Source organism: Alligator mississippiensis, chromosome 13, assembly GCF_030867095.1.
Source record: "Alligator mississippiensis isolate rAllMis1 chromosome 13, rAllMis1, whole genome shotgun sequence".
Taxonomy (NCBI): Eukaryota; Metazoa; Chordata; order Crocodylia; family Alligatoridae; genus Alligator; species Alligator mississippiensis.
This window is the reverse complement of record NC_081836.1, coordinates 2,977,948-3,090,264: the sequence shown is the minus strand read 5'-3', so window position 1 is coordinate 3,090,264 and position 112,317 is coordinate 2,977,948. Positions and strand designations below refer to the sequence as shown.

General features: G+C 43.7%; 1 protein-coding gene and 1 long non-coding RNA gene across 5 annotated transcripts; both read right to left on the bottom strand.

The window, feature by feature from the left end:
• Nucleotides 1-6,209: 6,209 nt before the first annotated feature.
• On the bottom strand, nt 6,210-86,200 carry SPEN (spen family transcriptional repressor). 4 transcript variants are annotated; one of them, XM_006271971.4, is made up of 16 exons: nt 85,993-86,200; nt 61,862-62,182; nt 58,069-58,545; nt 32,768-32,928; nt 30,465-30,665; nt 29,383-29,534; nt 26,849-26,974; nt 26,080-26,193; nt 24,774-24,887; nt 23,387-23,487; nt 11,675-19,619; nt 10,665-10,784; nt 10,371-10,556; nt 9,247-9,441; nt 8,572-8,730; nt 6,210-7,382 (listed from the first exon to the last, which is right to left on the bottom strand). In XM_006271971.4, the coding sequence occupies exons 1-16, from the start codon at nt 86,073-86,075 to the stop codon at nt 7,251-7,253; spliced, it is 10,587 nt and encodes a 3,528-aa protein (XP_006272033.2). In that variant the 5' UTR covers nt 86,076-86,200; the 3' UTR covers nt 6,210-7,250. The 4 variants fall into 4 exon arrangements, with proteins under 4 accessions (XP_006272033.2, XP_014453442.1, XP_006272032.2 ...); XM_014597956.3 differs by lacking the exon at nt 10,665-10,784; XM_006271970.4 differs by having other exon boundaries at nt 10,371-10,784; nt 85,993-86,199.
• Nucleotides 77,563-85,985, bottom strand: LOC109286284 (uncharacterized). The gene is made up of 2 exons (XR_002094277.2): nt 85,512-85,985; nt 77,563-80,132 (listed from the first exon to the last, which is right to left on the bottom strand). It is a non-coding gene; the product is annotated as an uncharacterized LOC109286284 (long non-coding RNA).
• Nucleotides 86,201-112,317: the final 26,117 nt, after the last annotated feature.

Genomic DNA, 112,317 nt, shown 5'->3' with positions numbered 1-112,317 from the left:
GGGGAGCCCCGCCTGTGCCCGGGGCTGCAGCCGCCCCGGAGCAGAGCGGGGGAAGCCAGGGCGGCGCCGATGGCCCCGTGCCGGGGGGGCAGGGCAGGAGCGAGATGCTGTGACTATGTGGAGGGGTTGCACAAATGTCTACCCCACGACACAGCAGAGCTGGTGCGTGCAGGGTCTCCACTGGCCGTGCTAGCCCCTCTGGTTGCCCCGAGCCGGGCGCAGGAGCCCAGGGGTGGGTGGGGTGCACATCGGTTGCACTGGTTGTTGCTGCAGGTTTTAGCAGCAGGAGCTGCCTCCTTCCACAGAGCAGCAGAAAAGAAGGGGCTGCTTAGGCAGGGGGAGAGGAGAGCCCACCTGTGCAGGGAAGCCCACCACAGCAGGCGACACAGGACGTGTAGATGCCATGCCCTGGGGGGTCCTGCCCTAGGCCCCGGGGCAAGGTGGGGGGGCTAGGTTGCTGGCTGGTCAGGGGCTCCCTTGTTGTGGGCCCAGTGCACGGTGCAGGCTGCAGGTCAAGGGGCCAAGAGGAGAGGGGCTGGCGGAGCACTGCCCTGCCCTGGGGCTGTGGGGTTAAGTCCTGATGCCGGCAGCATATCCCTTTTGATGTGTGTGCTTGTTTGCCTGCAGGGCAGGCAGCGAGGCGGGTGAAGAGACCCGTGGGAAGGCCCTGCAGTCAGGTTGGCCCTTTGGCAGGGTGGTTCGGGACACTGTCAGCGGTGGCAGGGGCTGCAGGTTCAAGTCCCCGAAGGCTTGAGTCCCCTGGTCACCATCTACTACGCAACCGTTTCCCCCTCCGGCGCTTGCCTACTAGCTGGAGCTCAGGGGTGATCGCAGTTGCAAGACGGAGGGGACTTGAATGTGCAGCTCAGTTGGAAAATGTCCTGAACCACCCGGTGGCTTGCCGGGTTTTTTTTTGCCTTGATTTTGGGCCCCAGGCCCCCAAAAAGGAAAACCCAAGATGTTCAAAGTGCAAAAAAACCCCCTGCCCGCACCCAGGGAGTCACTGGCCCAGGTCCCCCCCCACCCAGCCTTCCCCCCCTGACCTCCCCACAACCCAGCACAGCCTCCTTGTGCACACGAGGGACTCACTGAGGAGCGAGGGGCCAGAGGGCTCCAGCCAGGCAGGGGCTTGAACCCACAACCTTTGCCACCTAGGGTAGCACCCTTACCACCAGAGTACCAGGGAAGGCTGAGAGCTCCTGCTGCCGTGGGCCCCTTGAAGCGCAGCGGCCAGGCCCCGCCATGGAAAGAGCAAGGCGCCTCCCCGCAAAACAGGGGAGGCCAGGACCAGAACCTGGGGCCTCAGCACCCACGCTGAGAGGCCCAGCACCATGCACCACAGGGCCTGGCTGGCTCAAGCCCTCACTTCTGGGCCCCTTGACTCTTTCCCTGCGGACACGCACTGACCCCACAACCAGGGGAGTCCCAGGAAGGCCACAGCCCCAGCCACAGCCTTCGCTGCAAGATGCAGCCACTCCCCTCAGCTGTTCCACTCACCAGGGGTTTTTAGCAAGCTACTGCGGTCTCTTCCAGCCGTTCTTCTCTATACGATAAGCATGTGTGCATGGAGCATGCTTGAGATGCGGCCGCAGCACCGCAGCAGGTAGAAGTGTTGCTTTCTTTAAGGCTTATTTAAGGGTTTGAGCGGCTGTGGCTACAAACAGCCCCTGGTGTCACAGGATGACGACAGGTAGCCTTGCAGAGCCGCGTCCCTGTCATTGGCTCCCCAGCCGCCCACCCTGTTTACTTTCTCCAGGTCCCACCACCTGGCAGATGCTCAGTCCCACTGTTCCTGCTGTTGCCAGGCCCGAGTCGGCGTGGATCTCAGACACGGGGGACATGGAGATAAAACAAATAAAGCACCAAAAAAAACTGAGTAACTGAAAAGGCCCCAAAATCATCCAGGGGGCTTGGAGGACACCAGCACCATCTCTCATTTTTAAAATACGAACCACTCAACTTTACGTCAGTCGTGCTGTTTTTCAGAGGTTCTCTGGATTTCCAGGTATGTGACTGCTCTTTCAATCATCGTCAGCTGCTCGAGATCTCCCCAGGAATGCCTCCTCTCTGCAAACGTGGCAGTTTTGCATATTTTTTAGAGAGCCACAAAGCAAAACCCAAAACGGGGATGACAGGGAAGTGCAGCAGGTCCTAAAGCAGTTACGTCAGCCGGGTTGGGAGCGGGGATTCGGGTCAGATCAGGCCCTTGAAGAAGCCTGCCCGCGTCTTTGTTGTGCTGAGCCAGCTTCGGGTGTTCGGAGCATCTGTTCTGGGTGTACATCATCTTGCCCAAGGTGCGTTCCCAGGAATATCCCAGAATGCACCACTGGAGGGCACCCCGCAGCCTGGGCCTGCAAATAAAATCCATATTTATGACACGAGAAATGGGTGCAACAGCTGGGCGGGCGCAGGCCCATTTGACAGCCTGCGAGAGCCTGAAGTGGGGTAAGCAGAGGAGTTTGAACCCCATTTCATTCAGCGTTCATGTTGGAGCCATTCACACGAGAGCAAATGCAACAGCTAGATCAGAGCAGCGAACACGTGCTCCAGAGCACTGAAGCCTCCTCCGCGTTGCACAGGCACGATGTGGCGCCTGCCCTGCGGTGCCAACTCTTCCCTGTACCGAGGGGCTTTCAGATCACCATGGCCCTGTGGCTCCCGGAGGGCCAAATGCGGAACGAGCCACGTTCCCTCTCCAGGCTGCAGGTCGTGAAGGGTTGCTGCTGCACTGCTCCCCTCTTCCGATGTCCCTGAGGGCTGACCACTTCCATGCTTGTCCGTCCTGGTCGGCTCGAGGCTGGGGAGGAGCAGACGGTCTCCCAGGAGAAGCTGGGCCTGACTCCTCAGCTATGTCGGCTCTCTGGGAGGGCCCCACTGGGTTTGCAATAGTGTTTGTAGGCTCCCTCCTGCGGTGCATTAGCAGGACTGTCTCTGCGCTCTCAGGAGCCAGCCCTCACTTTGCCCGTCGTGTTCCTGAATCCTTGGATCATGTGAAATTCAAGCCAGCGGCTCTCACCAAGTCCCCGCAGGCGCCCAGGCAGAACCATCACTTCGGTGCCAGCCTCCATTTCTGCTTCTAGGCATCATCCAAACCCAAGAGCCGCCTGCACTCCAGAGGGACAGATTCCCTGTTCAGCCCAGTCAGGCCAAGCAGGTGGGTGCAGCCAAGGTGGGGAGGAAGCCACAAAGGCCCCCCTAAGCACTGCATCCTTCCTCGGGCCTGGGGGGTCCCGAAGCCTCCATCGGTGGGATGTGCCGGGTCCTTCGCTGGATCCTGATGGGTAATCTCTGATACAGCTCCTCCTCGGCCTGCCTCCGCGGCTTCCTCCAGAGGCAGCAGCACCGGACGCTGTCTCCTGGCACGTGGGGGCAAAGAAGTCTCACGCTGGAGTTTCCCGGCTTCTTTTCCCTTCCCGAGCTCCTGCCCTGAATCTCGGTGCTGTCCCCCTCTCCCAGGAAGGTTCCTGCGCCTGCAGAGACTGGGTTTAACAGTTCAGACCCTCCTGGCGTCTCAGGAGAGCGGTTGTGAAGCAGAACCTCCTGATGCCAGGCAGACAGATGCAGAAGGAGATGGCAACGTGGAGGTGAAGAAGGGGCACAGATGGATTCAGAGGAAAGAGGGAACGTTACTGACCGGCACGACAGGCTCAGCCCCCAAGCTGTTCTCAGGATTTTTACAGGCTCGTTGAAGCAGAGGGCTCTTGACGAACACAGTCGGGCTCCTTGAAGACATCCAGGAGGGCTTTTGAAAGCACTTCCTCCCTTAGACTTTCCCCTCCTGTTGGTTTAGGTCTGGACGTCTAGCTCTGTGCAGATGCTGAAGGCAGACCGGGCGGCAACCCGCACGCAGGTGCTCCGCAGGCGAGATGTGGACGAGAGAACGGTCCGGCCGCCTCCTCCACAGCGCTGCTCCGAGAGCAAACGGAGACGCATCTGATGGCTTTGGTTTGAGAAAGAAAGTAGACCCTTGGGCCCTCGAGGTGGAAAAACCAGGAACGCAAGGAGGGAAGGCAAACCTGTGGCCACATATATTTTTTTTCCTTCCTCTTCACTGTGTTTTTGCTGGTGTGGTTCAGTATCGCGCCCCGTAGCTATGGAGGCAAAGCAAAAGCCGACGGGCTCTTTCACCCAGAAGGCTGTACCCTCCCTTAGTCCTCTTGCTGCTGATGGAGCTGGGTGCAGGTCCAAAGCAACAGACCTGTGGGTTTCACATCCGAAACCGAAGCTCCCACGTCCACCGCAGAGGCAGGGAACTGAGGCCCAGACAGATGAAGCAGCCTGGCGGTTTTGGCAGAGCTGGGGATAGAGCCGACACCTCCAGAGTCTTCCACGAATGCTCCAAGTACCCTCCTGCCCGCTCCAGTGGCCCAAGTGGTAGCATACACAAGAGGCTTTTTGGAGTCAGAAAAAATCCATTTAAAACAAGAGAAGGAAAGAGCTTGGTTAAAACTTTTGTGCCCTGAACACTCAACTTTCACCACAGAGATTTATGCTGAATGATAAGGCAAAGACAGTTCAGTTCGCATTTGTGGCCTGGCTTCTCATCCTCATGACAGCATTGCGCACAACGCCTACCGATTTTGTTTTTTAAGCTGACAGCACAATTGATGCTTTTATCTACACCATCAATTAGCCCCCTACCCCATCAAAATGAAGACTCAATTTTAATACCTTAGAGAGCTCCAGAAACATTCACAGACATTTGCAAAACTGCTTTCCCGTTCCTCTGTCGCTGCTTCTGTATCTCTTTTTAGTGGAGCTGGCGTCTCTCTCACATGGGGACTTAATAACACTTCCCAGATGGAAAAGGCAAAGCAGGAGCCAGGGAAGCCACTGGCCCAATTAGAAAAGCACTGATAATTAAAGAGGTTCAACACAGTTGTGATTCAGGTTCCCTACTCTCTAAAGCTTTGAGAGAAACTTAATCGCTGTTAAACCAGCTGGTTTAAAATGATCTAGTTTAAATTAACAGCTGGTTTTAAAAACTGCTGAATACAGAATGTCACACTTTGCAAAAGCATTATAGCTAGCTACAGACGTTTAAAAAAAACAGTAGCATCGAACTGGCAAGATGGCGACTTCCCTGTCTGATGGGTAATTGCATTTTGGCAGTTTTTGTTTTGGCACTTTCTTCTTAAGTACATACAGGGATAAGATGTTTATATATGTGTGTATAGATGTGTGTATGTGTGCATGCACGGGCACGCATGTGTATGTATGTATAGTGTGTAAGTATGTATATGTATCATGTGTATGTATATAATTGTGCATTTATGTGTTTGTGTGTGTAGTGTATATATATGTGTATAGTGTATATATATTGTGTACATAAATAATAGTGCATATAATGCATGTGTGTATACATATATTTGTGTGTGTGTGTATATAAAATGCATGTGTGTATATATAACGTGCATGAGGCGGGGGGTGTGTGTGTGTATATATATGTATGTATGTATGTATGTATGCATGCATATACACACACACACACATATTGCATTGCACTGGTGTTTCCCTTAACCAGCCACACCAGTTCAGCTGTGGATCGCCACTGGAAAGAACCTGAATGGAGAGTTTCTTGCAGCTGGGTGCCAGACTCCTTCCCCAGGAGGAAGCCCCGTAACATTTTCATACCAGATGTCCATTATCCCCACAGCCACCTTCCGCTTCAGCCCTACTCCTGCAGCTGATCCACTGATGGATCCTGCAGAGCAAATCCTGATCACACACACGTGTCAGTCATAAGGACTTCCTACAACTCTTGCTACAAAAGCCTTTATATTGATTTCAGGGATTTGGGGCCTTTACTGATATAAGATGGAGCTTCTTAAAATAATAAACAATACGTTTCTTCGAATGTGCTCTTTTTTGTTTAAGTTGCTGCTGTTTATTCCGTGTATCAAAATTCAAAGTTACCCAGGAAAGAACCAGTATTTTGGAGTTTTACAAATATTTACACCACAAAAAGACACACGTGAAGCTTTGATCTGATCTTGGATGAAAACTTGGATGAGACAAGCCAAACTCACCAAGAAAAAAAACCTGCAAAAGCTCCTACGCACAATCACCTGGGAAACAGCAAGCATCCAGCGCAGGGGACGTGGCTTCTTAGTAATGCCAACTGGCTCAAACTTGCACACGAGATCTCAATCTGCTTTTAGTCTCCCCCCCTCCATGGAGCAGCTGACGGATCACATCCAGACTCAACATGTTTTGTATTTTTTAATAAAGTTTGTAATCCAATGGACACACAAAACAAAACTGCGCTGAGAAAACAGTTCCATAAATTAATAAGTGTTAGGGCAGGTGAGGAAGAGGGAGGAAGGCGGGTAAAAAGTCTTTGTACAAGTGTATAACACTTCCACGTATTGTGAGACAAGGGACGGGGCAGGTAATGTTTAAATGAAGCGCACTTACAAATGAGTGACAATACAAAGTCTGAGTATGAAAATAAGATTTTCTCTGAAAACACATTTTTGGCACAGATTAAAAAAAAATGTATGTTGTGGGGATCTGATTTTTTTAAAGTCAGTATTATATATATTTATATATATTATATATATATTTATATATACACACACCCACTGAGTTCTGCATATCCCACCAGGAAGGAAAATAGCGCTCCCTTTTGTTTTGTTTTTTCAGTGTAAACTGTACATCCCAGATGAAGAGAAGACAACTGCAGCAAGGGGAGTGGAGGAGAGGAAGGGTCACATCCAGAAGAAGAAGAAGAAAAAAAAAAAAAAGATAATGTGTGAAATGATCCTTGACCCACAAATTTCAGCAGAAGTTCCCAGGTCCTGCGTTTGATCCACAACGCATGTTAATGTGTGTCAAGACATCCAGAACGTCACAGCATGTCTTCAACTGTGCAAAGGTCCAAGTCACTAATTTAGTGCAAAGGCAGTTCAGGTTCTTTTTTTAATTTTTTGTTAAAAAAAATAGCCATCCTTATTTTCCCCAAAAGGAGGCACAGAAACCCAATACCAGTCCGCCTGCTGAGTGCATCAGTTGTCCGTAAGCTAAAGCAATATGTAAACATACAAGGTAGCAGAACCACTACCCAGCAACAGTTTGATCGGAGCCTGTTAGGGCAGGAGGCTGGTAGTCTGGCAGCATTTTCTTCGTTCATTCGTCTCTCTCTCTCGCTCTCTCTCTCTCTTTTTCCTTTATTTTTTTCCTCTTTTTTTGTTTTTTGTTGGGGTTTTTTTGCTGCAGGGCCTTGGAAAAGTCAGTAACCAGTAAACAGCTCATACCGATGCAATGACAATCATAAGGTGAGGAGAGATGTTGGAGATGCTGGCTAGGAGGTCTGGAGCTAGACGGGACAGGTGGTTTTCAGAGAATTCACAGGGTGGGAATATCTGCAGAACGTAGGCAGGCTGTGAAGGGAGGGAAAAAAAAACAAAGCATGAAAAGAGGGGCTGGGAACCTCTATGTATGACTGGGTTTGCTTGTACAAATCTGACAAGCATGGGAGCCCTGACCTGGATAACGCACATGGTGCCACAATAAGGAAGTTCACCTGGACACTGCTAAATTGAACTGTGAAACAAATGCTGATGGAGAAAGACCATCGACAAAAGCTTCTTTTAAAAAGGAATAAAAGCCACGTACAATGCAGCCCTCACTCCCTCCTCTTTTGCTGGGGAACCTTCACGAGATGTCACGTGAGCAGTAGGCAACCTCAAAATCAATCTTTCTCACTAGCTTTGGCTGGGGATGCAGGAGATGCTACAGTGCCGGTTACAGCCTCGAGTGGCAGGGAGATAAGGCTCAAAAATCGAAAAAGCAGCATGCACATTGGGGGCACCACTATTTAGCACTGGTACAAAAGGGCACTTTTCCAAACACGTATTGAGGTTGCTTTACTGATTCAGCAGCAACAGACGTCTGCTTCTCAGAGCAAAGGATTTCTGCCCCTTAATATCTTAGCACCTGAACGGGTTTATCAGAAAATAGAGAACAATAGCTGTTAATCTTTTTAAGCAAAGGAACAGCTTTGATAGCACTGGAGAGCTGAGCAGGGTGGAAAGTCATTCCAGCAAATTACTTGTTCCTGGTAAACACAGAGCAGATTGGACTTGGTGCAGCAGTGCATCCAGGACAAATATTCCAGTGTTATATAAAAAACCCCAAACATTTGGGCAGATGTAATGTTCTGAGATATTTCAGGTACCCTGGGAAAAAGCTCTTGGACAACATATTAAAAAAACCCAAAGACATAAAAGAAGGGCAGGTGTGGAGTGCTGTTTCTAAAGGGGAGACAAAGAGCAGAGAGCTTTTTATCTTTAAAGGCAAAAACGTATACAGCAAAAATCTGGAAAGGAGAAAACAAAGATGCTCCCTTTGACTTTGCAGCTCACCACTGAGATTCCTATTTGGTTTATTTTCGCCACGGAAACAACCAGCTACCCCTACACACGATAAATGTCTCGAAGAGACAAGCATATACCTCGATCCTAGCCACGCACAAGGGATGCTGGATGGGCCTCTACACCCCACCTCTACAGCAGTTGTCTACTTAACTTTAGCTTTAACTACAAAGTTTTGCTGTTTCCTTCCCAATACCTGATTAGAGCCGGGGTTGGGAACATTGATGATCCCTGCAGCTTGTTTAGCCTGCAGGTAGCTAATGAATGCAGCCTTAAGTGACTCCGTCTGACTCACTACATCTTCCTGGTCTCGTCCACAAGGCAAGGCCAGTAACAGGCAGTAATCACTCTCCACCTGGAAAGAAAATACGACAATTAGCAGTCAAGCACTTGTGAGGAATAGGCTGGCTCCTGATATCTACTCATCCTAAACCCTTTGCTGGAAAATCCAGCTCCCTGCAAACTGTGTGCGAGTGCTGTTGGAAAGCTGCTGCCGAAACCTCAGCCATTTCCAAAGACGGTGAAGAAACCTATCAAGATTTTTCAACTTCAAGTTTTCTACGGACTTCTGTTTCCCGTGTTGCTCAGACACTTCAGAGATAACAGACGTCTGTTCCACGGACAAAAGTGCTTTTTAAGGCACTAACTAACCCCTCTGCTGTTCCCGACTCTAAGGGTAGCATGCAGAGTGAAACTAGGCATTAACTTCTGCACTTAAGCCTTAGGTAAAATCTGGGGGCTGGACCCGATGATCTTGCCAGGTCCCTTCCAACCCTAATGTCTATGAAATCTGTGAAATGAGACACATATGATGCCTGTAACAATATTTCTGAGGCTCTACAGCCCCGAGCAGCAAGGATGTCAGCCTTACCATCATTCTGCGTGCTACACCCTCCAACTGTGAAGCCTCTAGACGCATGCGCTGAGCAATTCTCAGTGGAGGGCCTCCTTCGGGTGCCGGCAGGGACCGGTGTGCCAAGACGTTGTTACCGGAGACAAAGTGGAGCTGAACCGCAGCGGTGTCGTTCTTCAGTGCCAGGAGGCCCTGCCACACAATTGGGTATTTCTGAAAATAAACAGGAGAAGAAACCTTAATACAGATCAAGAAAGAAGGGGAATAAAAGACGTAGGGAAATGCTTGCAGTGAAGAGCTCCCATATGTTCAAGTGATCTTAACGGGGAGGGATATTGTGTCTTGTATGCTGCTTGTACGCATCTGAGATTCACGTGTCATACTGGTATCACTGCATTGGTTTTTCACCCATGCAGGTCACATGACAGACACGCAGGCTACGCCATGCCACAGTTAAAAGCGCAACCCTTTTTCTTCATGGTAGTCACCTGTCTCGGGTACTTCCCTGGTCCTTTCCCCATGTCTGAGCACATCATAATCTCTAAAGCACGTATCCTCCAAAAGGCCAGGCAATGCTATTAGTCAAATTTTACAGATAGGAAGCTGAGGAGGAGAGAAACAGAAAGACTTGCCCAGGGTCACACAAGGAATATGGGGCAGAGGAGGGAACTGAACATGTCGCAGATGCCAGACTCGTGCTCTCACCGCCGGACCGTCCTTCCTCTATCATTCCTCTCAACTCCTTGTGCTCCAGTATCTACGGGTTTTTTTAAAAAGGAAAAACCAGCCTTGCAAAGATAACCTTCCCCAGGGAAAGAATGTCGAATAATGCAGTGATTTCTGGCGAAGTCTGAAGAGAGCCTGAAACATTAGCACATCTGGAGTGTTCTCACTCTTGCCACATAAATGTGACTATCACCAACTATTCTCTGGTGATAAAAGCATCCAAGAAAGCAGAGAGATGGCTATGTTATGAAGATGTGTGGTATTTAACGAGAGCGGTGGTACGTTTTGGCATCACACGTGGGAGGATCACAGTCAAGTACCGCTGTCTATCCCCTCTCCCCTAGCCCCTGGTTGACAGACATAACAAAGCATGAAGATGACAGCAGCTCAGGAAGGACAGGGAAGATAAAGCTTACCGTTAAGAGCTGAACCATATCCACAGGTCTCTGAGAAACCGGGTGAAGAGAAGGATCCTGTTTCAGAGCAGACTGGGGTTCAGGGCGGGTCAGCGGCAGGCCTGGTGGGGCTCCAGGGCCTGAAGTTGTAGGGATGAACAAAGACTGCTTCGGAACTGCCTGAGGCTGGTGCGGTGATGGAAGCTCCTGTTTCAACGAAATGGCAACAGGTGAGGGGTAGGAGGTCTGGCCTGTATCTGCCTGTGCCCTCTGAAGATGTATGTGAGGATCTATCTGTGCTGCATGCCTATTTACAGTGGTGTGGTGGGTCTGCTCAGGTCCGGCTGCCTGTGGCCCCTTGGAGTCCTGGGAAATCTGAGGAGTTTTGCTGCGTACTGGCTGACCGGGGTGCGAGTGCTCGCCTTCCGAGAGACCCTACAAAGCGGAGGGGGGCAGGGGGAGAAAGAAGGCAAGGGTTGAAGAATGCACTTAAGGCACAGAGTGTTCTCATTTAACAAGACTTCTAGAAAACAGACTGGAATCCACCTAGGCATTCACGTGGCTCCTATGCCAGCAGCATCTAAGAACTTCACAGCATCCTTGGGAGTTAGCATCACTCCCCCAGGAAAAACCTGTTCAACCTCACACAGGGAGCCGGCAGCAGAGGTGGAAACTGAACCATGACCCCCCAACGCCTTGTAAACTGCCTAACCCACAAGGCCCTACTTACTATCCAACATACAACACCCATTCACCTGTACAAAACGGTACCTCCTTATAGCAACATGGAAAACAGCTGCAAGTGAGCAGAATTACACCAAGACACCATCTGGGCTACAATGGAAACTTTCCTTCTCTCACACCATTAAACCTAGGAACCTGAAAGCAGATTTCATACCCTCCTTGGCTTGGACTGTAATGAAAAAGAGGAGGTTCTCCCCATCAGCAAGGGAAGCTGCGGTTAGATAGTAGGAAAAACTCTCTCACTAGGAGCCTGGTGAAGCACTGGAACAGGCTCCCCAGACAGATGGTGGCATCTCCATCCTTGGAGGTTTTGAAGTAGAGCTGTGGCTGGGATGATCTAGTTGGGGCTGGTCCTGCTTGGAGCAGGGGGATGGACTAGATGTGACCTCCCGAGCTCCCTTCCAACCCTTGTTTTCTATGAGTCTGTGATCAGTTCTTTTCCAGCAAAATTAGAAAGGTTCATATTCATTCCATGCTTCCCAAGCAAAAATCACCGAGTTCTAGCACTGTAAAACACAACCTTAAACAAAGGAGCTAATGGAACACGTGTGGAAGGACATCAGGATGATCACGTTTCTCACCTGAGATGGGGTCATGCTCCGGGAAGGCAGCCCAATTGGCGAGGCACCGGTGAATTGAGGATGACCGAGCTGGGCTGCTGTATGGTAGTTCCTCATGTCACCGTACACCGGTCGGTAATCATGAAAGGAACTTCCCGTGGGGTGCATGATCTGTACACCATGAGGTACCACCACCGGCTGCGTCAACAGCTGGCTGCTGGGAGGGACGCTGAGAAGGCGAGGCTCGTTGTGTGGAGAGTGAGCCATTTTCACATCAGACGTCTTGGGCGCGTCTTTTCCAGGCTGCGGAGTCTTGCTCACCGGTGGCGTTTTCACAGAGCCGTCCGGTGTTCTGGACTGTCTCGTTTCGGGGTGGTGGTCGCCCACTGCCGCCATGTGCGAGTGCATCATCATTCTCACGTCCCGAGCCACGTTGTACTGGTCAAGTCGAATACCTGGCGGATGCAAGCGGTAGTCCGGCTGCATGACAAGCACATCGGACTGTACGGGGGCAGACCCTCGGCACACGCTGTGATGGAAGTGCATCTCATCTTCTGGGGCATGTTGAGAAGACAGCGGAGGCATGACTATGTCTCTAATCGGAGCCGGCTGAGGTGTGCTGGATCGCGGAGGTCTGCTTTCCATCTGAGGCTGCAGAGATGCTCTGGGAGAGTGGAGCGCTTCTTGGCGGATGCCGTAAGGCATACCAGGCAGAGGAGGGGTGTTCATTCTCACTTCACCTTGGGACAGGTGGCCAAGGGATACAGTCTGCGTTACACTGTGAGGGGGCATTATAACAGATTGCTCAGGGTGCATACTGGATATGTACTGAGGCACAGGAATTCCTGGAGCCAGCATGACGGAGGTACTACTAGATAAAGCAGGAGAGGATGTACTGCCAGGATGACAAGCCCGCGGGAACGGAGAGGGAGAATGTCCGCTGGTACGTGGGGAATGGGGCTCTTGTTTCGCAACCCCCAAATGAGAAATGGCCCGATCCGTTGGGGTGCTGGGTCCTGAGCTGACATGGTTGGCCTCTGAATGCATTTTACCAGACAGGGAAGGATGATGAGGACTAACCCCAGGGCTCAAGTTGGATGGCTGAAGAGATTTAGTCTCCACTTTCAGAGCAGTTGGATCAGAAAGTTTTTTGTTGGTGGAAGCTACATTTTGTGAGAGTACCATCTGATTGTGAACCAGTACAGGCGGAGTGTTTACGGTCTGGGAGAGGACTTTCACCGGCCCCGACTGAGAAGCTGGAGCCTGCACAGAAAGGTGGCCCGATTCGGATTTCTCCAAGGTACTGCGTTCTTGCTTCACAGAGGAGATCACAGGGGATGTATTATACGCTTGCGTTCCTAGTACCAAAGAAGAGTGGGTGGAGACATTTCCATACCCTGTAGGAGTTTGGGAACCTTTCGGTGTGGGCTGAGATGGAGTAATAGGCTCTTGTTTAATCTGCGACTTGGATACAGACTGCTGAAATTCTATATCCACCGCGCTGGCTGGGGGAATCTGACTGATCTTTGCGCTAATCCGCTGGGGGCCTTCTGTCTTCTGTCCCGAATAACTGAGAAGTACAACACCCTCTGACGTGTTCACTCGCAGACCGGGGCTGGATCCAGTCTCTACTGGCCTGTCTTCAATAACAGACATAGAGCCCGGATGAAACCTGCTGTTGTCATTTGTGCTTATCTTCTGCTTGTATTTGGGAGAAGGGGCATTAACTAGACATGTCTGGGTTTGGGGGGCTTGTTTCATCAACGTGATCCTTGGAGTCTCCTCTAGATCAACACTATGCGGCATTCTGCTTATAACGGAAGTAGCTTTGGGAGCAATTACAGTACTTATCTTTTCTTTCTCGCTAAAAACTGGTGCCTCTGCTACTGGGGGATCCAACGCGTTGGTGACAGGAACCGCTGGTTTCTCTTCTGACACTGGTTTTATGGCCTCTACTGGGGGATGAGGAGGTGCCTCCTCCAAACGCGATGTGCTCACTGGCTCAGCAATAGAGGTTGTAACGTGGGTAGAAGTGATGCTTGCTGCCGAGGAGTACTTCGGCTCCATGAGTATCTTCCTCAAAGTGCTTGAATTGGTGTCGATATCGGATGCTTTAGTATCGGGGGGGAGAGCTGGCGGTGGGGTGGAACGAGCACGGGCATCGTCATGCCTGACGATCCATTCTGACACCTTGGCGGTAGTGGAATGGAGAGGAACTACCCCAGCCGGTACAGGGGGCAGTATTTTTGCTGCCGGTACAGGCGGCACTGGAGGAACGGCTGGGTTTGGAGCACTGCGGGAAGGCGGGGGTACGTTTTCAACAGCCTGCCGTAGCTTGAAGCCAGTTTGGCTCACATCATCCACAGGGACAGGCGGAGAGGGCAGGTCTAGAGGAGCAGGAGCAGCAGCAGCAGGAGCTTTAGGTGGGGCACTGCTCTCCGTTACGGTTTCATGTGCAATTACATCCCCGGCCGCAGCTTTGGCAGCATCGGAAGCACTCGGGTCTGCAGGAACCTGAACGGAGGTCTTGTTTTGCTTTTCATCTTTCAAGATTTCCTCGGGTATTGCCTTAACTTCATTGGCGATGGGAGATTTACTTGGTACCCGCTCAGGCTCAAAAACGTTGACTTCAGCCGTATCCCCCTTTTTGCTCGTGCTCCTTTTACGTCTCTGCCGAGCGGCCTTTTGACGACCTCTGTCCTTCCGAGAAACCTCAGCTTCCTGCAGCGTTTCAGCTTCCTGGGCAGAATTGGAAGATTCACTGAAGCTCACTTCCGGCTCCTTGCTGTCTGTCTCCGTTGTGGACGGTGCGGAGCCAGGGACCGGCTGCGCAGGGGGCTCAACAGCAGCTTCTGTTTCCAAGATGTTGTTCACTGCCAGATCCGTTTCCGGCTCCATTTCTTCCCGAGGCAGCGGTAGCACCAAGGGCTCTGCAGCTATCTCAGACTCTGATTCAGCAGGGTAAGGTGGGGGGGCAGGAAAGTTTTCTGTCTCTCCAGAAAAATCATTGATGATGGATCCAATAGCAGCTGCCAGTTCTGTTTCGCTAGCCTGATGTGCAGGCTTATCACCTTCCTCCTCCTGACGGACTTCGGACACGTCGGCTGCCTGTTCTTTGTAGGGAGCAATGGTTGGTGTTTCGGTGAGCTTTGCAATGTGCTCCACTGCTTGCTCGAGTTCAATCTGCTTTGCCAACTGAGCAGCCTCTGGCGAATGCTTTGGCTCTCGCACAGCTTCTTTGTCTGCTTCTGGGAATGGGTTTTCTACCTCATTCTTTACAAAATGGGGCGAGACGTTTTCCTCCTTTGGTGGGCTCTTGATTTTTGCGGGCGACACCGCTGCAGGCTCTGCCTCCTCTTCACTTGGCCGCAAGGCACCTTTGACTTCATCAATGTTGAGGCGGATTTCTACATTCTTCAGACACAAAGGCGCTTTATCCACAGTCTTGACATTTCTAGATCTTCCCCTTTTGGATTTAGGAGCCTTTTCGGCAACAGGCTTTTTCTCTACAATCTCAACGGTGGGGGTTTCTACTGGATTTTTATCTGCTTCAAGTTCTTTTCTGTCCCGCTTCTGGTCACTCGCTGCTACTTCTTTGTCCGTTGGTTTGGATTTATTGCTGGTTTCACTAACGTTGGACTCCTGACCAGCTGTTTCGGCAGCATCTTCTGGTTCTACCACGATATCAGCCTTGGGTTCGTTCTTCCCTTTTTTCCCTTGCGGACCGCTCGCCGCCGCGGAATGACCATGTGCGAGTTTCTGGGACCGAGGGGACCTCCATCCTTCTGCCGGCTTAGGGGTTTCTACAGTCTCCTTAGTTTCATTCTCATCTGCCTCTTGCTGTACCGGTTCCACCTTGATTGGAGAGATGTCTTCTTCAGGCTTTCGGCGCGATTTTGGAGGCCTTCCCCTTCTGGGCGTAGTAGGAACAGTCGTGACAGTTTCCTGTGGCTCCTTTTCCACTCTTTTCCTGGTAGACCTAGTTACTTCTACCGAATCCTTCACTGGGGATGGCCCTTCGTTGTCTCCCGTGGTAGCATAAACTGATCTGACATTTCTGCGCCTCGTCCGACCTACAGGCAAGCTTGGCTCTACATTTTCTGGCTCGGCAGCAGCACTGGGAGATTTAGCAGCATTCCTAGAAACTTTTTCTGGCTCGACTTTAATTTCTAAATGTTTCTGCGCTTCCCCACGAGGAGAGGTTGATCTTTTGAGTTTTTCGCGGTCAATCCTTTCACTTTTCCTTGTGACTGGCTTTTCCGTGACATTAGCTGCGGCTGACTGCACCGGAGTCTTAGAGCGTTTGCTTTTGTAGGATTTTTTATCTTTTACCACAACCGGGGGTTCAACTTCCATGTCGTTGTCAGAGACCACCGAGGGTACGGCCTCCACAACTACCTCTACTTTCTGGTTGGCAGGAGGGTCAGCGTTAGCAGCAGGGAGAGCATTTTCCTCTTTAGGTTCGCTAGACTCTTCAGACTTCGGAAGGACTTTGGGAGGTGGTGGTGGAACCGACTGTGGATTTTCAGGTTCCGGGTCTATATTGATGTCTGCTTGTGAAAATGAAGCACCTGGTGTAGGAGGTTTTGTATCCAAATATGACGGATGCTCTGTAGAGACAGCATCTTCCTCAGAAGCTAGAGCCGTAGGAACTACATCTTTATTAACCTCCACGACGGGTGGGGGCTCGGTTTGCTCAGGTGGTTCAGTTTTGACGGGCGCAGTCAGTTCAGGAAGAGGTTTGGGTTCTTCTGCTGCAGGTGTAGGTTCAGCTGGCCTTTCTTCTCTCGCAGACGTTATATCCACCACTATTTTCTCATTTGCTGCCTTCTCAGGTACAGCTGGGGCTGGCTCCTGGGGTACAGCTGTGACTGAAGAAGGTCCGACTACAGATGAAGGCTTCTGCTCTGATTCTTTATCATCAGGGACAGTTTCTGGTGTCTTGGGCCGGTTTTCTTTATCTTCCTGCTTTTCTGCTTCTTTCGGTTTTTGATCTTTCTCCTTTTCCTTCTGCTGCATTCGGGTGAGCTCAATAAATCGACTGTGGAAAAGAACCACAGGCTCTTGGACCATATCAGAGCCGCTATTAGTCCCATCCAAAGACGTCTGTCTCCCATACAATCGACCAGAAATGAAGTCAAAATCATCGTCTTTTCTTTCCAAATGCTGCAGGCGCTTTGAATCTTGTTCAAAGATTGAGCTATGTAAAAACCTAGATGCAAACAGTTCTTGCCTCTCCTGCTCCTCTTCTTTGTGATCCTCTTTTTTATCATCCAGTTTTCCTTCTGAATCAGTCCTAATTTTTTTCTTTTTCATATACCATGATGGAATAGGCCTTGGAGCAGAGTCAACTTTCTCCTTGTCTTTATTATTTCTAAAACTAGCAAATCTTGAGTCCCAGTCTAGAAAAGACCAGTTTTCTTCTCTAGATGAAGAGAGAGATTTAGCTCTTTCGAGTAAGGCTTTTGTATCTGGTGTGATTGTCTTGTCCAATGCAAAGGAATAAAATTTGTTTCTTTCTAAAGACGTTGACAACCTTTCCTCTCTTTCACGTATTTTCTCTTCTCTGTCTCTCAATAAAGAAGATAACCTGGAGCTCTCCAATAATGACGAGGCTTTAGGAGACCGGGGCTTATTTTCGCTGTCTTCATCAGAATCCGAAGGGACCTCCCCTGGCTCCAGGTCCCGTACGGACCGCTTTCGTATGCTGTCTCTTTTAACTATGCTGCTTGGGAAACTGATATCGACTCTTGCTCCCGGCTCTTGTTTCACTTGCGATTCCCATCGATTTGATTCATCTTCAGCACTCAGTACAGATAGCTTTATTTTAGCCATTTCTGTCATCTGCTCCCTTCTGCTGGAATCGTAGGGATTAAATTTTAGGGAATCTTCCTTCACTGTCATATTAGCATACGAAAACCCCTTTTCTTCTATTTTAGGTGACTCTTTGGTTTCTTTTAATGGCATTAGCCTTGGGGAATCTAATATGTCGTCGTCCTCATGAAGAGGAAAGTGTCGGATGCTAGGAGAACACGCAGTCCTTTCCGAATCTTCGCTCACCTGACGAGAGCTTCTGTAATTCCTCTCTCTTTTAGTGCTAATTTCAAAGTCAAAGTGATCGGTCTTTTTTCTTTTACTTGGCGGAGAGTCATCTGTGACATCTTGCGGGGGTTTGCCCACCTCATGGACCAGGCTACGCCTTTCATATTCATCTATATCTTTCTTTGGACTGCCAAACTTCTCAGAATTTGCCATCTCCATTTCCTTCTGCTGTTTTAACCGGCGGCTTTGCTCCATTTGTTTCCTGTAACTTTGTGTGTGATCGATATCAATGCCAATTTTTTCCTCCGACTCAGCCGACTGCAGTTTTTCTTGGCCAAGTTTATGGTCAGGCATCTCTTCAGGAAGACAATAGTTTTTCCTCATGTCCTCTCTCTCTGTTCCTTGATCATCTAAGAGGTGTATTTGCTTGTGTTGTTTTATCAGATTAAACTTTTTCAAAGAGATGTCTTGCGCTTCTATCAGCTCATCAACTGGTTCTCCTAGCCTTGCCTGCAGATCTGAACTGGGACGCGAGCCAATCCCCACTGAAATGTTAGCAGGCTCCTGAGTATCTTTGGGACTGGTAACAGTAATAAGTCTTTCCAGTTTAATTTTTTTAGATTCCCTTTTCAGTATCTCTTTCCTCAAGGGCTTTCTTTCCAGCTCTCCTTCCCTTAACACTGTAACTTCTCTAGATGAAGCTGTCGTATCAGTTTGCTTTTTCAAGACCATGCGGGCATCTTCCTCATCTTGGCTGCTTCTTTTAACTTCCAGTTTTTGCCGGTCAGGTTTCATGTTTCCATCAGCAAAACGTCTCTTACGAGCCTCTAATTTGTCAAGATCTACTGCGTTTGCCCCTTCAGAAGTCTGCTCTGTCTTCAGGTGTTTCTTGGGCTTTAGTTTTCCCTCCTTGTCAACCACTTCTACGTGACTGGCAAGCACCTTTTCTTTTGGCACTTTAGTTCTGACAGGCTCCAGTTTAGACTGGTCAGACTTGGTTTGCTCAACTTGAGATGTCTGGATTTTTTGTTCAAGTGGAGACTTGAGAGTGTCATTGTCAAGCTTTGCTCTCGGTTTCTCCAGAGGCTGATCAATAACTTTCCCCTCCTTTTCTTTCACTCGAGTCAACACAACGCACGGCATTAGTTCCAGACGGTTTTTAGCTGTCCCTTCTTTGTCAGCTCTCTCTTTACTCTGTTTAGTATTGCCCTTCAGTTTTTCAGGGCTTGGCTCTCTCTCATTTTCTGGATCTGTTTCAGAAGACTGAGAGCTTGGCGAATGGTTTTTTGGTTTTCGTTTTTGCTTCTCTGTTTTATCTTTTTCTAGTTTTTCTGGTTTCTCCTTCCTCACCAAGCGTTTGTCTTTGTCAACTCTCTCTTGGTCAAAAGCACGCTCTTTATCAGGTTTCTCATTTTTTGCATAACGTTCTACACGGGCTTTGTCAAGTTTATCATATCTCGGAGGAGAAAGCGAGCTACAGCTCCCGCTGCGGTCTGAAGACCTGCTGTAGATCCTCCTTTCAGAATCACTCTGAAGCCTTTCTGATTGGGAGGGAGATGCTCCGGGGCTCTGCGGACGCCTGGAATGAGTTGGACTTTGGCTGCGCTCTATTGGCCTCCTTTCGTGATCTCTGTCCCGATCAGATTCGAATCGCTCCCGCTCCCTCTCCCGTTCCCGTTGTCTATAACTGTACTCCCTTATATCTTGTTCATAAGGATCTCCTCTGTATTCCCTGTACTCTCGTGGATCATCATAATAACGTGGGTCGTAGTAGTCTCCTTGATACGGATCCCATTCTGCATAAAATTCTCGGCCTCGTGCTGGGTATTCTCTCCGAGGATCTTCAGGATACGTCCCTGGAGTTCTAACAGTCTCGTAGTAAGTACGATCAGGGGCATATTCGTAAGATCCTCTTCTTTCATCTCTGGCAAAAAACAAGAACAGCCCTGGGATTAGCTTTTCCAGTTAACCAAGGGGTTTAATTATAAAAATTGTTCTACATAGGGAATCATTTTCTGATAGTTTCTTTATTTAGAATTACTCAGTGTATCAGAGCTGCTATTTGTAGCGGCATACATAGATTTAACAACAATGAAGTAGCGCGTAGTGGATGAGCCGCTTTGTTCATTTCAAATATCTAGCTAATCACTTTGTTCATGAGGCTGCTTTAATGAATACTTTTGATTCCGTCCTGTTACTCCATCTTTTGCCAAACGTGAGATCAGCTGTGACTTAGAAAGTATTTCCAGTTTCAAGCAGGGAGTAAGTAAAAAACCTATGGGGCAAAAAAGTGTTATGTATGTATAAAGACTACCCAATTCGAGGCAACTGCTACACACGCTGAAGCATTTAGTTAGCTCCCGAAATAGGCACGTTATTTAAGGTTTGATTAGGCACCTGATATAAGGTGTGCTTATCTTCCAAGTGAGCAAGATGGGGTGCTTTTTCTTATTCTAATGGAGCATTAATTTTCACAGAGTACTAATAGCTCCTCCATTTAACACAATGCACTGCCATTATCTGTTCACATTGCAAGTCAACAAAATAGTACGCTATATAGTCAGAAACAGAGCAGGTGCATTTCATCTCAAGCATTCAGCGGCAGAAGCCAAGTGATTGCCCCATTACCTTAACACTTCCAAAACTACAAAAACATCAAAAAAACAGTTGTAATGGCAGATAAGTGTTTTTTTAATTTCTCATACTGGAAGTATATATGGTGCTCCAGTTCCCTAAGTAGTTTAAACTATGCTTTGCACACTATTTCACACATTCAGACTTCAAACAAAATGTGAAATGTTTCTACCTTGTAAGAAATGTATAAAATTAAAAAAAATCTAAAATAAAGGGTTTACTACAAAAGGGCTCCAAAAAATCAGCAAAAGCTCAGGAGACATCTGATGAGAACAAGAGGAATCATGCAAATACATTTCTCAGTCTACCAACAGAAATTTAGGCTCGAGTCTAGGACCAAAAGCTGCCTCGTATTTAAAAAGCAAAAAAAAGTTACCAAGAAAAAGACTGGCTACTCTCTGCATCTACATGGGCTTATCTGAAAAAATAGGTTATAAATAATCAACTGGTGAGCAGTACGATAAACCGCATTTACCATGCACCTTTCCTGCTAGCACGCTCTGCCCCACAACAGGCTGGACTAACTGCAAAGCCCAGGGTAGGTTTGAACAGCTGTTGTGCTCTATAAATCAACCCCACACACAAATATTTCCTTCTGTGCTATCCTGCCCTTGTCCCGAATAGATCTACGCATGCTCAGGGCCCAGAATGTGCAAAACACTATCTGAGATGCAAGTCCAGAGTCAAGTATCGGTCCCTGAAGGGCCTGGAAATGGTGGTGTGCGTGCCTGGTAAAAAAGGATGCTCAGGTTTGCAATGGTGCACATCACGCTTGTTTCCAGCCTCAAAGTGCCGAAACCTGTAGGACCTTACCAGCGTGACATTTTTAAGCAAAATTATCAGACGGCTTTTTAACAGGCTTACTAAATGTACTACTTCTAATATATTTAGCCTCTCTTTCTAAGACCTGTTTAGCTGAATTCATAAAGAGCTATGACTTTACAGATGAAAGAATAGAAAATAAATAAAATGTCTAAAAATCCTCCATAAGATTTCAAAACTAACTTTTCTCAAAATGGTGTCACATGCAGGTTTGTATAAGTATGGCCTAAAAATGGAACAGACATCCATTTACAGTGTCCTGAATAATTAAGCTGCAGTTTCACGATTCATAAATACAGTAAGTATCTCAGGCTCCTGCCAATGTAGCTATATACCAGCCTACTCCCCACGCATTCTGTTCCAATTACCTTTCTTTTTAAAAGATATACATACAATACAGAGAGTTCATTTTGATTCCACAACCAATTAACTTTACTGAGTTATTTTCCTCATCTCTTGGATACACTGAGAGAATCCTGGTTTGCGCAGCCTCCTTAGCATCACTACTAGGGACCTTTTACAGCTGACCCTTGTTTGCAGCAACACCTTGTAAGAGCAACAACCTCTTACCAGCAACATTTCACCTTGGAAAATTTTCCATGCCATGGATTCAGCTGATACTTCCTATAGCAACAATAGCCATTAAAGAAACAACATAGCACAAAGGTGCAGTCATGTTGCTATTAATAGGGTCTGGAAGCCCTGGATTCCAAATATTCACATGAATAGGGCAGGCTGGGAAGCAAAAAGACTAACAAGTGCTGGACTATAAGATCCAGAACAGAGTTCACCTTTAGTTATGCAAATTGCTCCATGATTAATTATTCTTCACTAGTTAGTAGAGATGCAAACATAATGATAGCTGATTTGAGGGGGAAAAAAAGAGAAAAAGACAAACAAGACTTCGCATGCATCCAAGTATCATCTTGTTCTAGAAATCAGTGTTCTAGTCAGAAGAATTTCACAGGGAAGACGGGCCCAGATGCCTTGTGTGTGCTAAGAGACATCAGACAAACTAATCTCTCCCTTTTTAATTCAGTCAGAGGAAACTGTCACAGTCTGCCTGTTGGCAGATCGCAATCCTTGGCAATGATATGGGAACACACACATTCATTCCCGTTATGCCAATTATAATTTCCAAACCAATCTTCACTTTTTTTTAATCTGGCAACGTTACGTATGTTATGTCAATATACTTTGATCTAAAATGGAAAAGTGGGTAGCTCATAGCTGCAAATAATGTCAGACTCGTTTCACTCACAGATCATTCAAAACCTCAAAAATTAAGCCAGCCTTTAATTTCTGTCATAGTAATGTATCAATCTAGAGAGAAAACTAGCTTGCCCGTTCTCCATAACAATCTTTAGTAAAATGAATTTTATCCAGAAAGTGTTCCTAAGCAAGGCTGCATTAAACCAGTCTGGAAAAGTGACCCTTCTGGACAGAACATACTGTCTTTTGCAACCCATATATAATAGTTACAGGATGATGAGAAGTGACGCAATGCATCTAGAGAGAACACACTTTTTCATATTAGACAGCAAGCAAAAAATGTAAGTCCCCCTCAGAGTTCTTCTTATTCAATCAAGCCACAGAGAAATGATGGGTCTGTATGGAAACTTTATATCATCAGTTCAAGAGTTGGAATATATGTGACTGGAATCAGCTGATCTGTTAATCTGCAAACTACTATGAGGCAAGGGAAAGGAATTAAAAATAAAGCACTCCACATTCTTAAGAAAATGAGGAAGGACCATAGCTATTTGCAAACGAAGCATTAAGTCAGCTCAGTATTTAGACTGCACAGTGGACCAAAGGACTTCAGTTAAGTCTTTGACACGCACAGATTTTTTGGTGCTACGGATATGGAAACTATAAGACACTAGCTTTTTCCAGTCAATCAAACCATTTACATCTGTGAAATGGTTTAAAAATTAACACAAGGAAACTACAATCTATAACTAACCATTAATACACTTGTCTTTTCAGTAAACCATTGGGTCAGTATATGAGTATTAAAAGTTCTCTGCCCTGAATTCAAAGTGGAACGGCGACTTCTTCAAGTAAACTTGCATCTCAGAAGTGCAGAGGCAGCAGACAAAATGACTGGGTTTGGCTACGTGTGTGGCCTTCATTTTAAAAGTTCCGATAATTTAATTTTGTCCTCCGGTCTTAACTACATTTAAAATTGCGTTAGAAAAGCAAGAGAAAGGAATAGGTGTATTAGATACATGCCTTCTTTCTGCCAGCATTTCATAAAAGTCTCTGATATCTTGACCTGTTTTCTCCATGGAATGATAAAATGCCAACTGACTCTCTCTGTTTGCAAAATCCACCTGAAAAACAAAGGGTAAAGCATGGTCAATAAAGGAAACATCCCATTCTGACACAATTTGAGACTCTGCTACAGAACCTGAATATATGAGCAGAAGGGAGTGTGGGCGGGATACAGTTAAAAAAAAACAACCAATCTTCAGGACTGGCAATTAATCCTGCCGAGATGAAAGGCCTTCCTCTCATTATAAATGTGCTGCAAAGCACAGCGTAATTGGATGGAGCTTTACCAATTCTGATTGGGATGTGTTATTTCAGCTAGGGAAGAAACAGCAACTGAGAAGCTCTTGTTCCGAGAAACTGAAAAATGTATGAGCACCCTTTACCGTCATAAAGCAGCTTTCATCTCAGAATGTCAAAAGTGGGTCAATGTTATTAATCTGTTCTACAGATGACAGTTCAAAAAATCTACCCCTCCCACTCCAGGTTACACAGCCAGGCAATGGCAGAGATGGGCAAAGAACCCAAGAACTCTGACTCCCAGCTCCAAGATCTAACCACTGAGCGCTTTCTATTTCCCAACGGCTTGCTACAATCTTAAGAAAATAAAGACATAATTGAAGCCAGAAATTAAGTTTCCAATTGGGTTTGTCTAAACGCATTCCACATAAGGCAACAGTTTTTTCATTTTTACATGAAATACTTGCTCTAAAAGAAATCTGTTATGGAACTCACACACACAGATAATAAGAGGGTGCTGAATGTTCCAAAGTCACTTAGTTGTAAGACCCACAAACACAAAACACAAAACCTTTAAATAACCATAACCTTGTGTTCTGCATTAAAGGCTGCTTATTATATTCAACTCCTTTGAAAAATATTCAGCTGCTAACCGCGACAACATCAAAGTTTCAGATGTCTTCAGCAGGTGAAACATCATGCTTGAAGTGATGACCCACTCTTTAGGAGAGAAGGAAGGAGGAGGAGAAAGATAACTCAGAAATTGGGCTGACACTCTAAATTCCTGGATTAGCGTGGTGCCTTTGTAATACTGCTGGACGGTAAAAACACGTATTGACAACAGGGACACCAATGTCCAGGAGCTTAGGGTGGCAAGAGCGGTGAAACAAATGAGAGGACACTGGAGAAGGCTTTCTGAGCAAGAGTGCAAAATGCCCTAACACCTTACTAAGCCGAGTTGAAAAAATTAGTTGAACCCTGCAGAGATCTGGGACATGTATGTCCCACTAAGTATTCCTCTGACTGGCAGTCTGCAAATGCCAGCAAGTTAAGGGCTAAGACCTAAATAACATTTTTTTTTTCTCTTTTGGAGGTCATTTCTGCACACCTTAATTTTATTCCCACCGATTTTCCTCCCCTTGGTCTCTTTTACAGCTGCTTGTGCATATTCAATTTCATTGTAGAGAACCAGGGCCATGCCTTTTAAGCGGTCAAACACCACCTGTAAAAAACAAAAAAACAAAACAAAAACCAAATAAGAGCCTCATCCACAGGACTTAATGTCAGTCCCAACAAATTCCTAAATCATGAGGATACAAGAAAATTTTTATCAAAGTAAATTTTCAGGCTTTTCTGATGAGGCTTATTGGAATAAAGAAACAATAAAAGGACAAGGGACTGGATATTGTGGCTTGAGGTATATTATTGCCTTTATTTTGTTTTTCTGTATTTTACTTTTAGTATTTTCTTGGTGACTCAACACTGTCATTTTTGTTATTGTTTGTAGTTGTGTTTTTGAAAATTCCCAATAAATTTTAGGGGGGAAAAAAGGTAAAAGGAACATTTAACCACAAAACGGAATAAACTTTTGTTACAAACTGCAGCACCATTCTTTGGTTGCTAAATATGCGATTTATAAAAGACACCTTGGCATAGCAACGTATATGTATTACTCACGCAACAAAGGATACATTCAAAATGTTAAAGTTGCAACACAAACCCATAACCATGTTATGGAAGTAGGTCCCTGACCCTGCAAAGATTTACACACATGCTTAACTTTAAGCACGCATATAATCCGACCGAAACCAACGTGACCACTCAGCATCAGGATGGATGAGTTAAGGATGTGCATAATTATTTGCAAGATCGCAATGTTCATCTCTAATACCTACACAAAATGGATCTGGGTAACTGAGTGTCCCATTGTGTGACGTGGGTGTGATGCACAACTATAACACTCTTTGGATGTACCTTTTCTGTTGCGAATTTCCTGCAGGATTTTTAAAAGTCATTTTTGGTCTATTTGCCAAAATATAATTATATCCAATTATGCAATTAGCATGCATAAATATAATCACATAATTAGAGTGTGTTTCTCCTACGTGAAACAACATGAGAATTCTAAAGAAATTTTGTTGGGAAAGAGGCTGTACTGCACAGGAGCAGCAGACAGGATCTATTCGTTATCTCGGCTCATTCAAAATACTTGTTTTCAAACAGAGAAAGTAACTGCACTATGTATTGGATCAACAGGCGGCAAAACTATAGACCCCCTATAGGCCAAATTTCAACCCAGAGAGAATTTCTCTGTCTGAGCTACGAAACCCTAGAAAGTTGGGGTTGAAAGGACAGGATGTAAAGAAAGAAAGACAGTAACAACTTCAAACCACATACCAAAGCCTCCCACCTACCTTTACCACAGGCCCGTATCGGCAGAAATGTCGGGTTAAATACTGATCCGTAACGTTTGTAGAAAGACCATCTAACCACACGCAGTTTGTAGGCATGCTCTTTCCAAAACCCAGCTGGACACAAAAGGGCAAAACTTCCATCAGTTCACACGTATTCGCTATTCACACGTATAAAACCAATTTTAACTGAGCATACCTCATTTAGAGTTATCTGAAGAAATCTAGTCATTTGTACAGATTTTCTAAAATTAGCATCTCATGCAGGTGCACGCAAGTTGTAATCAAATAGTAATTAATAAAAATAATCCTGCGAACTTAAACAAATACAGCTGTTTGAAAATATTTGCTTTTGTGTGAATTTAGGTCTTGTGAAAGGTGCTGGATTGACAGCTTTTGGGACTGAAATCCTCTATTTATCCTCAAAATCAGTTCAGCACTGGCCGGAGCAGTGCAATCTTCTTAGCACTGTCCCACCAAACACCGACCTGGAGGAACTACCTTTAAAAGGTAAGAGGATAAATCAGTCTGCATGTCCATTCAATCCTTGGCCTCTCTGCTGAGACTGCAAAGAGAGTTGCCAATTAATTCCAATTCTGCTTGTTGTTGAAAATGTTATCACTGCCTAACCTGATCTACAAAATACAAAGAAATACCAAAAAAGTACAAACAATCATCTTCCCTTTCACAGACTAAACAGATGCAAAAAATATGTAACGCTCAAAACAAAACTGACCCGGAATAGGATGAGCTGACCGGAGAATTTCTTTACCTTGAGTCGGTTATTTCCAAGGTATTCTCCATCCATCTTCTTAATTGCTTTACACACACTTGCAATATCACAGTACTGCAGGAATGCATATTGAGGAACTCCGTTTACTTTCTTAATGTCGATGTCCTGGAAAAAAAGCAGGCCACATTCAGCAATATGCCAACCAAGAGAGATTCAGCTGTATAAACTAGATCTAAATGGATTTTTTTTTAACCAGCACTACTTAACTAACATTTGTATTGCAGGGGGGATTTAAACATTAGCAGACAGCAAGAAGGTGCACTGGTCTGTTGCTTTTCATTCCCGTGGTAAAACTGGACCCTAAGGACTCAGCAAAAGCTCTTCATGTTGAAAATTTAAAAATGGAAAATGATGTTGGTGAACACCCAGAAAAACTAACCTGAACCATTCACAATAAACAGTAGCTTTGTTTAACACTGTGTTAAATAAACCAAGGCACTCAGCACCATAAAACACAGCTTTTTCACCTACAAAGGTGGAAGGGAAAATAACTTGCCCCAAATCAAAGCTTGTTTGGGAGTCAAGAGCCAAATAAGCTTACTTTTCCAAATAAACTCAATTCATCCTGTTTCTAGAAACAGAGGGAGATGCTGGGCTCTTCTCTTGAACCAAATTGGTGCTGATGAGGCAAAGCAAAAAAGATTAGGAACTCCTGACATGTGACCCCAAGAGGCCTGAGGCTTGCTCAAAGACTCACAAATGCAGTAAGAGGAGAACAATTAATGTATAATAAAACCTGGTTTTAATCTATTTTAAAAAACAGCAAGTCCAGAGTTGACATGTGGTCAACATTCAGGCTTACTACTAGTACTGGCATACATGCTGGAAGTCTCTGAACAAACCCACAATATTATGATTCATTCCAAGCTGAAAATAGAAGGTAGAGGGTTGTTGTTTTTTTAAATAGCACAAGCTTCCTCTGAGAACTATGTGCCAATGCCAGCACACTAATTTGAGCCTAAATGTTCAAATATTCAAAGTAGACTAATTTCATGGTTAATAAATTTAGGGAGAAGGCACTAGTTTAATACAGGGCTCAGCCTGGAGGAGCTCTTTATCAAAAAAAAACCTGCAGGTAAGCAGGGAGAGAACTATTGGAGTTTGACAGCCCAAACCTAATGACTTCAGCGTAATACTAATAAAGGGCTACGTTTTCAAAAGTTTGAAGCAGCACTTCTGCAACCTTGGCAAATTGTACTTGTCCAACTCACCCTAGGCAAGCAATTTCTTTTGACAGGCAAATAAAATATCATTACTCTGTCTATTAACCTCTCAAAAAGGAAACAAAATAAAAATCTATCTTGTGCCTGACCTGTTAACGCTTTCATGGGAATTCTGCGCTGCTGCTGCAATCCAGACCTATTAGATATTTTAACAGCACAGAAGTATTTCACATAAAACCAGCTTGCAACACACTGGACTATTCTCATCATCAAGTACTGGTACGAATTGGTAGCAGTGCAGCTCAGCTGGCATAAGATGAGAAAAGGGTTTGAGCCATATTCAGCTTGCAGACTCACCAATTAATGCAGATTTCGGTTACAAAGGTGCTGTGATATACAGAGCTGTCAGACAGTTTCGCAATAAAATGGAAGTCATATCTTTGCCAGCACTGAATGTGCAAGGATGTCACGACCATTTTTAGCTAGAGGTGGCACCCCTTCTCAACTGAAAGGCAATACCTCAGATGCCAACAACTGAAAGGTCTAAACAGAGTGAAAATAGTGCCGAGTAGCCATGGTTACCATTATTACTAGAATAACAGCGTACTCAAAGTAAGCTATCACTGCAGAAAGTCAGATACGGTAGAAGGTACAGTACTGTACAAAGTTATTTTATTCTTCTGGAAAACTTCTCTTAAATCCTAAAGGTGGTATTATTCAAAAGGGAGTGTGAAATAAGGGGAGAGAAGGGAATTAATCCTCTGTAACTATTTCACTTGAATAAGCTTGTTCAATTGAGAAGCCAAACTCCTTCATGTCATCACTAACCATTCTGCTTATTGTCTTGTTCAGTCCCATTGTTACTGAACAGGCTGTCAGAGCTGATTGCTACTTGCACAAGCAAGCAAGCAAAGTCTTTGTTTCAAAAATCAACAGGAAGCTGGGATTTCGCAACAGTAACAATGACTAAACATGAAAATAGAATTAAGCACATTTACATCCATGATGGATGCTAATGACTTCTCTGCAACTCTCCTCTCTTGCAAAAAATCCTTAAGTTTCTCATAATTGCACACAAGTGAGGCCTATTTCCATTCCAAAGTTACTTCCCTGCAATGCTGGTATGCTAAAACATCAATTGAAACTCAAAGCAATGTTTCTGGGTGTATCAGGGCAAGGCAAATTACTTGGATTGTGGCAGAACTCAAAAGACTAAATTAACTGTATTCACAGGCTCGGAATGATCAACATTACATTGCACTCTCCTTCTCATTTAGTTAGTTGCCGTGTATAATTTACACTGAGATCAAAGTCAGAAGTAGTATGCGTGCCAAAAAATAATTCACGTACCACTATCCCACCAAAGCGCTGAAATATGTTGCGGAGGTCATGATAGGTCGTGGTTTTTTCCAGGTTCCCAATGAAGAGAGTTCGTGTTGCTTTGGGGTGGAATTCATCTATCCTTTCATCCAAAGGGCGAAATTCATTCTCGCTTTCTGTTTCTAAAGACAAGAGAGATGGGGAAAACCTTTAAAGTATACTGAGGTGTTTTCAGTTTCTTCTAAACCCTGTTTTTGGAATAGCAGAAATGATGTAATCACTATCTTTAGCAAAGACACAGCAGGGCACTGGACATATAGCAGACCTCTACCACCACCAGGAGTTATAAAGCTGTCTCAGGCCACTACATGAATGCCAAGGAATCTGGACCTTTGGGTGCCACTCACTAAAAGAGGAGGTACGTTCCACATCAGCTGTTCTGGAAAACATACCTTTAAACAAGAATAAGGTATTCTATTGCCAGGAATTAATTCAATAGGCTTCATTGTATTCACGTGAGTGCTGATTTGGTGCATGGAAAATGTACTCTCTAAGTGGTCTGTTTAACAGATAATTATGTACAATAGGTTCCATTATGCTCACCGAAGATAAATCGAGAAAAGCTTAACTTGAGTGCCCAGAGTTAAGGCTTTCCCAACACGTTTATTCACATAGCCCAGGGCCTAAAGAAGGCTGTCCTCCCTTCCAACAGCACTTTGACAGGATTCAGTGCCACATCTAGACCCTGTTCCCTTTGTTTCGCTGGAGCAAAGCAGATGAGCAAAATGAAACCTGGTGGTCACAGGGAACAAGGATGGCAGATGATGGAAGGCTTCCTTCGCTGAGGGCTTGTGCCTGGAATGCTTTTCCTGTCTGACCTGCCTAGCAGCAGACCAGTGGCATCCACTGTCCCTGTTCTGGGATTTATTCTGGCACATTTCCCAGCTCTTTTAAATTATGCTTTTTTTCTTTCTTTCTTTTTTTAAACCAAAGTGGAGTCATTTTAACATTCCTTTTATTCATTTGCTGCCTCTTACGAGAGTTCCTATAATCTTAACATGGTAACGGGTTTAGAGGGAAGTATGAAAATCAGTGTCATGTTTTCTGCTCACCTGGTCCTACCCAGGCCGTCACTTCGATCTGCATGCCAAAGAACAGCTTTCCTTTTGATGCGTTCAGTGCTTTTTCCTGGTCCTCCTGTTGGCGGAAGAACACCAGTCCATACCGCTCCTCAGAGGCCCCATGAATCTGTACGGATGTCACCTTCCCGTATTTCTTGAACTCGTGGAAAAGTCCATCCTTAAGGCTTGTGTCTAAACCGCAACATAAGCATTAGTAAAATGCAATTATTATTTTCTAACAAGGTAACGTTATTAAAGTAATGAAAGATACAGAGGTAAATACATTGAAAGAGCAGTAAGGTTGCAACGTCAATGAATCAAAAGTTAAGAGTAGCCCATGCAGCCAGACTCAAAAGTTGCCCACACCTCCCGTTTGCATATGCATTATATGCAAATCTAATATATGCATTATCTAGTAATATTTTACTATGTGATCCCATACTACTTTTTCCACAGGAACTCTACCCTTCACTCAGTACAGGATGAATGGTGATCACCTAAGATGCAACTACTTCATTTCGCCTTCACTTTTGAGGTGTAACTCACTGCCTTATTTCTGAACAATACTTAAACCTTCCACTGAATTATTATTCATTTCTTTGTGAGTCTTTTTATGGTGCTCATCACTGCAGCTACCACATCCAAACATTAGCAAACATATTTCCACATCCACTTTGGAAAATGAAGGGATATATCTTCATTTCACAGATGAGAAACTGAGGCAGAGAGAAGTTATTTTGAGTGCCCAAACTGAAATGGCTATGGCTTGACATTTTAGAGCACTTTGTATTTTGTATGTCCAAAGCACCGTTCCCTGTGACTACAATGGCAGGTGTGAGTGCTGAACCCAACCGTCTCCAGTTGAACAGTCCTGAATCAAGAAACCCATAAGCACTGGTCACTTGCGAAATTTAGATCTTGTCTCCCTTTGCTTCCTAATCAGCTTGCTTCTTCCTCCTCCTCCTCCTTGTTGCCAGCAGCAGAACTGAGAGCACTGAAGACCCCTGTTCTCAGGGCTGGGGCCACAGCACCGCTCAGCAGCAACTGCACAGACAGTTCTGTTCAGCCCAAATAGGCCTAGGCTGGTAACACACTCAATTCACATGAAACCTCTACAGAATTGAGCAGCCAAACTCAAGCAAGGCTCTAGTGAGCACGCACAAACCAAGATTTTTCAAGGGTTTATCATTTGGCCAAATCTTGGCAGTTTTTTCCCCTGGAAAGAAGACAAAAGGCATATGACCTGATACAAGGCAATGTTCCTGCCAAACTTCAAGGCTCTTATCCAAAATATGGAAACGTTACAGGCTCTCAGGCAAAGTGACTGAAAACATCTTTTTATACATGGAGAAAATTGATTTCTCCTTGATCATATTCTTGAAAATGGCTAAACCATTTTTTGCTGAACTTTTTCAAGAATTCAGGCAGAGGCAAACACCTGGCTTAAACACAGCAGCCAACATCAAGGTTGGTAAAGTTAAAACCAATTGAAAACAAGGGTTTATAATGATATTATTGGGCAACTTTAACAAAAAGCTGTGCTGCCAGCTACATAAATAATATGTGAGGGCCTGGACATGACATGTTAACAGCAACATAATTTACATCAGTTTTATACATCGGTCTAAATTGGAGATCTGGAGCTAACGGACAACTGGTAATACTGGGTAGGCGCGATGATAGCACTGCACCCCTAGATGGCAGAGGAGCATGTAATGGGCCCGTCTGCACTGAGCCAATGGCTAATCTGGGATACCCATGAATACACAGTTACACCAGTGTGTTTTTACTGCTGTTTTTTCCCCCAGGGTAACTCTACACCATATTCTATACCAATGTAGCTGTGTCATGTGTCTAGCCCTTGGCTTCATTTTCAATGATGCAAGGAGAAGAGAGACTCCCAGTGACTGTCGTAAAGGAAAGCTGCTCAACTGCAAGGCCAGAAGCACTCAGAGGTTTACTGAACTCCTGAAATTTTTGTCCTGTAGTAGTGCTGCAGTCTCCTTGTATCCTTCTTCAAACCTAAATGCTCTTCACATGTAATCGGACACTTTCATTACAACATTATGACAGCAGTAACCTTGTGACTAAGTTTCGTAAACGATGGCTCATTAACCTGCACTTATACTTCCCTATGCAATAAGAAATGATACTGGCAAACACTTAAAGGGATAAGTCTATTTAAATATTAGGTCAACACGATGGAGACTACAGATCTATTCAATTCCTTCCACTAATCTCTCTTTTTCTATTACAACACTCTGAGGAAGACCTCTTTCCCACATGGGTTTTACCTGTTGAGCGTACTGGAAGATTTTGAACCTTGATCCCAAAACTTTTACGGGGCTCATCTTTCTCCAGAGATGGAAGCAGCTGGGATGTGGGTGCTGGAACTGCTGTAGACTGAACTGACCGTGCTGGGGACTCATCACTTGAACTGCTGCTGGAGTCACTACTGTAAAAGAAAAAAATTAAAAGGCTACTCAGCGGGAAAAGAAACAGTGTGTGACTGGAGACTAATGGGTGTTTTTAAATATTAAAATCATAAAAAGTCAAGAGGATTTTATTCTACCAAGCAAGAGTCAGATACGTTGACTATAAATGGTAATAACTGGACTAAAATACGGCTCACATCCCCACGTCTATCTCACCGCAGCAGCAAAACCACGAGAGAAGGCAGGTTCTGTCTGTAAGTTAAAATACCTATCCTCAAAATACCAATAAAACTGTGTTAATGAAGGAAACTATTTGAAAAGGATTCTTTCAAAATATTTCCTTTTTCCACTCTCAAATGCCGAAAATCCAGTTTCCGTAACACACCCCAGCCTATACAATGGAATTCATAATCATCCTACAAATATTCTCTTACAAAATCCTCAGAGGAGACAGTCAAGGAAACAGAATATGGGTAAAATGTCAAACAGCTCCTGTTACATTCTGTGACAATGGAGGAGATTTAATTAAGTGTAATACAGTGCTTCATCAACTTCGGAGCTGTGTGGGAAGACTGAAAAAAATATACAGGGTACACAGGTCTACTGAGGCCTTAAAATCCCTTTCAGCATTCTCACACATAAAAGGAAATGTTATGGCAATCCCAGGTGCTGCTGTCAATCTGGAAATTGGCTCCACGGTTTCTCCCTAATGTGGCAGCTACATCTTTAAAAGAAGATTCCCACCCCTAAATAGATGACACTGGAAACTAATGTCCCTTGTGAGAAAACCAAGGCGAGTTTTTGCCAACTGCTCGATAATTACCTAAACGTCTGTGAGTCATCAAACACTGTTTACAGACTGAGTCTCAACAGGAATCTTCAGACTGAAGGGTTATGGTCCTAAGAACACTTTTGCATGATGCAGCTACTCCGGAATAAGGACCGTCTGCCAGATCAAACCAGTAATCGGTCTAGTCCAGTCTGGCTGGACACTGGGGCTGCTGCCAGCTACTTCCTAAAAGGTCAAAGAAATCCCCTGCCATGAATAATTGTCACAGACTTGCCCATTTGGAAAACCGTCTAATACAGTCCTTACCAGTCATCCTTTCCCTTATGTGGCATGAGAGTTTACCCCACTTGTAAAAATAATTTTTTTTAATGTAACTGTGAACATCCTCATTCTCCAATAAATAAGTCTTTTGAATTGTGCTAAACATTTAGCCAAAGTGGTAGCTTGAACTTAATAGTGTTTTGTATACAAAAATATTGTCTTAAATTTCTTGCTTTTCAATTTCTCCTAATGTTCCTTCAATGCCATGAAAGCAAAAATAATAAATGTATACATACACAAGTGCCATAACAACAACAACAACTACAATAATAATAATAATAATAATAATAATAGGGCCAGACTTGATGATCTTGCAGGTCCCTTCTGGTCCTTCAAGTCTACGAGTTTAATAATAATAAGGGACAGCTAACTTATCTTCATTGTGCCATTATTTTACATATCTATTATGTCCCCTCCCTACATTAAGCAATATCTCCCTAGGGAATCTATTTAGACCGCTAATCATTTTTGCTCCCCCAATCTAGACATATTTTACTTTGACTATATCATTTTGGACACAATATTCCAGATGAGGGTATATACACGGTGTTTTAATACTGATGGCAATACTTCTTTCCCCCAGTCTTCCTGCAGTGGAATTTTTATTTTCTTTTTATATTCATTTTTTCTATAGCTTGAGCAGCAGCAGTAACAGAAAGACCCCGGTCAAAGTGCAGGCTGCACTGTCCTAGACCTGTGACTCTCAACGTGGCACCCTCGGGTGTCTTGAGATCCTTTCAAGGGTGGTGCTGCAGGGTGCTACACAAGATTAGCGCTGCTATGTGTGCAAACTTGATTCCCAAATAAACCCAGAGATGTTAAATGGGAATAGACAGTGTTAAAAACATTCTGGTTTGTTGAAGGCTCGGAGTTCTTGGCAACGGAAGTATTTTACCATAGCCAAAAACTGAGTGAAAACTAAGAGCTGACATTTTCCGAGGGGTACCCCAAGCCTACTGAGGCGTGCCTTGAGCCTAAAAAAGGTTATGAACCACTGTCCTAGATACCGTGCAAACCATCCTGGTAAGCACTGTCGCTATCTGAAAGCACTTTCATTATGTTTAGAAGACAAGACAGAAAGAAACAACCAACCAAGCTGCTGTGTTTAGCTGTGGTTTGTATTCTTAATAGATTCTAAACCTGTACCGCCCCAAAGATATGTCTGCCATTAGGAAAAAAGGCGAGCTCCATCACTCCTCAGGAGGCTTGGCAGTGAATTAAATGAGGCAATATTAACAAAGGGAGTGTACGGGAGTATTGGGAGAATTCAAGGCACTACTAGTTAATAGAGAAGTAAATATCTAGTACAGAAGTATGGAGCAGAAAGGACTTTTTCCAAAGTGGGGACTGTGCCCACACTTCCACAGATTTCCCTGGGAGTTGTGGGTGCACCTCTCCCACTGCAAATCATGTCTCAGGTCTTTAAGAATTAGTTGAAAAAGTTCCACCCATTCCACGACATTCCAGAGAAATGAAGTTTTACCAAACTTCCTCTCTAGGTTTTTCCAGAAAAAACAAGGCTGATAGACCAGCTCCACAGGCGAGTTACTTTCCTTTCACTTTTTGTTATCTTTTTTAAAGAGAAAATTCGTTTTTTCAGCTGAAGAAACACACTTCGAGAACTTTTGCAAGTCTGAGCTTTCAGCTTCTGTGGATGGGTGTAAAAAAGGTGTGTTTAATTTTCCCTGTGCTGCAACTAGAAACACTGCCTTCTACACAGCTGCAAAAAAGTAAGAGGCGCTTTAAGCCATATGCAGTTTTTAAAGCACAAAAAAATAAAATTCACAAGCTATAGAAAAATGTCCCATGTAAGCAGAATGAGAACTTGTAAACATGCTGAAAACACTTTCCTGCTGTCAACGCGTAGAAAATAAAGGCATTTTACTAATTTTTCTGCTAACAAGAGCTATACGGTCTTCCCTGCCCAAGTGCAGGGGGGCTGAACCCAATCATCGGCCCTTCCAGCCCCTAATAACTATGAAACTGCAGTAATTCATAAAATGTTTAGAAAGACCAACATTTAAGAAGCTAAAAAGTTTAATACAGGAAAACAACAGGGGTTGTTATTTAAACCAGGGGTAGGCAAAATGCAGCCCACAGGCTGGATGCGGCCCGCCAGGCCATTGTATCTGACCCGTGGGGCCCCTAAAAAATTTAGAAAATTAATATTTATCTGCCCCTGGCTGCCTGTCATGCAGCCCTTGATGACTTGCCAAAACTCAGTAAGTGGTCCTCCGCCCAAAATAATTGTCTGCCCCTGCCTTAAACTGTACCACTCATCATCACGTTCCCTGACAATTTTTATAGGTAATCAGTATGGGTTGTGGCAAGCCAGAAAGCAACATAAAGGAATTGCTTACAGACTGTATACATTTATTTTCCACGTCAAGCTGTAATGTAAAAATCAGGAGGCACTGGCTTAATTTTTTCACAACCAAACCATGCCCAGGCACACAGCTTATCCCCAGAAAGGGCCACCTTGCTCTCTACCATGCATGCAAAATGTCAGGCGACAGGGACAGGCAAGCTCCTGACCTGCCATAACATATATGGACTGTACAGACAGAAGGTAGAGCAGAGTGGCCCTATAGAGACCGACTGGTTCAGCGAAGCATAAGTTTTTGTAGGTATCAACCTACTTCTCCATTAGCACCTGACAAAGCGGGCTCTGCCTTCTGCCTGTCTCCAGACTAACACAGCTCGCTCCCTCTCTGAACTGTACGGGAAGGTGTGGCTGTACTGGCAAAATGTTCTAGTATCAGATCTGACCTACAGCTTTACTCACATGTTATGTGTTTCTCATAAATGTCTTATTTTGTATGCAAATGTATCAGGAAGCTGATGTTTAAACGAGGACCTATTTTTAGCCTGTCACTGCCTGTCTTTTATCCAGCTGGGTTGCATATAAACTTCTGAGAGTGAATTGCTGTCATCCCAGTTCTCGTCATGGCATCCCACTAACATCCAACACGAATGGCTTCACTGTAGGCGCAAGCAGAAGGACAACGGGGGCTACTGAGGAAAGTATTTTTATTTTAATAAAATTAGCTACAGCAAAGTGAATGAAGAAAAGTGCATGTTACCTTCAAGTTGGCTCCAATGCAAAAGGCCTCTTATTAAAAAATAAAATAACAATAAAATACTGTACAGCTAGTGCTATACGGTAATGCTAGCGCTAGTAATACTAGTACTATAAGCAGGGATACTGGTTTTCTCTGACAAAAGAAAAATCCCCAATTTTCAGGTTAAAAAAAGTAACCCCCGAAAGCTTGCTAAGAACTTTTCTCCAACTACTCAGTTGATCTAATAAAAGTTGGTCTAAAGAACCTTGCCTACCCAAAATCCACATTTTTTCTGTGATTAAAATGAAATGCCTCTAATACAGAGATGTGTGTATAGTGGTGTTTCATTCTGATGACGGAACAATGCAGATTTTGGGTTACTTTTTTAACCCAAAAATTGGGGATTTTTTTTTTTAATCAAAGAAAACCAGGATCCCTGGCTATAAGTAATACTATGTAAGATGTATGCATTGTTAGTAAGCTAGACAAAGTTTTTCTTTCTCCCTTTTTTTTTTAATCAAGGTATAACTAGTGAGTACTAGATCTGGCAATCTGAGTAAGGTGAGCAGGCCCCTACTCCCGCGCAGAGCCCCAGAGACTTCTGTGACTCCACTTATATGTAAGGGTCGGGCCAGGGGGATGTGCCTGCAGAAATGGAACCAAAATCCGTTGTGTTTCACGGGAAAGGAGCAAAAGTCATATCGAAGAGTTTTGTATCAGATATATTCAATTCTCTCTGTATTTGACTAATGGCCTCTGAATAAAGCGTTTACACCTTTCCTTCCACAGAAATAGCCTGTCATCAAGTAATTGCATTTTTCAGTTCTAGCAACTGACCTATAAAGGTATTTTTATACGTGGAAAATGAAAGAGAAAGAATACAAAGTGAGCTCCTTGCTTTGTTCCCCAGCAAAATGAGATAAAAGTGAGACTCCAAACCAGTCAATGTACCGGGATACCTGCTGCTCCTTGTCAATGGCAGGCTGTGCTGAATCAAGGGATCTCACAGCCTACCTTAGACTTCTGCAATTTTAAAAAGTGGGACAATTGTCGTTTCTGAGAATTGATTTCAGAACTGAGTCAGCTGTAATTGCGGCAGCTGCCGTTATTATAGCAACAGCAATGAGGAAACACTGTAGCCATTCATGTAAAATAAATTACAAAGGAGCATTAATGCACACTGAGGGCAATGTGCTGCCAAACTTCAGGTTTTAAAAAGCAAGCCCCTTGTAGTCGAACTGGGCAAAAAAAAGCATATGAAACCCTTGTGATTTGTCAGGGGGGAAATTTGTGCCAGATTTTCAACATAATAAATATTAATATATATTTATTTTAAAGTGGCTTAGTTATAACCCCCTTCAAAAAGAGCTTAAGCAGAATTGGTAACTGATCCTAAATTCTTGTAGCGGTACTCCATCCCAGACATTCATTTTTCTCCACATATAATTGAAATCAGGAACTCTGCCTCCATCAGTTTTGATTCAACCCACAGTTGCGGTAATTGCTAAGAAAAGATCATTTTCTACATAGATGCTGTAACATAGGACAACCTTCTCAGCAGGAATCCCAGTGGACAGAGGAGGTTGTTCACTCAGCTCGTCAGCAGAAGATACCAAAATCCAGCCAGGAAATCACAAGCTAACATGCAGTGCAGTAGTCTCTCTAATAGGAAAAAAACCCACACTTTCCTTACCGCACGAATGGTAAATTATAGCAGATCATTTGTATGCGAAATATCAGCTATGGGTATCAGTTAACGATCTAGCTATATACTGCTGATTTCAACGCTAAAGAAGTTAACCCCTTTCAGGCCTCCAATTTACACAAGATAGTTCTGAAACAATTCTCTGTAAGCTCCAAGGACCTAGCGTGGCAGATGGTAAAAACACTGTCATAAAACTTATCACAGAGCTCTGGAAATATCAATACACTGATTATAAAACAGATACACCTACTGCTAAAGGAGAGAGAAAAAATGATAGTGGAGGGGAGGGAGGGAAGGAGCATGTTTCCAACTGTCTAGTATTGCTGCCCCAAAAACATATATTCCATGCCAAAAGTAGTGTAAGTGATATAATCTGTGAAGTATTTGAAGATTTTTTCTGGATGAAAAGCAATATATAAAGTTGCATTACCAAATGCTATTTCTATAGTACTGTACACCTAGTAGTATAGTTAAATGTTATTTAGATTTAAGTATCTTTTAAATATACCAGAATGGGCCAAATTCTCTAGAAATGCAATTTACAATGATACACACATTAAAGTGCAGGGGGGCTGGACCCGATGATCCATAAGGTCCCTTCCAGCCTCTAACATTTATGAAATTATTAAATATTTAACCATAGTAAGTAATCCATTAGCATCAACTCTCAAGCCCCTCCTCACCAACCCCAGCTCTTGTCACATTCCTCCCTCCCCAAAAGCCAGAACAACGAGGTAATAAGCCTTGCTGGATTCCCTGAAGGTCAACAAATTCAGGTTATTTCATACCAAAATAGGTACTGCGTTCCCAAGATGAGAGCCCTTGTCTACTTCGCATGTCTGCGTTGATTATAAATGCCATATAGTGTTACAGATATAAATATCTTTGGGCATCTCCTGTACAAGTATACTATGAGCCAAAGCCTATTTATAAGCTTCTGACCCCCTGAAACTCAAATGACCTCAAACCTGCTGTTCTAGTTAAGCATCTTTCCAATAAACTATAAGCTGTTTAGTGCACAACTTACAAGACAAACTCTGTCACCAGGAGCCCCAAATAGTCCATTATCTGTTTTGATGCATAGAGACTAGAATAGCTACAGCAAGGTTTCACCTGTTCAAAAGAGCAGGTCCTGTAAACTCAAGAGGCGGGGTGTGAAGGTTTAACATGCATCTTCCTCAGAGCTGATTCACTTTGTGCTCAAAGCACTGACCTAAATAGGAAAGAGATTAACAGATAGCAGCTCTAGATCTTTTAAGTGCCTTGGAAGGCAACACAACACATCGCTGTCTTTTTCCTGGTTAATGTAAGGAACTGATTACCCACAACTGAAAGACACCAGTAAAGCAGGCAAAAAAAACTAAAGCTTCTCTTGATAGACTGAAATAGTTTCATAGATGTTAGGGTCGGAAGGGACCTCAGTAGATCATCCAGTCCGACCCCCTACATAAGCAGGAAAGAGTGCTGGGTCTAGATGACCCCAGCTAGATACTCGTCTAACCTCCTCTTGAAGACCCCCAGGGTAGGGGAGAGCACCACCTCCCTTGGGAGCCCGTTCCAGACCTTGGCCACTCGAACTGTGAAGAAGTTCTTCCTAATGTCCAGTCTAAATCTGCTCTCTGCTAGCTTGTGGCCATTGTTTCTTGTAACCCCCGGGGGCGCCTTGGTGAATAAATCCTCACCAATTCCCTTCTGTGCCCCCGTGATGATCTTATAGGCAGCCACAAGGTCGCCTCTCAACCTTCTCTTGCGGAGGCTGAAAAGGTCCAGTTTCTCTAGTCTCTCCTCGTAGGGCTTGGTCTGCAGGCCCTTGACCATACGAGTGGCCCTTCTCTGGACCCTCTCCAGGTTATCCGCATCCTTCTTGAAGTGTGGCGCCCAGAATTGCACGCAGTACTCCAACTGCGGTCTGACCAGTGCCCGATAGAGGGGAAGTATCACCTCCCCGGACCTATTCGTCATGCATCTGCTGATGCACGATAAAGTGCCATTGGCTTTTCTGATGGCTTCATCACACTGCCGGCTCATGTTCATCTTGGAGTCCACTAGGACTCCAAGATCCCTTTCCACCTCTGTGCCACCCAGCAGGTCATTCCCTAGGCTGTAGGTGTGCTGGACATTTTTCCTCCCTGAAATATTACAATTCCTTGCTTTATTTTCAGACGAAAGGTTAACAGTTAAAGTTCAAGCACTATGAAGCACAAGCACACCATGGTAAGCGTGACCCCTGATCTCCCATTCCGTGACAAAATATTAACATAGGCATAGAAGCAGATCCCAGGTGTCCAAATATATACTGGACCTTGGATTTGAAGTGTAGGATGGTGAGAGGGAGGTGGAGAGTGCCTCTAATTCTTTCAATATATTATACCATGTCTGCAACACTGGCTTCACAGTACTTTGTGTTGAAAAGCACGTTGGGATACAAATATAAGAGCATTCTTGGCATTTTCTCAAGCCACTGAAAACTTGCCACCCTAGAAACTTTGGTTTGTAAATGTCCCATTTGTGTTCTTTAGAAGTAATAACAGAGCACAGATGTGAAAAATCTTCATCCATGGACAAAAGCGTATCGTGCACAAAGCTGAGACCAAGCCACAAGACACTTGGGCATGTTAAAAAAAAACAAACCATATGCTGCTCCAGAGAAAGATCATTAAACCAGAACTATGAAACACGATGATCATCAGAAACAAGGATATCCTCTTTCCCTTCATTTTCCTGTCTTAACTAACCAGAAGATATTATGGTAGGAGTCTTATGCTGGAGTGCTTTACAATTCCAGATTCAAGTCACAACATTATATTTAAAGACCAAAGGAAAGGAACCTGACTTTTCTTTTTTTTTTTCTTTTTTTTAAATTTGGCATGTTCCAATCAAATCAGCCAAATCAATTCCATATCCGTGAGTCATTCAAGAACCACATGTGGCCCTACTACTGGCAAACATCCTCCACCTCTACCTGGGGCTTCAGGTGCTTCCAGATCCTTTGCTGAGCATCTTATGTGCAGGCCCACCCAAGCCTGGAGGCTTGGGGTTCGGATGTCCCCAAGTTTCAGTTGCCCTCAGGCATATGGCCGCAGGAACAAGCTACGGAGGAGTCTCCCATTTCCATAAAGTCAGCATATAGCCAAGATCTTCCCACTGGAAGTGAAAATGGGAGGCTAACTATACCTTGCCTCGGTCAGGGTACTATCCCCTGCCATGCTCAGTTTTCCCTAGCCAGTGGAAAAACCACCTTTCGTGTCAGGAACCGGACATGTTAATCTCTAGGTAAATCTGAATTTCATGATGTATCCATGGGCACGGAGCCTGTCATTTTCTCCACGGCCTGTTTGAGGGATGGGGACTGAGGTACACTTCCCAAGATGATAGCTACAATATTTTACCCACAATGAGATTACCAGGTTTTGCAATGTTATCTTTTTAATTTCAGTCTGAGACCACATGAAGGTCCACTTGACTGATTTTATTGCCTTGCCTAAGAGACACCAAACCCTTGATGAGAAATGACTTGCTGAAGCTAATCACGGAAAAGATCGAGATGGTGCCAGTGGGCACGGGGAATCACTTCAAAGAACTTGCCTCCAACAAAACATCTCTTCCACTTACGACGCATGCCCTTAGGGTTCCAGGGCAGCCGGGGGGGTGCCGCTTTATTCCTTGCAGCTATTGAATATCCAATTAGCTATACAAAAAAAAATATCCTGTTCTGTCTACGACTGACCACAGAACTGCAACCAATCCAGGCAAAATTACCTCCTGCCTACATGATCCACATATGCTTGACCTCAAGGCTTGATTATCACAATGCACCACAGCCAGAAATGAAAACATTAACCCAGAAAATTGTTCCAACTGGTTTGAATGCAGAAACTTAGCTATTCAGCCAGACGTACTGCTGAAAAGACATTATTCCAGGACTCTGCTCTCTATACTGGCTCTCTGTTAACTGCAGTCAAGGTCAAGGTTCTGGTATTGATCTTCAAAGCCCTTCACCAATGGCTCAAGCTACCTGAGAGACCACCTCTGCAACCAGGACCTGTAAAACATGTATGGTCCTTGGGAACAATGGGATTATAAGGCTCAAGAATGAAACTCATGCAAGCAAGACAAAGATTTCTCAGCCCCAGAACTCATTGCTGGAAAAGATTAAAGTGATCGCAGCCTTCAGAGTGAAGCATAACCCTTAGTTGTTGGTGCAGCTTTCCCACAATTAAAGTAAATTCCCACCAATACAAAGGCAGAAGAGAGAGAGTGAGAGAAGGGAGGTGGGGAGAGATAAAAAACTAAAACCAAAGGTCCTCCATTTTTACCATTAACTTCAGTGAGGGGCGAGCTAAGCAAGGCGGAGGTCCTCTGAAAACACTTTAAAAAGATAAGCTTACCTTTACGTATCTAAGGTTCTTAGATATTATAATACAAAAGATGAGACAACAATAAAAAGGTAAGGATTTTTATATATATATTAATCAGGTGTGTGTAGCTTTTAATGATTTTTCATTCAAGAAAAGGACCCTTTCTTTCCAATCTAACCATAAGAGAGTAAGAGAACCTAATCTGAAAAGCAGCATGAGTGAGAGATCCACTGGGTGCTTACCTAGATTAAGTATTTCCAAGCATTGCCCTCCCACTGATGTCCCTTTACAGGTGTATCACCACTGGTGATTACAGCCATCCACAGGCACAGTAATGCAACTGGCATCTTAACCACTGTTTTTAAATCTGCTCCCTGCAGGTTTACATCACAGAAGGGTGAAATCAATGACCAGTCTCACTGACTTCACTGGAGCTTGGATTTCAGCCAGCATGTTTACTGTGCTGCTGGGGCTGACCCACACTGGCACTCCCACTCATGCTAGCTGACACCCGTGACAGCACAACGAAAGGAACTTTGCATGAAAAGCCTATTCAAGAGAGAGCCTAATTCACTAGAGGGAGTCCTTGTTCAATGTAATCTTAATTGCTTCCAGTCCTGCTGGCCACAGTTGTCACAAAAAGGACAAATAAACAACTTCCTCAACAATCTAGTATCCATTCTAAATTACATCCTGTGAACCCCATCAGGGTGGATAAAGCTTGAATCCTTCTGAAGTTCACTGCTCAGGAGAGGTAGGTTGCTATTTCATTTCATCTGTTCCACCCATGGAAGAACAGAGGTAGGGAGAGGCAGAGTGTCTTGCCCAAGGTCACACGGTGACTCAGTGGCAGAGCAGGAAGAGAAACTTGATCTCCTGGCTCTTACTCAGAGTCTCATCATCAGACAGCAGGCCTTTCAAATGGAAAGAAAACAAATGTCTGAGACTATTTTCAAAACATTTCTGCTGGAGAGTTTCCATGAAAGCATTTATAAAGTTATTGTGAAAAGAAACTGGTGCTATTCAAAGAATTATGTCTAGATTAGGGTTTTGTTGCTTCAATTCTTAAAGGAACTGAAAAAACCCTGCTTCTGGGTATTTTATTGTACAGTACACCTACTTGAGTAATAGAAGGAAGCTTTTCTTTGCATATCTATAAGCTCTGTTAGTCAGCTCTTTTGGAGCCAAAATTTTTTATAACATTACTTCTAAACACATTTTTGCAGAACTATACCAACGATGTCAAATACAGTACCCCAGTCGAGAGACACGTGATGGTTATGTTACAGAGAGAAAGCCTTTTTTCATAGTATACTAAAAATATGAAGTGATCAAAAATAGCTTTCACATATAGTGTCATTTTAAAAACACCCTAAGAATAAAGGGTGTAAGCTGCTTCACTTGTACCCAATGCGAATTCATTGCAATATAAAACTGGAGGAAAGCAGTGCTGAATCAGGCCCCAAGACTGAAGAATAAGTCCTACCTAATTCTTATCGGCAAGGTGTTATTCGAACAATCATACAAAACGTCACTTGTTGAAATTCCACTTTGCTAGGTTGAAAACGATTTTGAAATAATGCATCTTCTCCAGCATAAACAGACATAATTGTTCTGCAAATGGGAGTTGCATTCAAACCCATGCCAAGACACACAGCTGATAAACAATGCCTCCTAAGCAAAATTTGGAACATGCACAGGCTTAATATAGAAATCCCATTTATAGCTGATAATACTCTGCGAAAGTTTAGTACTTCTAAAAATGGGCACCATTGTCCAAACATCAAAATGAAAAGGGAAAATGGACAAAGCAATTCCATTTTTTCAATCACGGTAAGAATGAACATGCACATGAAGGGTATTTCAAACACAGAAGCACGGGTCCTGATTCTCCACTGCCCTGCACATTGGGCGGTCCCTTTAAGTAAATATAAAGCGCTAACCCGTCTAATCTGAGAGTCTTGTTACCTCTGTTCTACATTAATGCGATGAACTAGCCAAGATGGGGAGTAACTGAGAAAAATGCCATCTCCTTGATTTAAATCTGCATCAATAAAAAAGACAAGCAATTCAATGGACAATATGCTGGAGATTAAATTTCCATTTTAAGAATACAAAGAACTGGTGGTCCTATTTGGTACTCTGTAAATAGACTTTTTTTTCTTTTCATTTTTTAATCCCAGGATGTTCACAGGCATTTTTCAAAGGCTATCAAGGGGAACTTTAGGCAAAATGTCTAATGAAAGAAGTGTTTTCATATATGTCACACACACAAAATGATATTTTTAAAGTACTTGGAGATTCAAGTAATACAGGTGAAGTGTTACACTGTCAAAGTTAAAAGTCTATAGACTGGGGGGGGGAATTATTTTGGGCAGAGGGCCACTTACTGAGTTTTGGCTAGCCATCGAGGGCCGCGTGACAGGCAGCCAGGGGCAGATAGCTATTCATTTTTTAAATTTTTGTGGGGCCTGCAGGCCGGGCAGAATGGCCTGGCAGGCCGCATCTAGTCTGCAGGCTGCATTTTGCCCACCCCGGCTATAGAAGATAAAAAATCTTGTTAGGACTCCCTTGTCATTTGATTAAACACAGGGCTGACAAACCCAAATGTTCAAAAACAGGAAGTTCTTTGACAAATGAATGGAAAAATGATCTAATTTCACTGCAGTTACAAACTTTTTCACAATGCTGTTTTATAACTTACTTCAGCAATATTTCTGAATTGTGGTTCCCTGACATATCTCCACACTTCTCTTACAACAGGGGAAAGGGAAGTTAGTGCTAGACTAGCGTAGAAATCCCTTAAATTTAAGTGATACCTCAGACCCCAGACATTTAGAGCATGGATAGGAGAAATCAAAAGTGGGGCTTATGTACCCACAAGTATACAGGTCCACTGGCTTTTTATCATTATAATTCAACCTGCTCAATGAGTACCAAAGGAAATTGTAGCTCTGAAGAATGGAATAGTAGCCATGAAACAGCTATCGCTATAGGCTAAAAGGATGGAGGAAGACTTCTCCAATTCCCAAGACATTCCCACGTACAAAGACCTGCTGCTCAGGCTGTATGCTGGCTATGGGATTTACAGCTTATGCAGAATAGACTTTAAAACCTTTAAACCATATCAAAGTAGGACACAATTTACAAGTAGCAGCAGTACTAGTAATAATAATGAATTTTACTTCAGCCTTCTTTTCACATTATCTTCCTGGTTTTTCAGTACTTAAGGGAAGAACATCTAAAAATAATCAACATTAAAATCTAAGCTATCCTTAAATGCTAGTTAGCTTTTACTGTCCTAACACAGGCCATTCCTTCAGTGCTATCATACCCCATGCCAAAAAGTCACATGAAGTATCACATTAAGACTCCACGAACAGCTGGGCAAATGTGTGATGTATTCCCTGACTCTGAAATGGAGACAGACAGAACTTCATGGACATTCAGAAAGGGAAGAGGAATGGAATATTTGTACTAACCTGATAGCTCCCTTTCTTTGACTATTCATCCTTGACAATTCTCACAGCAGGGCATACCGAGTAGTAAACATTTTAAGGGAGGGACCAACTTCAAAGACGCTGCGTACAAACCTTACATAATTTCAGGGCTTGAAATATTGCAGCAACCTCCTACCAATGAAATATCAGGTGATATAAAGGAGATCAAACCTGCAGGGCCTAGAATGTGCGGGTCACTTCGCATCTCGCTTCAGATGCAAAGGAGGTACTGCTTGCTCATGATGGTTATATAAATAGTAATGACTAGGAAATAAACTTTAAAAGGAGAACAGACTCATATTTTATATTTTATGATTCAGCAAGCTATGAAAGTGTTGGGGGTCTTGTTTCTTTTTAGAAGGCAGGGTAGATTTGCACCTTATAGACTCACCAGAGGAGAGAGCGAGATATCTACATCTATATATGTAGCACATATAGATGTTGCTATATCTATATCAATACCTATATCAATATCGATATATCTAGAGCAGCGGTTCCCAACGTGGTGCCCGCGGGCGCCATGGATAAAACTTCAAAAGAATACAAAGTAAAGGGAGGCTGCATTTTGAAGTTGCAGATCTAATGAAATTTTAACTAATGGATGAGATGATCAGATTGATCTAAATTCTAAACTTTAATATTCATATTGGCACCCGCTTTTTCTTTTAAATTCAAACGTGCCCTTGGGCACATAAACGTTGGGAACCCCTGATCTAGAGCATAAGCTTTCGTAAGCTGAAGTCCACTTCATCAGATGAGGTCACAGCATCTGAAGTGAGCTTCAGGTCAGGACAGCTTCACACTCTCTCGCAGGGAAAATCCATCCTGCTTTCTACTTGATTGCAAACTAACCTCCCACCTACTTCACTTTGTTTCTTTTAACCATAGAACGATACTGTGGGTTCTTTTTGCTCGTTTCTGCTTGATATGCATCATCCAGGCTCTCCTTAAATCCAGTAATTTGATCTCCTTTTAACATTTCAGTAAGGTCCAAAGACTTCAACAAAGATTTCTGAGGATCCACAGAAACACAAATGATCTTTGGGAGGGATGGTGGGTCAAGTCATGGGGAACCACCTCCAGGAATTATTTTGCTAAAACCACTTATTTTTTATCACCCTGAAGCAGATTCCACCTGCCAAAACCAGCACTTGGAGAGAAATTAAACAGTGGCACACTGAGCATAAAGATACTTTGCAAAGGGTAACATCTGTGCCTGTATTTGCTTTTTAAAAAGAGCAAACCTGGAGCTCCCCTTCACTTCTTCCTCACTAAACTTGGGGAAGAAGTTTGGTGGGGAACTCAATCTTTCTCAGTGTTTACCAAGAAGCAAATTTACTCTCCTTGCTTTGCTGCAGATTTCCTTGCAGGACTAGAGATTTTTTTCCGGAGAGCCATACTCCTAAATTTCAGGAGTTTAACAGTGGTAATGCAGACCTTTTTTTTTTTTGGGGAGCACTATGAAAACTACAGTGTATGATTTATTTGAATTCATGTAGAGTTGATGCCTTTGCACTTTCTCTTGCTCCTTTTTGGAAAAAATGAGTTTTTACTTCCTTCTAATGTTCCTGATTGGATTGTATTTTTGGCATCCAAGAAGCTAGGAATATGCCCAGGAGCATACCATTTTTTTTTCCACTCAGCACGCTCTCGAAACGTTCCATTCTCCCTTCAGAACAGCTGCAACACAGGAGCATGATGTTCTGCAGGAAGATAGATATCTGGTAGCTCGGTAAAAAGCTTTCCCACTAAATACCTTGATGCAATCGTTAGTAGTTTCATCACTTGAAAATTTGCATTCCAGGAACTAAGCCAGATAAGTCTTCTACAGACTATGCTCGATGCCTTGAAGTTAACAGCAAATCTGAGTGCGTCCAGTGAAACATTCGGTACAAGGGGGGGGGTTTGCGAGATGGGTTTCAGCTTCGTTTTCCACTGAGGCTTTCTGCCGTCAGTGCGTTCCTCCCCCAGACCGGCTTGAGCACAAACCTGTGTAGCCAAGGTTGCTTTTATATCAAACTGGCTGCAAAAATGACCCCACCTTCCTGTCCCTTCATTCTTTGAGAGTAGCTCTCCTTTTCAAAGAATTAGTGCCTACATACAAAAACTTGGGAGAGACAAAAACTTTTTTTCTCTGGGGGCAACAAAGACTCTCTTAAATTCACATTTGTTAGCCTCTGCAGTTTACAGGGATAGTCAGCATTTGCTTTAACTGCGTCAGGTAAGACATGGTGAAGGGAGAGGTTGAATTTTTCTTTTGATTTTAATAGCTAACCTTTTCTGGAGAGTTTTTTGGTATGCCTTTCCTCTCACTTTTAATTCATCCACATAGCTATTCATTACAAATTACTTTGCTGCCCATTCTTTCAAGGAACTTCGTAGCCTACCCTGCACTTTCTACTCCAGCTTAGAGTCACATTCAGTCTCTTCTCTTAGGAAGATTAAACAGCAAATGTTTTCTTTTCCCCTAACAGGATTTGTATTTCTTATCTTGGTCTTTAGGGGGAAAAGAGGACAAACAATTGGAGGCACTAGATCTCTCGATAGATTTCTTCACTATTAGTCCTGTTATCTCCACTTCTAAAAAGCAGCAGAAGAGCCACATGGATGTCCCAATTCAGTTAGTCCTGTCCTTTCTCCTGGACCAGGCAAGATGATCATTTGTGCAAAGCGCATTGGAGAGAAACTTGAAGCCTGGAACCTGAAGTTAAAAGCAGCTATTTGTTAACACGCACACAAATAAAACCAACCCAAACCAAAATAACTGAGCAATACAAACAGACAGGTTCAACATAGTGAGTGCAAAAATTCAATTCTGGGATATTTGTGTAGAGGTGGAAACTTTCATAGCTTCAACAGACAAAGGGGAAATTGGGAACTGTTAATTAACTCACCACCAGCGCAGTTCTACTGATGACACTGCTAAAGGCTCAGGTGCTTTTTACCATGTTAGCAGTTACAGCCACCAGAAAGGTGGTAGCTAGCCGGTAAGACTGTAGAAAGGGGGAATTACTGCTTGTAAGACCCTGGAATCACAACAAAGAAAACTCCTTTGCTAGATACTAATTCCCAATCCTTTAGGCATTGAGATTCCTCGCAACAGAGAAAGGAGACGATTAGTGAAGTTACAGGAAATTCACGTCCCGAGTACCGAGGACAGGGCGGGGCCCTACTTCTCTGGCAGAAGCCCTGGATTTGTAAATCGGGACCATGTTCTAGACAACCTGGCCATAAAATAGTCCTTGCAATGTTTCTCCCACAGTGGGTAAAGAACAATCCACAACAGCCCCCAACAGCTATAATGGTGCCTTAGCCCATTCAAATACTTATAGTTTTAATGAGTTGCACAGATAAACTGGCACCTAGGCAATGCATTTTTTTAAATCCCAGCCTGAAATTCAAAAGGAAAAAAAATTTGTCTGCCCACAAATCTTTGGAGGTAAAGAATCCTGGGACTGAACAGTGAGAGACTGAGCCTCAAAAGAGCTCTCTTCTACCAATAAAGGAATTAGGGCACAAATCAGTGTGAAAACTAATCGGCAAAAATAAGACGGATTTCTACATTTATACAATCTAGAAAGGATTTTTATCAGTCTCCTGATTTGTCAGTAAGAAGCCAGATTTTCTGCAAAGTGAAAGTGTTTGTAATAACTGTGCTTCTAATAACGATGGACAAGGTCTGGTACTTGCTCTGCAACCCCTTGAATGAAACTGGAGCTCAACTAGTAAAAGGAGAGAATAATGACTTGGTTAGTGGAACTTGGAGACTGTTCAAAAGGTCTTGCTACAACTTTGTTTGCTTGTTAACACCTGTGGAGTGAAGAAGCTGGGCCTTAAGTGACCCACTCCCTCAGCTGCCTGGATAGCAATGCCACAGCTGCTGCAGAGTGAAGCAGGGATCAAAGCAGGGTGCTTCTATCCCAGGCACAGAGTCAGCCTCCCTGCTTAATACACAGACCCCAATTGGGGGGGATGGGGACTGATTTTGGGGGAAAGGTGTGTGCTGTAAGTGAGAAAGTATGATACTTGGCATCGTACAACAGGATAGACAAGGGACAGCAGAAAGAAAACTTCGCGGCGAGGAAGAGCCCCGAATGTAATGACTTCACTTGAAAGAAAGGTGAACGCAGATGAACTGGGGAGGGAGGTTTTGAAGTTACTCCTGCTGAAGCTGGTGTTTATCGCCGCTGCAACTGAAGTGCCACCTTCCTGGTAACGTCTCCAGGTTAACTGGCTCCCACTTCACACTGGAGCGCTGGGAAGCCGAGCCCTTCCCCCACCAAGCTCAGCGCAGGCCTGCCCGTCACATGGCTGGAACCCTGCTGGCTCCCTCCCCTCCCCTCCCCTCCCCTCCCCCTCCGCACAACCAGACGGGAGGAGGAAGCACAGCTCGCATTCAGCCTCTGGGAGGTGGCACGCAGCCAAACCAAACTGGATGATTCCAGTTCAGACTGGTTCGGGAGACACAAACAAGTAGTTCCTTGCTTTCCCCGCACTATTCAGATGCCGCGAGCCCTCCTAGCATTCAATGCTCTCTCCTGCTCTGCGCGGAGCGCTGCAGTCCGGCTTGTTCTCATGTTGGCCCCAGAAATAGCACGGTATTTCAATCCTTGATTTGATCTAGTCGAGCAAAGCAGTTCCTTCCAGCGCTTAGTGAGAATGGATCAGACCCAGCACGCCTTTTACCTCTCCACATGCTTCCTCCGAACGCAGGCTGTAAAAGCAATCCTCCTAGCAAAGCGACCCACTGAACTAGCAGGAAAAGGAATCGCAACTAGCACCAGGCATTTAAAACCAAGGGAAACCATTTCAAAGGATGCAGCCTTTGCAAATATTCATGGACAAATACAAACATGGTTAATGCCAGATATCTACCCTGATTGTAACAAAGCCAGACTGCTGGTTCCCCAACACCTAGCTGGCCACAAGCTAATCATTGCAATGAGAGTGATTAACATGGCTGTATTTTTCACCAGAACCTCGCAAAAATACAATATCTTGAGCAGTCCCTAAAACACTGCAGCATCTCTGCAAAATATTAGCTAACTAGGAGCAGCTGCCTTTCAGACCAAAATGCATCTATTTTTCAATCTGCATTTTTAATAAATTACCCTACAAGGGGTCCAAATGAACTAATAACTAAGTTCAGGTCCATCTCCCCAGCCCCCATATTAGACCGCCAACAATTTTAAATGTATACTTATGCACTTCAGTAGGAAAAAGAAAGTAATACTTGCATCAGTTTCATAAAATGAAACGACTAATATGCTTTTACTAGTTTCCATCCCAGACGTCAACAAAGAAAAGTAGTTTATCAGCTGGGAAAGCATCCCAAATCCATGGCCATGTATTTTGCATATTTCTACATAAACATTATTGACCATTTTGTGGAAATCAATCACATTAATTTATATGAATTTTTATAAAATATAAATTTAAGATTTTTTTGCAATAGTCTAGTTGGCCTAATAAAAGGTATCACCTCTAGCATGAGTTATGATATAAAATATACAATTTTTGTATCAACGTTTTATATATATATAAATCAAATACAGAGACAAGAATTCTTCAGATGGCGTTCAAGGAGGAACGTTTGTTCTCTGCACTTCAGCATCTTAAGAAGAAAACAGCTTTTCCTTGTTTAAAGCCATCTGAATTTTTTCTGCCTGCAGTCAATTTGAAGAAACTTGATATACTCCCAAGGGTAACATTTTTTAAGAGGATGGTCTAGGATATATTTAGATTAGATGTAGCACAGACAGAGACGTGAACAAAAACACTAGGAAAAAACAAAATGAGAATGCTAAATGGTTATTATAAACCTGAACACGTTGAGAGTTGGATGTAGCGCTGTTCTTCATATTTCCTTACATAATGCATGTTCCCCCAGTCTGAGATACCAGCTTTGTTCAGACTTTGAGTAAAAAAGTAAAGACTAGAAGTTTCACTTTACTGACAACATTTATTATTTATCATGAATTAAAAAGTGTTTTAACTTGTTTCCTCCCTCCGGTACAAACAGGAATTCTCCTCCACACGCACGTATGCAAACGCATTAATTTAAAATCCCGTAACCACCCCCGTACAAGGATACCAAATTGTATTTGGGTGACGCTCTTTGCATTCTGGGTCATCTGTATGGAATGCTTTTATTCAACGTTCACAAAAAATCCCGCCTAAAAATCTAAGTATCTGCATTTGTGTTTAGCCTAAACTTAAATTATTTTCCAACTGTCCCCAGCCCAGGCATCTCCTAACCCACTCAAAACCCTAAAGCCCATTTTTAGTCAGTGATTCATCACTCACTGGCAGACAAACTAAACAGAAGAAAAGGAGGAGGGGAAAATGGTAGAGAGGTCGGCATTATGTAATGGGGAAACCAAATTCACTGTTTTCTACTTTCACTTCACCAATATGCAGATACTAAAACATCACCAAACAAAACAGATATATCATCTCATCCTCCCACCCAAGAAAGATTTAACTTTCTGTTGCACATTTTTCCTGTGACAAAAATGCATTCGAGTTCTTTCTTCTAAATCTTTTATTTTAAAAAGAAAGAAGTCACTTTAACGGTTTTATCTCCTACAGTTCCTCTGTTGCTTTAAAAGAGGAACTTCCTTACACATTTAAGCAAGGAAATCTTTTTTTTTTTTTTTTTTTTAAATAGTCTCTAATTACTCTCCAAATCTCCTGTGCATTTGTTGCCATACTTTTGGGAACACTACGTAAGTGGCAATAACTGTACAACAAATTCCAGTTTTAGATATCTGTCACTAGTTTCTTACCATACAATTGCTTCGAGGCTACAGAAATGACTAACCTCTGCCAAGAGTTGATGAAAATGAACAGAACTGCTTTGCATACCTGCTGAATCTGCTACTGTCATATCTGAACGGGAGCTTACTGCTGATGCTGCAAATCGCAGTTAACTGTGCAACTAGCTAGTACGTGAAAAACCTCCTACCCTGAACTTACACACCGGAAAAAATCTTTTGTTAGAAAAGTGGAACTCCGTGCTCACACGCTATATTAATTTACGCACAAACACGTACTCTCCGTGTCTATTCAGGACTGTTTCTACCACTATTTGAGGCTCTGCCACGAATGCTCCTTCACCTACAGTATCATAGAAAATCTGTCATACCTCTGCCACGTGTTGGAAAGAAATCTTGAGACCCAGTTCAACAAGGAGCTTCAACGTGTGCGTAAATTTAAGTATAAATAGTTCCACTGACTTCAGCATCATGTGCTTCAATGATGCTGAATCAAGGTCTTAAGAATAATCACAAAACACAACCAAAAAAAATGTGCTAAACCATCTAAATTCATAAGACTAAATATATAAAGAGAGAGCGCAAAGTTAAAGCAGAAGATATTTAGCTTACTGAGACTCCCTCAAGAAGGAAGAAGAAAATTTGCCAGAACAAATTTTTTGGTATTTTTTCAACGGGCTGGGCAAGCTACAAACTAATATACAGCTTGTTGCAATGCCTACTGGGACGATGGCCTCGTTTTTGTTCACATTTAGTTTTTTCCATGACACAGTATAGAAAATATGTTTGCTAATATATAATTTGTGGTGCATATGCAAAATCAAGAAAATGTGGAAAATAAGGCCACACTGGTCATTGGAAAAGCAAATGCAATTTTCCATTTTTCCCTTCAACTCTATCAGAAAACTTCTCCACGGTATAATTAGCTGCTTTTAAGAAAAAAGTGCCAAAGTCCTAAACAAAACTTCAAAATACAAGTCTATTGTTCAAAGCATTCAAGCTATTCTCGCTGTGACATTCAAACAATGTGAACCACACAGCTGGCTTCATATAAGTGAGTTTTCCAATCTGAGCATTGTAAAAAGAAACCTTTTCTTGACTGTTGTCGTACGTGTTGTATCTTCTCAACACAAAACTCAATTCAAGCTTCCATACGCGTGTATAAAATGAGGCTCGACCGAGGTGAAATTCAACAAAGTTCGAACCTAGGTACAATGAAAGCTTTGTTCACTTTTCTGTAACCAGAATACTTTTTTCCAAGAAAAATCTTTTATACTTCATATTTATTTTAGAAGGTCTCTGAGAATCACAAAAACATAGAAACAAATGTATTCACACACACAATAATTATTTCCATTTAACTTCCTTTCATGGTACCTGAAGATGCTACTAAAGGCCAGGTTCTTAGAAGTACTCAACTTTCACAAGCACCCAAAATCTCTCTCTAAATACTTATTTATTTCACAACTGACAGTGAAAAGAAGTGAGACATGAAGAAAAGGTCTGAGGCAGAGGAAATCTCGGGCACGCCATTCGTCATTTTTACTAGTCAATATTTACTCAACCACAGAAACTGCGCTATGCTTTTTGTAAACTCTTAAATTATTTGCAAAGGCCTTAATTTAACTTTCACTATTAACCAAACCATAAAAGGATCTGCAGCATTTGCCAAAAGCACTAAAGGAAATTATTGGTTTCACAATTAAGTAAATTTCTAAGTCCTCCAATGGCACCCCTGTTTACTGCAGCTCAATCATCCTGTATCTAATTTGATCTGTTTACAAGTAACAACATGTTCTTTCTAACTGCCAGCACTGAAAACTTACCCAGACAATTGAAAGTCAAAGGGATGTTTTCTGACTTGCACTTTAGCACCACACCTCTGCCGGACAAATTTTGTCCTCAGTTGCACCCCATGAATCTTAAATCCTGTGCCTGATGAAGGGTGCCTGTGCCCAAAAGCCTGCAAATAAAGACTGTTTTTGCAAATATCTAGTGAGTCTAATAAAAGATACCACCTCTACCACAAGTTTTGATTCCTTTTTAAACCTACTCATTCTTCAGACCAGCAATGCAATCCAAATAGCTGGAACAAAACCCTTAATAGGTTTATCTCAATGACATCAATGCACATTTTTACCATTACTACAAATACCGTCTAGCTCTAACTTTAATGCCCAATTGATGTTTCCAACGATGTAGAAAGGTTTCAAGATCCAGAAAGGCCACCTCGGCAGCCAGAACTATAACAACTAAACAAGAAGTTCATCTCCGTATTGTCTGTAAAGCTTTCACTTTCGTTTGAATTGTGGTAGCAGATTCCCAGCTACAGGGTGTATTTATTTACATGCTGATTTCCAACTGTGTCTTGACAAAGGTTTTAAGGCTTAATGGTCATTATACATTCCATCAATTTATAACATGCGAAAGCCTTTTGTGATTATCCGGGGCTATCCATGCATTTATTTTCTATGACTTGCTTTACTGAGTTTGAACTTGCTGCTGTAAATGGCAGCAAACACCAACATCTTTACTTCACTAGTCTAAAGCTGCATCTAAACTTAATTACAAATCTCGAAAGTAAAGTTCCTAGGAAAAGGAATTGCAAAAACGTATTTGATACTGATAACGTATTAAAAAAATCACTTTGTTTCCCTGGGGCAGTATTTAGTGTTGTCAATTTTCTCAATGGTCACCCCAAAGGCACTGTGACAGCGTGGTAAAGGCATCTTGCTGTTGTTCAGAGGCATGAATTCAAATCTCACAGAGACTCGAACTAAAGGCCTATCCCCAGATGACCTTATTGTTATTTGGTACCTGGTCACCAATGCAGGGGCGACAGAGATGCACAGGAACAGGATTCCCCTTGCTCTTAGCTACAGAAATCGGTCTGCCATAACCACACTACCTCCATGTGCCACCCAGATTTGAGAAGACCTCTGGCTCTCTTGAATTCACCATCTTGGAAATGTTAGCATCCCAACTCTGGCATTCACCAAATATTAAGGTCACCCGGCTTCTGCCTTTGCTTCTTCATGATGGACAAAGAAAGCCTGTTTTCCTACTTGTTTTTAACCTGAGAGAGAATCAGTTCAGCTGGGGACATCAGGGGCATCTTAAGAATGTTTCCGTTCCAACTGGTGAAAATGTTAAATCTTTAACAAAAAGCTTCCTTCGCCCAAAATGTTGCCTTGCCCTTGAAAGACAGGTATTAAAACAAACAGATCCAAAGATTCTTAGAAACAGCCCAGATAACGTCCTTTCTCAACTGTTCCTGCAACGCGCCCATTGCTACTTCTCCAGACATTACAGTCTTCCCACCTAATCAGGACCTGAATTTCTAAAGGTCGAACTAGCAGAGTATGCACTGAACATAAGTAACTGAAACGCCATCATACAAATACCCACAGGGCAAAAACCCATTTTTAACTCCACATTTTCAGGGTCCTCCAAAGTCAACCCACTTAACTATTTGGCCTGATTTTAAGATGTTAATTTGATGAGAATAATTATTTAGCTACAACTCAGTTATCAACTGTAAAATTTTGTTCAAAGAGCTAATTAATCCATTAAAGTAATATTGCAGTTTGGCACTGGTTTCCTTAAAAATGAGGTATTTCAGTATTTTTCATTTTAGAAAGCAATTAGTTAGCCACAGCAATGTTTTCAACTTCAAAAACCTGCCCGACTTGTTCAGCAACTGAGCTCCTCACCAAACAGCTCAGATGCAGTCTGAGTTACCACCATTACTTTTCTGTTGGCTCTCGGTCTGCAAACCTACTTACAATGTTTATCACAACTGAGGAAGGTGAAAATCCAGAAAAAAGCTTAATAGGATATTTCAGTCCAGTGGGAGAAATGCAGTTCTTTGGTACGTTTGATTTTATTTTTCTATTTTGGACCACTTGCAGTTTACACTTCAATACTAAAATAGTAGAAATCCTGAAGCAATCATGTAGCTAATAATACCACCATGTCACTAGGCATTGAATAATCAGATTTTTTTCTTATTCTTAGAATTCTAGGATTATACTGTAAAGAAATGTGAAAGAGCTGACAAGATACGTCTTCTAAATATTAGAGATGTTACCTTATTTTTTAAAGGAAGGTGGACAGGATATTCGCTCTCTCATATATTTTTAAAATCAGATGCTCTTTAAAAATACAGTGGAACCTCAATAATTTGCTTATGCATAATCTGAATAACTAAAACTAATGGTCTATCCCCATTTCTCAACATAGTAGTAGCAGAGGGTTTTAGTGAAGTCTTGTTTGTGAGATTTTTAATTACTGTTATGCAACACGTTACAGAAGATTGACTTGCACACTACAGAATCATTCGTTATTGCGACGACACCCCACTTGTCTAATTAAACGAACAGTTCTCTTTTGTGCCGCAGCATCCTTAGAATATTTCACGCTTGCTTACTTTTGCATTTATGCAACAAAATTCAGAGCGATTTGCAGCGGCGTCCCATCCATTACTACATATTAGTTATTCAGCAACCACATTCTGAGGTTCCATTTCTTCATTTTTACTTACTACAGATGCCATCCAGAAAAAAAGGACTGTACTGTGGCGATTATCTTCACGACCACTGCTTGGTTTCATTTACCAACACATTTGTCATAACCAAAAATGACCTACCTGTCACTGCTGGTACTACTGCTGCTGCTGATTGAATCGCTACTTGAAGATCTACTCCTAGAACCGCTGCCGCTAGGGGACCTTGTGGGTCTAGATGCTTGGCTAGCCAATCTCTGAGGAGACTGGGTCCTAGATTGGGATGAATGTGGTGACCGACTCCTGCTGTGCTGGTAATTCCGTTCTGGCCTTCTGCCTCGTACCTCCCGCGTAATATCATCCCTGTAGATATCCCTGTGTACCACGCTGGGCAATGTAAACTGCTCCCGGGCCCTAGGTTCGTAACGGGGGTCATGAGCGTCAAAACGGTTTGGACTTCGACTCCGAGAAGTATAATAGAGCCCGTGTTGTAAAGTCCGCTCTCGAGGATCTCTATAGTAATCCTGATCGTAATGTCTTGTCCGATCAAATCCTCCCGTCCCCCGTTCATGGTGTCCATAGGCACTATGTTCATAAGCACGCTCCCTGTTATCTGAAGCCCTGCATTTAGGAGGGGGGAAAAATATTTAATCAATCAGAAAATGGCAAGCACAACTAAAAGCAAATCATGCAAACGTTCACTTCAGCACTGACTTTATTTTTTAAACTGTCTTCCACTAAACAGCAATAACTTATTAAGCAAACACTGACCAGCTTAAACGTTTACTTTAATCCAAAATTATATTTATATACGATAAAGCTGAGCAATCATTTTATTTTAATTATTGGGCTTTCATGACCAGTGCAATGCATAGCAAAATACACTGATTTGTCCCATTCTAGTGCGGAAACCTTGTTCAACTTGTTTAAGTTCAACGAACAAGAATATCCTCAGGCTTTTATGTAATAGCATTAATTTTTTAATCCAGCCTTGATCTAAGTTTTTAAGAAATTTGTTTGTGAATATGTACATTTATTTTCCATGTTAGAATTATCCTTCTCCAGAAAAATACATTACAAATTTGGCTATAGCCATGAAAGCCTCAATGCAAAGCATGACCCAGAAGAAAGAAGCTGCTTTCAAAAGGGGTTTATCATCACCCATAGAGAAGCCTAGAAAATTAACTTTCCTTTAAACTGTTCCCACCCTCTTTACAATGAGTTTCTATACCCAAATTCCTGGGTATACGGCTCCTCTTAAGAAAATATTTTGAACGCTAATATCAGAATCTTTAATTTGCAAATATCAGTAACTATCAAAGAGAACTCAGTTCCCCAAAACCTACATGAAGAGGTCTAAATTAACTTTTCTATGCATGTTTAATTGCTGAGACTGTTTAATTTGTTATTGCAATCAGAGGATTTTATCCTCCCTATGCCACTGAAACATGCTGATTTAGAGTAGCTAAGGCTTAATCTGTTTCTCAATATTGAAAAACGTTTGCATGTAACTAAAGAAAAGTTCGGTGTTTTAAGAATGTTAGTGTGCTCTTTCAAATAAGGGTATAGCAAAATTGAAAGATGAAGTCAAGAGAACGCTGTAAATAGTTTAGTATTCTAACTTAGACAGATACCAAGATGGCATGTCTTAAAGATATGTCTAAAAAATGAAAGATCCAAGAAAAAAAAAACGTTGAGTATTTGAAAAAAATACTTGCATAATTAGAAAAATGCCAATGTCGATAACATGTTCATTTCCAATTTTAATTATTGATTTTTCTGAAGAATGTTTTAACATGTACCTCTGCATTCTTACAGATTTTTTTTTCCTGGAGAGCCAATTAATTATCAACCACTTCAATTCCCTGGACCCTAATAAATCAATTCACTCCACAGTTCCTCCTCGTCTGCTGTTTTAGTCTATTAAAAGTGGTAGAAATATTTCAAATATTTTTTTTCCAAATTGAAGAGGATTGGACTGGAAGCATCTTTGATGAATACCCCAAAAAACTGCTTCAGTAACTCCAAATGAGCCCAGAGACATGCTGGGCCCCTAATCCTCAGCTATATCCACCCTCTAACTATTACACTGTGGCTCAATTTAAGGTTTCATACCAGTAATCTGCCTAGTCTGTATTTTTCCTCTCAATTCTCTTTAAGGAAGCCAGCCAGTGTAACAAAATGTAAAATAAAATTCCAATAACTTCTTTCCTACTTAAAATTCACTGCATAGCCCTCTACTCTGTTATCTGTTATTTGTAACAATGGCATTTAGAAAGATATTTCAAGGTCTAGCAAATAAGAGTGTTTCTTTTTTCCCCCCTTTTGAAGGAACAAGATCAACAATTTTATAAATGATTGCATTTAGCACCCTATCAAATGTTAATCAGTGAAAGCTGATTTAATGAAGTAACAGAAGAAGCATTATTTCTAGAAGGTTACTGCTATAGCTGACATAAAAGAACAAAGTCCTTATCCATGAAAAGGACACAGAAGACAGACACAGGAGCTAGCAGAGCTGAAAATCTAATGGCTACAGTGCTTTTTTGATTTATCTATTAGTACTAAGTACTACTGGAGTTAGTGGAAAGAGAGGGTTTGACTTGGGTTAGGAGAGGGTCTAATATACACAGGGCAGGACATACCAACCTTTTCCAAGTGTGGAAACACGACCTATATTCCCAATTAAATCTAGGGAGAGAATTGTGAACATAACTTCCCCAATTTTGGCCCCTCTTATAGGGGTAATCCACCTTCTTAATGGGCAAGGGTGTCAAATGATATTTTAGATGAACCACAAGAAAAAAATCTTAGTGACAAGATAAAAAAAAATTCCACTGGAAGGAAGTAGTCCCAGACTGAAACCATAACTCTGAAACCCCCAGACTTCGTTCTTGAGTGAGTAGGCACTTAAATACATCCATTATTTTAATTTCCGGCCCTATGTCTGAATCAAGCAGCTGGTAGAAGTAAACCCCGATGCATGACGGAATGCATCGCTGCTGGCCAGCCGGCATCCTCTATCCACTTTTGTAACCATCCAGCCCAGTCAATTTTGATTGACGTATCCACAAACTGGTAATTGGTGCCATGTCCTTAAAACTAAAGTACCTTTAACTCTGGAGTAGCAAAGGGCTTTTAAAAAGCTAGATAGTAATCCACTCCCTTTGGCTATTGATGTCTTGACTGTATACCATCCAATAAATTCAAAGCAGTAGTTCTTATTCCAGCACTTTTAAAATTACTATAATTTCCAAAATTTAGTAAAGTCCACCATCTCTTTTTTGCCAATACCATCAGGAAGAATAATCCAAATCACTTGGAAATGATGTAGATCCAAAATGGAAACATCAAAAGCTGCCTTCTCTCTTCTCCATCCAGTGCTTATTTCCATGGCTAACTGTTGTTTGTAGAATCCAAGACAGTGCATCACTACAGTCTACTAGAAAATTTTTGGTGACAATCCAATTAATATACATAAACCGTATATAGTGAAAACTGAGAACTAGGCATCAAGCTTTCAAAGAATCCTAGGTTCTAGTATTCCGAGGTACTCCATACCAAACTTCAAATGTGCTGCAGCAATATAGCTCCATCTGGTAGCATGGATACATCCAAATAAGGCCTTAGTATTATCCAAGAAATGGAATCATTACTTCTAAAAGAATAACTCCAATATCGAAGCTGGCCACAGGAAATCTTCCATCTTACGACCATCTTATTTCAAGTGTAGATATCCAACCAGCTGCAGAAAACATCCTCTACGGATCCACAAGATACCAGCCATTGGGATAGAAATCACTTCCGTTTCCAACCCAAAATAGGAAACATAGATAATTCCCAAAATTTTAAATCCATCTGGGGGCCCTATATTTGAGTTTGTGTTTCTCACCATATCAAATACAAAATACCTGCCTAGAGAAACCTTGGAACTTACCCATCAAGTCTCCGCTCATAACGTCCTTCCCGTGCATGAAGCGATGGTGGGGGGCCATAAGTCGGTCCCCCACCACCTCCTCTGAACCCAGAAACCTCTCTACTACGAGATGCTATGGAAACTGTATCATCCAATCCCCGAGCTGCACTCGGAATGGTTCCTGGTTCATTATAATCCGTCCGTAGGTCTCTATCTCCCATTTTGTTGACGGAGTTGTGTGCCTTCTGCGCACTTTTGATGTCCACAAAATCCACAAATGCTGCCACTCCACCTTCTGACCCCCTTTTAGGGAGTATTTTGACACTTTCAACACGTCCATATCTGGAAAAAAAACCAAGCAAAGCAGATATATTAATGCTAATACAAACGTATTTTAAAAAAGTGAAAAACACAATGACAGTCTCAAATACTGTAGACGTCTGAACAGTGAGCAAATTTATTGCAGGATCCTGGGGACAGCTGTTTTTAACCCTCTATCCTGAATCAAAAAACTGCCATTTGGACTTTCAGGCCATATTTTTGTGTTTCTTTTCTTTGGTCAGAGAAACATTCCTGGTTAAGCGACTATGAAACCCACCTTTTGTAACAACAGAACATACTCCCCAACAACTGTATCTTAAGAAATAAAAGGGTGTCTTTAGTTACAATGGAATTGCTTCTTTTTAAAAAAAGACTTCTGACAAGTTAGGCCTAATTAAATTAATACAGCTGTGTCAAAACAAGTAAAAATAAAAATGTTGACACTTCGCTTAAGGAAAGACACCATGACATTGAGACAGCTTTTTCATCGCTCTGATCTAAATTTAATGCATTCAGTGTTACAACAACGGTGTTCATTCTGATTTCTAATCTCAATCTTATTTATTTACAATAGTCTCTCGGTACACTTTTGAAGCGCGACCTACAAATGCACCTTTGGACTATGTTCTGGAGTTCAACGGTTCACTCCCCATTATGGAACAGGAATACACTGGTCACATTCACAAAAGCTTCAAGGAAGGTGACACCTCCCTGCTTAATATATGCTCTGAAGTTAAGTAACTGTAATGGTGTAAACTAAGCGTAGATTCAATTATAGATCAGTAAAGTCTTTGCAAAAAATACTACATACTACACATACGCTTGTGTAAGAAAAGACCTGTATGAGCACGTTCTGTAGACAACTTTCATAACCCGATACAGAAAAGGAAGGTCTAAATTATACGGAGTTAAACAGATTTTTTCTAAACAGTTTAGGGGACTACGTACACCAAGCTCCGTATTCAAATTGTGAACTGCCAGGTCACTCGGTTATTTCTAAAAAGCAGATAATATTTGCAAAATGTAAACAAGCAGATTTCGGACAGAATACAAATATACACGAGAACGTGCAAGACCTGGTTATAAATGGCTGCGAGGAGGAGGAAAATGTAGTTTGTTGATTCATGAGGATAGAAAAAAATGGTACCTAAAGGCAAGAACAAGGTAAAAATCAGGCAAATTCCTCACTGCACTGCCTCAAAATTGCTCCCAACGATGGCACAGAAAAAAAGGTCACATGAAATTAATTGTACTGCAGAGGGTAAAATTATTTCAGTACCGATGTCTGACTGCGTTCTATACAAGACTTTTAATAAATTAAAAATTAGCTGTGCCAATAAAGATATTTTAAATAAAAATTGCAAAAGTTGCCCGACTAACAGCTGACTTTCCATTCCCAAGCTACCTAGTGTATTACATACATAGACGTCCTTCTTGATTAGATTATGTCTTCCCGTGCTTCATATGGAAAACACGCTATTCACTAAATAATACACGAAGGTAAAAAGCATATTTAAAATAGATGAAAAGGGCTAGGACATATATGAGATTCTCATCCATATATATTGTCATACGTATGTGTGGGGGAGAGAGGTGTGGCGGTGTATGCACATACATATAAAACTAGATAGATAGACAGATCCCATGTTACTTATCTGTACAATGCATACATAGCACAACAAAAAACTGATTCTCCTTGGTTTCCTAACATTCAACACTAAATTAAATCAATGTATTAATAATTGTTATTGCTGATGATGATGCAGAGCAGCATGGAGGAAAAAAGCAAGAGGATGAAAATAATGAGTGCAAGATTAGCTGACACTTTGAAACAGAGATACCACCACTTGCCTTAAAAGTTCCCTCAATGTTCTTAAAATTAATGTGACAACTGTACAGTGCATTATTAAACCTCTTGTGAAGCAACATCAAAATCACTAAAAAGACATTACAAAAGAAATTCTCCATGTCCACAATTTCCACTCTGTTACATACTGTCCTTCATTTGCAGATTATTCAGATGACTGTGCTTAGCAGAGCTACGTCTGTACTTCTGGAACCTCCTCCTTTTAGAAGGGGATACTCCCCAAAATGTCCTGTCAGCTCAGAGGAGGAGATACGCAGGGGGACAGCAGTATATCAAGCCTTGCATTTAAAGGAAATGGAGAAAAAGAAAGCGAAAAGGACATGATAGAGGAATAGTGCAGGATAAAGATACAAACGCATGATGTGTAGGAGAGAAGAAAAGGAGGAGGAGGTTGAAATCAAAAAAGTGACCAATGGCTTTTTTTTTTTTTTTATTTGGGTAAAAATGAGACTGTTTTAAGCAAACATATTGGGGGGGGCAAGGCAGTTAGATCCAATTCCTCCCAATCTCTTACATATTTTAAAGACTCATGCCTAGGAGACGAAAATAAAAGGAAAAAGATGAGGAGACGGTAATGAACGTTACAGTTTTGTTTTCCTTTGATTTTGTCTTTATCAGTGCAGTAAGTGTTGTGCTTAGCTTATCAACTTGTGTTTTTACTTCCTCATTGTTTGCAAACCCAGTTTGACTGTATTTTTCCATACTTTATCTGCAGTCTTCAGCAAGAAATTAGTCTAAATGTCATGCACTCCTCAGGAAAAATATAATCCTAGTGACCTTTATGTCTGCAATAATATACAGCCTAGTTAACAATGAAGCAGTGCCATCTGCCAGTTCCATGTGACACAAACTCCCCCAAAATGCTGCTTCCACTTTTTTTATCCACATCATCTTTTCTTTTCCTATTTTCACTAGCTGCAGCACCTGCAGGTCTTCAACAAATGAATAAAAGTGGCTCCCCGATTTTTATCTTTCTTATCACTATTGCTGAAACTGAGATCCAAGAATCCAGTAAATTGTTTCACCTATGCCTCTATATGGGAGAAGAGGAAATGCAGTCAGCAGAAGTTGATAGTCATACATGAAGGTAACCGTCAAAAGCACAACTTCAACCATCCTGTATTAAAAATGGTGTGCTCACACATTTCCTCTGCTTAATAAATGGTTTCCATTCTTGTTTAAAAAAGAACTAAGTCAAATGCTGCTGGATGCAGAATAATTTCATTTGTATTAATTTCAAGCGGAGAATACCCCTTTGTATCTCTGACTACAGATCTGCAAGGGGTTTAGTGCAGCGCTTCAAAATGGTCTGATATACAGCCATTCTCTGCTGAATGCCAGAAACATTTTCCTTAATGGTTAGGGGACCAGATATCCTCATCGTACCAAAAAACAACCAACCAACTGAACTGTGTTTTTTCCCTCTGCATGCTGTTTGAGGCGTGCAAATGGACGGACATCTAAATAATTTCCGTGTCCTGCTTCTGCTGCAGCCACAGTCCTAAATCATTCAACTTGGAGATGGCTCGTTTTAATCTATCTACTATTTAGATACTGAAATCTAGAATCTGCTTTGGTTTGCTGCCCTGTATCCTTGACGAACCGTGAGGATCATCTCTGACAATCGACTTTACTGGAATGGAGGGGGAAAGTGGGGGTGGGGGGAGAAAGGAAAATCTCTGCGAAGACAGCTGCTTTAACAGGAAGATTTGCATTTTCCTTGCCCCAACATGGTCTCTGTCCTTTGATTACACACATCCTTTAGTCCCCCACCGTGAAGATTAATCTGTCTAGTGATCCGACCCAGCCCCACCCGTTGGCTGCTCTCTGAGTTGCTCCCGTCTTGGCAGTTGCTGCTGGGAGGGGAACTGCATTGCTCCATGCTATCTGATCCTAAGGGGAGATCTGCAGTGCTGCATCACAAGACAGGTTACTGCAGCAGAATAATACATTACAAGACACGGATACTTTCTCGAGGGCTGGGCGGAGGAGGAGCAGCACCAACGCAATGTTGCACTATGGGGATCGCAAGTGCCAGCAAAATGGAGCAAGAGCAGAACAAACAGGCGTTTTGTGTGGTGTCACCTTTGTCCGCAATCCCCAGGGCTGGGAAGAGGGGACAAAAGGACGGCGAGACCTTCACGAGCATGGACAGAGCGGCTCCTTTGAAACCTTCATCTCATATCTTTATAGCAATGCGTCAGCCCTTTCCAAGAAGGCTGCGTTTCACAATCGCTGGCAGGCAGACGAGAAAACAAAGAGGAGCGTTTGCTGAGCTCGAGCTCCACGTACCCACAGGAAAACAAGGCTTTTTTTTTGCTTTTTTTTTTTTTTTGCAGCCTTTTCCCAGGTCTGACGCCCGTCGCTTGATCAGGAACTCGCAATGCACAGACAGGGTGGTGGCAGTCTCACGATACGTGCAGGAAGCTGCAACTTTAGGCACCGGGATTGCTCGTTTCCCGAGACTCGACAGTAGTGTCATGGAGAATGCCGAGGCCATTTTTCTTTGGAGATCACAACTCCACAAGTATCGCTGCGTGAAGACAGGGGGAAGACGTGGTAGGGCACCGAGTCCATCTCTCTGCCAGTGCAGGGCTGCAACTGAGAGCTGGAAACAGAAATCTCGGCCCCTTTTTTTAAGCGGCTAGATCCACGATATTCAGACGGACTTTAAAGCTATGCTAATCCTGCTGTTCAGACGAGGAAGCGCAAATCCTCATTTGAACATTATCGGTTTGTACAGTGCAGATCACACAGCCCTATAATCAAGCAGCTGAAATGTCTCTGGGCTCTTGGCATGGCTGCTGCGTGTGCGCGTTTCTCTCTCCCTGCTCGACTCTTCCTCCCATAGCAGCGAACAATGAACACCGGTTGGGAAACGCTGCCCTCCGCCAATCCAGAGCCGGCTTCTCTGCTCTTCCCTCGGGGCAACGTGTCACTGAGACAAAGCCCTGCTGACTAGGGACGGAGGTGGAGGAGAGGAGGCAGCAGTCGGCTGAAGTCATCCCTCCCTAAACAACTTCCTTTCAACAGCTCAGGAACAGAGAAATGCAAAACAGCTACAATCTGCAGCCCCGGTTGGGTTATAGGGGGACCTTTCCACGCTGGCATTTTGCATTGCAATTAGCCATTTGCTTTCCCCGCAAATTAGACATTTAACGCAACCGTTGGCTCTTTCACACCGCTTCAACTATTCCCCAGTAAATAATCTTTAAACAAAGGGCAGCCTGTGAAGGGGCTGAGTGGTAAGAGACCCCTAGACAAATATTTAAATTAGGTTTTATTGTTTTATAAATCGGTAGCTTTCTAAAGACCTTTTTCTCATCTGCTCTTTTTCAGAAGCGGAAAAGGACGATCAGTTTTTACTGGGCAGTGACATTTCCCTCATTTCCATATACTTCTTAAATGATCTGCCCTCGTGCTCCGTGAGAGCTCCCAACAACTCTGAGGAAAGCACTGCGCCTCCCTACACCGTGACTACATAACTGCAACATCGTGGGCTGCAATTCCACCCCGACGTCTAAAAACCTCTTCACACGCTCCCTTCAATGCCATTAGGGCAGTGTGACACCTTATAGACCGACTCATTCGGAGAGGTATGAGCTTTCCTGGGCTACAGCCTACTTTACTAGGACAACTCATCTGAATGAGTCAGATCTATACTGATGCCACACCACCCTGGCTTCTGCCTAACTTCAGGCTGTTGGGACTAACGCCTCTTGCCATTTTTCGTAATGCTAAAATCCCATTTAGAGCTGACAATTTTTTCTTCTTTTGTTGCTGCAGCACTGGGTATCAACCGTGCTAACTTGACAAGAGATACAGTTACAGCAGGACACCTCAACACCTGAGATGTCTTTGCAAGGCCCAAAGCCAAAAGCCGATACCTTTGGCAACCCAAGAAATGCAGCCTGCGCAATGCCTGGGCTGATTCGCCTTTTAAATTTATTATATAACTAACAAGCCAGGACCTGTGCTGTGCAATAAAGCACCCAGAGAGTTGGAAGTTTTGTTCAGGAGTCTGAATTACAATCTTCTTTTTTTATGCTTATTTTTAAGCAACAAAATAATGGGACCTGGAATAACTGTCTATGCCCAGATGGCTAGATCTGCCTTACGTAATTTATAACTTTAAAGTAGTTCAAGTATTTTATGTTAGATCCTGTGTTCTCTTTCATATTAACCGAAAAGTTAACAGTTACAGACAGAGTAATGTAAGACACACTAGACTATAAAACAAGCTTACAGAAAACTGTTCCAATGGGGTTTTTTAGTACAACTCCTTTAAGCTACAGTTTCTATTCATTTGAGTTCTGGGGGGTGCTTTGTTCAGCATGCATTAGTGTTATAAACTAACGTATGCTGATATTTTGACCAGCAAAACATGTAACTATCATTGATCGATATAAAGTTCTTAATTACATGCCAGGAGAATAACTAAACCTCAAATAGAAACACTGCCTCATAACCTCAACTACAGCTAAAAACAGGACTGCTGCTGACAACATGTGTTAGCAACCAAAGTAGCGCTTAAAAATATTTAACTAGCAATGTAGGTGGGACATTCCCACCATGTGAAGCACACAAAAGTTTTATCCTAATACACCTCTAAATAGTTTACATCACTCCCTGCTTGAGAAAGAGCCTCACAAAACCTGGAGGGACTGCATCTTCCTCTGTGTTGCACAGCACCTAGCACACTACACTCTTCTTGATTATGAGCACAACTATCCGATAATAAATACAAAATACGCCATATTAAATATTTCAAAAGCTGCACATGTACTTGCCCTATATATTTCAAAGCATGTCGTTTTACCTGATTTCATTTTCTGCATCTGAAGTTTAAAAAGGGATTACTACACCAAACGTGGCACAAAACATAAAAGGCAGACACGGTTCGTAGGGTAGATGTGATACCTTTTATTAGACCAACTTTAGTTTATTAAAGTTTATTAGACTACAGTTTAATAAATAATAAACTAAAGTTTATTAGTTTATTAGATTTTATTAGACTAAAGTTGGTCTAATAAAAGATATCACATCTACCCAAAGAACCTTCCCTGCCTATGTCCTTAGACCAACACAGCTACAACCAACAACCCACAAAACATAAAAGGGTTTTTATACTTTCACTGTCACCTTGAGTCCGGAGTGGCACAAAATGCACTGCGTTGTACATTATAGCTTCCTCAGACAAACACTCCCAATGGGATCACGGTTCAAAAACCCAACAAAATGTTCAGTAAGACACAAAATTTTGCAACGGGTAGGAAAGGACATAAGTGCTCACGAAGAGCCATTTGTTACTGTAGCCCTGACGATCCAGAAAAAAAAAGCTTCTTGCTCACAGATTCATAAAAAGAAGGGAAAGAAAATCCAAAACAAAAAAATGTGAGTCTCAAAGGTAGAAATTCTAACAAATATGGTTATAGAAGACAATCTATAAAGTAAATCAAGGGTAAGGAGTAAATTATAAAAAGATGGGACACATAAAAGAAAAAAACAGTAGACTAAAAAGATAAAAAATAACAATGGCTATAAATGGCTTTCAGAGAAAGGAGCAGCAAGGTAATATGTTAACAACAACCAAGCGATCTTTTCCATCCCAGAGGTGACTACATTCAGTGCTATGGAAGCAACTGCAACAGTAATAATGAAAAATAGATAAGCTATAAAACACCAAGGGACTTTGAGATAAAAGATGGCATGAAAAGACACAAATTCAGTTGTCCATTAATATACTGTTACCCTTGGCTGAACTAAAAGGTTACCCTTTAAGTTGCTTGAATTGCAAATGGTGAAACAAATACACACACAAATTTGGCCCCTCTCCTGTGTAGAGTAACCAAAATATTGCTACAGACCTCAGAAGAGGCACTAACAATTACCTTCAAACCATAATTCACATAAACATTGCGCTCTGCAGTTCTTAGTAAAGGCTTAATAGGAGATGCCCTAGCAAGATCTATTACGAAGGCTTTCTGACTCTTACCAATGATACTACATACTACAGTATGAAGTTGCTAGTTGTACTCCGTAGTTAAGACTGAATTTGTTTTAATCTTCTAATATATCAAGCTTTATAAATAAAACTGCACGTGTCAAAGGAACAAGACACATTTTCTGTACTATTTGGTTTGTTCGTTTGCCCATGGCCAACAGATGGACCTGTTACGTGACGTTCCACTTACGACAGAATTAGTTGAACAAAACTTCCTAAGGATCAGGAAGTCACTGGGCTCTAACACTAAGTAAACCAAGCCAAACGAAGAGGACAGGTATTGAGCAGAAAAGCCATTCTCATCATCTTTTCTAACTTTTTGGACCAGTGAAGTTTACTGCAGGCCTCGGCCCACGGGTCTCTCTCGCTGATTCTTCTCTAGTTAAAAATGAGCCGAACGCCCCTTTAACGTTGCAGAGAATTCTTTCCATATTACGAGGTTTTCTATACAAAGTATTGCACAGTGATTTTTCAAGCCTCTGTGTAACACTGTAAGTACTATTATGCAGTTCCTATTGGCCTGGAAAATATATTCCAACAGAAACCTCTGCGTTTTTGTATTGAGACCTCTGGTATTTCATGAAGGAGAAGGAAAAGGTTACGGTTTCCTTTACTGCTGCAAGACTCAGCTTTTCTTCAATTTCTAAATTAATCTCTAAATTGCTATTCTTACCATGAGCAATCTGAGCACTGTCAGATGTTATAAAAACAAAAATGCAGGATATGAAATACAAAGAGTGTGGAGTAATTTTTACAGTTAATGCCTGCATAAAACTTTAGTTGGCACTTTTATTAGCAAAACAGGATGTTTTAAAAATGTCTTTGTACCACACACATGCTGCCTCACTATTTTCAGAGACCCTCAAAACAAAGCCTGATTTTTTCCCCCCTCAAATTAAACTCTTCAGCCAAAAACATTTCCATGGAATTTTTACAAGGAAAAATCCCAACAAGTTCATTAAAACTATATTTCCAAACATGTACATAAAGAAATGTCCACCTTCAACACTGCCTTCATCATCAGAGACCCAAATCTGAATTCCCTGCATCTTTGGAAAAGTATATTTCAAACAAATGTCAAATAAACATTCAAGTAAATGTCCTCTTCTGAATGCCATTGCTAAGCTATATAACGCTGCTTCTCAGACTAATTTTGGAGCGGATTATAATTTGTTAAATGAAAATTTACAATGTAAAATGTAAAATTAAATGTAAATTTGAAAATGTTTCAAATAACTGTGCAAAACTGAACTGATCAGCTTAAAACAGTCTTGTAAAATAAGCAGTGATGTTGAAAAGCCAGCAACAAGCAAGGCCAATTTATCCTCCTGTTCCAAACACTGGACATTCCCCAAAAGCAAATGCAATCTGAAGCAAATTTCTGATACGTCTTGTCAAGGAAAACGTGGACATGTAAAACTAGTTTGTGGGTATAGATGCAGACAGCACCATTGTAGGATCATAGGAAAGTTGGGCTGGAAGGGCCCTCATGAGACCATCTAGTGTAGCCCCCTTCTCAAGGCAGGATCATCCCTGATGAAACCAGCATTTGTCCAACCTGCTCTTGAAAATGTCCAGAGATGGAGATTGATAACATCTCTAGCTAGCCTATTGATGCTTGACCACTCTCAAAAAGTTCCTCCCAATCTCTAGCCCAGATTTCCTCTGCTGCAGATAGAGGTCATTGCTCCTAGTCCTGTCCCCTATGGTCACAGACAAAAGTGAATCTCCATCTTCTCCATAATCATCCTGCAGGTATTTGAAGACTGTTATCAAATCCCCCCCCCCCGTCTGCTCATCTCCAGACTGAATAACCCTAGTTCTGTCACTGCTGTCAAAAGACATCTTCCCAGGCCTCTAATTAATTTCTGTCACCCTCCAATAGACTCTTTTTAATCTGAAGTATGGGGCTCAAAACTGGACACAGTAACTCCAGGTAAGGTCTCACGAGTGCTGAATTGAGTGGAAGAATAAACTTCCTTTAATTTGCAAGGGATGCTCCTTCCTGTTAATATGACCCAGGATGCTGTTGGGTTTTTTTCTGCAACAAGAGCACACTGTTGGCTGATTTAGCTTATGGTCCACAGTAACCCCTGGTGCCTACCCTACTGTGGCCTAGCCAGTTATCCCCTGGCCTTCATATATTCCATCCCAAGTGCCAGACTCTGCACTTGACCTTGCTGGGTTTGATCTGGTTGATTGTGCACCACTGTTCCAGTCTATCCAGGTCATGCTAGAACCTAGTCCTGCCCTCCAGCATGTTTGCACCTCCACTCAACTGTGTGTCATGTGTAAATATGCTAAGTGTGCGCTCAGTCCCAATACCGGACCCAGGAGACCCCTAAGGAAACCCCGCTTGATGCGTTGTGTTGACTCGCCTCATTTCCAGCGGCTACAAAATACACTGAAGACAGCTAAAAATACACTCAATTCTTTTCTAATATTATCCATCCCTGTGAGCAATCCTTGCTGTCACAGCAACAGTAGGTAACCAAAGTAACCACATGTGGGAGTGGTGGGGAACTACACGGTCACCAAAGGAAAGGTCCCTCTCACTTTGGCTCATGCAATGCAAGGTTTTGATAAAACCCTTCTCTCATTTTATCAGCACACCACGCAAGAAGTAAAGTTACTCATATTATGGCAACTTTATGGTTCAGGTTACGGTGTGTGATCAGACTGCATGAAGGCAATGATTCTGAAAGGGGCCTTCATTGCCATGTTCCTACTGGTTTCCAACTATCAAGGCTCCCACCTAGCAATCTTCTTCCAACCCATACTCCAAAACGTACTTGAAGTGATCCTTATCGACTCCTCAGCCAGCAACAATGATGCTTCAGGGAGTCCTCAAACTTCAGCAACAATTATTATGAAAATAATTATGAAAATAAATTAAGATGATTTGCGAGACCAGCTGAATCCTTCATGCAGCTTTCCCACTTCTTTCAACTTCCGCAAGTAGCCTTTGCACGCTTCCCAACATGCAGCATGGATGCAAATGGTTGAGCAGACCCAGAGGAAGGATTTAGTAGAAGTCACTTCAGGTGGGCAAGTTGGACATGACTTGGGCAATTTCTCAGTTTATCAGAATGACACGTTCCATGGTAGGGTAATCTAGCTGCCAGCCCTTTACCTGGCCATTTCCCTATGCTAGCCTCTTGCAGGCAATAGCCCAACTAAAAGAAACTGTACTAGTGACAGAGGACACACATTTTTATCACAGCACTGTAAACAGCTGTGTCCTGCCTACACCATGACATGCACCATCAGAGGTGTGTTAGTGGAGCGTTTAAAAAGAGCCAGCATAGACAAAGTCATTGATGTCCTCGGCATCCATGTGGGACGTGCTAAATACTTTTTAGCAGTTAGAACATCTGTGCTGAACTCAGTTTTCACTTTTAGCTTTTCAAATCACTTTTAAGGCATCAATCCAGGACTTGTACTAGGAGTAGTGCTGAGTCGGCATTTGACGGGTTTTGGTTGTACTCGTGTTGCAAAGTCACCTTCTTGGTGGAATGGAAAGCTTTTAGAGATGTGATTATACATAAAAGGAGACAATTGATTACATGCATGGTTAGAATAGTAAGAGCTTTGATGCTGTTTGATCACAACAGGGTAGGGAGGGTGCCAAAAGATTTTTTTTTCAAGCCAAGAAGTGCTGCTTTGCTTCACAAAAAAATTGCTTTGGTGGACAACGGAGGGTGTGGGACACACACTAAAACTCTGTCATGCCTCTCTGCTAACTGCACTAAAATAAACCTCATGTGAAGCAAGACAATGAAAAAAGTTAACAGGCATCTAGGAGTAGGCTTCAGGTATTTAATTTTTGGATTCCTCTTCTCAAACAAAGACTATGTTGAATGCCTGCATTAAGAAATCTGCAGTTTATTTTTAGAGGAGGCACTGTAAATAAGTGGTCAGAGCAAAGCAACCAACTCTCAGCTCTACTCCACTACGGGCTTGTCTATATTACTGCAGCAGCAGATCCTAGCACTTAGTCAAGGGACCGGGGTGAGAGTCCCCAGGCATGCTCCAAACTAGAAACACATGAGGGAGGCTGCTCCAGGGCTCAGCCCTCTGTACTACTCTCTAGCCCTTGTTCTTTGGCAGTCCTGACAGCAACTGCTGGGCACAAACCCAGAGCAGCCGCTGTTCAACTTCCAGGTTTTGAGAATGTCTGTGGCCCTGATGGAATGCTTGGGTCCACGGGTACCATGACATGCTGCTACAGCAGCATAAGCCAACCCTCCATTTAAGTCACTTAAGGTCTCCATGCTGTAAAGGGAATAATACTGCTTCTGTAGTTTTGTAATGTGCTCAGGTTTTCAGTTAAAAGGCATTAAAAGAGTAGCCTTTTGGGCAAATACAACAGCTGCAATTCATGAACCCAAGTCCCTTACCCACATAAAGAAAGCTGCGCGCACACACTTTGAGCATCAACATTTATTTTACTGTTTTATAAATATGCTCTTCCTATATCAACAGCTTCCCCCCCCACCCGCCCCAGTCAGCCATGGGGACTGTCTTCTGCTATAACCCACATGACTTCTAGGATCAAAACACCCAGGTCAAGAAAGGCTAAAACTGAATGGCAAGATAAGCATCTCCAACTTCCCTGAATGGAGGGAGTGCTACCCTGAAAAGCTGGTTTGGTCTTTCTGGGCAGTGGTTTGCAATTAGATGCACTAACCTTTTTTAATTACATAAAGATTATAAGTTAGTTCACATGTTGGGACTGCATCAGAACAGGAGAGAGAAGATGAATTCTGATACAATGGATTTAAGTGGAGATGCTAGTGCAGATGTACAGTAATGACTTTTCATAGGAATCAATGTGTTGTATACAGTGGAATACACAGGTACACAGTGGAATACACAGGTACACAGTGAGCTCAGCAAATGATAAATGCCCCAATATATCATTTTCTGCACACACAGAAAATCTTTGTGTGTACACAAATGTCCTGCATGTGAAGTCCTGCTGTCATGGAGAAGGTTCATGAAGTGTTAACACAAAGCATACTTGAAAACACTGCAATATGGATGTCCGTGAAGGTGCCTTGAAGCAAGTCGATTAATGCATGCCTTTTAAAAGATTTTATCTGAACAAAAAGGAGTCTTGGCAGATTTTCACTTACCCTCAACACTTCACAAAAATATCAAATTTCAGAGTGTTTTGGGTCATTACGTATATAACTGCAATTTCATTGTTTCAGTCTTTTCAGCCAAATTCACATTTGTAACAAAACACTGTGATTCCACAGAAGTCAAACTGCACTGCAAAAGTTTTGACTGCATTGTACAGACAAGCACAGATGGATAAAGCACAGTAAGCATAAAGCTGTAGATCTCTCTCTTTTTTTTTTTTTTTTAATAATTAGGTGTGCTGGCCCTGCTGTAAGCATCACAATTATATTATATCAACCTGAATTAGCCTGCAATTTTAATTAAATAGCTATTCCTTACTTTCTAGCCTAAACATTTGTGTAGCTCACTTCATTGCCATGGTGACTTGAAAGAGTCACCACACTGCTGTGCAGTGGCTTCATTTCAGTTTTTCAAATGTAGCCATATTAGTTTCAGGAAGCATAAATTGATTTAATACATGAAAAACCTTCTAAATGAAAGAAGCTAGGTAAAATCGTTTTTATTTTTTCTTTGTATGAGTTGGGTTTTTTTAATTAAAGGCTAGTTTCCATCATAACAGTAGGGGAAGTACCTTTATGTGACAAATCAAGTTTTTATCACTGCCCTGTTATGACTGTTTCCTTGCTGAAATTAGCAGCTTCTTTAAACAGGTTGGTATAGGAACGGCTGTCAACGACTGCATGGGCACCAGGACAGCGTGGCGGTATGTCCTGTACCATTTCAGAGCATTTTCAGTGGTACTAGCAACCACGAACACCAGGATTTGCAGACTTATTCCAGTCACCAGTTCTGAAAGTTCACCTGCGGCCGTTTCACTAATCTGAACTCAGAACATTTTCCCAGTCCTCAGGGACAGTTCATAACCCATGTGTACTCCTTCAAAGTGCTACTTCCAAGCTCGAGTTGCTAGCCAGCTCTGATGCTGCTCTTACCAACCAGTCAGCCAAATACAGACAGGCCAAGCAGAGGACATTGGGCTGCAGCTAACCAACTAGCAGGATATTATTGAAAATAACCCATCTGTCTCTCCAAAGGGCCAATTAAGCTCTTCTATGTCTATTTAGATGGGATTTTTAAAAGCCCTTTGGTGGGCAAGTCCCAGTGACTTACAGCCATGTACATTCCTGGGGCAATACAGCATGATCTACACTGCAGCTTTAGCAAGTTGTGGAAAGTCACTCAAATAAAAACTAGGTGCTTATGAAAAGGTTTGTCTGTATTCTTCTCACAGAAAAAATGTTCACATGGACATAGAGTCATCTTTTCAGACAGAGACTGATTTGGGGAAAAAATGGGGTGGAAAGATCAAAATGGTATCCAGTCCATCCCCCTGCTCAGTGCAGCGTGAACATCTAAAATTTAGTGCAAATCCAGGCTTTATTACACAAATAATTTTCTGGCAAAAACATTAGTAGAAACCGTGTATGGCAGGTATTTACATTTGCAAAAGAACAGAGAAATAAAAAACTGAATTAAAATCTGATTTAACTAAGGCATTATCACGATGAGCTCTTGTGCGCAATAAGAAACTATCTGATGGAATGGACTTCTCCAGAGCCAGTATCTGATACACAGAACAAGTTTAAAATCATTGGTCCATTTTAAAGTAGTTGAAAGAGATTCCACTTTTGAAAGTGCATCTGATTCGACATCTATCATCCAAGTAACGAAAGCCTGGTAGGAATCCAAGTCAGGTTCTTAATCATGCGGCATACCACCATCCTCTCTGCAAAATTGAGGTAAAGAAGCCTCTAAAGCTGAGTTTAGTAGTCTCAGTCTACAGGGACAAGTTCATGTGGATGGTTTTATGGATGATTTTATAGGATGATACCAGGGATCAACTATTATTACTGCCAAATAGCTCCATAAGCAATTAATCAACCTGTTTTGAAATGGGTTGGGCAGTTCCAACTGTCTTTGATCAGACCGGTGTTTTCAAGTAAGATATATTTAGCACATCTCACAAAAAAGAAAGAAAAAAACCTAGGTTATAATGTGTACCAAAATGTAATTATTTTAAGCAGTATCAAAATGAAGGCAAACCAAGTGAATGAAAGCATGTCTTCTTCTGCTCTTGAAAGAAGCCTAGATCTTTCCACAGAAGCTACTAAAATAGCAGGGTTTCTCCTAATTTATGGAAGAGTCAGGTACATGCAACTCTTTGCAAACGCAAAAACAAAATCCAATTCAAGTGGACTGTAGATTGCAGGATTCCCCCAATTCTGCATCAATCTGGAAAACCCAGCCCTGAGACAATGCAGGAGTATGAAAAAGGAAAAAACTGGGTGCCTATAACTAAGCAGAAAGGCATAGTCCCAGGAGTTTTGGGAACGTATATTTCACTTTATTTCAGATACTGCTTCCACCCTTGTAATTTTATTCTGTTAACAGCTTAATTTTCACTTGTCTTACACTTTGAGCATGCTGTAAGTTTATTCTTTAATGTTGTGCCATCCATTTTGAACCGCCACTGTCTTGATTAGTCTCATAAATGTCTCTTTAATACTTTATTCCTTTATTGAGATGAGAATTCCACATGACAAGATTTTCCATACCACAGGTTGCAGTTGCACAGTAAGTGTCACAGGTTTCAAAACAATTATTACACTGTTTATATAAAAGTAGTAATTACACCTTAAAATATCACTGCGAAGCTGCATCAGTGAAGTTTGACTGAGGCTCACCAAAATCAACATTAACGAGGATTGTCCACAGAGAGAAGACTGAGAACATTTCAAGAGCACAGGAAGGTAGAATGTGTACAGCTCCACCATTTTGTAGCATGATGTAGAACTGCAGTGGTGTTAAAGGTAAAAGTTAACAAGCTTTTTGTTAACCCAGTTTACAAACAAGAACTTTTGCCTAAATCCCAAGAACCCACAACCTATAACTATTTTGTGCAAGTAAGCCACTGAGTGGTTGCACAATGTCTGTTGTCCCATCTTCAAGATGGCACGCTTCCCTAGAATTATTCATTGGCCTTCTGAAAAGGCAGCTAAACTCAAATCATATTACAGCGATTAATCCCATTTTCTAGTTTACTCTTTTTCATTAAAAAAAAATGTTCTCCTATACTGTTTCTTCAGTTCTGGTCTGAAAACACTGAAAAAAAATCTCACAAGTAATCTCTCCCCAGTAATGAGCACACTGAGGATTCACCAGACTGTTTGGGAAAAAAAATGGATTATTTTGACTTTAGAAGTGGATTAATTAAAAATGAGTCCTAAATTGTTTTGGAAAAAGTGATGGTGCCAAGAGTTACGTGGTTGCATAATTATCCAAGTCCCTGATGGATGCAGCTTCTCTGACACATCAGTCTTTGGGAGCGTATTGCAACACTTGAGATGACTCCGATACAGATAGCCCTCTTCAAAGTGGATGATAAACACTCTTGTACAGCCCAAAGTCACTAGAGTAACTGCCACATGCTCTGGTCCTCGAGCACAAAGTTATACGCATCACAACACAACGTTACAAGCTGGATTTTCAAGTTAAAAAGCGTACAGGTGCGTGATTACATATCTGGCCTTTTTCCCTGTTAGGCTGATACAGCTTAACTAGAAGGATTACTTGTAATATAGTGCTGATAATTCAATATTTCTTGGGGTTATGTTTCTGTTTTTGCTGTTAAGACTTCCCAGTACTGCAGAAAGCCACTGATCACATACCAACCCTCCCAATATATGTATAACAAGAGATTACTCCAGCTTTTATCACTGAAAGAAATAAGGGTCTTTTACTCGCACATAATTATTTTAACTAGTCTGATCTACCTCCCCTCCCACCACAACCCTTGGCTTCAGTTTTTGAGTCCATGTGAATGTTACTGCTCCCCTTAGGTGCTCACCTCAAACTGCGTTGTTTCAACACGTGTTCCTTCGTATTTATTATCACAAATTTAGCTAACGCAACATCAAATCCTAGTGAAGACCATGCGGTTCATGGTTACCTCACATTAAAATCAGGCAGAACTAAACACTAGGGGGAGCCTACAATTTACCTTGACCTGCACACTTGCAATTTTAATGCAAATTGCCTTGTCCTAACCAGAGGTTTACCTTGTGTGAACTAACACAAGAACTTTTTTTTTCTTAAAAAAAAGGAAGCGCCTAGCCTGGCCACATCTTAAGACAACAAGGTTATATACCAAATAACTTTACACCAATTTATACCCAGTGGGAAAAACACAACAATATTTCACTATCTTAACTTGAAAAATTGTCTTAATATCTATACATTGTCCAAGAAATTTTCATTTGTGTGAAAGCATCTCCATAAACAAGTCATCATGACAAAAACCACAAAAGGATCCAAACAGAATAAGATTCCTACAACCCAACCAAGTATATATCAGCATTTAGGAGTTTTGTACTGTTTTGTCAAAAACATATCACTAAAACATGCGCCTTTGGTCCTCATCTTTTTAAACGACCAAGAAACACACATCAGTAATAACACAACGTGTCTTGTAACCCTTTTTCCAGGAAACTTAAAGCGCAGCAAAAATACTAAAATGAGAGTTAGAAACCATCTCTGAAGTGATAACAAATCATTAAGTCATAAATGAGTGTAAAGAGGGCCTGTGAAAAAGCATGACTTAGGCAGCTCACTAGATTATAATAGTAACCATGGTTGCTCTACAAAAATTCTCTTACAACAGCCAAGGATATAAAAATGCTTAATGGGAGTTTAGTCCAGATTTGGTGTTCTTTGCAGCTTTTCATTACTTTCTTTGAAATAATAATTCATAGACACTTCTGTGGCCAAAGAGTTTGGAGTCCACAAGTTGAAACCTCAACTGGATACTAAGCTCTAGAGCAGCCTGAGGATTCATGGACCCCAAGTAGTTGGGAAGCATTCCTCAAAATGAGCCCATCTTGGGGAAGAAGCGGGTGGTTCCAGACAAAACTGCTCTATAGCATTCGCAACAGTCGGAGGAGAAGTTTAGAAATCTGTGAATAGATGCACAATGAAGAACAGTTTAGAAAGTGAAAGGTCATGTGTGAAACGGCACTGGAGCCAGTATGTTTCACAGTAGTACATTTATATGAAGTTCCTGTTGATGAGGGAGGGGGAAAGGGACACCTACTCACACAAGGGCTACTACTTCTTAAGGCCCTGGATTGAAACTCCGGGAAAAAATTGGATTCAGCTCCTGCCTACCAAACTCCTGTGACTCACTAGAATATTCATTTCATCATCTGGCTGCACCAGCTTGCCACCTGAAAATTAGGGATCATACTTCCTTTCCCCAATCTGGGCCTGTTTTCTATATTCACAATGTGGGTTCTCTGGAGCCAAGACTGTCTCGCTATGTGAACATACAAGGCTCAGCATAACTAGGCCTTGATATTGCCCGAGGATTTCAGGCACTAACGAAATGATGCATGGTCGTTGCACCCTTGGTCTTATTCCCTCCATACCAAGAAAGTCCCTGCTTAGGAAAGCATGAATGAATGTATGACCATGCTTCAGCACTTAAAAAAAATATATTATTCAAATATGAACATCATTAGAATTCACTATATAGCCTCATTTTCGTGTACTCCTCGGGTATTAATTCTGGATAAGAATGTTTCGTTTTATTCTGAATGCAGAGTTCATTCAGTGGGAGGATTCCCAAGTTGCATTTGAATTTATAAACCCAAAACGACACCTAATTATAAGCAACAAAGTTACTTTTGCAGACCTAGGAACATGGTTTTCACAAGACTTCTACTAAAAAAATGTATTAAATCAAAGTATCATTAAGGGCTCACTAAATGCAACTGCAGAAAATTTTATTTTCTTATTTAACCACTCTGAGCCAGTGTGCATGGGGACCAGATCCGCTTGATTTCTACCAAAGCAAAATTCACACTTCTCCTAGCAGACTAGACCCCATACTGTGACTGGAGAGCTGGATTCTCCTCTGCCCCACGCACCATCCACTCAAATACCCACCAGCCTCTGACTGCAAAACCATCTTTGTTATTGGCTACAGTGCATGAACCAGAAAGCACACAGCTTAATTTTAGGTTCCCAGAGTGAATTTCCACTGCTGGCCGTTAGACAAAACGTTCTGTTGTAAACTAAGCAAACACAATGTGGAAGTAACTGAAAAAAAGTATGGCATCTCCACAATGCCACTTTCACAGGCCGACTCCTAAGAAGGTAGCCATATTTTAAAAGGTATGAGATGTTACCATAATGGCTTCTTACTGTGCTTCGTCCTAAAAATAAATTGGAGGAACACAAAGCCAAACACGCACAAGAGTTATCATCTTGTTTGGCATTTTTAATTTTAGTTTTTTAAAATTAGACTGTCTTTATTCTTAAACTCAGAGTCTTTGTTGTAAGAACCTCTTACCACTACAGAAGAGTAATACCCCCCTCAAAAATACCATAAGAAATCATGTGATAAATCCAGCCTTTTTTTTCTTCGTAAGAAATCATGTGATTTCTTATAAACAAAAAAAGTCCGGATTTTTTTTTTTTTAATTTAAAGTGACAATTGTTAAAAATCCAAGGAGGATCTGGATAAATGAATGGGGGTTGGGAAGGGACGGAAAGCTAGCACTTGTTCTTGGGATAAATGTTGCTATATTTAGTCTCCTTGTTCTTTCTTCAAGCTGCTGAGCATCTGTTTCAATAATGGTGAACGTCCCCCTTCCCCCCCCCCAAATCATTGAAGATTACAATAATTAAAATGAACCCAAATTATTGCAATCAGGAAACACCTTCAATTGCAACTAAATACTGTTTTAATGAACATTAAGTTCTAACATCAAAGATCGTAACATGATATATAAGGTAATACTATTTTAAGAATGAGTTTCCAATTCATTGTTCTAGTTAAATTAAAATGTTTCAAGATCTAATGCTGTTTAAAAAAAAGTCTGAGATGCAACATAAAGCCCCTTTTTTTAAGTTTTTTACATTGTCAGTGTACATTTTTTTAAATCCTTAATCTACATGACAAGCAGATATTATAACGTCTAAACGCACGCAAGGATGCCCACTTTTAAAATCTGGGCGTAATTAATCATTCACCCACCTCTTGAAAGAGAGGCACAAAAACATGCACAGAGAGGCTTTCAAAGCTGGGGAGTCTGAGGACACAATGCATCCTGCGCACGCAAATCAGGCGCATTTGATACCAACTCTGATATTCTCCTCCAATTAAAAAAACAACAACAGTATTTTTACCAAGGAATCTCACTTCAATTTACAGAAAACAAAACTGCATCTTAATCGAGTCACACCGACGTGCCATAAGAAACAATTACTACAAAGCACTTTTGTCTTTCATCTGGGTAAACATCCCTTCCTACAACGTGAAGGAAGAGACTGCACCAAAGTGAGAAATTTCCCACAGTAACAAGTTAATAAAAATGAAAACATCTCCTACTCGGAGTACACTTATTGCGCCTTTAAGGCCTAACAGATTGCCTCTTTTCCCACAATTCAAAGTTTAAAGTTTTAATTTAGCACATGAGATGGCATCATAGCAAAGATTTTAACTGCACGTACACTAATATGGAAGCTGCAACATATTTCAGGTCTCAACCAAAAAAAATACCATGCAGATTTAGGTTACCAACTGATACAACCAAAAAGGTAGCAGGCATTCATGCTTTAATGCTATATTTTGAAAAATCTGCTTTTCTACTTGTATAATGCTGCTGGGTCACCCTCTTTGCATATCCTTTACCCTATTCTCAGATTGGGGGATGGGTGGGAACTTGATGTAGCCAAGATCAGCTAAATCTGAAAAGAGTTTTGCTCCAAACTAAAGAATTGTTCTTTCCAAGAAACCAACCTTATACATTACATATCCAAGCTCAGGCAGTTGCCTTTCATATGTATATGCCCAACACAGCTAAGCTCCTGCCACAATCAAACAGGACTGCAATACAATTATTGTGTAACTTGTCCCTTCCCCCACTCAACTACCCAACATACAAAGAAAGCCTTGCTCTATTGTCCACATACAGTACCTGCAATGATCCTTCCCTAAGTGAAACTTGATTCAACAGATACCTACTTAGCCATTTTAAACAACAAATATCTAGCAATTTAGACAGCTGGAACAGCAGGAAAACTGCTGTTTTTACCTTTGTGTGTATGTATTAGTACCTGGAGCCACAGCCAAACATTCAGATTTCTATACCCTGATCGCTTCTAGTTTCTTGCATATGTACGTTTAGAGAAGAAAAAAAACAAACAGCTTTTTTTTTTTTTGAAAGAACCAGTAAAAAAAAAAAAACCTGACATTTTTTAAGAAGCAAGTGATGCAACCTCTTTCACATTCCCCGCAAAGCCAGCAATCAAGATCCAGAATGGTAAAACAAAAACAAAAAAAAGGTAATAAAACTGTTCAGATTCTACCATTTTCCTAAGCCATCTCTAAGCAACACCACCATGGCAACTTTTTTCCTGCTTTAAAAATGTCCTGGGGAAAAAGGGGTGGCCATTAAAATAAATAAATAGGTAGGTAAATAAATAAATAAATAAATAAATTCACTTTCATTTCATACTTCCTATCCAAGTTCAACCATGTTTCAAACTAACAGGTTACTCTAGGGCATATATTCAAAAAAGAAAGGTGTGTGCATGTGTCTTTTATAATCTTTGATCCCATAACTAAGATTACAGTTCGTACAGAACCTTGTTACTTTGAGGAAGAGTACCGTTCTGTATCTATAGTTCGCTCCAAAAATAAATAAATAAAAAACTAAATAAGGGTGTTGATTAATATTAATCAATGTAATTAATGATCAAGTTCTCTCAGCCAGAAGGATGTGTTCCCCTAGTTTATGTAATGGTAACAGACCTGCATGGCTAAATTTCACTGCTACTCTGAGTAATTACCCTGCTTGTAACTAGTTTAACCTTTTTAAGATGTATTTACATAACACGGACAATTTGAATTTGACTGCAAGTCCACAATTCCCAGATATGTCTCAACCAATGGGTTTCAGAAAAAAAAAAAAAAAAAAGGATCTGAAGCGGCTGTGCCTTTCTGCGTAGGCTCCCTACTCCTGGTTTCTTGACCTGCTTTCTTTCCACATTTCGGAGCACGCCCTTAACTCCCCGCAGTTGGGATTTGGGAGCCTGGAGAACTCTTGCTACGCAGCTCCTGCCGCTGCCTGCCTTTGCCAAGCCTTCTCCTTTCCCCACCTCCCTCTGTGCAGGCAGATCTGCTCTGCTTTCCCACAAACTGGGTCCTAGCCGCCATTTTAGAAAGTCATTCACACAAGCCAGACCGCTGCACCATCCACCACTTGAAATAGAAATCTCTCCTTGAATGCTTCCTCCTCCTTCCCTCCCCCAGCCTCGGGAGTATAAGAGGGCCGCACTGAAAAGCAGGCAAACGCCTCTCGGCTCCACAGAGCTGCCCAGGGACGAGCCCGGCTGCATGTCACCCAGCCGCAAATGCTGCAATGCACGTGTCTGCACATTTGTGCATGTGAATTTCCCAGCCCCTGAAGCCCATCGCAATGACAACAAGGCGCAGACACCCGGCAGGGGACGGAGGACGCTATGCTTGCCTGCACTTCTGCGTTTTGCCTGCATCTACTCCAGGCAAAGGCATTCAAATGCGCTCCTTTTCTTGCAAATGAGCAAAGGGTAGGACCAGACCCTTTCTTTAGTCCCCCCCCTGCTCAACCTCAACCACCCTGCGTGTGAGCCTGGGTTCAAGTCACGTACCCTTGCCTTACTCGCCACGGATGTGAAATAACGAGAGGCCCTTTACAGTGGGGCTTCACCCCACTCTGCCTAGCTTCCCCTTATTCCCTCGCCTTACTCACGACTGGTGTGAACTACGGAGAGGCCCTTTACAGCGGGGCTTCACCCCACTCTGCCTAGCTTAGACGGGTGCAAATGAGCTTCCTATTCGCAACCCCCTAATCATAAGCAGGCAGGCTCCTTTCCAAGATGAAGATTGAATCTCTTTAGAGCAAGCAACCACCAAAATAATCAATGATCCTCCATTTATAAAAGCCACAAGGCAGCTCTACTGCTCCTTCTTCCATTTCCTAGTCCAAGGTCCTCATGTCTTAGTAACTGAGTCTAATTTTTTTTTTCCCATAATGACTCATTATTAAGGACGCTCCGTCATTTTCGTGCACGGCAGAAAGATTCAAAAGGAAGCTTTCAAACCCCCCCGGCAGAGTCCGAGCACAAGAGGCGATCCCGGCGGTTTAAAAACGCTCCCTTCGAACTTTTATTTTGTGCTTCCTGACGCGTTCCCAATGTTTGTCAGCCTCGGTTCCCAAAAAATAAAAATAAAAATGTTTTTTTTAAACAAAACAAACAAACAAAAAGAGCGGCACTGAATTTCTCACCCGGTTTCATCTCCTCGGATAATTTAAAAAGGAAAAAAATATTAAAAAACAAAAAATAATCAAGAAGACGGCAAGGGAACTAAAACCATGCAGAAGACAGGTGCGGAGGAGGGCAGATGTTTGTTTTTTGTTTTTTGTTTTTTAAAAAGGCAAAAAAATTTTAAAAAGCACGGCTGTGTGTCTCCCCCAGCGCGGAGTCCAGCAGGATAGGTCCCAAATGGCGCGTTTCTTAAGGCGGAGGATGCCAAACCAAGCGGTTTCCTTCCAGCCTGGTTTTTTTCTGCCCCTCTCTCTGCTCCACAGCCAGCCCCACCACAACCTCCTTCCGTGCGGGACGCGCCGAGATCAACACCGAGCTCGGTACAAGGACGAGAGACACGAGAGAGAGGCGGGACGATCCGCAGCGAGGACGGCCGGGCCCGCGGGCAGAGGTGCGCTCCGGTCTGCGGGACGGCGACGGGGCCCCCCCGCCCTCACTCACCGCTTGAAGTGCTCGATGATCTTCTCCTCGCGCACATTCTCCGGTAAGTTGCCCACCCAGAGGTGCCTGGTTTCCCGGACCATGCTGCGTGCCCCGGACGGTGCCCTAGCGCCAGGAGCTGCCTCCCCCCGCGGCGGCGGCGGGCACCATGCCTTGGGCCCTGCTCCGGGCTGCGGCTCCCCTCCCCTCCCCTCCCCTCCCCCCTCGCCTCTGCTCTGCTCCGCTCCGCTCCGGCCGGCGGCTCCCCGGCAGCGCGGCGCCCCTCGTCCGCCTCCTCCGCCCGCCCGCCCGCTCTGAGGCGGCTGCTGGCCTCGCCGCGCTCGCGGACCGGCCCGCGCATGCGCATGCGCACACGGGGAGGGGGAGACGAGAGCGAGGCCCGCTCCCCGATCATGCGCGCACAGAGGGAACGAGAGGCCCGCTCCCAATGCTGCTTGTGCTCCCCGCGCATGCGCACATGAGGGGGAAACGAGGCCCGCTCCCACTGCTCCCCGCGCATGCGCACACATGAGGCAGGGGAACTACATGCGCGCGGGGAGCGCGGCTTGTTTTTCCACACGGCTCGCTTTCTCCCGCCGCTGCGCATGCGCGCGCACAGCCTTTCCCCCCCCCACTTCCATATTGCTTTCTGCAATTGGGGAGCACATTGGGGGTGCAGGGGCGGGAGCCCCTGTCACACCTGAGGTGGCCGTCGTGGAGGGCGCACCATTGTCCTCTGTCTGTACCAGACTGGACACCTTTAAATAAAAGGAAAAAAAAATATATGTGGCTGTGTCTACGACTAATAATTTGAGCTGGTGTAATCAAAGATCCCATTTATCCAAAGCACCTTGTCTGCCTCTGTCCAAGATAGGACGGCTGTCATAGAGGATGTTCCCATTGTCCTCTGTCCGTACGACCCCGGTGCCTTCGTGTCCTCTGGTTTTCTCTTGAAGAAAGAGCACGGTTTTCTCTTTGAGAGAAAAACAGAGGACATAAAGGTGCCCGGTTTTGTATGGATAGAGGGCAACTGGACTCGACCGCCCTACCTTAGACATAGGCAGACAGGGTGCTTTGAATAAATGGGATATCTTTGATTAGACCAGCTCAAATTATTAGTCGTAGACATAGGCAGACATGGTGCTTTGGATAAATGGGATATCTATTCATTAGACCAACTTAAATAGTTGGAAAAACTCTCCTTAGCAAGCTTTCGGGTTTACAAACCATTTGCCAGGCTGAGGAAGCATCACCGTGGCACGCCAACTGCAGAACGGTTTTTTCAACCCAAAAGCTTGCTAAGAAAATGTTTTGCAGCTATTTAAGTTGGTCTAATGAAAAGATATCGGCTTCACCCAAAGAACCTCGTCCGCCCATGTCCTTCGACTGACACGGCTACAACCTCCGCGCCTGTAGTCTTAGGCGTGACGTCCGACTCAACAATACGGACGGTCGTGCACGTTAGGAGAACGCAAAACACCGGCACGCTCCCCCTAGGCCTGAAGAAGGGTGTCTGTGCCTGAAAGCTTGCAAAGCAGTGCTGGGTTTCGATTTAAACTACTTAAGCTACCGTTTAGGGCCTCTAAATAGGAAGAAAAAACAAAAAAAAAGGACATTTTCATTCTAATAGGACAAAAATATACATATATATGGCTCCACAGTTGTTATTCATATTGAGTTCATAAATTTGTGCAGAAATAATTCATCTTAAAAGGTCATGGAAATCCATTTTCGTGGATTATTTTTATCGTATGGGGCCTCTTAAACTGGGTATATTTTAAGGCCTCAGCATGTCATAATCCAGCACAGCTTCAAAGAACAATTTTTCCAACGCCCACCTTGCTGGGGCCACCCGATCCCAGCAGCCCTCCCTGCCCCAGTGCAAGAGGGCTGGCCCCGATGATCCGTAAAGGTCCGTTCCAGCTCCTAACAACTATTTAGTTGGTCTAACAAACGATACCACATTTACCCAAACAACTTTGTCTTCATGTTAGACAGACACTTGGCCGGGATGGTTTAGTCAGGGAAGATCCTGCCTGGAGCGGGGGGCTGAACTAGATGACCTCGTGAGGTCCCTTGCAGCCGGACGTTCCTATGAGCTCCGCCCTGGGGGATTCAGTGCGAGGGGAAATTTGGACCGCAGGGCATTTGCATTGGGGTCTCGGTCACTGAGGGATTAGCCGTTCGCAGCGCTGCAACTGCCCTGTGCCCAGTGCTACATTCCCTAGGAACAGGGCAATTCTCAGCCACACCATTAAAAAAAAGTTAGGGTTATGTGATGCTTCTGCATTCCAGTGATACAAGCCACAGAAATACAATGAGCGGCTTATATAAAGTACATCTACACTAGATTCTCATGGCAGGCTTCATCCTCGTATTTATTTAGGAACAAAGGCATCCCCAGACTGAATCAGAGCCAAGGTCTGTACAGTCTGGTATCCTCTCTGTCACTGACCAGCAAGAGATGCTAAAAGAAACAGACTACAATGGGGTTGTTAAATATCTGCCTTCCTCACAAAGTGTGATCCTTATTTTGTTTTAATTGCCTCAAAGCCTGAAACCTAAGGTTTCAACAAAACATTTAAAACGTACATAGGAAAGCCACCTGACCTGTAACAGTCTTGTGCAATATTAATTGCTGTTCGTTGCATTGCTGTTGGGTTTGGTTTTTTTAAGTCAAAAGTTATATTCGTGGGCATGGTTTTAAGATTCCTACAGTCTTAGGCCCCATTCTGGATCCTTACAGATAAACCCTGTGCACCTGTACAAGCTTAAGGCTCCACCTCTAGAGATGCTGATGGAGAATCAAGGCCCATCCTAATGCCGATACAATCTTTCTAACCAAGAAAAACACATATATGCACACAAATACATATACACCTACACACATAAGGCACAATTAAAGCCTCAAATTTACTTGCATAGATCCCATGTGAAAGTGAGTAAGCATTCATCTTTTAAAATTAGTTGAGTGCCCACATTACATTGTATTTTACATTTCTATAGCTCTTTTCATCCCTAAGGATTCCAAAGTGCATCACATGCTATATGCAAACACCAGCACTACAGGCAACCTCCTCTGGGGTTGGAGGTGGAAGCTGACAACCAATCCCAACACCGTGCAGGGCAGGGAGGGAGAAGGTCACCAGAGCAAAGTCAGACTCTCTTACAAACTGGCTTTTACAAATCTTTACAGTCACCGTCTGCAACAGCCTTGGAAAGAGCTGATCCTCACACCTGTTTGCTTAAGTTACATATCTGAGACTCAGCCCACCGTGCCTACACATCTCAGCCTTAAAGAAAAGTGAGAAAGAAAACAAAAGTCTCAATCTAAAGAGCCAGGCAGGGTAAGTCACACGTACCCTGATGTCCTGGTACGCAGAAGGACAAATTATTGAAGTGACCCTGCCAGAATATGAATCTCTGGTTGCACAAAGTCTAATTACTTAACACTTGATGCTTACCAGGCCACCCCCTCCAGCATCATATCCCAGCCCCTTCTTGGAAAGCAGCCTTCTCACAGCTGCGAAGAAAATTGGGTGCAATTTAGCACTGGGAGCGAGAAGGGTTATCTATTTTACAAAGAGCAAGCAGCACATTTAACAGCAGCACGACCCAGCCATCTTCCTCTTTGAGACATTCCTCTTCCCACACAGAACCAAATCATTTCTCAGGAGTTTGGAAGAAAAAAAATGCTCAAATTATTATTATTTTATATTTGTACCCCACCAAGTGAATTGTTTGAGGTTAGGGTAAAACTGGACACATACCCACAGCTAATATTTTCTGGTTCAGGAGCCATACAAGCCAGGCTGGGGCTTTCATCACAAAGAGAAGACAGATCTTTCAATATTTTCCTTGGCTGAAGCTTTCTGTTTGCCGACAGGGTTTTCTATTGATTAAAACCATATTCTTATGTGCTGGGATGAGCCGAGCTCAACTGCACTGTTCGCATTCAAGCCACAGTAATTCATCTCCGCCGAGTGCACACAATGTGCTCAATCATGTCCTCAGCCACAGCACAGGGACCATGCCCCAGTGCTTTTATAAGCCTTGTCCTAATTTAAATCCACAAAGCTGCGCATTTCACACCCTCAGCCCTACAGCACTCCATTGCCTAAGCAAGACCTCTATGTTGCACCAACCTGGGTCTCAGAAAACCTGGGTTTTACTCCTGCCTCCACCATTTACCTGCTGGATGACAGACACTCCCTACGCCTCAGTTCTCCCACCTCTGGAACTGATATTCACCTCCTTTTGTGAAGCACTTGGAAATCTGCTGTTAAAAAACACTATATAAACAGCTAGGTCTGGTTTACAAGCATGCGACCAAGTCATTCACAAGCATTCAGAAGACATTACTATATCGCTCCCCTGACAAACCAACACAGTGAGCATCTCTAGCCATGGAACTAGGCTTCAATTTGACCTAATGCTTGTAAAACTGAAAATCCATACGGGTAAGAATTATAAACAAGCACATACTGTTAATAATATCTTACACCTTTATAAAGACTCTGCAAGGATCTGTTAAAGGTAAAAACTCCACATTTTACGTAAACCTGCCTTTTTCAAGGGCTTATTCTTATGCAGAGTTTTCCCAAGTTGTGATTGTCACTTCCCAATTTAACAGGCTGTTTTCAGATCAAACGTTTCCAAATCTTACTCCCCCGCTACCTGTCTTTCATACTAGGACTTTCAAGAGATGACAGACACACACCAAACCCCATCTCTTTTAAATAGGTTTTGCTTAGGGTCAGTTTTCGTTCTCTCCCACTCCCCCCGAATCCCCATATTTCTGCATATTGCAGGAAAGAAGGATGTTCTCAGGCTGGAAGTACATACACGCAAAACCGAGCTCACTAGCAGAATTCAGGTCCGTAAGGAAAAGTGAAGTATCCCAGATGGTGCTACCCAAAAACCCCAATTACACTGCTAGCAGTGCATCATCCCAATCACATATCCACGTTTAAGCCGTAGACGGTCCAGCATTTTAACCTGGTTAGGGGAAAACTTTTCCCCATTTACAGTAGGAGTGCAGTGGTATGACCACATTATAGCAAGAGCGCTGTAACTAGATCCTCCATCCGTTAAGCAATTTAAGGGGTTTAGGTTGTAGCCGTGTTGGTCTAAGGATATAGGCAGACAAGGTTCCTTGGGTGAATTTGATATCTTTTATTAGACCAACCCAAATGTTTGGAGAATAGTTATTAAGCAAGCTTTCGGGTTCAAAAACCCTTCGTCAGGCTAAGGACGCTGCAGCAGTTGCTGCGTGCTCTTCCATCCAGGAAGACGCTCTTCCAACTGCTGCAGCATCCTTAGCCTGACAAAGGGTTTTTGAACCCGAAAGCTTGCTTAATAACTATTCTCCAAACATTTGGGTTGGTCTAATAAAAGATATCAAATTCACCCATGGAACCTTAAGCAATTTAATGCATTCCTGATCATACAGGAGACTGGAAAAGGATAAGAGTCAGAAATGGGTGATGGGCCATTTAGTCATTCTCTGAAACAAAGACCCATCACATTCAACACCAGCACAAGTCTACTGGCTTCAAAAGCAGGACCAGACTTGATTCAAACTAATTAAACCAGAAGGCTGTCATATTCTCATGACAACTTTCACGGTTTACATTTAGCACAGTAATTGATGCCAAGAAGACTGACCTGGTATCTGTTGTTCCAAACTTCCTGCAATGGCACACGTACAAGTGAAAAGTCATGCACACCAGAAGGGACAATTTGAACTACTTCCACACACTGATGGGTTTCAAATTACACCCAACCTCTTAAGATATGATGATCTAGGAATCCTTGCAGACCAGACAACTCAAGGAGATATTTGTTCAATGCACAGCAGTAGTCACTGGGGAATAAGAGATCAGGCCATATATCAACAAGGAGACATACTGCATAAACCACTATTTTTATTTGCAACTTGAACGTGTGTGCTCAGCTTCCATCAAGAAGAAAGAAGCAGCAAAGAGGACAGCAAAGAGAACAAGAAGGTGCTTCCATACCACAAGCTATGAAAAAGTTTGCAACACTGCTTGGAAAGCAAGAGAATAAAAACAATGGTCTTAGAGGTTTAAGTAACAACCCTAACAGGAGACCAACAGGGCATTTATTTACCTTTGCCCATAATCCAAGAAAGTCATTAGCAGGCCATATTTTTATGTCGCTACGGAGCTCATCCTTGTTATACTACACATCAACCAAACTGTGGAACACACAGCCACAAGTGATACACATTGCTTGCTAAACTAATATTTCAGAAAGAGAGACTTTGAAGAAGGGGAGCAACTGTTATTACACTTGTTAACATCATACGTTTCTCATAGCATTATTTCAGGTTCATCAGTCCTTGAACCCCCTCAGGGCACAGTACATACACAGTTAAATGAGTCAGGAGGGTATGCATTATACCACTCTCTGAAGCAAGATACAGTCTCTGCCATATGATCAGTGTATAATAGTGTGATCATGACTGTATTTTAGCAGAAGTCACTGGATTCTGTGCTTTTTCCTGTTACTTGTTTGTTGTGTTCTTAACACACAGGCAGTTCTGTTGTGCTGACCAAGTACTCTCAAAAAGATTGCTGCAGAAATTATCAGAAGCCTTTACAAGCCTGGATTTAGCTCCACACCCAAAGCTTAGAGGTGCTAGATGCAGATTCCTTCCCTAACCAAACTCATGATTATTACTTTTATCACCAGTATCCAAGATGGGAACTACCAGCAGGTATATCAATAGACAGCAATATTAAGAAAAGTGCTACTGTTAATTAGTCTCTGGACAGGCATCGTATAAACCCATCTGTTTTCAGAACAGAATACTGAACAGCAGTGAATGTTTCTGGTTTTTCACAAGAAAGCACAGTGTTCCTTTGACACTACAGACGAGCACTACATCAACTGGGATAGCGCCAAAAGACTGCTCTTGAATGTTATTTATTAAAATGAATATCTTCAGACAATGGTCAAAGAAATAAGTGTTTCAGGAAACATTACCACTGAATAGTCAGGAATAGTCAGGAATTATATGGAGTAAGTTGGGAAAATTTAATTCTCAAGGGATACCCCTAATGGGATCTTTGCTAGAGGCGGCAGAGATGCATAGCAACTGGAATACTATACCTGCTCACGATCGCAAGGGTAGCTCCTCTTGACCAGGACCACATCTCAGTGACTAGGCAGAGAGAGAACTTCAGTCCACAGGAACGTGAAAGGCATCCTCTTTTCCAAATGTTAACGGTGCTTTGAAAATAGAAAGATCAGTCAAACCAAGATCTCCTAGGGTGAACATTATTTGGGACCTGTAGAAACCCGACAGTTGCAGAACCCGTACATAGTATTTTACAGTTTTCCTATTATTTATATAAATAAGCAAGCTATCATACAAGACCCAGTTTGGGGCTTGTACCCCTTTCTACCACTTTTAGAGCAGTAAAAGCTCAGAGGCTTATCTCCTCTCTTCTCCTGCAGGAAAGGGGAGGGGGATGGAAGGAAATTCATGCCCTCCCCCAGTTGATTTTTGGCATGAAACATTCAGGTCCCATTTAGCCTGCAAAAAACTTCACAAGAACGGAAGAACCTTTCGAATGACATCACCACAGGAACAGGGATGGCAAAGGTTCAGCAATCAAAAGAGGAACCCTTACCCTTTTGTTCCAAGCACTTAGTAAAATAATTACAAAAAAAGGTGGATCTTGCAGCTAGGAGGGAGAACCGATGGTCTAATCAGATCTTTCATTGATACACACCTGCTTTTTTACCAAGGGGAAAAATAATTAAAAGCACCACGTTCCATTTTGATTACCTATAGGACGGACAAAACAGAGGAGAGTGTGTGCGTTCACAGTCTCCAGACTTTCAGGCAGCACTCAGCGCCGCACACCTCCGTCCCCTTCCCCTCTACCGTCCCAGGCAACAGTTAGCGAAACCCCTCTGCCCAGATGCCTTTGTTTTGGGCAGTGACTCCTCCATAGGAGTGGAGTGGAGGCTGCTATTGTTTCATAAAGAAGCTTAACTATTTCTAAAAGGAAGAACAGCACTCACCCCACTACCCCTAAGGTTTCCATAGCAACCAACCCAACTCATTGCAGGATTTACACCTTGTTTAGTTTGGGGGTTTCCAACCATTGATGATGACCTGTTCCTAGAGCAGACACCGAGAACAGACAGATAAAAGACTGCTCTTTGTACCCGTAGAGCTTCACGCAGGGGTCACCTCCACTGGTACACACTGCAGTTTGCACTAGAGGTTTGCACTACAGCAGCTACATTGGCTGAGCACTAATCAGGACACACCTACATCATGACTATTCATTAAGACCAGTAACCAGTTCTAAACAAACACATCTGGGATTCCAATAGCCAATTCATCATTGAAGAAAGGAAGCTTTTGCCAAATAGTTAACAAATCATCATCCCAAAAAAAGCTCAAATGGCTCATAAGATACACCCTCTAGCACAATTTTTCCAACTATTTAGTTGGTTAAGATATCACATTTACCGAAAGAGCCTTGTCTGCCTGTCCTTTAACACGGTGATTTTCAGATTTTGTTCCACAAACCCTGAGGTTCTGCAATTGCTCATCAAAGGCTGGGCAAAGAGACCGGGGGTAGCAGCAGAGCAGCTACAGGGGCAGGTCGCTGTCACTGCCAGGCCAGGTAACCCGGCTCACGCCAGACTTTATCGCGATAGGGGCAGGGGTCCCACCGCGGCAACACGAGAGCGCTCCGGGATCTTAGAAAGCTTGAAAACCACTGCTCTAGCAATACCTGGGAAGTAAAAAAATTGATCTCTGGTGCCAAGCAGTATCAAAATAAACACCCAGGAACAAAAAAAGAAAAAAGATTTAAAATCTTGTCAGATATCTTCTACACCACACTAAGAAGGAGGGCAAAGGGGCTAACAAGTTACAAAGAAGTGTTGACAGCCCAAAACAGAAGGAACTTGTAATGCCAACCCTTGGGCCCGTTCAAAGCAGCACGGCTCTGTTGGTTACAGCATCTAAAACACTGCTGAAGGCCAAGTAGGATAAAGTGAAAAAACATCACGTGGCACCCTGAGATGTTTGCCTTCCCTAGGTGGGTGAAGTTCTGGCCCTGTGAAGCTGGTTGGAGTTTTGCCAGGGCTCCAGGATATCTGCTGGGCATTTCTCTCATGCCCAGAGATCACACTCATGCTGGCAGAAGTGCATTGCCTAAACACAGCCCCCACCTAGACACAGCTGCAGGGTTGTGCTTACCTTGGTGTATACAGGTACTCCTGGGATACACCCCCTAGCGTGTATATCCACATAGCTCCAATCTCCAAAAAAAAAAACCCCTCTCTCCAACTGCCATAACGTATACAGGTATAACTTAAGTGTAAAACAGAACTTAAGACAGCGAGAACCATTTTAAGTAGTGTATTCACTTGACCCCCTTGCTGCACTCCAAAAAACCTATCTTCGATTCAATTTGGAACACATTTCTCATATTTTCATCATATAACACGTGGCTGGAGAAAATGGCAAGTTATCGTCACTGTCTAACAAATCATTTCAGCAATTTGATTACATTGTTTCCCAACCCAAACATATTTCTTAATAGGGTTTTTTTTTTTTTTTTAAATATGCTAGTTCAAAAGTCTTTACCTATATTTTCATGTCAAAGGCCCATACACTGCTTGCAAAAATCTCTGGGGGCAGAGTCTTATTTTCTTAATGCAGCATCTAGCACAACAGAGCCCAAGCTGCTTGGATATTAAGCATTCCTATGCAAAAAAGAAAAAAGCAAATATCTTTATTATTTCATCATATGCTGGCATTGCTTAGGCTGCTGTAGCACCAAGGGGAATACTACAGAATTAAATTAGGTTCTGCCTGATACTGGTACAAAAGAAGCAAGACCAGAATCAGATGCTTTTTATTATTCCTTATGGAGTGTTTTTAAAACAAGAGAATATTGTAATGACATTTCTTTCCCAGTCCCATTTGAGAAAATATTTGGATTTGGCCACAGCTCTGATGAACCATAAAGCAAAGCGGTAATCACCCAGGATCAAATTAAACAGAAGAGTTGATGGGGGCTGTGGTACCTGTCAACACCATTTCATACAGCAGCATCCCTTCCGATATCATGATCCCTATTCAACAGGGTACTAAAGTAGGGGCGCTCTCCTCCTGTTGAATTCACCTGCTGCACATTCAGCTGGTGCTCAGATCTGCCGTTACCTTTGGGTCTGCATCAGTCTGTTGAGGCCCCTACATCTGCACTCCCCAAAGGCTCCAAATTTCTTTAATGTGGCACACTCAGCACTGTGCTGATAACTGCATTTTAAATTAACTGCTGCACAGGCAAAAAATAAGAGAACAAAACACTGGATAATCTTTTTTAAGGGGAGAATTTTTGTCTTTAAATTGCGTGAGTTATTGTGCAGTTCCTTCATGCACAACACTACTGGGTGAGAAGGGATACAAAAATCAAGTAGGAAAACAAAGGGAGGGAAATAAAAGCCATATGGGAGGTCTGTCTCTTCTTGCATGTTTTTAAGAAGTTAGTTTGTATACAAGCTTCCCCTCTGAAATCAGGAATGCTGTAGGCTTCAGCTGTTAAAAAAGAAAATTAACTTCTTAGTTCAATATTGAAATTCAGTTAGTGGAGAGCGTGAACCTGCATACTATTGCTATTGCCTGTTAGTTTCCACACCTGATAATAACACACGTTAAAAGAAACCTGCATTTCACAATCATAGCAAGCCCGGAAAAGATTTGTACAAATTAATTGCTCACTGATGTGCTGCTCAGCTTCAGCCTTGAAAATGCGTTAGTGGAGCCCTGCTGGTTTTAATGGGACTGCACTGGCGAAAGGACAAGCAGATCAGAGCCTTTATTTCACAGGTGATCGCAAAATACAGCCAGCAGCCAATCTTAGGTGTGCCATAAAGCTAAGCATCTACATCCAGACCTGTGCTGTATCACAAACTCTCACACTGCAATACTCTTTAAAAATATGCTATGGGCAAAAATGATTCATCCCAGGATAGCTCATCCTCATTCCTCTTTAAGATTCATGAGCTTGACTAAGCCAGTGCTTCTTGCACAGACCCCAGACAATTTTAGCGTGCCTGTACTTTCTGATAACTGGCAGGAAGAAGGGTGGGAGGGGGGAAAAAAAGCATTTTGTAGTCTGGATTATAGCAGTCACCTAAATATGATGAGTTCTTCCAGCCTCTGCAAAATGTACACCTATACAATTAGGCAATCATTTGTTACAGACGCATTGACAAGAGGAGACTTATTCTGATGGCAATCGCCTAAATATACTGGAGATCACTTTGTATTTCCAGCAGGCACAATTGCCACCCAGCTGAGGGGTGGCCCATACTCGGACAACCCCACAGAAAGAGCGGTGGCACTCCTTTAACCCACCTTTGTGATGCCTCCCTACATCAGGGTAGGGAAAGAAATCCTGGAGTTGCATCCCCAAAAGAGACGGCTTGCACTGGGCGAGCCCTGCCACGGGGAAGGTCATCCTGCGGTTGCACAGGAAAACATGAGCATTGACAACAGGCTTCAGTGCAAAAAAAAGAAAAAGAAAAAGAAAAATCACGGCAACCGCAAACAAACCGGCGTAGTGCAGTCAGGGGATGTTTTTGGAATGCAAATAGATGCTTATCTCCAGGCAGCCAATTACACATCTCTGCTTTATCAAAGAACAAGAAGGTAGGGTCATGGCATGGAGCACACAGACATAACTCCCCAGTTCCCAGGATACAGAGACACAGAAGAGCCCTGCACGCCCCTTGACAGCAGGAAGCAGATTTACCATCCATATCCCAACAGGCAACATGAAAGTCTCCCCTTCTTCACCTCCTGAGTGCCACATCCACCGCTCAGACAGGGGTTGGATTTAGGGCCTCATTTCCCCGCTCCACCGGAGCAGAGCAATGCTTACTCACTTCCCGTGCAAGGGCCCTGAGTTTGGGCGTGCTTGCCGAGTGCTTCGCACACCTTCCAGGAAGGTGCCATGGGACTGGAGAGCATCGCCCTTTGCTTAGAATAAAACTAAGCTGTTGTCACAGCTCAAAGCAAGCTGGGCCACGTTACCTGTGATTCAACCCCAGCACCCAGCTTAAGGAAGTCGCAAACCACATACTACAAGGGCGAGACAGTCTTTAAGAAAGAAAGAAAAAAAAGCAGCAAATCAAATATTTGCTATTTAAAAAATGTGTTAAGCAAATAAACTACAGCTATTTAAAAAAAAAAAAAAGCATCCTAAGGGAAAAGGGAAAGCCTGCCTCTCTCCCTCTACGCCCTCAGGAGCAGCCAAGTCAAGTGCATGGCTGCAAATCCAGCCTCCTCCATGCCCATCCTGCTTGGAGTTGAGGAGAAGCTTGCAAAGGGCAAGCAGCACCCCCAGGTGATGGGGATAGCGCCCCAGCAGAGAGGAGAAGGGGAGGGAGGGAGGCTCGGAGCTGCTGAAACGAAGGTGCGGGGAGCATGCGTGGCAACGCCTGCTGCTCTCTGCGGCAAAGCCTCCGCAGTGCCCGGGTCCTCCCTCCCTCCCTGGGCTGCAGGCGCGGAGCTTGCGGGCTGCAGCTGCAGAGGCAGCTCGCAGGGGTTCAGGCTTTAGCAACTCCTGGCAGCAGCAGCAGCAGCAGCCGAGCTGGGCAGAGGACAGACACCCGGTGCAGTCCCGGAGGGGCAGGCCTGCGTGCTGCTCCCCGCCCCGGCACAGCCGAGCCGAGCCGATTCCTCCTCCCGGACCTGCAGGCAAGCCCTGCCACTGCACCTGCTGCGTCTCCTCGGCCCTGTCTCCTCACCTCCAACGACCGCGGGCTCGCTCTGACCTGGACTACTATTTCGTTGCATTTGTAGCTTTGCTTCTTTTTTTAATTTAAAAAAAAAATTTTTTTTTTTGGTTCTGTTGTGCTGTTGGGGTTTTTTCTTGTTGTTTGGTTGCTTTGCTTTTTTTTTTAATTAATTAAAAAAATCCTCCCCCCACATCTCCAGGAAAAACCTGCGTCTGTGTGCAGCGGGTTGGGCACAAGCTGGCACCGTGCCCTGCTGCTGTGCGGGAGGCACTGTCGGAGGAAGCCCGCCGAGGAGCGCACAGGCACTGTACAGACGGCGGGCACGGGTCAAACTGCACCGGGAGCGAGACACACAATGGGGGTTGTGAGCAGTCCTGCAAGGAGGCAGAGATGGGGTGATCAACACAGAGGGGTCCAAGTAGATGCAGGTGCTGTATAGGTGACCTATAGGTGCAGAGCAGATAGACACCCTACAGAGAGGCGATTGCTATTTAGAGGGGGGGGATAGATAGCCATGTCAATCATGTCTATAAGCAATCCGATATCGGCAGCTGATAGCTGTCACGTATAGATCAATCCTCTGTGGACAGCATAGGGGATAGATAGATAGATAGATAGATAGATAGATAGATAGATAGATAGATAGATAGATAGATAGATAGATAGATAGATAGATAGATGTGTCTATCACCCATCTGTACCCATCATCTGTCCTCTACAGACAGCTCTGTACATGGGGGATAGGTAGCTATAGCTATGATGTAGACGAGCAATAGATATAGGTGTCAATCACCCATCCGTAGCCATCATCTGTCTATAGTTACCCTCTATAGACAGATCTATAGATAGGTATATGATATATCTATCGCCCATCTATAGCCAACCTATAGCTACCTATCCCCTGTCTATAGATCTAGATGATGGCTGCAGATGGGTGCCAGACACCTATGTCTATCGCTTATCTATAGGTGTCTGTCACCCATCTGTATCCATCACCTCTCTGTAGCTATCCACAGCAATCCCCTATAGACGGGATAGGTAGCTATAGGTAGACTATAGATGACAGATAGCTATGGGTGTCTATCGCCTCTCTGTATCCATAGTAATCCCCTATAGACAGGGTATAGGTAGGATATAGTTGACAGATATAGGTGTCTATCACCTCTCTGTATCCATAGGAATCCCTTATAGACGGGATAGGTAGCTATAGGTAGGATATAGATGACAGATATAGGTGTCTATCGCCTCTCTGTAGCCATAGGAATCCCTTATAGACGGGATAGGTAACTATAGGCAGGATACAGATGATTGCTATGGACAAGAGATACGGATGTGTCACCTATCTGTATCCATAGCAATCATATGACAGACAGACCATCTAGGTAGGGGGTAGATCCTATAGGTGCTATACATAGGCGACAGGGGATGGAGGATATAGCTAGGGGATGGACCCTATAGGTGCTAGACAGCAGTGGTAGAGGATGGACCATGTAGCTGGGTTATAGATAGGGGGTAGATGCTATAGGTGATATGCATAGGGGATAGACATACGTGATGGGGGGGAAGGGGACACACACACCAACAAGCAGCCCCCCGCCCCTCACTGTCCTCCCGCCGGCCGCCATTTTGTCGGGTGCGGCGGGCGGCCATTTTGTGCGGGCGGCCAGGGCGCGGTTCCGCGCGCGGCCGCAAGGGGCGGGGGGCGCTGTGCGCTCGTCTCCTCCTTCACCCCCTCCCTCCCGCCCGCCCGCGCGCAGGCGCACAAGGGGCAGAGCGGGCCGTGAGGGGACTAGTGCTGAGCGGGGCGGCTGCGCGCGCACCCCCCCCCCCATCAGCTTTGCATTCGTTACATAATAAATAAAGCACCTGAATTGCACCTAATCCCCATTAAAATGAGAGCCAGAGCAAAAATCTCCTCATACGACACGTTTGGAAAAGGCCCGGGGCTTCAGTGTCACACCTGGCGGCTATTTTTGGGGGGGGGGGTTGTGTGCATGTGTGCAGGGTTGGGTTTTTTATTTAAATAATGGAGCGTATAATTTGCAGCTGGTAATACACGTGCGCGACAGCCCGCGTGCATCGAGCTCTGCCTGCCGCAAACCGTGCTTCCTAAATAAATGGCGTTCCCGTTCCTTCCCTCCCCGAATTCGTGCTGTGGTGTGAACGCGCCTAAACGCATCCTAATGGCAGCGCCCTGAGACGCTGTTAGCAACGGGGAGACTATGGGCGTGTGTAGACGGAACAAAATTTCCCATTTGAAAGTCCTTTAACGCTCCTCGGAGACGTTTTAATGGGCGGCGCTGTCCTGTTACGCCGTTCGAACTGTGGATTACCGTACGACTATATTCCGATGACAGCGAGGAGAACGTGGATTATGTAGGAATCGATCTAGATTATATTCGGGTTTGACACAGAAAATGTTCAGACGAGATGCCTGTGCTTGTGCTCTGAGTTTGAGGCCCTGCCACTGGAAAGCCTCGCCGGCGGAGACGCAGTTGAGATCATTTCAGATTTCGAGACGAAACTCTCCGGGGGGCGAGATGAAGACTCGCGTGCCAGATGGACCAAAACTGGCACGGGGAGATGTCCCCGTGAGAGTAACTGCACCTGCGGGAAAATGTACCCTGTGCAAGCAAGATGGTATTGCTGCCTCTGTTCACCATCAGGTTTCCTCTGGCTTTAATTCCCACCATACATCATTAAAACGCCAATTGTGGGAATTTGTACAGAGAGCAAGTAAGCTCAGCGGAGTCTCCTGGCGTTGCCAGCGACGCTCCTTGTCGATGCCGTGTGACCCCCGACGCCCCCGTCCTGCAAGCCCCGGAGCGGCCACTTTGCCGGTGGCTGCACACTGGCTGCATTTTCCCTCCAGAGACCTGAATTACCAGTACTCTGGCATAAAGCCACCGGTGGATTTAGCTGCATGCGGCATAATTGTTTTAAGCAGATTTCCATTACAACGGCACCTTCACGTAAATTATTAAAAGGCAAAGAATGTGAAGAATCTAATTTGCTTTTCAGAGTTTATTCTTTGTTTGCCTTTCACATTTCTCCCAGCTGATAGAAGCAGAGTAGGCAGGTTCTAGACAATTTCCCTTTCTGCTTCTGCTTTGTTAGCACAATGCCAAAATGTTTGGGTTGCAGAAACAGCACAATCATTATTGTTAAAAATAATACTTCCCCCCTTTCCCCCCCACCATGGGTTTGTTTAAAACACAACATTTCGTTTGAATGCTAATGACGGATCTCTGCTTCAGCAGCTCTTTACGTGTCTCGCCGTCTGTCCCTCGAGCGATAGGAAAGCGATAGTCGTTATTTTGAAAGGCCACATCCTACAACTGGCACAACACCAGGAACAAGCGGGACGGTTTGTCAGGGCACGGTGTTGTTGACTCAGGTCCGTCTGCACGGGCACAGGTTTCCACAGTCAACGCAGACCCCGATCCTGTCCCTGGGAAAGCCTGGGGACATTTTTTTCATTGATTATTACAGTTTCAGTATTAGGGTGGAATTAAACATTACTGTTTATTTCTCTCCAAGCAGAGGAAAATAAATATGGTTTATAGATAGGCCTCAGTCCTGATGCTGGCGTGCCTTCCTTTTGTGGCAAATCTAGTTGTGGACTAAACAGCCTCGCGGACAAGAAGAGAGAAGGGTTTTAACAGCTTCCCTTAGGAAACCATTCGCAGCGCCCTGAGGAACAGGAGAGGATGGGCAGGATGGTTACTCGGTGCTACAGCGGGTCCAAACGCAGCAGCAGCAGCAGCCTCCCTCTTCTGCGACACCAGTCATTTCTTCAAGCACCGTGAAATTCCCATCGCTCTTCTCCACATGAGTGCGCGCAGCTGGGGCTCAGCTGGAAACGCTCAGAGATGTGCAATTTGCAGCTTGGTTTCAACAATGACCGTTTGCAAGGCTCGGTTCCTGTGCTGCGCTCTCGGGGCAGCCTCGCTCCCCATCACAGGTCTCAGCTCCACACTGCTCCCCCCGTATGTATGTATGTGCACGTGCATGTATGTGTATGATGTATGTGCATCAAGGAAGGGGGAGCGTGTCGTTGGCTTCTGCAGCTTGCCTCCTGGACGGTCCGTGCCTGGTTTCTGCGTCTTGGTGATTGTCCTATTTCCCATCGACTTATGGTGTTAGCACCCCATCCTCCCTGGCTGGAAGCTGGAATCCAGCTCACGCTTCCTAATCCTGGTAGTGTGGTTCCAGACTAGGGGAGAGGGAGCATGCTCCAAAACCCAATCCATTTCCTTTCCAGTGCACTCAACAGGCCACTTGCTGCACATCCTAGACAGTAGGGAGGCAAAGTAAAACGTTAGGGATTTGGTGCAACCAATTGCTCAGCAGAACTGCCGAACCAGGCAGTGTCCTGGAAAAGCATCGCATTCCCAACTTGCAGACTCACAGCATCCAGGAGGCCCGATGGAGAGCAACGTGGTAGGGCTGTACACAGCTGTGGTTTCAGGCTCTCTGCAGACTCAGGCATCAAAACAGTGACTCACGATTGGCCCATGTTTCCAAGGTTATTCTTATGGGGATGTCATCAGGCTTTTTTTCGGCCATGCGGATCAGCTCTGTCTGTTGACTGACCGCTGGCTCCAACCTCCTCGCAGCGCTGTCGCCGTCTTGGCAAAACAGCACTGTCCCTTTCCCATCCCACCCCTTCTCCATCTCTTGTCCATGGGGCTTAGTGTAGGACCTGGCCTAATAGGGCTCCATTTTCATTCAGTGCCTAAGCACTCCTCCTTTCTTCCCACATCAGCTTGGTCACACCGGGTGGAAACAGCTTTACTCTTAACCCTGCAGTGTTGAGATCAACTGCTCTACCCTAGGCTGCCCCACGGATACACCTTCAGGATTCCCAGGAGCGCCCTGATATCTGTTTGCCAGTTGGCTTCCACCTGACTGCTTCACATGGGAGTCCTCGTTAGCATTGCAGCACATGCCCCAAATATGCCTCTTGCTTCCTTCTGGGTCTAGTGACAACGAGCTGCTGGCTGGCCATATTCCCTAGGCACCACGTTGACACAAATAATCATCCAGGGCTTTTCTGAATCGGGGCGTAACTGGAGCAGCCAGATTTTCAGACACACTCAGCAGCTTCTATTGATCCTAATGCAAAGCCTGCTGGAGTCAATAGAAAGACTCCTATTGATTTACAAGAACAATGGGGACTGCTGTGTTGTGAGCATCGTTGCAAATCCAGACGATTCCTATAGGCGCTGACCTAGGAGGCATGGAGAGCCCTGCTTTTTGGAAGACCGGGGCCTCAGCGCTCAGGGCCCTGCACATTTTCAAAGTCGTAATAAAATACCGCCCGGCTCTTTAAGCAAGCACCCTCTGAACACAACCAAACAACGTGGAAGAGGAGCTGTTGCAGGGAAGCAAATACATCTAGGGCTCGCAGCGATCACGTCCTGATCTGCTGCTCTGACAGGCTTTCGCCTTCAAAGGTGCATCGCCCGTGCTTCACAGCACCGGCTTTCAAAGCGGCCTGAATGTCAAAGCACCCTCCAGCAGGATTAGAGCAAAACAATCAAGAAGATGAAAGAAAGTGCCGCAGAGCCAAGGTCCCTTTGGATGATTGGTGGTTATGCTCAATGCCGCTCAGGACCGCTGGCAAGGCTCGCGCCCCTGGGGTTGTTTGTAGATCAAACGCAAACGGTTCGGTAGTCATCGTGACAGACAAGCGCAGGATTGTCCGTTCTCTGGTAAAATATTTGCTAAACAATGTGCTGCGGCCTAGCACTCCATTCTAATTATTGTGCCACGCTGGATGTATTTCCCTAACTAGTCCCCGGGGATTTCTTGCAGGCATGATGCAACGTGGAGCTGCTGTAAGTGCTCTGCCTGGAGGGGTTTGCACATATGCGGGTTTGTTGTCATTTCAAATCCGTCATTCCCGTGCGCGATTCCAAGATGCATCAAAGGGCTCCTTCCCTTCGGACCCCGTGGCTTCGGGTTAACATTTCCATTCAGCGCTAGGCAGGGGCTGAGGTTTCCACTGGGAAGGCCTTTCCTCTTGATGTTTCCCGACTCCCCTATGGGGAGCGGGGCGGTGGGTCCTGCAGTCTTTCCAGTTCAAAAAACAACATGATGCACAAAATCCCTATAGGGCAAAATGCTCACCCTGCTAAAAACCAAGGGGATTTGGCCATTGACTTCACTGGGGCCAGGACGGCACAGACTCATAGAAAATGAGGGTTGGAAGAGAGTCACATCTAGTCCAACCCCCTGCTCAAAGCAGGACCAGCCCCCACTACAGCAAAGTCTTACAAACCTTGCAGGATGGAGATGCCACCACCTCTCTGGGGAGCCTGCTCCACTATTTTACTACCCTCCCAGTGAGAAAGTTTTCCCTAATATCCAACCTCAACTTTCCCTGCTGCAACCTGAGCCCATTGCTCCTTGTCCTGTCACCTGCCACCGCTGAGAACAGCCCAGCTCCATCACGTCACCCATAGGTTTCTCTTCCAGCTAAGAAAATTGGGAGCCTGATTCGTTGTCACACCACACCTTGTACAGTTATTTACACCCCTGAACAACAGCAGCAGAGCAAGTGCAAACTACTACTGTATTTATCTGATAAAACTGTCAGCCCATTCTTCCAGTAATATAAATGGCTTTGTCGGCAGAAGCAGAGCCAGTCACCATGCATTCAGTTGACCTCTGTGGTTTGGGAGGAGGTCACACTTTATACTGAAGCTACTTTTATAACTAGTTTGTAGCTGGTGAATAGCTCATGAATAGCTCTTAGATGCACATCACAGATGGTTATAGATACATCTGTAAGTGAGGCATAATTGCATATCTTTATAAATCTAGTTACAAGCAATTTACTAACTTGTTGGACCCGAGTACAAAACTGATTTATTAGGCGTCCCTCTAATAACATTTTAGTTGTACACAATACAGCGCTGATAAATATATACTTCATATGAAGCGTGATCTAGAAATGGCCAGCTGAAGGGAACTGTTTTAATCCCTAAAGAATTAAAAGTGGTTTCAGGGGCTACCACTGCCTTTATGTCCTACAATAATTTAGATTTTTATAATAATTTTTCAATTAAAAAAATACATCTCAATGTTATTCTGTGAAAGATCCAGGGAGGCAAAGGAGGGGAACTTTCTGTACAAGGGGAAAAAGGCAGGGTAGATTTGCACCTTATAGACTAACCAAATCACAGATGTACAGCATAAGCTTTGCACAGGGAGATATCGATGCACAAAGGAAACTTGCTGGAGAAGAGAAACCATTCTCCCCCCTCTAGTATTTTTTCCTGTTACTGTCATTTTGTTTCTGGGAACAACACAAGGCAAAAAGGTTCAGACAGAGGAATGGTGATATCTTTGATAATAAGCAGAAATCAAGTTGTCAGTTGTCTGTCTCCTATATAATTTGCTTCGGGGTATGTAACATATAATAGAAAGGTGAGGCTGCCGGAGGAGTAACACATCCAGAGTTTCTTGGTATGTACGTTTGACCTGAGCAACTCATGCTTTTGCTGACCCCTGGCGGCTGTGAAATTTAGACAGGATGGATCAAAACAGGCAAATCTCATAGCAAAACGCCCTTCCTAGTATTACCATTTAAATTGCACCTTTCACCTGAGAAACTCACAGGGAGAGAGCTGTGTCAGATTCATCTAATTGCAGTGTCAGGAGTGCAGCCTGCACTTCGGTTCCTCTCTCTCCTCATTACCCTAGTATTTACATACATCAGTGCCAGGTCTAACACGCGTCGTGTGTGGGACTCAACCCTATCGCAACTGAGGGGTATAGGGGGGGCGCGTGTGCATGCATGCACAGCACAGCCTTTTCTTTTGGCAGCTTCTTTAAATCCAGAAGCTGCTCCCCCCCTTGCCACCGCCCCGAGCCAGAATGACTGAATAAGGAATTTGAATATGAATACTTATGGTTGTGTTTTCCCTTTAACCAGATTTCGAAAATACTGTTGTGTAAGTAGGGACTGCCTTTCGTTCTGTTTGCGCAGCACCTTGCACGAGCGCGTTTGCGGCGATCCAAACCAAAATACGTTGGGCTGTGTTTTACTTCAAATCACAAATAAGATGCTTAACTTGTCAAAAAAACCAAAACTGTACGTGAAATCTGTAACAGTTAAATCACAAAAAAAGGCAATGTTCGTCATGTATACAAGCGCCCTCAGCATCTGTAGAGCGTGCAGCACAAAGGAGGCCACAGTCCCAGTGTACACACAGCACCTGCCATTCAGAGAGGTTTCTCAGCACTAACACAATACAATTATAATGATCCTTCAAGCTGCTTACCTCTGACGTGGCAGCTCTCATGATCACACACCTGCCTGCATCCTACATGCTAATCTACACCCGTATTTTAGTTAGATGCATCTAGGTGCTTATTACTGGAGATAGGATCTATAAAACACAATTTCAAAATACAAATGCAATAAGAAAGAGATGGTTTGATATCAACATCTCTGCACTGGTTGAAAGCAAAGAATTGGATCAGAATTAAACCTGTATCCAAACAAACACTTCAGCTAAGTCTATTTAATGTCATAGAAAACACAGGGCCTTTTGAGGTCTAGTGCAACAGCACAGAATCACCCAAATCATGCCTGACAGATAGTAAGCTAAAAGCCTCCAGTAATGAAGGCTCCACGGCCTCCCTGGATAGTCTATTCCAGAGCTTAACTCTTTTTACGCTTAGAAAGTTTCTCCCAAGATCCAGCCTCATGTACTGCCATGCAACAGAAGGTGCTTTAATTGTTGGCAGGTTGCGTGAGAGACAGATGTCAGTAAAGAGAAGGCAGTATTCACCATCATAATTAAAACAATTAGGGAGACTGTGCCCTTAGCCTAAGCGTGGGACAGCATACCTACGTATTCCAGTACTGCATGAGAGCAATGCTGTCTTTACATATTGCTTGCATTACCGTAGTGTTTAAAAGCCCTCATCCTAAACCAGGCGCCTATCGTGCTAGGTGCTGTACAAACACAGAACAGAAGGCGATGCCCGCCCCGACAGAGCGCAGTCTCTGGGGATGGCTGCATTACACTTTGTTAGAGAAATCCACATCTCTAAACTTCTAAGACACGACAAAGAAAAATCTAAGGGAAACACTTTTACAGCTGCTTACTGGGACTCATCCTCATCTGGTCTAAACTGACATTGCTCCAAATCTGCCTCAAGCACTAATGCACAGGTAGACATGGCCAGCAAAACTCAGGTTGGTGAGTACTTGCTCTTGGAAAATACTTCTGAACCCTACGGGACTATACTCATGAAATAAATACTCACCTGTGTGAGTAAAGGATGTTGCCCAGTATCTTGGATGGCTGTTAGAAGATTGAACAGGACCTGCTCATTACATCAAAATCAGGGTTTATGCAACAAAGCTACAAAATTGAAGCAATATGATGCGTTAAGAGGGCCTCTAAAGCCAAATTTCAGCAAAGTCCAGGAAAACCCATCTCAATGTCTTGATATTTCAAAGGAGAAATATCACAAGAAACATCCCTGTGTTCAAGAAATAAAATCCAAGCATTTCTCAGCTCACTTTGAGCAGCTGAAGAGACCAGATTTGTTTTTCCTGGCAGGGCAGCTCAGCATTTCAGCAAGCAACATTCCTCCAGCAGCGCAAACCTTAAAGATAACTTCTTCATGACGCTCATCACCTTGGCAGGATCCTGGCCAGCATCTTCTGTAACACGCGTGGGCCTTTCCCCCAGTGCTGCTAAGGCCAGGGCCGCTGGGTGCCTTCTGGCTGGGTCAGCAGCAATGCGGGGATTATGAAGTGAGAACAGGTAGCCACTGGTATGTCCACCACTGGGCCGTCTGACCCCGATCCTAGCAGGTTTAAGCACATCAACACAAGTGCTGAGCAGTCCTTGCAGCTCATCTAGCATAGGGCTGTTGTCATTGCCATTACATGGGTCAGGTCATTTTTTGCTGGCATAGCTGTGTTGGTGCAAGGCCTTCTGGGCTTCTGCCAGTTTAGCTAATAGAGATCAGCGGGTGGGATGGATGCTGGCAGACCCCCCCTCCCTTGCACTGACACATGCCACATCTCCACATCTGGGGAGGGGATCCATCCCACTGACTGACACAGATAGGGCAACAGCACCTCCATCATGCAGACGAGCCCTTCCACTTCCTCAGATCTTTGCAAGGCTGGTTCAGCAGCTGATTTTACCATTAATGAAAAATCTCGGCGGCTCTTGTGGTCTGGGGAATGAAGGTCTTTACAGACCCTACTGTGGGTCCCTTTAAAGGACTTGTGAAATGAAGGTGAGGCTCAGATGGGGGAGCTGCTTGCCAGCATGAAAACTTCTGGAAACCTACTGAGAGCACTGCACCCAGTCTGCTCCGTTTGGTCCTGACAGCGTAGACACATGCTGTTCAGCTGTCCTTGGCTTGGGTCGGCCCTGACATTGCCCCTTTCCTTGGCCTCTCTCCCCCCTGGCCCCCAAAACCTCTGCAGACCATGCTCCCACCTGCCCAGTCACTTGAGCACAGGCTTTCCCAGAGCTCTGTGTGGTCAAGACTCCAGGTGTGCAGCTCCCCTCTGCACGGGTGGGAGGATAATGGATGCAAACACGACCCTCCACCCCTCTCAATTCGCTAAGTTGTCTTCAAGCTTTCACTCAGCTTGTATTTTAGCACGTGCACGAAATAGGCAGATATAACAATGAAACACTGCAGCTTCCTTCCTTACCACTGGCCATTGTTCTTGGGGTGTAGGTCAGAGCCCTCAAAGAAGATGCATCTAGGTCTTCTTCTGAGCCCTGGCTCACTTGCTCTTGCCTCCTCGGTCAAAGCCCACCTCAGACAAGGTTGGCTTTGACAGAGGACAACCTCAGACATGCTGGGGAGAGGCTCCTTTCATCATCTCCAGGCCCCTTTCTCAGGTGAACAGTTATCCCAGAATAGTCCAGTGATCTCCTCCCCTTGAGTTGCTCTGGGTAGCAGTCATGTCTCCTCTCTCCAGCTGCTAGCCAGCTGCCCCCAGAACCAAGGGGCTTGGTCTCAGCCCATGGGAAGGGGTGCGCTGCCCTGTTCTTGCTCGGGATAGATGCAGGAGTAAAGACCCTTCCTGTTCTCACCAGTTAGCACCAGGCAGGGGGCATTTAAAGGGAACGTCATGGCCCCTCCCTTCACTTATAAACAGATGGTTGTTTCACAACCTGCTTAAAGGCTAAAACACAGAAGCCTAAAAGACCCAAACAGGTGAAACCTTTGTGATGTCCAAGTCCAAGCTTTAGACACCCAAATCCATTTCTTTCCTGAATGCTCAGCTGGGCGCAGTCCAGTAGCTCCTACCCCCTGGGCTTTTCATGCAGCTCAAATCTGCATCACAGGCCATGCTTATGGCTTCTCCTTTCAGTGCCTCTGTAACCCACAGACTAGGAGTGGGGGTTGCTGCTAGTGCTAGCCCTGCTCCATTCCTTCGGCAGGGCAGAAGCTTTCTGTCTGTAGCCTGGAGGCTATTACCCTGCAGAAGCACACGCCAGTGAGCAGTGATCAGGGCATCTGCCAGTTCAGTTAAGGTAGTTCAGCAGGTGGTGGTATCTATCCCTCAATCAGGAGTGGGATCCTATTGTGTCAGATGCCAAGCACACACGCTCTAAGATATGCTTCCTGTTCCAAACAACTTGCATAGGGCCACAGGGCTGGCAGTGGGAGGGAAATGCACTCAGGTAACCCAAGTGAAATGAAAGTGCACCTGCATTTTAGGTGGATCCACACCATGCATGCAAGGTTGCAAACTCTCTCTTAATTGCTTAACTCCATTTCCCTGTCTTTCCTTTGCTTCTGCATTCCTGCCTTTCCCTAGACTTGAACCAGGCCTGCTCAGGGGAATTTCACTGTTGTACTTTCACATTTTGCACCTTTATATTTTGCCTTTACTTTGCACAAGGAAACAGCAGCCTCTAGCGGGAAACTGCCGGCAGCTCAGCCCAGCCACCTGCACCTACCTGCAGCTGCAAATAGCCTCTCAAAGTAGCCTGAAATTGTGGCTCTAGGAATAGCACTGCATATGCTGGCATTCTTGAAACTTAGGGAGGAAAAGGCATGGGAGAAATTCTCTCTGTAAAGGAGCTGCTGCACAGTCCTGGTAACAGGAGGCTTAGTTCTGTCAGTGATGGGGAAAGACGCTGGATGGAGTCGGGGGTCACAGGAGCTCAGCACAGCTCTTCACGGGCACAAGCTCGCTTGGCCGGTGGCAGCAGTTCTGGACAGAGAAGGAACCCAGCAGAGTGAATATCCTCAAGACAGGCACATCTGCAGTGCTGTGGCACTGCTGCGCAGTTTGCAATTCTCTCGTCAGGTACTTTGTGCACAGCTGGATGAAGACCATTTGGGCTCCCAAGATGAACTTAGATTCAGCCCAAAGTGACTGTCTCAAGATCATATTGGAAGCCAGAGACAGATCAGGGCACTAAACACAAGTTAAAGACTGACACCCACCACCATGGACCATCCGTCTAAAGCCAAACCAACCAGGGAAGTAACGATCGCCTCAGAGCATGAAAGAATAGTTTCACAAAATGTGGAGAATGAGGGAAAAAAGGATTGGGGCAGGTAGGAGCAGGTTTTCCTTTAAGAGCCATTCAAGAGCCTTTGCATTTTGGATAAAAAGCTGTATAATGGGCCCATTCTCAGCACTTCCCATCTGATGAGTGTGCATCACAACAGTACCCGCAAGTCTCTTCTTTCTTTCTTTGGTTTAATCCCCGGATAGAAACATGAGCAGCAAATACTAAGAGGGCACTGGAAAATATTTTTAACTGATGCGAGAACAATCCACTTCTCTAACATGTGTCATCACAGGTCAAATAAAACCTCAGACAACTCCTCCTCTTTTTTCTTTTTTCTTTTTTAGGGACTGAGAAAGAATGAAGGAGTGGCCAAAAATGAAAACCCACTGGAAGGGAGCAAAAATAGCAAAGCAAACCCAGAAACCCTAGTTTGTGCTGTGAATTATGTTCTTTTTATATTTGTAATTAGAGGGCAGAACAGATGGCAGAGATGTGGTTTAAAGGAATATGTCCATTTTGAAACCTGCTGTTGTACAGGCTGCCGGGTGGCTCCTGGCTATGACAGTATTTCTTCTGCCGAGATCTGGAAGCAGGAAACCCTCACCAGATGATCTGCTGCTAGAAGAAGCCCCTGGCTGACTGTGCTTGCTCAGGAATGAGAAGACAGACATGTCTTTAGCAAGGTCCAACAAGGGATCGGCTATTTCTATGGGAACAAAGAACAAATCTTGCAGGAGGGGGAATGTTCAACCTCATGCTTTGGGGGTTAGGTCGATCTGGATGAGACCACGATGAGAGCTAATGTAAAGGCAGTTTATTGCACAGATGCTGCTGCAGGGTTCTTGCACCTTCCTCTGAAGCACCCAGGGCTGTTCACTGCCAGAGGCAGGAAAGGACCAGCCCGTGGGTCTCATCTAGCCTGGCAGCACAGCGTGAAACAGCTCTGGCTGCTGACATTAGACATCATTAAGACATCAGTCCTTGTAAACGGATCGACCTGCAGCTTCCGCAG

Excerpts from the sequence above, each read along its gene's own strand:
- SPEN (XM_006271970.4), bottom strand. The coding sequence starts at position 86,075 with ATGGTCCGGGAAACCAGGCACCTCTGGGTGGGCAACTTACCGGAGAAT. Across the intron at positions 62,183-85,992 it reads ATCATCGAGCACTTCAAGCG|ATATGGACGTGTTGAAAGTG; the intron begins GTGAGTGAGGGC and ends TTTTTTTTCCAG. Across the intron at positions 10,785-11,674 it reads GGAGCATGACCCCATCTCAG|GGTCTCTCGGAAGGCGAGCA; the intron begins GTGAGAAACGTG and ends TCCGCTTTGTAG.